The 116,967-nt window shown below is 34.5% G+C and overlaps 2 protein-coding genes and 1 pseudogene across 4 annotated transcripts; 2 read left to right on the forward strand and 1 right to left on the reverse strand.

Moving 5' to 3' along the window:
- Positions 1 to 49,220: 49,220 nt before the first annotated feature.
- On the forward strand, positions 49,221 to 49,339 carry LOC147391235 (5S ribosomal RNA; annotated as a pseudogene).
- A 5,359-nt stretch (positions 49,340 to 54,698) lies between these two features.
- Positions 54,699 to 87,791, forward strand: LOC147391236 (squamosa promoter-binding-like protein 7). Its single transcript, XM_086417219.1, has 3 exons — positions 54,699 to 55,619; positions 57,787 to 57,905; positions 87,140 to 87,791. The coding sequence occupies exons 1-3, from the start codon at positions 55,063 to 55,065 to the stop codon at positions 87,511 to 87,513; spliced, it is 1,050 nt and encodes a 349-aa protein (XP_086273345.1). The 5' UTR covers positions 54,699 to 55,062; the 3' UTR covers positions 87,514 to 87,791.
- An 831-nt stretch (positions 87,792 to 88,622) lies between these two features.
- Positions 88,623 to 94,973, reverse strand: LOC147391237 (malate dehydrogenase, cytoplasmic-like). Of its 3 annotated transcripts, none has more exons than XM_086460267.1 (7): positions 94,826 to 94,973; positions 92,577 to 92,735; positions 92,309 to 92,484; positions 90,489 to 90,766; positions 89,667 to 89,802; positions 89,466 to 89,577; positions 88,623 to 88,862 (listed from the first exon to the last, which is right to left on the reverse strand). In XM_086460267.1, exons 1-7 carry the CDS (start codon positions 94,956 to 94,958, stop codon positions 88,768 to 88,770), a joined length of 1,089 nt encoding a protein of 362 aa, XP_086316393.1. In that variant the 5' UTR covers positions 94,959 to 94,973; the 3' UTR covers positions 88,623 to 88,767. The 3 variants fall into 3 exon arrangements, with proteins under 3 accessions (XP_086316393.1, XP_086316394.1, XP_086316392.1); XM_086460268.1 differs by having other exon boundaries at positions 94,717 to 94,928; XM_086460266.1 differs by lacking the exon at positions 94,826 to 94,973 and adding an exon at positions 94,355 to 94,635.
- Between the last annotated feature and the right edge of the window lie 21,994 nt (positions 94,974 to 116,967).

The following is a 116,967-nucleotide window of genomic DNA, read 5'->3' on the forward strand; positions in this document are numbered from 1 at the left end:
ATTCAACTCAACAACTTCTTGGTCCCTTGGACCTTAACCGAGTCAATTAACATTCAGGTGGACTTAATAGGTGGACTTAGGACATGGTCTAGAAAGAAAAGGTATATGGCTCAACTTTCCAAAATGCCCCTAATTTGTTATTCTCTTTTTTCTATCAATTATTTTGATTCTCTTTTTTTTCTAAATGCCCCTAGTTTGGCATTATTTTCTTTTTATCAATTCTTTTAATTTTTTTTAATGCCCCTAGTTTGGCATTCTTTTCTTTGAACCTTTCAATAGGGGATTTTTCTTGTAGATGATATTTTTCATAAGAGAATACATTTTTTTATGACCGGACCTGAAATAACTTCTCAGGTTGCCTATATACCCCAAATATTTCTTTTTTTGCTTTTGAGATCAAGTCAAACATAGTTCATACGAGACTTTGAAATTACAGGCTTTGACAATATATAGACCTAGAGGGGGGATGAATAGGACTATTTAAAAATTCTTCTAAATGCGAACACTTAAGTGTGACTGAATTTTTAATGAGTTCGTTCTATTGATACATTCATCAAATCATTCATAGAACAAAAGATTTATGCAAGCTATGATCAATCATGATATACATTCAAATTTACATGAAGATAAGGAAATTAAATAAGAACACGAGACACGTAATTTATAGTGGTTCAGCAATTGTGCCTACATCCACTCCCAAGAGAACTCCAATCGATGGTTTTTTGGTGTTTACTAAAACTGAGGTTTTTGGTTCACCTTAAACCACACATAGAATTTTTTGGGGTTAATTCTGCAACCCTAAGATTAAGTGAACCACATCCACTCAAAATGTCTGAGTTTTATACTTCGGGAACTCAGTAACCTTTATCACTCAACTTGAGTCCGCAACTCAATCAAGTGCTTGATTTTGAAGGAGAAATCAAGTAAACTACTACAAGAGTATTTTTGAGATTTAAAACTACTTGCTTCGTCTATGGCTCCTCGCCTAGCTCAATGTTAGAGTGTAAATGCTTGAAAGATGAAGTAAGTGAAGCTTGATCAACCCAGATGAAGTAGCTTGATGTGCATGATTTCGACTTCACTTCACGATTCTTCTTACTTTGTTAAGCCTTTTGAAATGTACTTATTCACTTGGAATTAACTCAGAAGATGTTGATCAATTGAAGAATGAAGCCTAGATCTTCTCTTTTATAGAAACTGCTCTTAACGGCTTCCTGTCGGTGGCACCTGAATCCCGTCGGTGGCACCGACCAAACATAACGGTCGAAAATCTTATAGTTGAATATTATCGGCAGCACTGTCGATGGAACCTCTAAGAGTCATCGGTGGGACCAATGAGTATTATAACGGTGGAACCGGCAGAATTATGCTTCTGCCACCAAAAGATGATTTCTCAATTAGTTCTGGCGGTGGATGGCGGTGGGACCGACAATTTGTTCATCGGTGGAATCAATAACTATTCTATCGGTGGGACCGACAAGTTAGAGCTTCTGCCACCGATAGAAGATTTTCCATTTTGATCTATCGGTGGCTGACGGTGGATCCGATAGGTTGTTCATCGGTGGAACCGATGACTATTTTGTCGGTGGAACCGATGACTATTTTGTCGGTGGAACCGACAAATTTAAGCTTCTGTCGTCAATAGGTGTTTTCTCATTTTGTTCTGTCGGTGGCTAACGGTGGATCCTTCACTCCTGCCGACAGCTTCTGTTTCCCTTGAGATAGAGTTGATTTTGGGATGACTTTAGAGCACTCACAAGATGATTCGATAATAATGTGTTCTTATGCTCCACGGGTGAAGATGTCCCTTGTCCTTAATTGGTTTTGATATATAAATTTGTCGTTGATGTAATGCATACGAACAATGTCTTCCAGTGGTTACAACATCACAACATACGACTAATCTTGGAATTGACAAAACATGGAACTAACAGACTTCCTTCCTGAGGTTGGTTGGTGTGGTTTTAAAAAAAAAAGCTATTGATTTTTTTTAAAGGTTGCGAGGGGCTAAAGAAGGTTATATTTTATTGGTAAAACGGGAAAATGGTTCGATCAAAAGAGACCTCCTTTGGTGAAATGCTAATTGATTTGGTCAAAGTTTTAGGAACTAGAAGTCTTGATTGCTTTGTCGAGTAAGGTCTTCTTTTAAGAAGGAGTAATCTTCAGTCTTCTTCTGAAAAGGAGTAATCTTCAGTCTTTTTCTATGAAATTGAGTGTGATTGAGTTCTTTGTATTTGACATTAACTCGTTCAATTCTTTCCAAACTTCAAAAGAAACCTCATATTCTTTTGCTAATGAGAAAACATGATAAATCCCTTCTTATGGGTCTTAGCACCTTTGTCAATGGTTTCAACTACATCATTCTTGATTGATAATCTTTAATTTTGAAGTTCATCCTCAACTTTAGGACTTGATCTATTTTGGTGAAATCTATCAATATATCATCATGAAACCAAACAGGAATGTTGTTGAATTTCTCAAGTAACTTTATAATTCTCTCATATTCTCCTGGGGATAATGTAGTACCCATTTACACTTTTTGAGTATACTCTTTAATTTCAATATTTTTCAAATTTGATTAGTGAGCTTTGAGACATTCCTCATGTCAAATTTTATGTTCACATCATTATTGCATGCATGTTAATCGAAAGCTTCTTTATTTTATTGGAATAAAAAGACATAGACTGTCAAACTTGACAAAAGTTAAAAATTAATAAATCCTAACATAAATGAATTAATCAACTGAATTTAAAGACTGACTCAATTGACGCTTAAAAGAAAAATCAAAATAAGGACATGATTCTAAATGAGATGTCACAATGCTAGGGTCTATGCCACTTTAGATATCTTCACAATGGATGATTCGAGCTCGTTCGTTTTTGTCACATTTTCATGTTCTGATTCAAACCTATCCGATATTGAAAAACTTGTTTCTTCAATACTTTCTCTGCTTTTCAGTTTTGCCACTGCCTCAGGGTATATGGGTTCATTCTTGCATGGTGAGGATATGTTATTAAGATCAATCGAGTGAATGAAAGAAATCAGATTAATTGATTCGGGTTTGCTTATGGATATTAGGTTCAGAGTAGGAGGAGGTTGATTTTGAAATGTAGGCAAAGGGTTAGTTTTAACATAGAACGCAGTAGGAGTGGATATGGTGACCTTTCTTTGCTCAATAAGGTATTGAATAGCATGGCGAAGACTAAGGCATCTATCAAGAACATAACCATACATCTGATGAAATTCACAGAATTTCCCATTGTCCATGTTTGGAGGAAGATGATTGGGCAAAGGCTTAGGTTGTAATGGTGTCAACAATCCCCTTTTCATCAACTTTTGATAGGTAATACTAAAGGACATTCCAAGATTGGTGAATTGTCTCCTAGGCTTGGCTTGTAAGAGCTGAGTGGATTGAGGAGCTAGTGTGAGAGAGGTGTTAGCTACTTGTAAGGAATTAGCATTAGGTTTGAAATGTTTGGATTTTGACTTAGACGAGTTACTAAAAAATCCCGAAGAGTAGGCATCCTCAACTTGATTTTCAGTCTCAATGAGGGATTGAAAAGTGGGAACGTACTGAGGCATTAAGTACTTGGCATAATTAGTAGTGAGATCTTTTAAGATGATCTTGAGTTGTTCCTTCTCTTGAGGTCGGCCCCACAATTGAGCTGTTTTAGCTCTCCATCGAGCAATGAACTCAATGAAAATTTTCCCGGACTTCTGTTTAGTAGTTTCTAGATCTCTTCTTGTGAGTTCAATATCTGTGTTGAATGAATACCGACCAATAAACTTCATCAATTTATGACATGTTCTTACCTAAGATGAATCCAATGACATTAGCCAACGTAGGTCAGGACCTATAGGGTTCTTTGAAAAAGTTGTGTCATCTATTCTTCATTCAAACCCTGAGATTGCATGATGCCGACATATACTTTTAAGTGAGTCCTAGGGCATCCAATCCCATCAAACTTCTCTATGTTTGGCATTGTGAACTTCTCTAGTAGATGGACCATAGGAAATAACGTCATTACCCCTAATCCAAAAGTAAAATCATCGAGATATTTGATATTCTTCAAAATAGTTTCAACATGAGTTATTCGATGAGTTAAGACAGGGTCAACGTGTAATTGATCATCTTCTTGATTTTCAACGAGGTCAAGAACATCCTGATGTTCTATAGCTTTATCGTTTTTCTTTTTAGTCTTTAGGACTTGAATTTGTGTCTAGACAGAAGTGATAATTTGTGCTTGAAAAGATTCCAAAATCTGACGGACTGCTACTTCATCCATGGTACTTATTTTTTTGTGGCAAAAACTGACTACTTGGCAAAGGTACCCTGGAAAGATGACTTTTTTCATAGACCCAAAGTGGTACAAATGGAGGTTTCGAAGTTTGTGACCAATTATCACCTGAGTAGAAGTACACCAAGATTAACCATTGATTCTGAAGGTTTGATTCTTAACCACATGATTAAAATTTTGAGATTAGCCTAAGTCCGGTGGAAAACATTGAATCCATTTGGACTATAAGTCTATAGTGACCAAGAAGGTGAAAAAGGTTAGTCACAGGTCTACCCCTGATTAGGATAGAACCTTTGATCAAACAAATTAATTTGACCCTAAGATCGAATCTTTTTTTGTATAAAATAGTCTGAATCTTTGAAAGTAAAACCAATTAGTCCAACCGGTTTGATATTGATCAGTTTGATCCATTTGTCGATGGGGCCAATTGATTTACATTTCACATATTGGGTCGGACCGATATTCCGGGTCTAGTTTAAACGGCTTGGATCGGTCCGCCTACTTACCTGCTGGTTGGATTATCAGAGCAACCTGAGAACACCCATAGTCAGTTCGGGTCATGACCTATAGGTTTACTACATGCAATGCAATTTATCCGGCCACCCTTGCCCAAGTGCACCTATATACCTCTCAAGCGTATTCAATCAGACGGTACATGGTGACTTGGTTTGATATACCATATAGGTGATAATCTAAAACTCCAACTCAAATCTATGAAGTTAAAAGCAGTCAGTTTAATCCCTAGTTGACAGGTGGCGCACAATGCTGAGTAAGGACACTCTTAAGTCACCTTTCGTCTAAAATAGACGTAGTCTATCCCAATTGTATCGTAGTACATCGAGGCAAGATCTCGCTTAGGCATTGATTTTAACATAGAAGTACAATTGGTGAACTTAGATAAATTTTGATATACCGTATAGGTACAAGTCTAGGGTTGGCGATCGGGACATATGACTTTGCGGCTTACAATAGGACAAAAGGCTCAAGTCGTCCTAGCATGGGTACATCGATATACCTTTCAGTGTCACCTGATCGAACGATACTAATGTCCCAGTTTTATATACCATAAAGGTATGTGACTGGAGTTGTGATTTTCATACATGACGTCGCATCTCACTTGGAGAGCAGGCCATACACTAGTGCCACGTTGTCTATAAGGGACATGCAAGAGTACAAAGCGATAAACGTGCTAGTGGGGTATGCCCGGGGTCTTTTTCAAATAAATGGACCCATAGGCCAGAACATTTCATCACAACATTGAGACCACATGAATATTAACGACAACTAATATCAATCCAATCACATCATTAAGATCAAAATAAGCATATCAAGCATATATCTCAATCAAGATCATGGCAATGTTAGATAGGCAATCAACACAAGAACTAACAATTGGATTCGATCGTTGAAACAAGCATACAATTCTTAGTCCAAAAAAATATATTTATTTATATATATATATGGTCCAATCAAGGGTTATTTTGGGTGGCCCAACATAATTCAGGTTTTCCAAGGATGTTAAATTGAAGATAGAATGATGTTTGAGAATAAGGAGATTTTTTTTTTTTTTTTTACCGATGAACTGGTTTGGAAACCACAATAGCAGAAATTTTCTACAGCAACAAACATTGGCTGCACTACGATTTCAAGAGGAGCCATGGCAGCCAATTCAAACAAGAAGATCAGTAACAAAGACTTGTCTGATTCAAGAGATCTCTTTTTCAAAAAAAAACTTCAAAACACCGCAAAAAGGAAACTTTAAACTGATTTCTACAATTGTACATTGCACATGCTTTTACTCAAAGTGATTCTTAAAAATAAAGGATTCTTAATCCTCCTATGACATCTCGATGAAAAGGTGAAAAGAAAGAACGAGAACATCCTTTGAATCGACAATATCCGAGCAGGTGAGTTTAACCCGTTGGTTCAAATTGAAAACCCAAATCAGATCCCTTTTTTTTCAAAAAAACTTAGAGATTTCAACTTTTATTTTCGATCCACTTTTCAAAACAGATTTTTTTTTTATTGAGAACTAAACCTTCCATTTTGACTCAATGATTTCTACCGATCAAAGACCATCAAAACTCTGCGATTTTTTTTGGCCAACAACAAAACATCAATTCTCCATTAAATTGTTCAAAATCGATCGAATTTCAGAATCAATGGTTTGCGTCTTTAAATCAGAAGAAAACAAAAATCTTCTTGAACTATTAATGGTTTTATGCCGATTAGAGTGGATGGTTTAAACCGATCGGCTGGAAAGATTAAGTCGATCGGTTTTCTGTTTGAAAACGATGGAATTGGGAAAAAGATGAGTTGAAAATAGAAACAGATAATGGTTTTAAACAACAAATAATGTTTTTACTAAAACCACACCACCCATCACATTAAACACATCAAGGGTTTGACGAATGAAAACAGATTTCTACTAAGGGCACACTACCCCTTAACATTGATTTTAAACAATGAAGAGATGTTGTTTGCTAGCAGCACCCTAAAAACAAACTTTTATTCATCAATTTTTTTTTGTCTGCTATCAACGGACAGAACACATAATAATATATACATAAAAAAAATTTAACAAAAAACATTATCAAACGGCAGATCAAACACACTCCTAAAAAAAATTCTTTTTAAAAAAAAAAATACTGTCGAAAGACAGATCGCACACACATAATGAAAAAAAGTAGGTCCACACACGTAAAAAAACAAATTAAATAAAAAAAACTTCATGGTTCAACAATCATTATCCCATCCTCAATAAAATCATCCTCTCGAAATCTCGAATTATTTAGGGTCACCCTAAGTAATCCTCAATTAAGCCATATAAAGTAATATGCCAAATCAAGGTATTCAAAATCGAACTAAATGATGCTAATAGAGGATAATACAAACCCAAAAATATAAAATAAAAATGGGTCAACCACCATTATTTCATGCCATTACCCTCTTGAAATCCTACATTATTTAGGGTTATTCCGAATGACCCTAGATAATCCATAAAAAAGTGTCAAAACAAAATATTCAACATCCAAACCAGTAATCAATAATTGAGCCAAAAAGAATGATAAAAAAATGAAATAAACAAATGAACAAATAACTATAAAAAAAAAAAATTAGGTCCTACTGGCAATGCTTCCCATACTTAGGACTTTTCAAGTCTGATCCTCAATAATCCCCAGCGGAGTCACCACTGAAAGTGCCCTCGATCCGCTGGATATGCGGATCCGCTTTTGATTTTTGAGGTTTGGGAGTCGCCACCTAGCTATTATAGTCTAAGAATTGAATATCAACTCTAAATGGATGAAAGCAACTAATCTACGAATAAAAAGAAACTATGGTCTGGAGATCACGTTACAGGGTTGGAAGGTGTTAGGCACCAACCCCGCCCGACAAATGCCGGTCTCTACTATTTCCCCAAAAAAATAGATTACATTGCTAAAAGACCTAAAACAAATAAAAATATAAGTAAAATAAAAGTATACCTAGATGATTGCAACGAGTTGTTCCCTTATTACTAGCGGGAAGCGTCCTTGTACGAGTTTCCTTACTTTTCCTCCGTCATTGAATCTGTTTCAGATCTCCAAATTGAGGTGTCTTCTTTTTAGATCTGAGTATTTTTTATATTTTTTTAAGGATTTCTAGATATTTTTGAAGGATTTCTAGGTGTTTTTTAAGTAAAAGTTGGGGTTTGGATGATAGGTAGGGAGTTAGGACTTCAAAATCAGGGTTTGGGCAAGACTAGAGAGACTTTTTGACCTACTTTTCCTAGGATTTTCTTTAACCTGCGAAATTAGGTTGTGGAGGCTCTATATTTATAGATTTTTTTAGAAGAATTAGGATTTGACTAGGTCTCCTTTTAGATAAGGTGAATTAGGATTTTGACTTAAGTCTTATTTAATTGACTAAGTTCCTTTAGATTAGGATTTTAATTAGGGTTTTGACTTAAGTCTTATTTGATTGACTAGATTTCTTTAGATTAGGATTTTAATTCTTACGCATAATGAAATAATATATTTTTAATTTTTGGAGAATCCCTCTTAATTATATCTTAATTCTTTAGGCTCCCAAATGGAAGGGTCTTTTAATAAATATCAAGAGGCTCCACTTAAATAAGTGGGCAACCATCAACAATTTTGCTTGAGGGCTTGATTGATTAATTTTCTTAATTCAGATTTTTAAATTAATTTTATTAAGATTTCACTTTACGTTAATTAATATTTTATTTATTAATTTCAAAATTTTAAATTTTTTTTAATTGAAACATTATCGTTTTACCCCTGAAGAGAATTTTTGTTTCTCAAGTCATTTTTCGATGTTCCGGGATGTTTTGAAATCTCTTTTTCGTACGAAATTCAATGGGATTATGGGTTTGCACCATTCATGAATTTTTTGGCATGAAATGATTGTGAATCCTATGAGGGGCATTTTCGTAATTTTGTCAAATTTGGTGAAAGTTGGCCAAATAATTTATTTGATTTCACTTTGTTATTTTATGTGTTCGAAAGGGTTTTCCTAAGCATAAAGGGGGCTCTAAGGATGTTTTGATGTTAGGGGTATTTTTGTAATTTGATTATTTTTTAATGATTTTCATCATAAAACTTCTTTTTGTTTGTAAAATAATGATTTCTATGTTTTTGGGGTTATATTTTCCTAGAGTAGCGTGATTTCTACAGTTTTGTTAGTTTGAGATATCTCATCCGAATTTTTGAAACATATCTAGTAACAAATAAAGCATTGGAATAATCATCCATCATTGAGAATCTTCATGATCAGGTTGACGAGTTGGTTAATCAGCTGAGTGCAAAAATAAGGTGTCTACAAGACTAGAAAAAAGTTAAGTTTGAGGGTGTGATGAGTATCTCGAAATACTGAATTATACGTACGTATCCCGGATATTTATCTTGATTTTTGTCCATATTTCTCTATATTAAGGTAATAATCATGATAAGCCTCGAAACATCATGTTGCATGTTAATTAAGCTTAATTATATATAAATAAGTTCATTTACTAGATAAATCTAATTACGTATGTTTCTTATACAGAAAATCAACATTTTAGAATCAAAATCTCAAGGCAAAAGCATTTGGGCCCACTTTAGAATGTTCTAATTCTTAACTCATGTTCTCCTCTTTTGTCTTTTTGTACAAAGAAAAGTGAATGCTACTTTTAGACTCTTCTACACATATTTTTCTCCATAAATAAAGCTTCAATCTCTAGAGAAACTCTTCCTCTTGATTCTCTCATCCAAGACTCCTTTAATGTAAGGCTCTTAGCCTTTTCTCTTATATTTTTGTATTTTAATCTTCCAGTATTTTTTTTTTTGGTTAAATAGTCTTGTAAGAAGTAGAAGAAGAAGAATTTGTAAGTTTCTCCATGAAATAAAGAAAAGTTCTTTCATCTCTTATCTTCCTTCTCTTGCAATGATATTAGCCTAAGCTCCCCTCCATTGAAGAGTGTAAAAGTCTAAAGAAAATTCTTGTGTTGTTTCTAATTTCATTCATGTCTTTTATCTAAAATGTTCAGGAGTTCTCTTTAAGATTTCTTACATTTTTTATTCTTAATATAGATACTTTATGCTTAGATTAAATCAAGATAAAGTATGTTAAAAGTAGATAATTGGTAGTAGGAAGTTCAAAGAATTTTACTTTGTTTATGTTCCCTCATTTGATTTCATTTGCTAAACTTTCTTTTCTAAGGAGCTAATACCATGCTCTTACGATTGAGTTATAAAAAGGCTAGGGACTAGGAATTGCTCATCAACATGTTCTAAGTAGATCCACCTCCAATGGTGCTTTCATTTCATAAGTTTACTTGGATTTAACTTCATTTACTTTGGTTCATTTTCTAGTAACTTTAAATATTCTTGATAAGTTCAAAAATACAAGGAAAAATAGTTTTAATTTATTTTGGCTAATTCAAATTTTATCATCTTACCTTAACTCTACTCTCCCTTTCTCTTGGGTTCGATCCCCTTCTTATCCCCACAAGTAAGATAAAAGTAAAATTAATATTAACTTTGGTGGGAAGAACAACGATAGTACCACTAGGGACCCACATTTTGTTTGAGGCAGGACCACTTGGAAACTTATTCTTCTCTTTGAAAAAAATAATTTCATTTATTAAATTGTCGAAAAATCCCTTTTAGGTCAATGAGAAATCGACTCGAAACAACACCTACTAGCAATGGTTTGTTAGTATGTGATTTATAGAACTATTGGTTGCCATTCATTCAATTTTCACTTCTCTCATGTTTTACTTTCATTCTGGATTTCTTGTTTGCATTCCTAGAGAGTACAAAGTTAGCGTTCAGCTCATTAGACGTGTAAATTGAAATATTACCTCTTCATGTGTGATCGTTGTATCCTGGGAGACAATTGTTCATAGATCCCTAAGCACCAAATTGCAAGAATAAAATTGTCTTAAGAACATTGTGTTCAACACAAGCCTCGATTAATCTCTAATTTGTTTAGTTTGGATTTCTAACCAGATCTAATTTTACTTATTTTGATTCATTTCTTTTTTATTATTTTGTAAAAATAGATTCTCGGGTATCTACCCAATGACAATCTTAAGACAATTTTGTTTCTAATTATTTATGATTATGTTTTCACAGACTAAAATGAATCACCAAGAAAAATCAGAGAAATTAAACGGCTCAGATTTCAAGCTTTGGCAACAAAAAAATGTTATTCAACTTGTCAACATTAAATTTATCCAAATTCTTTCAAGAAGATGACCATGTTATTAAAGAGAACAAATCAGATAGTACAACTATTGTTATTGTTCAAGAATGGAAATATTTTGATTTCCTATATAGGAATTATATCCTCAACGGATTGGATAACAACCTATATAATGTATACAGTCCAATCACCACTGTAAAAGAACTGTGAGAATCCTTAGATAAAAATTATAAAACAGAAGATGCTAGACCAAAACAAATTGTAGTTGGTAGGTTCTTAGATTTTAAAATGTTAGATTCCAAAATTGTGATAAATCAAGTCTAAGAACTTCGTATTATCCTGCATGAAATTCAAGTAGAATGCATGTCTATTAGTGTATCATTTCAAGTAACATCAGAAATTGAAAAATTATTACCATCTTGGAAAGATTTCAAAAATTATTTGAAATACAAACATATAGAAATGAAACTCGAAGACTTAATAATGCGGTTGAGGATTGACGAAGACAACATAATTAATGAGAAAAGGGCTAATAATAACTACTTCAAGTCCAAAGCAAATATGATGGAAGATAAAAAGCCCAAAGCAAATTTTAAAAAGAGGATATTCTCCACTCAGGGTCCTAAAGGTAAGAACTTTAAAATATTCAAGGAAAACTATTTTGTTTGCAACAAACCTAGACATCGAGCCAAAGACTATTGCAAATGCAAGGACCAGAATTCATTGAAGAACAAATTTGTTCAAGCCTAGTTGACTGAAATAAAGAATCTTGTTGCAATTGTTTCTAACATCAACCTCTTTACAATTGTCTCTAAATTAAATTTAGTCGGAAATACTAAATAATGGTAGGTAGACATAAGGACTACTTGACATATATGTTCTAACAAGAATTTATTTTCAGAATATATTAAAATGAAAAAAAGAAAAAAATATGAACAACTCTTTATAGGCAACTCTTCAACTTCAAGAATTGAAAGTCAAGGGAAGGTAGTGTTGAAATTTACTTTAGGGAAGAGTCTTACTTTAACTGATGTGCTGCACGTACCTAACATCCGAAAAAATCTTGTATCTGAATCTTTACTTAGTAATAAAGGTTTTAGATTGATATTTTTAGTTACTAGGAATGGGATGTATGTGGGCAAAGGGTATTTGATCAATAGTCTATTTAAGATGAATGTAATGATGATTGTACCCAAAGTTTTTAATATGAATAAAGTGAATTCTTCAGTTTATATGATTGAGTCTTTCAATGTGTGGCATGATAGACTAGGTCATGTGAATTTTAATACCTTACGAAGGTTAATAAATTTAGATTTATTACCTAGATTTTATATCGACCAAAATCATAAATGTGAAACATGTGTGGGGGTCAAATTGACCAAAATACCCTTTCATGCTAATATCATTATTGAGTCAAAAAATGCTTCATCTTTTTAGAATATTTTTCCTTGGAAAATGTACAATAAATAAATTTTCATAAAAGAACTTATGATACTGCGATTACTAGTTCACAAGGCAATATATACCAAAAATATATAGAAAATGAGGATGAACTTAGACGTAGTAAGAGAGCTAAAGTGACTAACTCATTTGGTCTTAATTTCTTAACTTTTTTGTTAGAAAATGAATCTCAAACATTTAAGAAAGCTGTGTCTACACCTGAAGCACCTTATTGGAAAAAGGTTGTGAATAGCGAAATTGATTCAATTTTGCAAAATCACACTTGAAAATTGGTGGACCTTCCAATAAGTTTGAAATGAAATACTTTTGTGTTACTGATGTTATACTAAGAATAAAAATTAGTAGAATATCAAAAAGACTTATATTATCTCAATCACATTATATTGACAAAATGTTTAAGAAATTTAATTAATTTAATTATAATCTTGTTAAAACACCAATAGAAGTTAATTTTCATTTGAAAAAAAATACTGGTAAGAGTCTCAATTAGAGTACTCTTGTATAATTAGCAGTTTAATATATCTCATGAACTGTACAAGGCCCAACATTATTTATTCAGTTAGCAAACTAAGTAGACATACAAGTAATCAAGGATCAAATCATTAGAAGGCATTAGTCAAGATTTTAAAATACTTAAAATTTACCCTAGACTATGGATTGCAGTATACTATGTATCCAAAGGTACTTGAAGGATATTATGATGCCAATTGGATATCATATTTTAAAGAATCAAAATCCATATTCACAATTTGAGGTGTAGCTATTTCTTGGAAATATTCTAAACAGACGTGTATAATCTGATCCACCATGGAATTGGAATTTATATCTTTAGATAAAGTAGGAAAAAAAGTTGAGTGACTTCGACATTTTTAGAGGATATACTATTATGGCCAAAACCCATGCCTACCATTTGTGTACATTATGATAATCAAGTAGTGATAGTAAGAACACAAAATAATATGTATAATGGTAAGTCTCGGCATATTTTTTGTCGACACAATATTGTTAAGTAGTTATTTTCAAATAAAGTTATTTTCATTACTTATATAAAGTCTAAGGACAACCTCGTGGGTCTACTTACCAAAGATTTAACAAGAGAGCAAATATACTGCACATCAAAGGGAACGGGATTAAAGTCTACACAAAAAGGTCATCTTAATGGCAACCCAACCTAATTGATTAAAGATCCCAAGATCTAGGTTCAACAAGATAACTAGTTGTGTGTGACTCACTAGTAGCACTGAGGAGATAAACCCTCTTACCCACTCCTGTGACATAACGATGCTGCTTGTAACAGTTTTTAGGGCAAACTTTATTTTTAATGATGCCTATAACTTGGTTCAATGGGACAACTAGTTATGTGTAATTCACTAGTAGAATTGAGGAGATAAACCCTTCTTCCTATTCTTATGATATAACGGTGCTATGTGTAATAATTTTTAGAATAGGCTTTGCTTTTAATGATGCTTAAAACTTGATTCATAAGTAGAGTACAACAGGGTACTCTTAATAATAATCACCTATGTAAGTGTGAAGTTGGGTCGTTTCTATGAGAATTTATAAAGGTTAAAATTCTTTATAAGACTCATGAATTTAGGATTGTTCAGGGTCAAAATGAAGATAACTGTGAGAATCGACTATGTCAAGAAATGAACTATGTGAATTCTATTATCTTGATTTACACTTAAAGTTGAATAATTCAAGACATCGTATTCACTATTTAACAAGTAAATCTTATAGTTTTTATTAGGGAATGTTCAAAGCCATAAGCTACCTATCCCAATGTAGTATCTATTTTATTTATACTCTTTTTGTTTTATTTTATTTCATCGTCATTTAGTTGTAGTCATTTTCATTCATGTGGGGGATTGTAGGAAAAATTTACAGAAATTTGTAGATTTTTAAAACCAAATAGGACACTTTGAGTTATGATTTAAGTGGGACCCACACTTTGTTTGAGGCGGGATCACTTGAAAAATTATTCTTCTCTTTGAAGAAAATAATTTCATTTATTAACTTGTCAAAAATCCCTTTTAAGTGAATGAGAAATCGACTCCAAACAATCCCTATTAGCCATGGTTTGTTAGTATGTAGTTTGTGGAACTATTGAATTTGTTAGTGAAACTCATTAATCCCACATCAGATAGGAATAAGAAATTTGTTTAGTTCTTATATAGAACTTATTATATCACTTAAGTGAATATGATAAAGATTTGGGTAAGCCCACGCACACATAAGGGACCCATGGGCTCAAGAAATATTTAAACCATTGGTCCAAAAATTCCTTAATGTGTGTGCGTGCACACTATGCACACGCAAGAGGGATGCAAATTTCGACAATTTGACTTCATGTGGGCATGCGCATCAGGTCCTTTTGTTGATTTAAGTGTTGGACTTGGACTTGACCTTAATCTGAATCTTATTTTTGGGTTTTCTCTTGAAGGGGAGCACCCCTTAATTATTATCTCGCCTCTCTTGAGTTATGGGATTATCTCTTAAGAGATTCCTTACCTTTTCCAAGAGACATTATGTCTCTTAGAAACCTTGTCTTTTTCAAAAGACACCATATCTTTTTTTTTTCTATAAATAAGTAATTTCGACCTTGATTGTTATTCATTCGATTTTCTCTTCTCTTATTTTACTTGTATTATAGATTTCTCGTCTACATTTTTAGATTATACAAACTTAGAGTTCGGTTCGCTAAACGTGTAGATTGAAATGTTACTTCTGCACGTGTGATCGTTATATCCTAGGAGACAATTGTTCATAGATCTATGGGCACCAAATTACGAGAACAAAATTATCTTAAGGACATTGTGTTTAACACAAGCCTCGATCAATCTCTAATTAGTTCGATTTGAATTTCTAACTAGTTCTTATTGTATTTATTTTGAATTGTTTCTTGTTGATTATTTTGTGAACAGGTTCTTGGGTTCTACCTAATAACATGGAATACGATTGAGATATATATATATATATATATATATATATATATATATATATATATATAAAAAACAAATCAAGAAACTCTCTATTCTCCACCTCGAATCCTTTTCAAGTCTGCAAGGTTCTTTAGGTCTCTATCGAAGATAACCTAGGGTTTAAGCCGAGAAAGTTTTGTTTTTCTCTAGTAGCGCCGATGTCAATAGGTATTTGGACTAACTCTATTATCTCATTTTTAATCTATTTTATTATTTTTTATTTTTTACCTCTTAACCTCAAAAAATTCTAATAACAATAGTAGGACCCACTTGTGTATATGTGAATAAACCTACCATCAAGCTTTAGTTTTGTAATACCCATTTATTTTCTTTACTCTTCATTATTTCTAACTTTACTATATTTCTTCTTTTACCTGTTTTAACCTAATTTATTGTTTTTAATCTTTTACCTCTTTAACATCCAATCAAACTATAATTTTTGTGGAACCCACTTTATTTCCTTTATACTTCAACCTATATAACTTTCTTATATTTTCACTTTTAACTCATTTCATTAGTTTTTACGCTTTTACCACTTTAATATGAGAAAGTATGTTCATGTCGTAGGCACAAACAAAATCTAGTATATATAATAAGACACAACTGAGTTGCTACAGTTTGTGTTTTCTAAGTTGAGGATGAATGTCACCTCAGCTACATTTTTGTGGTTGGACAAATGTCACATCGAACCTGCACCACATTTTTTTTTCTTTCCTCTTTACTTGCTCTAACTTTATTATATCACCTCTTTTACCCATTTTATTATTATTTTTCCCTCTTAACCTCAAGAAATTTTAATAAAAAGGGTATGGCCCACTTTTGTGGGACCCATTTTATTTTATTTCCTCTTCACTATATTTTTTATTCTACCCATTTTAACCTATTTTATTATTTATCATCTTTTACCATTTTAACCTCAAAATTCTTTAATAATACATTTCCCAACTTTTTTTTTCACTTTTATCTCTTTAACTCTTAATAAAAATTATTTTTGAAGGACCTACTCTATTTTCTTTACACTTTATCCCCTATAACTTTCCTATATTTTCTTTTTTACCCCATTTAACCTACTTTATTATTTTTTATATTTTACCCCTTTAACCTTAAGAATTTTCTATGATACCCCTCTAACTTCTTTTTTTTTTTTTTGCTTTTACCCCCCTTAATTCGAGAGAAGATGTCCCTGCCGTAGGCATGGGTGAACTCTAGTAACTTTCTAAGACAAAACAAAAAAATGCATTTCATGTATAGACAACTCTACAAGATGTTTATAAGGATTAAATAACCTTTGAATTATTTGTGCTAAAAAAATCATAATTTCTCATAATTATGCAGAAAAAAGTGTTGCAAATCATTTGCAAAAGTTATGCTTTCCAATGCTATAGTAACAAGCATATAAATTTACTAAAATACCTTTCATCAAAGTTAAGTTAACTTGCATTTTATCAAAGAAATTATTCAAATTACGAGATTGTCCTCATTACTTACTATATGAACATGAATATGAATTTATAAAAATATCCCTCATAAAAAATACTTGAACTTTCATATTGAACTTAAAAAAATACCCCCAGTTCAAAATTATCCTTGTCAAAGTAATTATTCAAATTACAAAGGAAAAAAGAAAACCTCTTAGTACCTAAGGATTTTGAGTATCATGAATTCAAATTTTCACATGTTTTTACTAAAATTAAGTATTTCGTGAAGTTTTGATTTAGAATTGGGGTTGGGTCTCAACCAAAGGGCATTTTGATCATTTTCAGAAACTATGAGAGTTTTTAGAAAACATTTGGCACAATCCTAAATTGATCATTTTTATACATGGGGATGGTTTATCTTATGTGTAACATGATTTATTAAGGGTTTATTGGGTAAGATGTAATGTTATCATTTATTTAATTTTTTTTAAATAACTTTTCAAGGGATGTGAAATTTGGAGAAAGTGTTTTGAAATATTTAAGAATAAAAAAGTGGGGAAAATGTACCAAAGGTATTTTGGTCATTTTTGAAAAGTGGGTGTTTTCTAGTAAAATTTCATTTGAGTCTAAAGGAGTATTTCTCAATGGTTACTTAGATGTAAAAAATAATCTTAGAACTCTAGAAAACAATTAAACAATGGTTGGGATCCTTTGACTCCTAACAATAAGTCATGAAAAAACACATGATCCCAATCATTTAAACACAAAATCCAATGGTTGAGATCCTTTGACTCCTAACAATAAGTCATGAAAAAACACATGATCCTAATCATTTAAACACAAAATCCAATGGTTGAGATTTATGAGTAACTTGATAATATAAATCTCAAAGATATTTATCCTCAACCATTGGATTTTGCATTTAAAGCATCAGAATCATGTGTTTTTTTCATAAGTCATCAAGCAAGTTCAGAAAGGGAGTGTCTATAGGATTATTTTTATAATTTCAAATGCATGTTATTATATGAAGTATTATTTTTGTAATTTGAATAATTTACTTTATATAGTGTATTTTTGTAATTTTGATATACAAGTTACTAAATTTGTATGAGCATATTCTCATAAATTTGTATACTTTTTATTATTATGATTTAGTAATGAGGGATATTATTATAATTTTGAAAGATTTTGGAAGAGATTTCTTATTTACTACCAAGGACTTGGAAAATATTTGTGTTGCAAAGCATTTGTAGTGTAAATCAATCGAAATATATAATGTTTTGTGAGAATGTTGAGATTGAAGTTAATGTTGTCAAACCATTTATCGAAAGGTAGCACAACTAGAAAGATGATGATATATATATATATATATATATATATAGGGAAATAGATATATGGAGGCGAGTCCCATTCCTGAAAATGGTGATTGTGAGTCCATTAGAAAATGGGCCTTGGGTTCAGTCATTTTTAGACCTGACTGGATGTATAGTTTGGTCCAAGTTATATAGCCCATCTAATTAATTAGAATTGGGTTTGGACTCATTCAAACCTGACCCGACCGGATCCAACCCGACCATTGGCAGCAATAATTGCTGTACTTAGGAGAATAAAGTGGGTTTGTGTTATATTGTTTGATTGCCAGGTGGTTTAAATCCTAACCACATATTTAAGTGGTCCCCTCATTTTTTTTTTTTTTTTTTCTAATTAAAGGTAACAAGGAAAGGATAAGAACGAAGCAAATCTGATGATAATCCACGTGTCATCACCCCCTCTTAAGAAGGTACAAAGAGACAGCTTCTCCTACTTTTCAGGAACTCAGCACTCACTCAAAAGATTTAAAAGCTTCCTCTCTGCCATTTACTTAAATAAATTATGTAAGGTACTGCTAAGCTGGATAGACTTTCCAGATTATTGTACACGTGGCGTACATACAGAAGGTTTATCATCAGATGAGAACAAATAATTATCTTCATTGTCTTCTCTTGGAGAATCAATCCTAAGTGAGTATTAAATCTTGCGACTGTCAGTGAATTTGATCATCTAATTTTGTATCCTTTTGATTGATCTCATAACCTAAGGTTTGGGTTTTGACAAAGGCCCAATAAAATAAGGATTTAATTAACCAATTGGATTGATTTTGGATCAGCTGTTTCCCAATTGAATAGGCATTTGATTTGGTAATATGTGAGAAAATATATAAATTATACTTATACATTTAGATTAAAAATAAGAGCCCAACTTGATAAGGATTTGATCTAAGATTAACCCAAAATCCAATCCAAGTCAAACTTTAAGGTGGGGTAATGGTAACACAGTCTGGATTTGAGAATCATTCAGTGAGGTTTGGATTGGTTAATAAGGATAAAATTGGAGATTTAAATATTATTCTTGAGAATTTTATTCTTGAGATTTAAATATTGAAGAACATAAAATTATAAAGGTGAAGATTATAAATGTTATGACATTTCACTATTTAATGAAAATTTCCTGATTAATTTGTTAATTTGTTAATTTGTTAATTTAATTAATTAATCTCTTATTTGGATAATGGACTAGTTGATGCAATATTACAGTTAAGAAAGATGATTATCTACGTTTCACACAGCATTATAAGAGAGTTTCCTTCATGTTCTCTAATTTTGAGATGCACTAATTAATCGATCACGAACGAACAAGAAGAAGAATTGTATCCCATTTATGAGTGTATAGATAGGACGAGGAGAGTTGGCTCGTTATGATTAATTTGTTGATTGGTCAATTTAATTGGGTAGTTCTTTATTTATACAATTTAAAAAAAAAATACAAAATTAAATAAAAAGAGTTTTATAATATTATCAGCTGAATTATGATCCCACCATCTCCATTAATATCCTGATCCACAATCAATCCAAAACTGTTCCTATTGACAGCTATGTTAGGTCAGATGGTTATGTTACAAGTCCTTTTTGGTAGACCCAACCCACTGAATGATGGGTCCCACCCCTCCTCCTTGAATATATCTCTTTAGAAGAGCAGAAGATTTACTCTTTCCATGTCTTGTGTGTTTTTTTTTTTTAACCATTTTAACCATAAACAAAGGGTAGGTAGTTGCAATGGGCTTGAACAGGTCTGTGGTGTTGCTATTTGCAGCCCTGCCACTGCTACTCTGTATCACTGTGTTGACTTATATATATATATATATATATATATATATATATATATACATATACAGTTCCTGAACTAATAGAATAAGGTTGTGTATGATTGCAAGGAATTCATTTCAAAGGGAATATGAATTCCTTGGAAAAAATGATTAAGGAAAAAAGAAATATATAATTTAATTGCACCACCATTTAGTTTAAATGACAAACAACCCCCCCCTTCTCATATAAAGATAAGATTATATAGTGGGAATGATTGATCTTGTCATTCAAGGATCCTTAGGGATTATACTTTGTAGAGGTAGAGATAGAGGTTGAGGTTGAGGTTGAGGTGACTCCGTACCTATTGAAGTCAGACTCTGAGAGCTGTGATGGCACAGCTCATCATCTTGGTTTTTTTTTTTTTTTTTATAAATGAGCTGTCTACAATAATAAAGATCAAATCGTTAAGTGCTCCCATCGCCCAGTGGCCAAACCCTGACCACCTATTTAAAGGATCCCCTCAACTTTTTTTTTTATATGTCTCACTAAGGGAAACAAACAAGGGATAAGAGTTCTATATCTAATCCTTATCAACTTTATAGTGCAAAAAGGGTAAAGGATGATCTGGAGTTGTCCACGTGTCATCACTCTCTATTAAGATGCTGCTGCTTATGATTCCCAAATCAGTGTACACGTGGCATACATTCAGAGCAAAATAAGATAATCATGATTGAATGAGAATATTTACCATCTCCATCCAATTTCACTTCTTAAATTATCTATTATACCCACTCTTCATGTATTAGATTAAATTCAAAATTCCATCGATTTGTTCAAAAAAGAATTAGGGTCCTCTTTTCAAATATTTTAATGATCAAGTTAACTTGTAGTACTCTATTACATGATCGTATCATATTTTCCTACCATGTCATGTGATCTGGTCTTAAGTCTCAAATATGCGGGGGATCGTTATAAAATTCATAGTTTTATTCATATATTTTGTTCAGGATAAGATTTGAACTCAAGACCTCTTAAGAGTTATTTGTTTAGTGTAGAGATTTCCTTAATTAGTTAAACATAAATTAAAAGAGCTTTTACCTTTTTTTTGTTTAAGTTAAAAGTCAAAAAAAATTTTACTTTTATTATTTGTGAGAGTTGTAGAGATAACTCTTCAAATCTTTAATCTTACATCGAATAAATACAAAAAGAGTGTTCAACTAATAAAGGATCTCTCTCTCTCTCTCTCTCTCTCTCTCTCTCTCTCTCTCTCTCTCTCTTACTTGGTTATGAGTGAGAAAAAGAGTAGACCTCGCACCACAATAGAGCCCAAGGCACTATGAGACTATAGTCTATTGTGTTTGGGGTCAACCTATCGAAAACCTTACTACGCATACGATCTCTCTCTCTCTCTCTCTCTCTCTCTCTCTCTCTCTTACTAAAATGCTTTTTTTCATCTCAACCATTAGAGTTAAAGCATTTTAGACCATTGGGTTCTCCTACGTTCAAAAATAGGTCAAACTATACTAATCTCTCTCTTCTTCTCCTCTAAATGATTCACTTTAACTCTCGCTGCTCATACTAGACTAATCGAATTCATTGTAGGCTTTCTATTTTCGAGTAGATGACTAGTAAAAACGTGACTGTTGAATCTTGAAAACCAATCGTCGGAGCCTTTTGCATTGTGGATATCATCCTAAAGGGACATTAATTTGGTTTAAAGGACATCGACTCTTCCGGGCCTCAGTCACATCAAAATCGATAAGTTATTTTCGATTTTCACTTTCTATAATCTATTCTTTTGAATTTATAATTTTTGTTTCAAGAACACAAATATAACTCCAACAATTATTGTGCACGTTGATTTTGGCAATTGATGATTATGAAAATTGACCATTTTTTATAATGGAGCGGATCCTTTATAGTTCATTTTTCTTGTAGCTCCCTGAAATGCAATTAGACAATTGGGATAGCGTCACATGGCAATGATATCAAAATTCCTTCGTTGAACTTTTGGAATTGAGTGACTGTTCATTTTCAAAGCTCTTGATCAAGCTTAAAGACGTTTTTTAAAATAGAAATAAAAAAATCTAATCTAATCTAAAACTCGATCCTTAGATGGAAAATGTGTTAGATTTTCTTTTTAACATAAAGTATAGGAAAAAAGAATTATAGAGGATCCGCTCCCTTTGATCACATGTCAATCCAATGCCATGTGACTTGGCAGTTTAGTTGGACCATGCAAATCATTACCACTATCTCCTGTAATGAAATTGATCCAAGAACAATATAAAAGAAATAAACCAAGATGCAAATGCACAAAGAAAACAAAAAAAGATTAATTGATTCCCTCAAGATTGATGTATGTTCACAGATTCACATGATTGCACTATAAAGAAGAGAAAACTATTTATTATAGATTACATCATTTTACCAAATAAAGAGAAATATAATCCCTTAATAAACGTGACTAGGATTTTACAAATCACCAGTGAAAGTATGAAAATACACTTAGAAAGAATTGGTTGACAGTAAATCATTGTTGAACAATTCATTATGTGGAGGTAAAATCTTGGATACCGTCAAATCCTAGAGATTTACCCCTAACAATTGATTTTCATTATTATTAATGCACATAAACGATTAAAATCACACAAAAAATCATAAAAAAATGAAGAAAAAACAAGAATAAAGATTTGTTCATAGGGGTCATCCTAAATATAGATTATGTCCCTGGATTTTGTAAAGTCATTCCACTATTCTTGAAGCAAATACAAGATTTATAATACCTCGTTTCCTTTACTTTTTAACCTCCTACCTAGAGCCCCCTTCTTCTACCTAATAACTCTCTTTATATGTATAAAAAGTCAATTCCTAAAAGAAAAATAAAATAATTCAGAATTCTCTATAAATCTACCCTTGTCTAGAAATAGATACTCTCTAGTCAATTAGGAGATTTTCTATTTTTGGATAAGATTACAATATTAATGAAATAAATCTAATTCAAGATATACCAATTAATGCATTGAGATACACATTAAATCTTCTATGTGACTAATGTTTGTCTTATTTATGTCATGTGTCTAATATCAATTTTAGCCTTTACACACTATCTCTTGACTCTTGATTCCGACATCTATAATATTAGGGATCTTCTCATTTGCTATTACCAATTGTTTCTTGGATTTAGACATTTTTGAGTTCTGAATTGAAAAAGAATTGTCTCTAGAGTTTTAATAATGTCCATATTTAATATGTCAAATTGTATCTACTCCTCGCCAAATATAATCTAATTATCATCAAATATGATTTAGATCCAATTACAAAGACCGGCCATATGAGTTTAGGACATGATCCAAGAAGAATTGGTTCCAAGAGTGTCAATGGGTTGGTTTCCGTTCGATTTTCTAAAGGAATCAGAATCGTTAAATTTTTTTTTAATAATTTCTCAAATTGATGGAATCAAAATTGGAACTATTAAAAAAATAAAAACCTTTTAAGTGGTTCTTATTGAAGGTTTCAATCGATTTTACTCTAATCGGTCCCAATGAGAAGAAGGAGCCAAGAATTTTCATATAAATTTTGGTTCCGTTCTGGTTAAATGGGTACCACTATTGACATCCCTACTGGTTCAGCTCCAAATCCAATCTAATTCTGATTATTTGAAGTAGACCCATACATATGGCCTCAAACCTGATCCATTGATAATACTAGTAGATGAGTTGGTTATGAGTAATGATACCAAACCTTTTAGGTGGAATCAAACCGACTAAATGATGGGTCCCACCCTCCTTTGATTTACCTTATATAAGTGTAAATGCATGTACTATTTGAACTCTCCACCGTGGGACTGCACCAACATTCGTCTGTTTTGTGGTTTTTTTAACATTTTACCACTAGTGTAAGGATAGATACAGTGGGTTTAGACAGGTCTGTGTTACACTGTTTGCAGCACTGCTACTCCGTATCTCTGTGCTGTCTTCTCTCTATTTGGGGCTTTTTTTTGAATATATTTTATTCTCACTTTTTGATCGGGTGGAACGGTTGGCACTTTAATAAAATGCTCAACCTTTTATGAAGCAGACTCCAAACCTAAGTACGATTTACATATTCTCCTCCAAAGTTAGAACTCTCTTAAAGCCTCTTCCTTCTTCAACTTTATTTTAAAATCTCACTTGTAGGGTTCTTGCCCACTAAACCTTGTCTGATCCATCCACAAAAGGGATTGAGACCTTGATCTTGAGCCTGCAAAGGTAGGGTTGGCCCCAAAAAATTTCAGTCCATCAGGTCAGGTCCAGACCAAGGAAGGGCCGACCTGGTCAGACCCATTATATATTTTTAATGTGTACATCTTTTATAAATATATTTCAGATTTTACAATAAAAGATAGCTAAAAAAATTATAAATAAAAAATTTACTTTTATATCTAATCAATTTCTCAATTAGGATAGATCACTACGTGAAAATTGAAAATTTCGACAGAAAAATCGACTGACCAAGTCTTATGGATTTTAGAAATCAAATTTTGAGGGTTTAATGCCATTGAAATTTTTTATGTTCCCTAGATTCGGCGTCTTAGAGCCGTTGAATGTCTCCCATCCTCTATTAATTTTACGGTTTTTATCCATTGAAAATAATTTGACTCCTTGATCCGTCGAATTTTATGAAAAACCATCAAATATGGACTTTTTGACATTGTCGATATCCATTTCCTTCTTGAAGAAAAATAATATTATATAATTTCAAACACTTCTAAAAAATATAATATGAATTAAATTTTTCATAGAACCAAAAGGTCGAGAGCCCGTTAGGGTTCAACCAAGTCCTGCCTGAATCCATTGGACAACTCCATTTGTTTTTTATATTGACAGATATACCTCTCTTTTATTAAAGATAAAATATCAAAAAAAGAAAAAAGTGTTTAATGTTTTTTTTTTTTGGATAACCAAAGGATTATCCCCACATTGGTTAAACTAAGTCACCTTGGGGCCGCGAGAGAGCCCATAACTCCCACTAAGTAAGTTATTCAGAGGTTGCACTTGATTTTGAATTCACACCCAAGAGGAGCATACTCTTATCGCTACACCTTATCGCAAAACCATACCCTTGATGGGCAAAGTGTCTAATGGTGTTGAAGAAAAGCATCCAGTGCTTTTAAATATTTTTCAAGCATTAATATATATATGGAGGGAGAGAGAGAGAGAGAGAGGTTAATATATATATATATATATTTTCTTTGTGTAATTTTGTTTATGTTACTGTATAACTTGTTTGTGCAAGGAAGGCAGAATGTAAGGTGGGTTGGGACGTAGGATGATTTTATATTGAATAATGCTGAAGTGACCTCAAGATTGGGTGGTCTTACATGAAAGTGGATAGGAATGATAAATGCTTTTTCACTTTCACTTTCACGTTAAGATGTGCAATACGTGGTCCAATCTTGAGGTCAATCCAAGACTACTCTTTTATATTTCAAAGATATAAATGACACATATTTTATTAACAAAGAAAATTAACATGTTTCGGATCCCCATGAAAGCGAGGGACGTTTTCAACTTTTAAAATAAATTACATATTAATGACGTTGGATATTTTTTTGTTGAACATTGTTGGAAACTAATACTGTCTTCTTTTTTCTTTTTTTTTTTTCTAGTAAATATTCAATTCTTCGAAAATAGAGATAATTTTATCATTTAGAAATAAATGGTTTTGTCAAGGGAGAAGTTATAAATAAGATCCCGCTTGATGTGCCAGCAAATCGTTGTAAAACATGATAATTGCAAAATTAAAATAAAATTAGAGTTTGCTATATATGGGAGCTTGATTGCAACACCATAAAGTAGGCCAATGTGTTAATCCTCATAAATAAATTGGAAAAAGTACAAAGGTAAGTGGATCATCTATAGCACAAGTTTCCTCTAGCACCTTGTAGCAATGTTTGAACGATTGAAAGTATGCCACACGGTACAATAAATCCCACTTTTAGTTGTTTATCTTCAAAGATGTGGATCTAGCAAAAACAAAACTTCTGTTTTTGATTTTACAACAGATCTAAACAATGATCACAAGAGGATGAGATGTTATTTATTTATTTTTTCATATTATAGATCTCTCTCATCCGTGGAGAGATTGCTAAAAGGTGCTACAAGAAACTAGTGCGTTAAAGGATCCACTTCCCATATTTTGTAGGCAAAAAGTCTTATAAAAAGTAGTAAAATGATATTTTATTAATGAGAAGTTGGTGATATAAATATTGGGCAACATATTATGCTATCGATTGCTTTAACAACTATTTACAATTTTTATAGTCAAAATTCAATGCAGTGAAATACATATAAAAATCATATTGGTACACTTATATTAGGCAGGTCTCATATCTTGTAAAGGTGTATTTTTTATTCATAAAATTAGGCCATGAAAATTCTCTCAATTACTACAATGCCCATGCATTAATCTCTCCCTAATTTTTCCACAAAGGTCTTTTAGTAAACTTCTCATTCTTCTATCATTGACCCCAAGTCATTCTTGGTCCCCACTTAAGTTGAATTACTTTTCTAATCTTGATTTGTTGCGACTCATTAGAAGGGATTTACTTTAGTGTCTCCAACTGTACTCACCATTCAAAGAGGTTTCAATGTAATTTAATCAACTTCAAGAGGTTATGACAATTTTGTCCATCCAAGAAAAAACTCTAGAAATTTTGTCCAAAGACACTCTTATCCCTAGGTTGGTAAAAGCCTAGTTAGGTAGAAAGTAAAAAATATCCAAAAATCAAGCACTAATTTACATGTCATTTGTTCCAGTTCTTTTCAAGTTGACTTAATATCTAGGGTTTAGAACCATTTTAATCTCCCTCAAGAATTCTCTAGAACCTTGCTGTCTTTTACAATCGTTTCCTATGATCCTCATGATTGTCAAGACTCATAAGAGTGTAAAAGAAAATCAATAACATTTTGATAAGGGACAATTGTGGTATTTCTTTGTGATTTTATTGAGAATATAGGGAACTCTACGATTTTGTACAAGTTTTTCCCCAAGGGTCATCCAAAAACCTATAAATAGGACCCCTATCCAAGGCCAAGAGGATGAGAAAGTTTTGAGATTCAAAACTCTATCAAATTTCTTTCTCTAAACTCTCCAAATTCCCAAAGTTTTGTTCAAGTACTCTCATCCCTTTTAAAAGAAAAATCAAGAAGAAGAACGAAGGAAGAAGAGCATCAATTGGAGGTGCAACTTCTATTTTTTTACGTTATAGTTAGTTTCCCTCTTCTACGACTCTTCATTCTTTATTTTATGCTTTTGATTTTTTAGTAATGTAATCATTTTAAGTTTCTTAGTTTACAGGCTTAAGTGGTAGACAGTAATCCCTCATTGTGAGGTAATCTCTCCTTATAAGTTCTTAAGAAGTTTCATAGTAAGTATTTTAATTCCACAAGCATAGTTGTTCTTTACTTTGTTTCAATTCCGTGCAATTTATAATTAGTTTCTTTTCTCATTGTGTTTATGGCTTAAGAGCTAGAGAGTAAATCCTTTATGAGTTGATTTTCTCTTTAGAAGTTCATACATGCATACACAACATGTAAACACCCACAACTTCGAAAAAACTATGAGCTGTGGTGTAGAATCATATGGATCTACATCTAACTCTAAAATGAACAAAATAGTCCTAAAGTGGACAACATTTTCATGCTTAAGGTCTTGGTTTCAGTAAGGTTTTGTTCAACCTATGAACATCACCTATGGACCTAACAAACAAATAAAGACTCCTAAGGGAGCACATAAGTAGGAAATAAGGCTTGAGGACTCAAAAATTGTGGAATCATAGTGGATTTCCACCAAAGTCCGAAGCTCATAAAAAAAATCTAACAAGCACCTACTTTTAGTAATTGTAGGCTCATTACCTTTCTGCCTCTAAGTTGCAAACAAAACTATAGCCAAATTTTCTCCTAATCTCTTTATAATCCCTTATATCTCCAAAATACAAAAAAAAGAAAAAATAGTTTTCATGCTTTACATTATTGCCATACCTTTGGTAACCATCAATGGATGGAAGGGACAAGGTGCCTAACACCTTCATTGTCCCTCAACCGAACCTCTTTACCTAGTCTCTAGGTAAACCTCCACTTTGCCCATTAAAAGTAAGTCACTACATGCCTAAAAGATTTTCAAAAAATCATTTTGTGGTGCTCATTCACACCTAAACTCCTTGAATGGCCGCAACTCCAAAACCCAAGTAGATGAGATCAAAATTTCAAAAAGTTTTGAACCTCACATATCTACAACTTAACGACTCCATTGGGGATTGTCGAGGGTTCAAACCAACCTTTTGTGTCCATTAGTGAAACATAAAAAATAATAATAATAACTCCTTTTTTTTCTATCACCTTTTTTCTTTTATTTTGTGAGAATGTTTTTACTCATTTTGGATTGGGAATTATGATTTATTAGTTTTATTTGGCATTTTGTAATTGCCCATGTACAAGCATTCTTAGTCTGTTGTGCAAAACATCCAACCCCAATAAAATTTAACCCTTGGATGCAAGTAACCTTACGCCTTAAGGTCGTTCACTTTGGGAAATGAAACAAAACCATCTACTTCATCACCAACCTATGAAGTGCTTATTTCAACTTGCACAGAGGTTTGAAGGCGAGTTCCCTCTATATCTTACCTATAACCCCATGCATAACCTTGTATTGTAGATCATACAACACAAAAACACCAAAAAATAATGAGTGTGCCTATGTTGTAAGTTGGGTCAGTCCATGGAGGCCATTTTATAATCGGGTGAGAGCGTTAATATTAGATTTAGAAACCCATATTTTGGTAAGGGATTGGGTCTTTTGTTCATTTTAATTCAGTTTATTACTTAATTCATTTCAAAGTCCCAAAGTTGGATTGCAAAAGAGCAAAATTCAAAAAATAAGAATGAAGTTTCAAAACCAATGTAAGGAGTGCAATTTGCTCAAAAACCTTTCTAGACTATCAAGAATCCACGGCCAGGTGAAAATTTGGCCTAAACTTTTGCTTACCTTGGACCATTAGTAACCTACAACCCTAACAAGTTTTTGGCCTATACCTTTAGCTTCCCACGGCCCTAGGTTCCCTAGAAAGGTCCCTTCAGTGATCCACGACTTGGGTAGTATTCTGTGAGGTTCTTCAGTGACCCAAGGTCCAGAAATTTTTTTGTTTTCCTCCTCTTCTTGCTACTTTTGTGGTGGATCAATTCCAAAGTTTAGCACCCCCTCATACCTAAGATATCATTCTCACTAGTTCTAAGTTCATCCTTAACCTAAAACTAGGACATATCCTTAAACTTTTGTGTTTGTCATCTCAAGATGTTATCAAATCCATAAGGCATAGATACTCATTTCAAGTTTAGGAAGGTTTTCCAAGTGTTCCATGATCCGTAGACCTAGGTTTTGGTTTTTCTCAAGTTGTTCAAATCCATGAGCCTAAGTGTGTACCTTCATCCTAGATGCACTACTTACCTAAACATTCCTAGATCTAGGTGTTGGTCTTCCTAAGAACTTTCAAACCCTTAGGTTTAGGTGGGGTCTTCCAATCCATCCACAACTCTTTCGAGTGTTTTCCTCAACAATAAACTTAGGTGCAATCTTTTAAGCTTATCCTAAATCCCTAGGTCTAGGTGTTTATCCTGTCTAAGTGTTCTCCAATCCATAACCTCAATTGGGTTTTTCAAATTGCTACCAAGCACCCTTTTGATCCAAAGAAGGTGAAAAGCTTTTCACCCCCATTATTTCATTTCCATTCTTTAAGGATCATCCAATCCATCTCCTTAGACTTTTTAAGAAATTCTAAGAGAGTTTAAATCAACAAATCCACATCTACTTTAGGTTTGTTAGAACCTTCGAAGGTTCGACTGTACTAAATTAATGAGTCACCTTGACACTCTTCACCAGAAAGGGTCATGCAACTCTTTTAAATCCAAAGTCTTTTTTAAGGCCGACATTCATAGGTTCAAATCTCATACATTTGAGATACCCACTTCCAAGGTTCAAGGGCAAAGCGATCTTATACAATGAACCTTTTCCAAGGGTTTTCAGGTTCAAATCTCCTACATTCGAGATAATCGTTCCAAAGTTCAAAAGCAAAGAAACCTTATAGAATAAATCCCTTCTAAGGTCTTCTAGGTTTTGTCACATACACTCGAGACACCCAATTCTAGAAGTTTGAGCATAGCAACCACACAAGGACCTTTTTCTTTCATGTCAATGTGTTTTCCAAGGCTAACATCATTTGGGTTCAATCTCATACACTCAAGACACCCAATTACAAAATTTTGGACATAGCACCCATACCAAAGACCTTTTTCTATCCCATCAATGCCTTGATCAAGGCTAGCATCATCCGGGTTAGTCTCTTACATTCGAGACATCCAAATTCTAAAAAGATTCTAACAATGACCTTTCTTTATTCAAGTAGATTTAGATCTGTTAAAGATCTTCGACCTCTTAAAGGTCACCTTAGATCATAGTTTCAGATCTCTTAAAGATCTTTTGACTTTTTAAAAGTCAATTTAAATCGCTTTCCATTTTGTAGCTCGGATCTCTTAAAGATCTTAAACCTTTTAAAAGGCACCATAGATAGTAGTTTCAGATATGTTAAAGATCTTTGGACCTCTTAAAGGTCAATTTATATTGCCTTTCATTTCCATAATTTCAGATCTCTTAAAGAGCTTTGGACCTCTTAAAGGTCACTTTAACTCGTCTTTTTTTTTCGTAGTTAGGATCTCTTCAAGATCTTTGTACCTTTTAAAGGTTGACCTAAATCATTATTTCTTTTTTATAAATCGAGTCTCTTAAAGATCAAACTTAGATTTACCTTCTGCTTCATAGTTCAGATCTCTTAAAGATCTTGGGATCTCTTAAAAGACAAAATTAGATTATTTTTATTTTCATAGTTTGGGTCTCTTAAAGCTTTCCCATTATTTTTTTTAATTCAATCTCTTAAAGGTCTTTAGTAGAATGTCTTAGATAAATCTAGGTTAGTTTTTCTACATTCCTTTAAGTATCCAACAATAAAGGATCACAATTAGGGTCCTCTTTCTTTCACCTAGCTTTCTAGGATTTCCTTTGATTCCACTATGATATAATGTTGAAGCCTGCTAAGTTGATAGCAAAGCATAATCAGACAGTAACTCTAGAAGTTCAGAGGAGAAGAAAAAGAAAAAAAAATGTTGAAGCCTGCTAAGTTGAAAACCCGAAAAGGGCGACTTAGGCAAAAATTAAGGCAAGCTCGCAAAGTTTAAAATCTGAAATGACAACTTTGGCAACAATCAGAGCCAAGAAAAAAAAAAGCTTACTAGATCGAAAACCAGAAAAGGCGATCTAGGCAAAAGCTAGAGTAAGCTCGATAAATTGAAAACCTGAAAAGGCGATCTACGCAAAAGTTAGAGCAACAAAGAAAAACAGAAGAAAATCCCAAGCTGATTGCAGTCCGGGCTGAAACATCAGAAGTCCAAATAATCAAGTTCAATATTTAGCTTAAACCAAGCATAGATTCAGAAGCCACAAGTATCTTGTCTATGATCGATCTGAAAATTCTTACTTCCCCAAGTGAACCAATGGAGAGAAGGGTGAATTCTATGATGAGTCTCAAAAGAAAATATTTTGTTCTCTTGAGCCTAACTCAAAATCTTCAATAAAATTAATCAAAATAAAAGTTGGATCTATATTGCGCTTGTGGTAATTAAATATTTTAAACCTTCATATAAGGGGCATTTTTCTTTAATATGTAGTTTCTCCTTATAGTAGGGGCATTTTTTTATTTTACATGATGTATTCAATTATCTCCAGTGCCATATTTGTTATCAAACCAGGGGCATTTTATGTTTGAACAATGTTAATCCTAAAAGAGAACCCCAAACTTAAGGTTACCCTCTTGATAACAGTTTTTCAAAAAACTCGTGAGATTCAAACTTAGGTTTTAAATTCATAAAACTTTTGGATAAAACCTTGAGATTCAAACAAATGCATTTTGGATCTCACATAGAAGATAGGGCATTCATTCTGTCCCAGATTTATTCATTCCTAGATTCAACCCCTTTTTTCCAGATTTCATTGTCAATCGTTCTTTCCTAGATTTATTCCTTCATTCTCAATTTTACTCAGCCAGATGCCGCCGAGGGCTTTCTTGGAATTATGCTCAGTTGCTGCCAAGGGCTTTCTAGGAACTATGTTCAGTTGCCGCCAAGGGCTTTCTCGGAATTATGCTCAGATACCACCGAGGGTTTTCTCGGAATTATACTCAAATGCCGCCAAGGGTTTTCATCGAATTATGCTCAGATGTCGTCGAGGGTCTTCTCGAAACTATGCTCATATGCTACCAAGGCTTTTTTTGGAATTATGCTCAGATGCCGCCGAGGGTTTTATTGGAACTATGCTTAGATGCCGCCAACGGTTTTCTTGGAATTATGCTCAGATGCCACCGAGGGTTTTCTCAGAACTATGCTCAGATGCCGCCAAGGATTTTCTTGGAATTATGCTCAGATGTCGTCGAGAGCTTTCTCGAAACTATGCTCAGATGCCGTCAAGGGTTTTCTTGGAATTATGCTCAGATGCCGCCGAGGGCTTTCTAGGAACTATGCTCAGATGCCGCCAAGGGTTTTTTTGGAATGATGGTTTTCTCGAAATTATGCTCAGTTACCGCCAAGGGTTTTCTCGAAACTATGCTCAGATGCCGTCGAGGGTTTTCTCGAAATTATGCTCAGATGTCGTATGCTTAAGTACTGCCGAGGGTTTTCTCGGAACTATGCTCAGATGCCGCCGAGGGTTTTCTCGAAATTATGCTCAGATGCCGCCAAGGGTTTTTTCTGAATTATGCTCAGATGCCGTCGAGGGCTTTCTCGGAACTATGCTCAAATGCCATCGAGGGTTTTCTCATAATTATGCTCAGATACCGTCGAGGGTTTTCTCGGAATTATGCTCAAATGCCGTCGAGGGTTTTCTCGGAACTATGCTCAGATGTTGCCGAGGGTTTTTTCGGAATTATGCTCAGATGCCGTCGAGGGCTTTCTCAGAACTATGCTCAAATGTCATCGAGGGTTTTCTCAGAATTATGCTCAGATACCGTCGAGGGTTTTCTCGGAATTATGAACAAATGCCGCCGAGGGTTTTCTCGAAACTATGCTCAGATGTTGCCGAGGGTTTTTTCGGAATTATGCTCAGATGCCGCCAAGGGTTTTCTCGGAATTATGCTCAGATGCAGCCAAGGGTTTTCTTGGAATTATGCTCAGATGCCGTCGAGGGCTTTCTCAGAACTATGCTCAAATACCGCCAAGGGCTTTCTTGGAACTATGCTCAGATGTCGCCAAGGGTTTTCTTGGAATTATGCTCAGATGCCGCCGAGGGCTTTCTCGGAACTATGCTCAGATGCCGCCAAGGGTTTTCTTGGAATTATGCTCAGCTACCGCCAAGGGTTTTCTTGGAATTATGCTCAGATGCCGCCGAGGGTTTTCTCGAAATTATGCTCAGTTACCGTCGAGGGTCTTCTCGGAATTATGCTCAGATGCCACCCTCGGAATTATGCTCAGTTATCGTCGAGGGTTTTCTAAGAATTATGCTCAGATGCCGCCGAGGGTTTTCTCGGAACTATGCTCAGATGCCGCCGAGGGTTTTCTCGAAATTATGCTCAGATGTCGCCGAGGGTTTTCTTGGAACTATGCTCAGTTAGCTCAATTTATATTCATTTTGTGCTCAGATTTTAATTCTTTGAAATCCATCTTAGATTTTAAGTCCACACACGTGCACAGTTGTTGCATCAGTCAAGGAGAATTTTCTAAAATTCAAGGATCTGACACTGCCAGAGAGAGCTCGCGCTCAAGGACCTGACATTTTTTTTAGTTCGGGGAGAGTTTTACCCTCAAGGATCCGAACACCCCGACGAATTGCTAAATCAGGCTGCAAAATGAACTGTCACTAGCTTTGGCATTCGGATATCGCATTATCTACCAAAATGGATTTGCTATCTAGTTTGCTTCAACCCTCTGCCAAAGAGGGGCATCTATAGACACCCAATTTTTGCATCCGCCTGATTAATCAACTCGTCAACCCGATCACAACAGTTCCCAATGATGGATGTCTATTCCAATGCTTTATTTTATTACCAGATATGTTTCAGAAATCCAGATGAGGTATCTCGAACTGACAAAACTTAGAAACCACACTACGCTAAGAAAATACGACCCGAGAAACATAGAAATCATCATCTTACAGACTAAAAAGAAGCTTCACGATAAAAATCACTAAAAATGATCAAATTACCAAAATATCCCTAACCTTAAAACATCCTTAGAGCCTACGTTACGCTTAGGAAAACTCATTCAAACACATAAAAATAACAAATTGAAACCAAATAAATCATTTCGCCAATTTTCACAAAATTTGACAAAATTATGAAAATGCCCATCATAAAGTTTACAATCATTTCATACAAAAAACTTCATAAATGACAAAAACCAACATTCCATTGAATTTCTTATGAAAAACTGATTCCAAAACATCTTGGAACATTGAAAAATGACTTAAAAAGTAAAAAATCATCTTCGAGGGCAAAACGGTAATTTTACAATTATAATAATTAAAATTTTCAAAATTAATAAATAAATCATTAAATAATGTAAATTGAAACATTAATAAAATTAATTTAAAAATTTTAACCAAAAAATCGATCAATCAGGTTTTCAGGCAAAATTGTTGATGGTTGCGAGGATATTTATTCAAGGACCCCTCCATCTGGGGGCCCAAAGAATTAAAGATATAATAAAAGGGGGTTCCCCAAAAATTAAAGTCAATCAAGTAAGACTAAAGTCAATCTTAAAGTCAATCAAGTAAGGCTAAAGTCAAGATATTAAAAGCCAACCAAGAAAGACTAAAGTCAAAGTATTAAAGTCAATCTCATAAGACTAAAGTCAAAACCCTAAATCAAAACCCTAATCTAAACTAATCAAGTCAATCTCATAAGACTAAAGTCAAAATCCTAAATTAAAACCCTAAAGACTAAGTCAATCTCATAAGACCAAAGTCAAAACCCTAATTAAAACTCTAAAAGAAACCCTAATCAAATCCTAATGCTTCTAAAAAACTTTATAAATATGAGCCTCCACACCCTCTTTTCGGATCAAAGGAAAAATCCTAGGAAAAGTAGGTCAAGAAGCCTCCACAACCTTCCCAAAACCCTAATTTTGAAGTTCCAACTCCTTACCTAACACCCATACTTCAATTTTAGCTTGAAAAACACCCCAAAAAATCTATAACAAATTCGAAGAATTCAGATCCAAGAAAGAGATACCTTGTCTCGGAGATCAGAAATCAGATTCGGAGACAGAACGAAGCAAGGAGTACGGTATAAGGAGCAATTTTATCAAATCTGAGGGAATAGAACCTTTGCGTATCAAAGGTAAAATTTCTGTTATTTTTTATCTAGGTTTTGTCATTAGCAATATAGTATTATTTGGGATAAGTAGAGACCGGCATTGGCTGGACGGGGTTGGTGCCTAACACCTTCCAACCCCGTAATGTGATCCCCGGATTCAGTTTTCCTGTAGTAAATTAGTTTTTTTATCCGTTTAGAGTCAGTATTCGGTTCCTAGACCGTAATAACTAGGTGGCGACTCCCAAACGTCAAGGGTCAAAAGCGGATCCGCGCACCCCACGGATCGAGGGCACTTTCACATGGCCTACTTGTAATTTTTATATTCTTCCAACAAAGATCCTTAGTCAAATGGGTCCCTACATAAGTGTAATTACTACCTTAAGCTCATCTTGTTAAAACTAAACCAATGTAGATTACCCTTATGTCCTCCAAGTCCATCTTCAATCTAAAATGGGTCAATGTAATTAGACTAAGTTCAATGGATTTTTACAATTTTGCTCAACTCAAAGAATTTTCTAGAACTTGTGAACAAAGATATTATTAACTTTATGTTGTTAGAGGATTAGTTAGGCTAGGTGACCTTAATGTCCAAAATCCAAGTCCATATTTACATGCCATCTAGACTAGTTCTCTAGTATTTGGCCCAAAACCAATGGTTTAGGACTCTTTTACCATCCTCAAAGAATTCTCTAAAAATTAAGACCTTTTACAATCATATCCTCTTGATCATTATATTTGGTGAGTAAAAGACCATCAAATCTAAGAAGATGAGAGGTAATTTTGATTTTCTCTAGAGGTTTTATTGAAAATAATGAGAATCCTATGATTTAGGACAGGTTCACCCCAAGAACTTCTCAAAATCCTATAAATAAGACTCTATCCAAGGAAAAAAAGGGGAGGAGCTCATTTTGGTGATTTAAAATTCTGTTAAAATCTCTCTCAAACCTCTCTAAGCCTTTCCATTCTCTCAAGATGTGGTAAATGAGGACTTCTCTTGGTCTTCTTCTGCCATCTTGATTGCATTGTAACCAGAGAAATTATTCATAAATGAAAACATGTCATGTCCCGTTGTGTTATTGATGACCGTGTCGATATGTGGAAATGGAAAATCAACCTTTCAACTGGCTTTATTCAAGTTTTGGTACTCTATATACATCCTTATTTTGCCATCTTTCTTCCGCACTGACACTATATTTACAAGTCATTCTGAATAAGTCGATACTATTAAAAATCATATTTTAATCTACTTTGTGATCTCATCTTTGACATTGAGGGTCCATTCATGTTTCAACCTTTTGAGTTTCTATTTGATAAGTTTTACGTTGAAAATAATTTGTACATGGTGTAAAACAAAATCTGTGTCAAACCCCAATAGGTTTTGATAAAACCATGCAAAAATATCTTGGTATTGTCAAAGGAATTCAATCATTTCTAACTTCTGGGTTGGACTAATAATGACTATTTTTTGTATAGATACCCTATTTTTACCTAGTCCAAGAGTATAAAAAATCTTTCAAAAATGGGCTTGACCCAAAGAAATTCTCAAGAGGATTCAAAACTCTATTTTTGAGTAACCATAAGGCCTAAAAGCCATTTTCTAAAAAAAATCTAGATTTAAGCTTGGACGTATCTCACCCTTGGCCAAACTTAAATTTAAGTCTAATCGTACGTTACCCACAGCCAAACATAAATTTTGCCTAATATGGGGATGACCCATGGCCAAGCATAAATTTTGCTTAGTTCAAGGATGACTCACGACCAGGCACAATTAGCGTTTAGGTCTTGGGTTACCCACGACCAATTCTATTACAAAGCCATGTATGTTCAAATTTGGTTAAGGATAATTACCCTTTAACCCACTTCTTAATGAATTTCCCCCCCAAAAAATCATTCTATTTTACTATTTTGCCCATCTTTTAATTCTTCAATAAACCATCATCATGGTCTTATTGTAATTTTCATATTTTTCCAACAAAAACCCTTGGTCAAATTGGTCCCTATATAAGTGTAATTACTACCATAACTTTATCTTGTTATAACTAAATCAAGGTAGATTACCCTTATGTCCTCCAAGTCCATCCTCAATTTAAGAAAGGTCAATGTAATTAGACCAAGTTCAATAGATTTTGACAACTTTGCCCAACTCAAAGAATTCTTTAGAATTTGTGACCAAAGACATTCTTAACCTTAGGTTGTTAGAGAATTAGTAAAGGAAGATAACTTTAATGTCCAAATTTCATGTCCATATTTACATGCCATCTAATCTAGTTCTCTAGGATTTGACCCAAAACCAATAGCCTAGGACTATTTTACCCTCCTCAAAGAATTATCTAGAAATAATGACTTTTTATAATCCTATTATCTGATCATCATGATTGGTGAGACTTATTGGTGAATAGAAGACCATCAAGTCTAAGGAGATGAGAGGTAATTTGATTTTTCTCTAGAGATTTTATTAAAAATATTGGGAACCCTATGATTTAGGACAAATTTATCCCCAAGTACCTCCCAAAATCCTATAAATAGGACTTCATCCAAGATAAAAAAATAGAGGGGCTCATTTTAGTGATTTAAAATTTTGTCAAAATCTCTCCTAAACCTCTCTAAGCCTTCCTATCTTCTTAAAATCTCTTTAAAAATTCTTATAAGAACAAACCAAGAAGAATGAGAAAAAAAATAAGGAAGAAAAGAAAAAGATCGAGGTGGGGTTAAACTCTCCAACCTTACTCTTTTAATCCCTTTTTTCTCACTCTTCCTTCATTTTCAAACACTCTTTTTACTTAGATTACTTGCTTATTTTTTAATGTAGTTCTTTAAATTTCTAGTTTAGAGGTTTGGAGAGAAAGAGTAAGCTCTCTTAGAGTTAATCTCCCTCAACAAGTTCCTTGAGAGCATTATATTAGATTTTACTTTCTTTCTTTATTTTCATGCAATTTAAATTCAAAGTGTATATGTTTTACTATATTTATTTTAAGTTTTCTAGTCCTTCTTGTTTTATCTTCTTTGATGGCAATAAAGCTAGGGAGTAAACCCTATTTGGAGGTAATTTTCTCTTAATAAATCCATCACATGCATACATTTTAATTTTCTCTTAATAAATCCATCACATGTATACATTTTACACACACTCACTTCTAAAATGGCTATAATCAAGAGTATAAGTCCCTATGGACCTATATTCAACCTTTAGAACTAATAAAAATAGTCCAAAAATCGGTAAAATCTCATGCATATAGTCTTGATTCTTATATGGTGTGGTTCAAATCATAAACCTTACCAAATTATCAAACCAATAAATAAAGTCTCCCAAAGGAGCACATAAAATCGTTTTGAAGTTTTGGGACTCCAAATGATGAAATCTATCTGGATTTTCATCAAAGTCCTTTTTCATAAAAAAAATTCTAGCAAGTACTTTTTTTTTCTATTTTTAACTTGTTCGTTGTCTTAATTTGTTCATTTTTTAGATTTAGACTATAGTTAATTTTTCTCTATAATTTTCTTTATTCTCAAAACCCAAAAAGAGGTTTTCTTGTCCCTCAACGAAACCTCCTTACCTTAGATTTCTAAGAAAATCATTTCCCCTTATCTTTTAAATATGTGAGTCACTACAAGCCAACAAAAATAGAATTTTAAAAATCTTTTATAGTGTCCATTCACACTTCAATTGAATGGTGGTGACTCTTAAACCTGTGTAAATGAGATTGAAGTTGGGTTTGACATTGTACTCATTCATTCCCATGTTTCTTATCTCAGACATCTTTGCAAGTTTCTAATTTTATGAATTTTTTTGAGATTTTATTTATAAAGGAGGACCTTCTAAACAAATACCCCCTGAGGATGAAGGTCCATTAGGATCTTCGTGGGTAGAGCCAAAAACTAACAACAAAAACCTCTTTTTTTGTTGAGTTTTGGAGGCTAGAACGACAAAAAAACTAGTTGAAAGACCGACTTACAAACATTTGAGTGATTCTTGATACCTTGACAACAAAAGAAATCAAATTAGCATTAACAACAGGATAAGATAAATTTAATTTGATTACTTTCATTTTAATGAAGGTCTAGGGGGTCAAGGCAAGATTCTCTCATGGTGGAATTGGAAGAGACCTTTAAAACTTAGGTGAAAGAATGATGATTCTAACTATAACCATTTATTACTTTTTTAACACCTAAAAGAATATAGAGGAACTATCTTAGAAGAATCTAAGATGTTCTACTAAGGACCCTTAAGTGATAAAAAGAATGAAAAAGATGAAAAGGGAAGCTAAGGACCTTTAAGAGGTCAAAAGGTTTTTAAGAGACCCGATCTACAAAAGGAAAACACACTAAGTTGACCTTTAAAAAGTCCAAAGGTCTTTGAGAGACCCAATTTACAAAAGGAAAGCGTACTAAATTGACGTTTAAGAGGTCCAAAGGTCTTTGAGAGACCTGATCTACGAAAAGAAAACGTACTAAGTTGACCTTTAAGAGTTCTAAAGGTTTTTGAGAGATCCGATCTACGAAAGAAAAGTTCCCTAGATTGACTTTTAAAAGGTCCAAATGTCTTTGAGAGACCTGATCTACGAAATGAAAAGCACACTAAGTTTACCTTTAAAAGGTTCAAATGACTTTGAAAGACCCGATTTACGAAATGAAAAGTGTATTAAGTTGATCTTTAAGAGATCCAAAGGTCTTTGAGAGACCTAGTTTACAAAAGGAAAGTATACTAAGTTAATCTTTAAAAGGTCTAAAGGTCTTTGAGAAACCCGATCTATAAAAGGAAAGCATACTAAGTTGATCTTTAAGAGGTCCAAATGTCTTTGAGAAACCTAATCTATGAAAAGAAAGCATACTAAATTGAATTTTAAGAGGACCAAAGTTCTTTGAGAGACCCGACATCCAAAGTTCTTTGAGAGACTCAATCTACGAAAGGAAAATGCACTAAATTGACTTTTAAGAGGTCCAAAGGTCTTTGAGAAACCCGATCTACGAAAGGAAAATACATTAAGTTGACCTTTAAGAAGTCCAAAGGTCTTTGAAAGACCCAATCTACAAAAGAAATGCATGCTAAGTTAACTTTTAAGAGATCCAAAATTCTTTGAGAGATCCAATCAACGAAAGAAAATCGTATTAAATTGACCTTTAAGAGGTCCAAAGGTCTTTGGGAGACCTGATCTACGGAATGAAAAATATTAACTTGACTTTTAAGAGGTCTAAAGTTTTTTAAGAGACCCGATCTCTGAACTAAATTGACCTTTAAGAGGTCCAAAGGTCTTTGAGAGACCTGATCTATGAAAGAAAAATACTTTAGATCGACCTTTAAGAGGTTAAAATGTTTTTAAGAGATATGATCTATAAAAGTGTCTCAAATGTAGGAGACACAAAGGAAATAGTCCCTTGTGTGGGTGTTATGCTCGGACCTTTGGATTGGGTGCCTTGAGTATATGAGGCAAACTCAAAATACTTTAAAGAAGGTTTGTTGTATAAGGGCATTTTGCCCATGAACCTTAAGAATGGATATCTCAGATGTATGAGATTTGAACCCGACAGATTTTGAAATAGGTTCATTGTATAAGGTCATTTTGCCCTTGCACTTTGTAAATGGGTATCTCGAATATATGAGATTTGCACTCATGAAATTTTAAAAGGATTGCATGACTTCGATCAATGAAGATCGTGGTGACCCATAAGTAGGATTGAACTCAAAGATTCTAACAAACCTACAACAGATGAGGATTGGTTGTGTGCACGATCCTTATCGACAAAAGATGATTGGGGTGACCCACGGGTGGAGTCAAGCTTGAAGGTTCTAACAAATCTAACATAGGTAGGAATTTATCACAATGTTCAACTCTTGCCAATATGGAATAAACGTGACCCACGGGTTGATCCTAAGAGGTTCTAACAAACCTAAAATTGATAAGGATTTGTCGATCTATATCCTATAGGATTTCCTAAGAAATCTAAGGAAGAATTGAATGATCCTTGAGGGATTGAATGTGAAGTGATAGGGTAGAAATCTTTCCACCTTCCTCAGATCAAAATACTAAGAAATTTGGAAAACCCAACTTGGATTTATGAATTTGGATGCACTTGGCGGGATCTAACACCTAAACCAAAGAATTTGAGTAGACTTGGAGCATCACCACTTAGGCCTAAGGTTGGATGAACACACTTAGGTCCAAGGTTGGATGCACATTCTTATGGCCAAGGAGCTTGGGTGAACCACCCTAAGAGTTGCAAGAGGGGAAAAGAGGTTCCTATTCATAAAACAACACCCAAGGGCCAAATTAAAATGACCTGGCCAAATGTGAGAGGGGATATTACCAAAAATCACCTTTGGGCGTAACAGGGGGTATTCCAATCTAAAATTTTGCCTGGCCATATGGTTCTTATGGCCAGAAAAAAATCGTAATGTCTTTCGCAATAACCAAGGTAAAAGTCCCCTCGCCTTCACAAAGTTATTATGGCCAAGAAAAAAAATTGTTGCCCACTGGGTTGGTACAGCCAGGCAAAATACCTCTAAAGACAGTTTTCCTTCCAAGAGGTATTTTGCCCAAATTTTGCTTTTAGGAGCATTTTTTCAACATTGGTTTTCAAACATGTTTTCTTCATTTATGAATTGTGGTTTGGAAACCAAGTTTGAAAAATGGCTCAATAGAGAAAAAAACTTGAAAAAGCTTGAAAGTGAAGACCCACCCCATATCAAGGGTAGGTATCATATTCTAAAACCACATTCCCGCTCATTTACAACTTGATCTTCATGGATTGACTCACTTACAAACTCAAACCACACTCACAGGTTTTTTTCGTCATAATGATCTCTATCGCAACAAATCACATGGGTAATAGGTGGGATATTTAGGGAACTCACCTTCAAACCTTCATATAAACTAAAACAAGCACTTTATCGATTGGTGGTGAGGTGGATGGTTTCTTTTTCGTCCCCCAAAGTGAGCATCCCTGGGGCGGGAGGTTACTTTCATCCGGGGTGTAATATTTTTGTTGGGATAAATGAGGTTTGTGCAATAGGTTTTGTTTTGCGGTGCACGTGCAAATTACATTGGAGATGTGCTATCAAAGTAAATAAAGCGAAAACAAACTCCCAAAGTCCCCACGTAAAAAAAAAATTCCCACAAAAAAAGGAAATAGAGATAGTAAGAAATACAAATGAAGTTGTTATTTTTTTTTGTTTCAAAAATGATCAAATGATTTAGTTTAAATCCACTTAAGTCTCCCTAGTGGAGTTGTCAAGCTGTAAATACGTGGGGCTTCGAAATCTTTCAGAGGTTTGAACTCATCTATTTGGAGTTTTGGAGTCACCACCATTCAATTAAGATGTGAATGGATACTATAAAATAGGTTTTAAAATTCATTTTTCTTGGCTTGTAATGACTCTCATATCCAAATGGATAGGTAAAAGCCTATCTAGAGATTCTAAATAAGGAAATTCGGTTAAGGGACAAGGAAGGTGTTAGGCACCTTGTCCCTCCCATCCAAAGATGGTTACTAATATAACCATAAATTAAACTTTAAAAATTATTTTTTGGATTTTGGAAGATAGAGAAGATTATAAAGAAAATTTGGGAGATTTTGGTTATGGTTTTGTTTTGGAAAATGAACAAATTAAGATGATAAGCAAGTCCCTATTAGAAGTAGGTGTTTGTTGGATTTTTTTGTGAGTCAAAGACTTTGGTTGGAATCCACTTGGATTCCACCATTTTGAGTCTCAAAGCTTTAAAACAAGATTATGTACTCACTTAGGAGTAACTTTTTATTGGTTTAGTCTTTTAGAGGTGTCCATGAGTTGGACACCACCATTGGAAAGACTATGGACCTTCATATATGATTTGTATCCCTTTTGAGACTTTTTTTATTGGTATAAAGAGTTAGGTGAGCATCTAAAGAGATTATCACCTTTGACTCTTAACCCATTTATAAAGTAAAATTTGGTATGTGTGGGGATGTGTATGCATGAGATGAACTTAATAGGAGAAGATTACTTTCTAAAAGGGTTTACTCTCTATCATAAAATAAAACCATTATTCTAGGTAGAATGCAAGAAAAATAAAGAAAATAAAACATCTACACTATGAATTTAAATTGCATAAGTAAAGAAATTAAAGATAACCCAATTTAATGCTCTCAATGAATTTATTGAGGACTTATTGGGGGATATCACCTCTATGAGGGATTACTCTCTACCCCCATACCTCTAGACTAAAGATTAGAGATCTACATTATTAAAGAAACATAAATAAAAGTTCAAAATTAAACAACTAAAGTAAATAATAGGGAGGTGAAGACAGGAGATTAGAGGGGGGGTTGTGGAGAATTTATCCCACTTTATTCTTCTTCTTTTTGGATTTTTCTTTGTGGGATAATTTGGATAAAGTTTTGGGAAGGCTAAGGAGTTTTGAGAAAAAAATTTGATAGAATTTTGAAACTCTAATTCTTCCTCTCTTTTTTGCCTTGAAAGGGTTTCCTATTTATAGGACTTTGGAAAATCCTTAGGGGTAAACCTTCCTTAAAACCTTGATTTCCCAAATATTTTAAGAAAAACCTTCATAAAAAGTATCAATTCTAGCTTCTAACATTGGTCTTGATAGTCTTTAACCTTTTGTAAAGTCATATCAATCTTGATTATTAACGGTTATGATAGTCTTTATACCTAAAGTTCTAGAGAATTCTTAGTGAGGGTAGAATGTTCCTAAACCTTATAATTTGAGTCAATTGTGAGAGATCTATGCCAAATGGCATGTAATTTGATAAAAGTTTTTTTATCTCTTTTGGTAACTTCCTTGGGTTAGCTCTCTAACAAACTAAGGATACAAAGGTTTTTGAGCATAAATTCTTGAGATTTTTTTAGGTTGGATAAGATGGTCATAAGATTTGGAAAGTAATCAATTTACCTTGCATGTCATAAAAAATTTTGATATTTGAAAAATGTTAGAAGAGTGAAAGAGGGTTTTGACCTTAATGTGTCTCAACAAACCAGGTTAATATGAGGTAATTATTTTTGAGTGGGGACCAAACAAGAGCTTTGGTCAAGTTTAGGAGAATAAGGGGATTACTAAAAGATCTTTGATAGGGGAGATTTAAAAATTTAAAGCATAGATAGAAATGGAATTAGTGAGGATTTTCTTGAAGAATAAGTTATTAAGAAAGGGGTTTAAAGAGTCATTTTTTATGGAGAATCTCATGCACACAAGGGCTCTCTAACTGCCTAACTGAATTAGATGTACCCCAAGTACAGTCAGAAGGAATTTTGTCTGGCCATACTTGAGGTAAGGCCAGTACAATTTTAAGTTTGCACATCACAAAGGTAAGGTCAGTATAAAAACTGCTTGGTCATATTGTGGCGCCCCGCCAAACGCTAGCACAAATCCCCATGTCAGATCTCGAGGTACTAGGTGGCACCTCAAAATTTCGGCATGATCTCCTCTGTTTATGTTAGCATTCCAAGGCGTACAACCTGCACCTGATAAACGACATACAATCCTGCATATATACAAAATATAATAACTAGCGGAAGCCTATATACATCTAATATCGTACAATAGATCAGAGTGTGAAAGAATGAATTAATATACAAGATTATACAAAACTCCTTACTCTAACAAAAGTCCTAACGCTCAAAACAAAAATCTATATTACTCTTGGACGAACTGACACCACTAAGGGAGTATAGCCCTAATACTTACCAGATAATGGACTCTGGTCGTCTATCTGACCTACCAAATAGTCCTCACTTGTGTTCTACACCTACTTCGCCAAGCTCCGAATTTGAAACTAAAAAATGGATAAGGAAAGGGTGAGTAACAATGGTTACCCAGTAAGGAAGAGAACAATTTCTGTCAATAACCTCTCCTAACATGAACGAATAAACATACTGAATCATTTTAAAATATGTAAAATTTTAAAGAAGAAACTGCGATTAACTGGTATATATAGCCAGGGATGAGCAACTAAATATTTTAAAACTCACATTACATCGATCATCATTACTCACTATAACATTCCCTTTTTTATACAAATCTAATTGGTCAAATGGAAACATTAAACATGGATTTTATTTTATATATCAAAATAAGCAACAAATACATAATACACAATGGTGGAGTATTAGAATTAGAGAGTTGGGATTCACGACTGGATTGTTCCCAGTCGGGACATGATATTACAATTTTTCTCTGGTTTTTAGTTCCTGATTTTGTGGCTGGTCGCTGTTTACCACGCTTGGTTGACCATTTATCCAGCTCAGACTGGCCGTTTGACGTGGCCGTAAGTAATGGGTCTCTTTTCGATGTGTCAGAACGTTCGACTACTATACATTGTTAGTAATCACTGACTAATCATCTTCGTCTATGCCTATCAGGCGTGCATGTGATTCCCAAATATACAAACCATTCGTATACGACCATCTTTACATTACAAGTTCACTGGTAAAGATAGAGAGGAATATCCCGGATTCCAGTTGTGACTCCACTCTCATACGCGTCCCATACCACGTATGAGCTTGGTGGCCCCTACCGTACATCCCAGGATAGTACACCACTCCGGATGATATGACGCACTATCCCTTCAGGCATTCACAGACTCTTTAACATCTCACAAAATAGCTACATATATATATATTACTTTCATTTGAAAATAAAATAGAAATTAACAATACAAGGTTGAGAATGGATATCCAGTTTCCTACCATGCAAGTGTGGCCACCCGGCCTAAAATAAATAACATAACGGAAACGTAAACAACGCCTCGCGCTAACAGAAAGGAAATAAACATGCAACCAGTAATATTATCCCTAGATATATGTTCACTAACCTACACACAACACAACAACGTAAAATGCAGACATCGCCCCTCGGGTGTGACTCTGACATTTTACCGTTTCATACCCTTTCTTCCTTTTTCCGATTTTTATAGTTTTCAATCTCTTCAATAAAATATCCATTTTCTGATATTCATCAATTCAATATGAGTTCATTGAATATTAAATCACATTTTCCAACTATAGAATTTATTTTTATCAATAATATTGAAAAAGAAAACAAATTTTATATCAAAACGGGGTCTGAGCAGTGCACAAGACCCAATTGATGAAAATAACCCGTTAAAATACCCTACCCACGTATAATTTGTTAAAAATTACAATTAAACATATCAAACATGCAATTTCTAGCGTGAATTTTTAAATAACAAAAGAATTCTATATTTTGGAAATACATTAAAATTTATCCGATAAAATCCTAAATGCAATATTCACAATCTATGATTACTAATAGAAATTGAGAGTTCCTTACTATCTTTAGGCGAAAGGATCGAAGTACGTGCACGAAAATCGAGGCAATCAGTGCAAAAATCGAGATGGACCGAACTTCAAAGTGGCTGATTTTTGAAACCGGCCTTGTGATTTTGAAGATCCCGATGTGCTCGTCCCTTTTCCCTTCTGCGGCGGAGGACGATTTGACCCCGAAACGGATGAAATCCGAGGTCGAAGTTACGAAATCTTCGTACATACGTACGATTGATTTTCGACGATATGGGGTGAAAGAGAAGATGAAATGAATGGATCGTGGGTGGGTTTTATAGAGAACGTAGCTGCAGATCTTTTTTTTTTCTGTGGCGATCGTCGAAAGTGGACCGTTTGCGAGGGATCTAAGGTGGAAGATTGGAAGAAAAATGAAATTTTCGTTTATATATGTCGCGTTGTTTGGGTGGGTTGGAGGAGACGAAGTTTTAAAAAAAAAATTAAAATTTTTTATTTATATAAAATTTGGGACGAATTCGGTATTTTGTCAATTATTTTGATTGACGATAACTTGACCATCCGGACTCCAAAACTGACAAATGAATACTCTATTTCGCCTAATTTTTCGTTCCGGATCTAACGGTATAGTTAATTTCTACAAATTATGTCTCCATAAAAAATTTACATTTTTGGCCTGAGGTGACCCCTAAACTTGATGTTGTTTTCATTTTTGGCGATAATTCGACTATCTGATCTCCAAAAATGACAAATAAATAGTCTATGTTTAATAATTTTTTGTTATGAACCCAATGGTGTAATCAAATCTTACTAATTCTTTCTCTAACAAAAAGTCACTATTTTAGCATGGTCCGATCCGGTAATTGAGAATTTTGCAACTTTTATATTCGGACTCGCATTTGAGCGTGCTTACAGGCTAAAGTATATTTTTTGATCATTTTAAATCCAATGGTGAGGTCAGATTCTATTAAAATGATCAAAAACATTCTAAAATTTTACCCCTAAGTCCCAATTTCAAGATTTTCTTAAAATTCTACTATTTATTTTTTTCCTCAATATACGAATTGAAAATTCGGGGTTTTACACATATGATCTGTACGGCCAGGCAAAGCTATGTTTGGCCATATGGCCAAGCAAAATTAAAATTTTAATGATCAAAATTGATTATTTTTTATTGGTCCAAGTGGGTTTTTTTTTTTTTTTTTAATTATCGAAATTCTCTCAATTTGATCCTCGATGCATGGATTCGAACGAGTTCTCGGGCTTATTCGATCAAATTGGGGTGTCTACAAGTTCAATTATAAAATTATTGACAAGGGTTCTCTTCCTTTGGTTGTATGTCCAAAACTGGGTGAATCTATTGACTAACTCTGTTGCACATTAAGAAACTTTCATAGGAAAGGGAGTGCAACCGTAGGAGCTAGTCCCATCCCAAAGGGTGTAAAATACCTTGTAATATAATAATTGTCTAGGTTTGTTTACTAATTTACCTTGAACTACTCAAACATTTTTAATAATGGCCTTTCTCCCTTTATGCATTCCGTTTGTTGCTCTTGCAATGATGCTGAAGAAGTATTACTTGTAGTTCGTTATAGTTTTTTGAACAAATAATTTTTATAAACCTTAACTTGATATGGAAAGTAAGGGTAGATCCATAGGGAAAAGAGAACATTCCAAATTAAATAAACCCTAGGAAAACTATCTAAACCTTTTTAAAAGCAACTAATTTTATGAAGGAGGTTTAAAAACTAAGATTGAAAATCTTAATTAAAATACGAAAAACTTATGAATTAGAAAAGACCTAAGCAAATTGAATCCACCAAGAATAATTATTTTAAATCCAATTTATTTTCAAGTTATTGATAGATAACTCAAATCAAGAATCCTATAAAGGTTCTTGATTCGAAAGATTTACCAATAAAATTTTTAATTATTTAGAAATCTAAATATTGGCTAAGATTTCCTTTCCTTAAAAAAATCTATCATGCAATGATTCTAATCATAACGAGAATCCGATATAATGGACTTCTCCAATAGTAATAGATCACATGGAGATGATGAATAAGGAGAAATAAAATAGAGAATACTAAATAACCAAGGTTTTCGAAAAGAAATTTACTAAACTTTTGTAAAACATAATTAAGAATTTAATTTTAAACTAAAAATGAAATAATACATCTTGGCTTCATCAATCTCCCTAGATTGGGAGATTAGCCAAGATTCATTCTTTAGAAATAATAAACAAATATAATTGGGAAATACTTAGCTTTTATTGATTTTCTGAAATAAATCTTGAACAAACTTGTCTTCCAATTTGCAAAAAAATAAATTAAAAACCTAAAAAAATAAAAAATAAAAAAGAATAAGAGAAATAAAAGAAAAGATAAGAGAGTAGATCAGAGAATGAGAAATTATAGAAAGTGATCTCTATTTATAGACTCGGATCAGTCTTTGCGCATTTGACTTTGCGTTTTCGTGATTGACTCCATTATTTTGACTTATCTGCTTTTTAAGTCTCATATGTTGACTTGGTCTCCTTAAATATATGCAATATAGATAGTACATGAATCAAATTCTCCAAAATTGATAATAATAATAAAAACACAAAAATGGGTGTGATTATATCAGCACTAATGCATCGGATCCCATCAGAACTATGCAGTTAAGCGTGCTTGGGTGAGAGTAGTACTAAGATGGGTAACCTCTTGGGTAGTCCTCGTGTTTCACCCCTCCCACTTTGAACGTGTGGTTTCCGAAAAAATAGATAAATTGAATGTTGAATATAACATTTTGTACAATGATATAGTTCTACTGGAAAGAGTGGAATCAAAGGCTGTTCGAAGAGATGTATGTACAAAAGGAAGTTGTTTTAAATCAGGTGGGAGAGGCAGTGAGGAACCAATTTGTTGGGATGATTGTTGAAGATAAATCTCCACAGGTAACACTACAAATTTTGAACAACTAGGCATGTGATTTTTCTATAGTGCCAGTTGCCATACAAAGTATATCTTGGATACCCCAACGGACAATGTGCTGAAGATTAATACGGATGGATCTCGATCAATGCAAGGGGCGGGAATTGGGTTCATTGGGAGAGACAAAGATGGGATAATTCATTTTGCCGGCTGGAGTAACATTGAGGAAGAAGATGTCATTCATATTGAAATTCAAGCAATCTTGGAAGTATTGAAGTTTGCAAGTTCGAGGGATTTCAAACGAATTCTGATTTCTTCAAATTCGTTATATTCAATCAATTACATAAAGAGAGAAATAATACCTTCATGGAAGTATGAAGAAATGTTGATGGAAATTGCAGATCTAGTTCGATGTTTTGACGAATGTAGATTTGAATTTTAGTGGAAAGAAGCAAACAGGACAGCGGATTTTTTAGCTAAATTTGGAGCTGTTTCAGATGAGTTTTTTATTATTCAAGATAGGTCCAATATTCCTCAAGATCTTCTAAGAATTGCAGAAAAAGATCTATCTTGTAGCTACACTTGTTAGTAGTGTTTTTTAGGGAGGGGTCCCTTAAACCCCAGCTTACCAATAAATTAAAAAAAAAAAAAAAAAAACACAAAAATTCTAATTAATCTAAAAACCATTAAATTAAATTGAAAACCTACTCTAGGAAATTATTTATTAAAAATAATACTTTAGGTTGAAAATCCTGATAAGTGCCCGATGAATCAATATTAAATTATACATTTTATGGCACTTATCACACACATACCGGTGTGATACTTGCCAAACACTCAAATTGGAATGAAAGTTGCATAGAGTAATAGCTAGTAGCTTTTGATTATCACACCCCAAATATCAAATCTTAAGACCTAACTCAATTTCTTGGTCCAATTCATATGTCCAAAACTTGGGTTTGATTGACATGATGTTTAGTTTAGTTTAATAACATTAACTACATTAAAGTCAAATCAATAAATAAATAAAGGAAAAAAATAAATATATATTAATCTCTAACAGCTAACTAGTTTTGGGATATCTACGACTTTGAAAAATCATAAATTAGCATAGAAAATTCATATCTATATCCCTAATACTATTTTGAAAACTTTAAGAAATCTATTAATATTAAAAATAATATGTTCATGACTCATTAAAATATTAAATACCTTCAAAAATTATAAAATCTATTTTTTTTCTAGTTTGTCGACATTCAATAAACTCATAAAACTCTAATTAGCATGATTTTTAAATAATTCGTTATAGATCTAAATCAAGTAATCTCAGAGTCTATATTCAAAAGTAAAAAAAATTAAGAATTTAAAAAATAAGAAATAAATAATTTAATACATAGTATTTTCAACGAGAATGTATCAGATATAAGTTTTAAATGAAAATTTATATGTATTGTGATTCTTGATATGTGTTCAGTGTAAAAATCATATAAATTTCATTTGATCAAATTTTTGAATAAAACTAAAGCATATGAGTTTCAATAGAAATTCTCTCTTTTTTATTTGCTAGATTTTATATGATCCTAGTCCTAATTGTAAACAACTGTTGAAGTTGTTTGAATGTGTTATAATGCTTTGTAATGTTGAGGTTATACCTTGAATCAAAATTTTGTAACATTTGAATGTTGTGTTCCAATCTTTTATTGGGGTGTGACAAATAATTTAAAAAATTGGGGTACCAATAGCATCTTTCAAATATATATATATATATATATATAATATTGAATGAAAATAATTGAAAGTAAGTAGAAGGCACAAATTATATTTAAAATATGTTTTATAAAACGATGAAAGTTAAAAATGACATTTATGTGAAAAAGAGGGGATACAATGGGTATTTAAAAAATATGAATAGTGATTTAGAGAGGTCCCCAAAATTTTCCAATGTCTCTAAATTTGGAACTAGGAACAATGATTTATATGGACTATCTTTATTTAAAGACCAATTGAAGTTGGGTTCTGACGTCTTTATCTCCAAATTTAGAGATTTAGAGACCCATTGAAGTTTCTCTAATAATAATAATAAAAAATAGATAAATGAAACAAACATGATCAACATAATAGGGCTTAAACCCCGAGGATTGGTTCAATGGCAATTGCAGACTGATAAGTGGTTAATGCCCGTAGGTTATGAGTTCGATACTCAGTATGAGCATTAATTCCTCAGGGGCCACTCACGAGGGCGTACCCTCACTAATCTGTTGCATGTGTTGCGGGCGTTACACTTGCCCTGAGACTAATCTTTGGTCAAGACCATGATCTATGGACTTGACAAAGCCCAAATATAGGCCGGTTGGCTATCCATCGAGAAATTCAATTAAAAAAAAAAAAAAAACAGCACGATGAGACTTAAGGCTCTTGTAAAATAAATTGGAGTAGTATTAAGTTTGTAACAAAACACTCTCCATCCCTATTGTCTTGTTCCACTTAGTCAATGTAGGTCCAGCTTCACTTTTTTCAGATGGCCCTTGTATAAAGTGGGTGGGACCCAAACTTGTAAAGCTTATTTATCAAGTAAGGAAGATTTACAAGTAGTCCCACCAAAGATATCAATCTTGACTGATTCTATGTTTGTGACCATTAGTTGCATAGAATTATTTGTCCACCACTGGAACGCAATCCCATAATCTGGTAACGTATATCTTGTCGAATTGATTCTTCATACAGGAAATCTTACTTTCCACCTTCCTATGTCGCCACGTGTTACAATGGCCAATAATATAAAATTTAACCAGAAACGTTAACAAGCTGGATATATAGCTTTTCAAATTCAAATTGATCCTGTACTCCAAGTAGTACAGTAGCTACAGGTTCTCTTATAGTGAAAAGTTGACATATTCGCTTTAACCAGGTATTGGAGTACAGATTTCTTCTCGAGCATTTTAAAACTTGACCAGGATGTCCAAAGAGTCGACTCAAAATTTTTTTTTTTTTTTAAAACGCAACTTTTCTTAGTTAAAAAATTTAAATTTAAGTTAATCAAGGATTAATCTTTACAAAATTAGTAGAATTTTAATTTAAGAAGATTCTATTTATTTAAAAATCTTTATAAATATATAATTTATAGATATTGTTATTTATTAGTTGTTAGAATTATAATTTTATTTAATACTAAATTAAGATTTTTACAAATTAGTAATTGTTAGAATTCTAGTTTAAGTTAGTTTTTAAATTTATTTGTTACTAAAACAAGGTTATATAGATTTTGTGATCTGGTTGGAAATTTTTTACACTTTTCAATCGTTGGTTTTCCGAGATAGATGGTTTTGATAGTTGGACCATTGATCCAAAACAAACCGACGATTCATGATGAAATAATGGTTCTTAACCAATTGAATCGAATATTATAAAAAATTTGGTCGAACCCGAGCCAACCCAATTTTTAAAACACTAGTATTTTAATACTAAATTTTGTTGATGCCTACGAAATATGCATCCTCTTTGGGATTGGTAAAAAATAAAAGATAGTAAAGTTAAAGAGGAATTATTGAAAAAATGGTAAAAGATGAAAGATAGTAAAATTAGAAGGATACTATTGAAAATTTAGGAGAGGGGGGGAAGACAATAAAATTAAAAAAGGGTTAAAATGAAAGATAATAAATTGGGGTGGTGTTGATTTCACTCTATATTAATTGGAGTTGGATGCTTATAACTCACAAAACTGTAGGTGGAATGAGATCTACTATTGTGTTTTATTATATAGATTTAAAGATATTTTATTATTATTATTTTAAATTAGTATTTATAAGAATAAGAAAAAATCATATCAAATCTAAGACAATAGATGAGATCTTCCAAGGAAAAGTCGAATCCGTTAATCCGATTTGACCTGCTCAAAAAAATAAGGATTAGGACTTTAATATTGAACCCTCAAGGTAGGAGAGCTCAATAATTTTTAACCCATCAAATTCAAGTTGGGCTAAGGCGTAATAGTATCCAGCTCGACCTCGATCCGCTATTATATCTTTTAGAAATATTCACAAAATATTTAATATTTAATTAGATAATTGTTTTCTAATAAAAGTAAAATATATTGTATAATTATAATTTAACTCTCATTTATACCAATTATAGGTTAATAAGACATTAATTTCAAATTTGACAAGATAACCTTGAAATACAATTTTATTTTATTTTTCAAAATCCATAATTTTCATTAAAAAAATTGAACTCTTGTCATTTTATTTTGCTACTTAACAAGAGCCAAGCTTGAGCCTGCTAGGGTCAGGCTAGGTAGATGTATAAGATTGATTTGAGTAGAATCCGTCGCTTTAGAGTTAGATTACAACTTAATTGAGCCTCGCCTGAACTCATCCATTGACAACCTTAACAATAGTAGACAAACAAAATTAAATGATTATACATCGGGGATGGGTGAAGGACACATAGTCCTTATTGTAAAGTTGGTGAACATATTTTTCAAGGAATCGAATTTATTATGTGCATCATGATCGTCGAACATAGCATCTAACATTAATCAAGTTGATTTGACAAAAGTCAATATAATTAAAGTGGTGTAAGTTCATTGAAGATATATGCGATCTAACATTCCATGAACATCAGTTGAAAGAATCTCATATATATATATACACACATCACCATCTTTGTGGTTGATACGATCAAACCAACATGTAGTACAATCAAGAACTCCAAAATTAGAAACAACTATCAAAAGTAAAATTATTGAATCTACAATATTAGAAGTGAAAAATCTATTGAATTTGTGAATTGTGAGAGTACAATCGCAAACACAACTACATCTTTCGAGCAGCACAATATAATAATTCAGTAAAATATAATAAAAATATAATAAGGATCAAGCAGGTTAAAGAGCCCAAAATATTTGTTTGAGAGCTTCTATTGCAACACCAGCTTTTGCTTACACCACCCCAAGCTGCGTGCGGATTTACATATGAATTGGTGTGGGAATAGAATCTATTTATCTTTTAGCTCATAAATTTATAAATTGACTGGGTTCATTTCTGAATTGACTTGGTATGTATATTAAAATGAATTGAGTGACGAGTCAACATGACATTTAACCAAGACGAATCGAATCATCCGAGTGAGTTGATGAACTACGTTGTCGAAGTAAATTAAATGCTCTTCTCCCTCTTTCAGTTTGGTCACTTCTACTCTCTCTCTCTCATTAATTCCACTACTGTCATCCTGACTCCATTCTCTCCTCCTCCTCACAAATCATTTCACTCCACGTGTACTGGTCCCACCTTCTTCACTCAGCACGTGCGCTCATCCCCCACCCACTCCCCCACGCACGAGCCTCTCTCTCTCTCTCTCTCCCGCAACCTCTGCAGCTTTTTCTCTCAAAACCCCCATTCGCTTCTCTCTCTCTCTCTCTCTCTCTCTCTCTCTCCTTTTCTCTTTCTATCTCTATATATAGAGCTCTTTAATGCTGTTTCTGCTTTCAGTCTATATATAGAGCTTTCGTTTGTTGCCTTTATAAGAGAGAGAGAGAGAGAGATGGAAGAAGAATACTACAGCAATGGGAGAGGACAGAATGGTAATAATAGCAATATCTCGTGGGATTTTCGGGAAGTTGGGACATCTAGGTTTGATTGGAGTAACGGTAACCCATTCAACGAAGACACAACAACAACAACAACAACAACAACAACAACAACAACAGCGGCGCACGGTATGATGTTCTCTCATCTGGGTGACACTACGCACCCTCACCACCATCAAAACAACAACTACTACGAACATCAAAGTTTGATGTACTCAGGTGCGTCGCAAGTGCATCCAGACCCTCACCTCACGTGTCTTAAACTCGGGAAGAGACATTACTTTGAAGATGGTAGTAATGGTGGACACGTGTGTGAGAAGAAGGGGAGATCGGGAGGAGTGGAGGTTGGATCAACGGTTGTGATGCCTAGATGTCAAGTAGAAGGATGTCATGTGGTGTTGGTGAATGCGAAGGATTACCATCGAAGGCATAAGGTGTGTGAGATGCACTCAAAGGCGCCTAAGGTGGTGGTCCTTGGCTTGGAGCAGAGGTTTTGCCAACAGTGTAGCAGGTGTGTGTATATATGTTTTTTTATTTTTTATCTTATACTACCACACTAAGTTTTCTTAATAAAACACCAAAATTTAATAATATTCCACTGAATTCACGATACAATTTATGGTTCAAACTTATATTTGCCATGCCAACCTTTGAAAAAAAAAAAAAAAAAAAAAAAAAAAAAAACACTAAAAGCTTAGTATACTGTCAACATAGTAATCAAGTTTGGAGTTGTTGGCAATTATCCAGCTAAGGGTCAGTTTGAATAAATTCATCGTGAAATTTCAAGAGTTGGGCAAATGCTCCAAAAAAAAAAAAAAAAAAAAAAAAGCTTCAAACTTTCTAATAATCTGATCTTGTTCTTGAGATTTGAAGGGGGCAATTTTGCTGATTAATTCGATAATTCACCAATTTAATCAGGTGGTCCCTTGTTTGGCGAATTTTTCACCCTAAATTCAATAAAATTCGCTGAATTTTGTGAGAGCTTATGGTCCCACACAAACTTTTAATTGTAAAATACCAAATTCAATATGCGGATAAATAGTGCCATTTTTAATAATTGCATCCCATTTATTTCTTTTGCTTCCATTTGGTTTGGCTGTTATTGGATTGCCTAATCACTTTTTCTTCACCTTTATTTTTTTATTTATTTTTTCAAATTGTAGCTTTTATGTGCCTATATTATTGTTTAATGAGCGTGTAATAGAAAGTTGGTGTGGCAACAAAAGCTCTCTTTTATACTTAGTAGTTTACTAAGATGGTTTGGCATTTCCAATGAAAGCCAATTACAATCCCATTTAGAAGGAATATACGAGTTGAAGGTTCTAAAAAAAGCAAGAGGAAGGCCTAAAAAAACATGAATTGAGATAATGAAAACGGATAATAACATAATTTTAGTAACAAAAGACAAGGCTTTGGGCAAAATTGAATTGAGGAACCTAATTCATTGACCCAAACTCAAATCCTTTGGATAAGCTTTGATGATGATTGAGACCTTTCAATTTTTTCGTTATTGATTTAGGCCAAAAATGTGAGTGCACATTAATTGATTTTGTGAAGTAATGATTTTGCAATTCCTAATGTAGGAATTCTAGCCAACAAGTGATGGATGTAGTGGCCAAGGCTTCCCTCTGAAAAGGGAGAGGTCTTGAGTTCAAATCCCCCTCGTTGGCCACCCGCAAGGATTTATCCCACTTACTTGGTTTGTGGGGTATTGCATGTACTTGGGGGATTTGGTTGGGATATGGTGCTCTAAAAGGAGGTCCAAACACCCATCATAAATAAATAAAAATGATGGAAATCTAACTTGACATTTGATATATGTTATTGACTAGGTTTCTATAACTATGCATGACTTGTGGGAGGCACGTCCATTAGGCACATGGGTTACAAAAATTAATATTTATATAAGCTTTATCAGAAAATTGGAGGAAAAAACATCAAATTCTACAGCTCAAGAGAAATTAAGGTAGATCATTAGATTAAAAATCGAACTAATTATTGAAGATTTATGGGATATTTTTGAATAATCCACAATATACATGTAGTGTACACATTTAAACATCAAATAGAAGTTTATCATTTGCCTATTTATCATAATTCTTACTATTTAAATGTCATTTGAGCTTTGTAGTGTGACAACGAATTTGTAGTTCAAGGTCCATGGTGGTGTTGTTTTCCTCTGCAACATTAGATGCATCGCATCTATTTTATGGAAAAATGGATTCACACCACTATTTCGTAAATCAAATAGTTCGTTTGTCATAGATCAACTGCTACCCTTATTTTACTATCTTAAAGCGATTAAGTATCTTATTTTATTTGTAAAATTAAGAGGGAATATCGACTGAATGATAGAAGGTTTGAACAATCAATATGGGAATGTGCTGCCCCAAAGGTTGATGTTGGAACAAAAAAGTGATTAGAAGATATCGTTGTATTTAGCCAATAGGCCTTAACTAAATATATGGTTCAAAATAAAGTTGAGCGTTGAAATAGAATTCATTCCGTCTACCAAAAAATTTAGGATGAGGTCTAGACGATGGTCATGACAACTTTATTGCTTCTTAATGATTTCAAGTCTTATTTTTCTATTTAATATTACTCCGAATTCAGTTTTTCTTTTGATTTGAAATATTTAAATCAATTTTTGTATTCTTTGGGTGGGTATGCGATTTTAGGTTTCATGTGATATCAGAGTTTGATGATTCAAAGAGGAGTTGCAGGAGAAGATTAGCAGGTCATAATGAACGGAGGAGAAAGGGCTCCAATGAGTCCATTTCTAGAAACCTTTCTCAAGGTATATTTCTTTTACCTTTTTCATTACTTTGATTGTAATTCAATAATATTTATTCATTATATAGTTGTTGGATAAATAATTTATTCAAAAAAGTGATATTGCAAGATTTTTATATATAGTGGGATGTGTTTTGCTAAATATTTGAGACACTTTGTATTTTCAAACAACCCTTGATTTCCCGCCAAATATCTGCAAATTTCAAGCTTTTTCAACCTTTACGATACATTATTTTTGACTCATTCAACCTCGCCTTAAATCTACCGTCTTCAACCTCTTAGAAAAACGTTGGGTTTTCCACCCCAAAAATCCATTATCATCCACTTCATAAAAATCCTATCTTGTTCTTGACGTTTGAATGTTGAAGGAGAGAGAATCTTAAGGTTGAAGATGAGAGGAAAAAAAAGATTTACCCTAGAAGTTGAAGATGACTGGTTTTGGAGAGAAAAATTAAGGGTTTTGGCTAAAGGTTGAAGAAGAGGCCATTTAGGTCATTTTTATTAGTCTTCCAAAGTAGAACAGGTCAAGAGACATTTGCCATCAGTTTGAAAACATAGGGAGTATCTTAAATACTCATCAAAACATCGAAGGGCATGTCCAAATCATCCTAATATAAATGGCTTGGTGCCTTAAATGTATCATAAGGGCATTCAAGCATTTTATTTATTTTAATACACAAATTCTCATTGCTTTAAGATAGTGTGAGATTTATGCCCGTTGGACTCTTCCATCTTCTATTGTTTAATAAAAGATCATAAGGAAATTTTTTTTTTTTTTTGATTTATAAGAAAAAAAAAAAAATACATCCGCTACAGCATTTCAATGTTACAAATGATCTCCCACCATGTCAAAAAGTCCTTGAAAATGACCCCTCTAAATTCCTTATAAAAGTTTCACCAAAAGAATAGGAGATTGATTGTAGATCTAATTAATTCTTGTGATGACTTTGCCTTCCCTTGGAAAGTTCTAGTATTTCGTTCTAACCAAATGCTCCAAAGGACCGTGAATGGCGTTAAGATCCATATTAGCTTATTGGCAAGGTGAAAATCCAACTGCAGCCATTCCTCATGGACTCTTCTTATAGATCTTGGCGCGCAACAATCCACCCCAAACAAAGAGAAGACATGATCCCACACCCCCCTTGGTAACCTATCAATGCATAAGTAAGTTATTAGCAAGCTCCTCGCTTGAAATACACATGCTACACACATTCGGGCCATAAAACCCCTTTCTCCTAAGATCTTGCGTTTGAATTCTTTCCAAAATGGCCGTCCAAACACAAAAGGCGACCTTGGAAGGCATCCTAGGACACCAGACCGCAACATGAGGGAAAATCACATCTCTGCTCCAACTCAAATCATTATAGAAGTTCTTATCCGAGAATAATCCTTTTTTTTTATTGGGAATCAACAATCTCACATCGTCCACCTGAGTTTTTCCTGTCATACTATCGAGAAAACCCATCATATCAGAAACCTCTGTTATTTCCCAATTGTTTAACAATCTCCTAAGACCCAAGTCCCACCCTATAGTCCCACTTTCCCAAACCCGAAAACTTGCAACAGGAAGGTTCTTTTTTTCAAATAACGTGAATAACATCGAAAATCTCTCCCTGAAAGGGTTCTCCCACACCAAGTATCTTCCCAAAATCTAATTATGTCCCCCATCCCTACCTTAAAAGTGACTTTTTTCTTGAATTACGGAAAAACCTTCAAAATACCCTTCTACACCCCCCAACCATGTGACTAGCAACATCCCCACTCTCCCAACCCGATGGATTATCTCCATATTTTACCACAATCACCTTCCGCCACAAACCTTCCAGTTCCACCCAGAACCTCCATAGCCACTTTCCAAGCAAAGCCACATTCAGACTCCCAACATTTCTGAAGCTAAGATCCCCTAGTTTCATGATAGAGCACACATTCTTCCAATTGACCAAATGAAGCTTACTTTTTCCTTCTTAATCACTCGTTAGCTATAAGAACTCCATCCAAGAAATGTTATTTAAGTTTGAAATTTTTTGAATTTAGAAATCTTAAAAACATATTTTATGTTAAATATTAGTTTTTTATTTTGAAAATGTTATGATAAATGTGAAATTGGAAAGTATTTAATAGTGGATTTCAAATAGGTTTATTTAATTTACAAATCAACAGTTCTGAAAGAGCGAATGTGGTAAGTTGATGGTAGCTAAATTAATCATCGATACTTTTTTAGTGGGAAGAGTCCTTTTGAGAGATATGGCTAGTGCTCCCCCATTTTTAGTCTTGTTGGACTTCTAAGTTTGCTTCTTCTATTGAGAATGTCCTTTTGATTGAGGGGTGGTTTTTCGAGCCCGTTTGGATAGAAGTAGAAAGTTGCTTTGGGAGAAAGTAACTTTTAGAAAGTAGAAAGTATTATCCTTTTACTTTTTAAAAAGTTAAGATTTTTAAATTTTAAAAGTAATTTTTTAAAATGAATCCAAACGAGCTTTTTAACTGTTTAACATTTTAACTTTCAAAAATAAAAAGTTACTTTTCTATGTGTATCCAAATTGGTTCTTCATCTTTTCCCCATCAATTGGGGTGAAATCCATCAACTACTCCACTTGCCTTTGGAGTTAGATTACGAACCCAAGGCTTGAGTCCTTAAGAAAGAAAGAAAGAAAAAAGTCTTTTCCTCGAACATACCACATATGTCAATCATTAGTGCTGATAAATGCATGACATATTTTCACACCATATGTCTGATCGAAGACTTGAAGGTTCACTATACTATCAAATGTTGAATTTTTTTCCTTCAATAAAAATTTCTAAGGAAAAAATCTTTAGAAATATGTTTATTCAACTTTAAGAATATCAAATATCAGGAGCATTACCTATTTGTTTATATATTCTCTTCTTTTCTTTATTGATTGAACTTTGGAAAAGAAGAATTTGAAAATAATTGTGTCAAGTCTTTTTGTGAGAGCTTGACAGAAATTTATATTAATTAAAAAGGTCAAATTATAGAAAAATCTTTGCAAATAAGAATTAAATAGAAGACTATCACTACTAAGAAATTAAGACTAAAATAGAAACTAACTAAATTATTTTCAACACTCCCTCAAGTTGGGGATAATATATTAACTAAACCCAGCTTGATAAGATGAGAATTAGTGATAGATGGACCAACAGATTTCGTGAGCATATCGGCAAGTTGATATGAAGAAGGAACGAAGATTATCTGAAGGTCACCAGATCGAATTTTCTCTTTGAGAAAGTGGATATTAACCTCAATGTGTTTTGTTCTTTCATGAAGAACAGAATCAGAAGCAAACATAATAGTAAGCTTGTTATCACAGAACAGAGTAGAAGAACCAGAAACAGGAAAACCCAACTTTGTCAGCAAAGATCGAAGCCAAATTAGTTCGCATGTACCAAGGGCAATAGCACGATATTCAGCTTCAGTAGACGAACGAGATACAACATTTTGTTTCTTATTTTTCCACGAGATAAGATTATTACCATAAAAGGTACAAAAATCAGAGGTAGACCTATCTGTTAGAGAGCCAGTATAATCAGCATTTGTAAAACAAGACAAATGCAGTTGAGTAGTGGAAGAGTAGAAAAGCCCAAGACCAGGACGTGACTTCAAGTAGCGAAGAATGCGATAAACTGCATCAAGATGAGAAGTACGCGGAGTATGCATGAACTGGCTGGCCATACTGACCGCAAAGGACAAGTCCGGTCTAGTGTTAGTCAGATAGATCAAACGGCCTACAAGTTTTTGATAAGAAGAGGGGTTTGATAAAAGATTGCCAGAATCAGCTTGAAGATGATGATTCTGATCCATAAGAGAGGGAACAGGACGACAATCAAGCATCATAGTATCTCAAAGAAGATCCAATGTGTATTTACACTGAGATAGTGATATGCCACGGCGAGAGCAGGCCAATTCTATCCCCAAGAAGTACTTGAGTGGACCTAAGTTTTTAACCTTAAAAACATGACCCAATAGCGTCTTAACCTTGTCAATCCATTGTGCATCATCTCCAGTCAAAATGATGTCATCCACATAGACCAAAACAATGGTACAACCATTCACTTTTCGACAAACAAAACAATTATGGTCTGAGTGACATCTAGAAAACTCCATAGAAATAATAACTTCAAAAAATCGATGAAATCAGGCTTGCGGGGATTACTTCAAGCCATACAAAGAATTAAAAAGGCGGCATACTTTTCTAGAATACTCCCCTTGAAGATGAAATCCTAGAGGAGGGTCCATATAAATAACCTCAGTCAAATCACCATTCAAAAATGCATTCTTCACATCAAATTGAAGTGGCTAGGAATTACAAGCAGCTAGGAAGATAAGAAGATGAACAGTAGGGAGTTCAGTGACTGTAGCAAACATAGCACCAAAATCTTTCACGGGAGTATGTAAATCCCTTAGCAACTAGGCGTGCTTAATAACGATCAATAGTACCGTCTGCGAGATATTTCACAGTGAAGACCCATTTACAACCAAGGGTCCGTTCCCCAGACGGAAGAGGCACAAGTTCCCATGTATTATTGGTTTGCAAAACATCCATTTCAACAGTCATAGCTTTTGTCCGCTAAGGGTCTCGCAAAGCCTCTGATACAGGCCGAAGGACTCGAATAGAATCAGTGACGGTAAAGTAGGCCTAATAAGAGAAAGAAAAATTCTGATAGGAAACAAACTGGACAATAGGATGATCAGTAATACACCATCGCTTACCTTTGCGAAGGATAACAGGTAAGTGAGTCAGAAATAGAAGGGATAAGAACAAGTATAGGTGTGGAGGTAGAAGAGGGTATGTTGGCAAGGGTGTAGAGGGGTGAGTACGACGAGTGTAGACCTGAAGCGACGGCGAAGACGGAGGAAAAATTGGAGAAGGTAGCATGATGGTAGACGAGTCTTGCAAAGTAGTAGAATCCTACAAAATAGATGTAGTATGAAAGTATGAAACATTTTCAAAGAAGGTAACATTAAGAGTGTGGATGATACGGTGAGAAACTGGATCATAACACCGATAACCCTTGGACATAAAGGAATAACCCAAAAAATGCATCGAATGGCTTTGTCATATAATTTTGTATGATTGGGGGTCTTGTCCTGAATGAAACAACTGCATCTAAAGACATGAGATGTAGTAGGGAAGAAAATGCTATCAGGTGAAGGACATGAAGGGGCCCCTGTCCCTCTAAGGTGCGACTTGGAACGCGATTAAGAAGAAAAGCCGCAGCAAAGACTACCATATTCCAAAAAGCCTTTGGAACATGTATTCCGCGAATAAGACATCGGACAATGTTCATGAGATGACGGTTCTTGCGTTTGCCACCCCGTTCTGTTCAGGAGTATAAGGACAAGTCAACTGGTGAAGCATATCATTCTCATGAAGATGGGAGCAAATACCATCAGATATATATTCCCCCTATTATCAGATCTAAGGAATTTAACAGTGATATTGTATTGAGTTTGAATCATTTTAAGAAAATTAACAAAACTTGGGAGCATCTCAGAACGTGAACACATAAAATAAATCCAAGTGCAACGAGAGTAGTCATTTATAAATATAATATAATAGTGATGACCATTAAAGGCAGTAGCAGGGGAAGGCCACCACACATTAGAATGTACTAAATCAAATATTGCATTAAATTGATGCATACGAGAAATATAAGAAGTATGTGTTTATAAAGTTCATAAACAGAGCATAAAAATTTATGTCCACTATAAGCAGTTTTTGTTGAAAATGGGCATGCCTTAAGCGAGCATGTCATAAATCTAGAGACAAATGAAAAAATGTGGCTGCTAGATGATGGAAGCACGGAAGCTAGAACAGCAGTAGACTGAGATCCAAACATGTACAGCCCATCTCTCTCATACCCCTTGCCAAAAATCCTATTCGAAGTTAGGTCCTGAAAAATGCAGTGAGTAGGAAAAAAAGTAATTGAGTAATTATGAGATTTAGTAATATTGCTAACAGACAAAATGTTAAGAGATAGGTGAGGGACATGAAGCATAGAATTTAGAGAAATCCCACAAGATAAAGGGATGATACACTTGATGTGGATAGGTGTAAGAGATCCGTCAACAAGGTGAACCCCCCTATGAGTGGTGGAAAAAATAGAAAAAGTAAAATGGTTAGACTCACTGGTCATGTGATCAGAGGCACTATAATCAATAACCCATGTCAGAGGAGTAGAGCTAGGCTGAGTGACATTGATTGCAGATGATGTACTTGGAGGAGTAATAACTAAGGTCTCAGTTGAAGAGGTTTTAGTGTGAGCTTGGATCTGATCTCAGACAATATTAGCAATCTGGGCTTTTAGTTGTTGCAAGTCAATTGTCCAAAGTGAAAGAGGATCAGTGAGATGAATAGATGAGGACTCCACTGTAGCAGCACGAGGAGTAGTTTGTACCAAAGATGAAGTAGAGGATGATCGTGGTATCAGATGAGGATAGAGCTGAAAGTAGCGAGCCTTCTCATGATCAGTTTTCCAACAATGACTACAAGTAAGATCACTCCTTTTACCACGATCACGACTACCACGACCACGATTCCTTGATCTAGGGGTATGGGGGTCGGAGAAACTCGAGTTGGTAGCTAAGCCCATCTGATCTGTAATTGTAGTAAAAAGAATGGTAGGGACCTGAGTTTGAGGAGGAATAATATGGAGACGACGCTCATCACTGTCAATGGTCGTTAATATCTCAAATAAAGAAGGTAAAAGAGTGGTATTGAGGATCTGTGTTCAAAGTGCCTCAAATTCTGGACGTAGACCCATAAGAAACTGATAGGTTTGATGTCGAGCAATCTGCTCGACAACATAATCGGCTGCTTCTGAAGACAATTCAGCCATAGACTCATAGTGAGAAAGTTTTTTCCAACGTGACTGAAGGTATTCGAAGTAATCAATGACACTTTGAGTCCCTTGGGTAGCCTGGGCAATGTCTCGATAAAGTTCATAAATCCTCGAGTCATTCCTGGAATGTGCGTATGTCCAAGTAAGCGCCGACCATAAAGATGGAACTGTCTCATGGTACATGAAGATGGTATAAATGTGCTGCTCCATGGAATTAAATAGCCATCAAGGGATAGTGCAGTTGTCGATCTCCCATGATTCAAATTTAAGATCATTTAGAGGTGGTTTAGTAATAGTCTTAGAGAGCCATCCAGATTTCCCTCTACTCCCTAGAAAGAGACGCATAGATCGAGACCATGACTGAAAGTTCCGACCATTGAGAAGTGCAGTGGTAATACGTTGAGCTGAAGAGTTAAACCCAAGGACTATAGTGGAAGTTGGAATTCCTTGTGCTGAAGACATTGATCTGGTTTGAAGGGAGATTTGAAGAAGAAATAGCAGCCCAAATAGCAGAGCAATGTCCAAACTGCTGTTTAACTCTGTTAACAACCCGCTGCTGCAATTGCAAGTCGCAAAAAAAGAGTCCTAGTGTTGTACTCCTCCAAAAGGTCAACCAAACCTATCGTAGGATCAAAACGAAACCAAAACACAAAAAACCACTGTCGCAGGGTCCACCAAACTTGTCATTAGACCAAAAACAAAGCCAAAAACCAGAAAAACACTGTTGCAGGGTCCACCAGGCCTGTCGCAGGACCAAAACGAAACAAAAAAAAAAAAAAAAACTGTCGTAGGGTCCACTAGACTTGTCGTAAGACCAAACCAAAACAAAACACATTGTCGTTTGGTTGCTGTGAAGTCGTAGTACCAAAACAAAGTCAAACCCACTGTCGCCTGACCAAAACGAAGCCAAAAACACTATCGCTTGGTTGCAGTGAAGTCGTAGGACCAAATCGAAACCAAAAAACTACTGTCGCCTGATTGCAGTGAGGGTGCAGGACCAAACTAAAGCCAAAAACTACTATCGCCTGATTGTAGTGAGGTCGCAGGGACCTATCGCAGGGTCAATCGGAGGCTTTAGGTTAGTTGCAAGGTCAATCAGAGACCAAAATTGCTGTCACGGCTGTCGCAGGGTAAATTTGAAGCTCTTAGGGTTGTTGTTTGGTTCCAATAATAGTGATTGTAGCACCAAAAACAGCCACTATTGTGGCTCAGTTGCTATCGCACACACAAAATAAATTGGATGTTATGAAGAGACAAACCCTAGTATATTTTATAAGCACAACGCATTATTGCAACATGTGATAAAACGAGAAAAAAATTAAAATACCCTTGAAGGGGAGAAGATCGAATGAGATTTGACTCTAGGTTAGGGTTTAGTGAGTGAAGAGAAGAAAGAGAGGAAGGAGAAAAATTCCTTGGCTCTAATACCAAGAAGAATTTGAGAATAACTGTGTCAAGTCTCTTTGTGAGAGCTTGGCAAAATTTATATTAATTAAAAAGGTCAAATTACAGAAAAGTCCCTATAAATAAGAATCAAATAGAAGACTATCACTACTAAGAAATTAAGACTAAAATAGCAACTAACTAAATTATTTTCAACAGGAAAGACTATTTTACCCTTGCATTATGTTATTCTACTACAAATCACATAGTTATGTACGTGGCCCTAATAAAAGAAAATCAAAGTTCTAGTAGAAAATCAGAATAAACACTTTTGACTTCAAATAATCATTTGGAATTCTACTTCAATTCACTCATCAATATATTAATAGATCAATACTTTGTCATGTGTCAAATGAATAGAGTTCATGTCCTTTACAAGAAAATGAATGGTTTGGGAAGATAAGATATAAGTAGTGAGGCGAGGTCAAGGACATATAAAGCATATGAGGGGTGATTCCCTTTCATCTAAATCTCTATAGTTCATCCCTTTCATGAGAAATTATATGGTGGGTTACTGGGAAATTTAATGAGTTTCACAAAGTCATCCAAAGTTAAAAGTCATATTTTTGGGTAAATTTGAAAGTTGCGTGAAAGTTTTCCTTTTAGATGGTTGAAATTAGTTTTCATATGTATATTATCATACACTAGCTAGTGATTCACTTCTCTGTCTTTGATCAAAGTTTCTATTACGCAGGAAACAACCGTCTTCCGTTTAGGTATCCCAACTTAAGTCGTGCCATTGGTTCTATATGAATTATGGCTAAATCTATTCGTAATGATGGAGAGATTTGTATGGATGTGACCCATAGAATTGGTGATGAGTGGCTAAAATGGACATGTAGCCTTGTACTATTACATCACCAATATGTATCAACCATACTAAAGGATTTTTATTTTATTTTATAATAAGACTAGCTATGTTTTATGAATTGAATGATGGCAATCAAGAAATAGCATATTGAAAATAGGAGTATCATTGAAAATAGGAGTATCGTAGAGATGAGGGTGTCATGATGTGTGGTAAGATCATACAAGACAAGATAGAAAATGAGTTGAGTTAGGATTATCCAAGCATGGAATAAGACAAAGATATTCAATCGAGAAAAATTGGGTATGTCCAGTGGTTTGTGTACAAGTATTAAGACTTCAAAACAACAAGATGATGTTGAAAATGATGGGAATTGATACAGAAAACATCTCCAGGACATGTATAATGATAAAAAGTTCTCTCTCTAGATAGGGTTAAACAACAACAATTTTTTTTCTTCTAATAAACTAAATTTTGGGTTTTCGATGTTAATTCAGTCCACGTGGACATTGAAATATTTCAATCAAAGTAAAAATAAGAAAATGTTCACATAAACGACAGAATATTTTCATTAAATCTAAAAAATTAATAAAACAAAAATGAAAACTGTCATTAGCCCCCAAATTACAATCTATAGCCATATGGAGTATGAACATGAAGATCAATAGCACTCTGCCTACATGTTGGAGTAGGTATTTGAGAGCCCGATAGCCAATTCTTATTTTATATATATTTTGTAGAAGTTAGAATACTTAGGTCACATTAACTAAACATACCTTAATATGTAAAACACTTGAATGATCAAACTATTAAGTACTATGTCAATGCATACTTATAAAAAAATAGTACTACGTTCGTGCATTGTTATATGTGCTGGGTTCCATTGACTCAAGAAAAAACATATGACCCCAATTGTGTAAGCATGGAATTCAGCGGTTAAGATTTCTCAAGCTATGTATGAATCTTGACCGTTGGATTTCAAGCTTACATGGTCAGGATCGTGTGTTTTCTCTTGAGTTAAGAGAGCCTTGTTGTAAACTTCATCTAAATAAGCATGGATCAAGGATTTGATCTTGAACAAAACTATAATCAAATCTAAACAATAAATATAAAATACTTCGAATCGCTTTTCCAATAACCCACAAACAATGCCTCGATCTCGATCCGTGATGAATAGGAGTATTATCTTGACTCTGCCTACACCTCGGTGATGGGAGCTTCTATCTCAATAATAGAATTGTGTGTTGAGAAGGGGGAAAGACCACCTATTTATAAAGAGGGATATTAGGTTTCTACCCATTGTAGAATTTTAGTATTAGATGGATATCATTTAAATTAGATAGGATGTTCCCTAATCCATCATATTTGATGTTGGGAGTTAATACCTAATCACATATATGATTTCTAATTTTATTATCATGTTTTGAACAATTACAATCCAGTATTTATAAAATCGTATATGTGAAAAGGCCACAAACTTGTTTTTAATTAGAAAATAATAAATATATTTAATAATAATCCAACAATCTCCCACTTGGCCTTCACATGTACTAAAAGTTTTAAAATGACTCTTTGGACTTTTACACTTTGAATAATCGAGTGCACTCCTTTGAAAAATCAATTGTTCAAAATAATTCTGATAATCTTTAACTGTCACCTTCATTCCGAGGTATCATTAATAGTGGATCATGGATGTAATAAAATGCTAATTTTTCAGCCCTAAGACAGGTCCATGGTCTCAAACTAGTATAACCAATGACTAAACGAGTTTACTATGTTTTTTCTTTGTGGTATTAGAATAATGTACATCCCCTCAATGTAGTTTATATGTACATTCCCTAGGTCTCCAACTTCATACTCGTATGTCATTTTGATATTTTACTAGCAACCAATCATGTGATATTCCATCACCTTTTTATCCAGAATGAAAGCTTTATCAACGTGATGTCAAGTCACGTTTAACTCAAGCATTTTTAATACTTTACGAGTACATTTACTCACAGGCAACAATAACATGTGTACATTTTAGACACCCCAATTTGAACGGGCCCATACTCGAAAGGGTCAAAAAATACTGATTTTTCAACAAAGTTTATCAATGGGCCTCAAGGGCCCAAATCAATGAAAAATAACATTTTGATCGAGTCAAGGCCCCTAAGACCTCCTAATGGTCTAATGGGCCCACCTGAAAAGATTCAGTATACTCTTATCTACCCCGCTCCACTCTCAAAATCCAAAAAATATCAATTTCCCGACAAAATTTTTCAATAGGCCTCAAGGGCCCAAGACATTGAAAAACGACATTCTGATCGAACCGAGGCCCCTAAGACCTCTTAATGGTTTAGTGGGCCCAGCAAAGGGATTTGACCTACCCTCTACCCTCCCAACCTCCACGTTCCGCTCTCGTAGTCAGAAATACCTGATTTTCAATAAAATTCTCCAACGGGCCTAAAAAGCCCGATTTGCCAACACGTGACAATTTTTATCAAACCAATGATTTCAAAAATCTCAAAAAAATGAATAAAATTAAAAACAATGAGACTTGGACACCTATCACTTCCTCTACCCTCACCGATCCATCTTTGAAACCAAAAATACTCCAAGCCCATCTACGGCCCACCAACTTTCAACTCTCTAAAATCAATTCCTCACCTTACCCCCTAACTAAAACCTAACTCCACATAACCTAAATCCCAAAATACCTCCAACACACCCAACCTAAACCCTTATAACCATTTCCAAGGTAACCCCTAAATAATTTCTAAAACCCAAAACTATCTCTAAAACTCAAGTCCAACACTACAAAGCCCACAAATCATTATCCATATCTAATTCATTATCCAACCCACAACCCTAACCCATAAACATCAGCCACATCAAACCAATCACCACTTTATCATCAAAAGGTGACACGTCATCATCCCCTCTCACCTCCCTCATCCAATCACCTACCCCCATCAACTTTCTTTAAACAATTCATCTACCATCTCACTTATTTCCAAAAATCACCTCAAACCATACCCTACCCTATCTTAACCTATCACCCTTCTCTAGCACCATCAACTACCCACATCACAACCCATACCCTATCCTAACCTAACCTATCACCTTTCTCTAACACCATCAACTACCCACATCACAACCCATATCTTCTACACCCCAACCCATCATCTTCCCCTAAAACCCTCTACCAACTTACATCACAACCCACACCTCTCATCATCATCACCAAACTAACTCATGGCTTTCTCTCTAATCAAGCAACCACCATTACCAATCAACATACCTCATCACCTCACTCTCTCATCACCTTTGAAATATGTCATCATCCCCTCAATTCTCGCAAAATCCAACCAATCAACTTCTTACACAACCCATTATTTTAATCTAAACACTTCACCTCCTCAATCAACCTAACACTCAATCAAACACTTAACACCTTACACCCTTATTCTATCCATCAACCATCACTCATCTCACCTCACCAAACACTCTATCCAAAGGGATTTGGGTAGGATCCAAACCATTTGGATCTAAACACCACCTATTTCCACTCATTACACAATTACCCTCGTTTTAACTCCAAATTTCATACCCTCCACCCCTAAAACCCATGCCATTATCCATTCTCCTAACTCTTCACCTCATTATACTCCTAAAATACCCTTCAAACACTTATAAATACCCCTCCTCTTCCCAAAAGTGGTTACCAATTTCTCCCTTACCAAGTCTTACTAATTCTCACTCACCAATTCTCCCTACCAAGTCTCACTAAAAAAATTGATTCTCTAATCATCTCTTCTCTATTCTCACATCAATCTTCTAAAAAGAAAATACACTCTCACATGTTACTAAGGACCTAAGAAGACATTGAAGAAGAAGAAGAAAAGAAAGAAAAGCAAGATCGAAGCTTCAAGGTGGGTCAAAGGATAAATACCCCACCTTTTTTCTCTTCTCTACCCTCTCCATCCCCCTTTTCTACTACCCCCCCTTCCTCTATTTATTTTTGTTTTAGAATGCCTCTACTATGTGATGCTCCCCTCCCTTATCTCCGGTAGATTGGACTTCGGTTCGATTGAAAGCATAAGGATTGTAATCCTTTAAAAAAAAAACAAAATCGGTTTTTAATCCTAAAATTGTTTTGAGGCAAATTGAAAGTCGGATTCTTCTCAACCCATGAGAATGGATCCAAAACCTTAGCCAACATTTTTCCAAATATTGATTATGTCTAAGGCTCATGCTCTTTAGGATCATCTCTTTCGATGAGATGATCCTTACAAGCTAGATCTAAAAATAAATTCCTACTTGGGATACAAGTCACCGACGCGTGGCATTTCATTTTGCTTACTTTTTCTTTAAAAATGACCGAGTTCTTTGAGGTTACCGCCACTTGGCGTGGAGAAAAGGGTGCCTAACACCTTCCCTTTTCTCCAATCGAGTTGCTTACCCCGATTTCGAGGTTGATCGGTACCTTATCTATAGCGAGTCACTACGTGTCAAAAGCGACACATTTTTCAAAAATGTGCATCGGGTGGCCATTCACACCCACTTACAATATGAATGGTGGCGACTCCAAACCTTAGTAGATGTGGCCATCGTAATCGAGAACCACGTATCTACATACATAATAATGCATAAATAATGACTAGTCATGAATAATTACTTTAAACAACAATAAATAGTTTATCAAGAGTATAAATAAAACAATAAACAAGAATAAAAAAAAAAACTCAATACTTAAATAACACGATCAAATGATTTGATAACTCCCATATGAGTCACATGTTCCTTGAAAGCCTTTGGGAAAGGCCTTCTGTGAGAGGGTCAGCTATCATGTTGCTTGAATCTATGTTGGCAACCTCAATCAACCCTTCACGAATCTTTTCACATACTAAAAGGTACTTTGTTTCTATGTGCTTGTTACTTCTGATCACCCTTTCAATTTTGCATAAACAACAATAGGACTATGAATGGAATCCACAACCCCTAATTCATCGATAAAATTCTTTAATAAAACTACTTGATGGGTTGCTTCATAGCACTCAATGAACTCTCAATACATGGTCGAATCTGTCACAATGGTCTACTTTGAACTTCTTCATGAGACAGCTCCACGAGCAAGCATGAAAATAGAACCCGAAGTAGACTTTAAGCTATCACGACATCCAACATAATTTGCATCAGAATAACCAACAACTTAGAGTTCACTTGATTTTTTAGTAATTTTAAAACCATTAGATTAATTCTTTCAATTCGTAACAAGGGTTTTGGTCAAATCTTCAAAGTGTTTTATTGAGGGCGAAACTTTCCACTATGCAATTACACATCATCAAGACTCACCTCTGGGCCGAGATCTTAATATGTTGTATGCCCTCTTATATCGCGTTGGAGTACGTGCATAGACTTAGCCACTCATGTTCCAGTTCGATCCAGACACTATCCAAACTTTTAGGTCCAAGAGTTATCATTTTTTCCCGTTATCATTTTTTCCCCTTTACACTTGTGATTATTTTACTTACTCTATCTACACAAACATCCTTAAATCACCTTTAGGTAGTAGTTAGTGATTTCATGCTAAAGAGTGTCAAAAAGTGATCTTAATGATATACTAAGTTCCAAAATTCAAGAATCTGTAACTTCCACAAAACGGTCACCTTTAGGCGGACTACTATCCTACTTCCAACATGTTCCTTGAACGATTACTCAATTGGTCTTGCTAAACTCCTATAGGCAAGATCGATACCCTAATATATCTAAATTTGCTTTCTAATTGTTTTTTCTTGGGATGTGGGTATGGAGATTTACAATAATAGCAACATCTGAAATTAATTATAAAGCACAATAATAACATTTAACATGAAAAAGAAAACAATTTTTGATATATTCTCCAAACAAGGGTACAAACTTGATTTGATTTTTCATGACATATGTTATTGTTAAAAGGTTATTTTAATAATTCCATTAAATAGATTTCGAAAAAAATACCCAAAATGGACTCTTGGTTGCCTAAATAGAAGTTAAAATGAATACGTTGTGGCCTCCAAGAATGGATTTTAATGGGTTGGTTCACGCTTGGACCAGTTTGGGTTGAACCGGGTGGGGTTGACCCAAATGGATTAGGTGAACATGTTAGGTTTTGACCCAAATGGGTTGAGTCGTATTGGGTTGGTGTGGTTGAGTTGAGTCAAAGAGTCGGGGCTGGTTTGAGTCAGCAAGGTTGACTCTATTTTGAACACAACTCATGTTCACGGAACATGTAAAACATAAGACTAGAGTCAATTGACATTGATTATTGATGGATTGGCTTAAATAAGCCCTATGGGCTGAAGATGAAGTGGTTCGGCCCAAACAAACTAAATGGTATTGTTTCTTCTTCAACAAGATTATGTGCAACTCCAAAATCCTAGCCACCACCACCCATGTTACAACCCCTTTTGGCTAACTGGCAAGTCAGATCATCGGCGTCGGACGACACCTTTGGTCATCGGAAAAAGTTCGGCAACCTCTAATCTAAAGGCCAAGGACTATAAATAGTCAAAAAACCAAAAACTAAAACCCAATAGACCCCTTTTAAATATTATTTCTATTTCTTTATTTGTTCTTAAAAAAAATACAGCAAAACAAGGATCTAGAGTTTCATAAAACCCTTTAGATCAAAAAACTTGATGAAAAATGTAATCAAAACTTGAATCTAGTTTAACTTAGATTCAATTAATGTTTTGAACAAGAACAAATCCAATGGCTCCGATACCAATTATTATAAACTTCATCTAAATGAGCATGGATCTAAGATTTGATCTTTGAACAAAACTATAAATCGAATCTAAACAATAAATATAAAATACCTGGAATTGCTTTTCCAATAACCCGCAAACATTGCCTCGATCTTGATCCGTGAAGAATAGGTGTACTACCTCGATTCTACCTACACCTTGGTGATGTCAGTCTATCTCAAGAATAGAATTGGGGGGGGGGGGGGGGGGGGGGGGGGGGGCACCTATTTATAAAGAGGGATACTAGGTTTCTACCAATCATGGAATTTTAGTATTAGGTGGATACTGTTTAAATTGGATAGGATGTTCATTAACCTATCATATTTGATGTTGGGAGTTAATACCAAACCACATATATGATTCCCAATTTTACCATCATGTTTTGAACAATTACAATCTCGTATTTATAAAATTGTATATGTGAAAAGCCACAAAATTGTTTTTAATTAGAAAATAGTAAGTATATTTAATAATAATCCAACAAACCATTTATAAAAGTAATAAAGTAATACTATTCCAACTGATTAGATCATGAATGTTTGTATGTATGAGCTTGTATGTATGAGCTTATATGAATGTTCTGCTCTGCTTAAAAAGCAAAAAATCAGCTCAATCTAAAACTTCTAAATCCATCAAAAGTGATTTACAAATTATTGGTAAAAATTGGCAAAAAATCGATGGTCCACATTCTAAATCACTTTTAATGGGGTTAGAAGTTTCAGATTGGACTGATTTTTTTTGATGATCTTCCCATCATAGAGATCATCCTCACAAAAAATCAGCTCAATCCGAAACTTCTAACCCATATTTTGAAAATTTATTAATGTTACATTGTTTTTAGATATGTTTTTCCATATGTCCCTTGATCCGTTCCCTATATATATTGGACTCTAACTAGTTATGATTACTTTTTCTAGTGAAGGAATATTATGTGTAATTTACAAGTCTTTTCTAGAAGTTACTTGTAACTTTTGTTATTATAATATTATCACTTTAAAAATATCCATTAGTCTAATTTTACCATTTATTTGAAATGTTTCCATTGGAATCTTGAATTTTTGTACCTAAATTTAGGTTTTTAGGCAAAATTTACTATTCACTAAAATATTCTGCACATTAAATAGTGATTTCCACCAAAATATATAAAAAAAGGAGACTGTGGAGTAAATTTGTGTTGAGCTTTGTGGAAATAGATATATTTTGATATATTTTGTGGAAAATGTTGGAAGTTAAGAAGTGCCACTTAGCTAAGTGGTAAGATTTGTGGAGGTTGTTCCTAGGTCCTAGTTTGAAACCCCTTGAACCCATACTTCTTATGCTAACTATTAACAATTAACAATATTCTTGTACTAACCAAGCATTTACCTATATAAAAAAAAATGTTGAAAGTTTAATTATGTGACTTTTTAGAACAACTTGTCCATGGAATAACATATCAAAGATGTTCTTCTTCTTCTTCATTCTGTGGAGTTTGAGATCGGCTTTCATTCTCATTTGCTTAGTATTACTTAATTCATTAGTTTGAAAATATTTCTTGTACAAGATAGGGATGGTACAAAGAATGCAATCTTGTATTATGTTTTTTGCAGTCTTGTACTGTAAATATATTTTTATAATGCTTGTGAAGAATGAAATTCGTTTTAAATCTGCATGAATTTTTTCCCATTATTATTAAAAAAAATAATCATGAGAAAAATGCATAACTTATGAAATTGCTAAAGCCTTGCATATCTAGGAATCGTTTCATGATTTTTGAACAAACATATTTCTTAAATTATTATGTTGTGGTTAATTAATAATGGATAAAAAAAAGAAGATAGAATAGATTTATATAGAAGGATGCATCCTTCCATTCTATCTAGAATTATATCTTTTGTTAAAATGTGTGGTTTCATAATTTTTCTCCCTAATAACCACCTAGAACCATTTCTCTTGCTAATTGTTCCTTTTTTAAGATATACCATTCTGCACCAAAATGATCATCATAATCACCATTGTCTATGCCTTGTCCAATAAAATGGGGTTGACAACATGAATCATATTTTTCTGTGTAACTCTATTCCCACCATATCTTCAATTAACACATGTTTTCATATATTTCCACCTTACGCTTCGATTTGCACCATGACACTTCTCAATTTTGGTGTTGTTTGTGTTCGATGTACATTCTTATGCAAATTCAATCACTTTCATTCACACTTTACATTCTCATAGGTATACTCTCTAGACACGCTTTAAATGTATGGTGCAGACCTCATATATGCTCTCACACTCCCCTTCCCCTTATGCTGAAGCCCAAGTTGGAGTACAAATATTGAACATACCTAGCTTGGATGAGTACATAGAATGAGAGACAATGTATATAGACCATACCATGAATAAAATGACAATGTATATCTCGGCGCACTTGGTCTGCTTGTGAAGATAGGATCAATAACAATATGAATGCAGCATGCTTAAATCAGTCATGAGTTGTTTGAGACATGTTAACTCACATGGAGCTAATGTTTATAAATCCATATTCAACTAATGCATTTGATCTAGCTATAAATGAAAGATTTGTCCTAGGTTCTAGACCACCTATTCAAAATGTATCCAATGCAATCCACACTCTAGAGTAGGTAGAAATATGAAAGTTCCTTATAGGATTGTGGAGTAAAAACCTTTACCTAGAGCAGAATTTTTGAAGAATATGATGAACAACCTCCATGAGACACTCTAGGAGCAAGCATAAATTGACTGCATAAGCGTGGATTGGCTTGGTCATTGTTAAATAAATAAGATGACTCACTATATGTTGGGATCTTAGAGAACACGCCATCACTTAGAGATTGGTGACGATTAGTTTCAAGAAGAGTATCGTTGAGTCTTATAAGAATCATCCCATTGTCATGAAGTATATCAATGGCATACTTCCTTTGTGAGAAAAAGATCCCATTGTCATCAATCAGCACTATATGATCAGCATTAACATATCGTAATAGTTTCTTTAAGGCCTTGATGGACACTGGAGTTATCAGAATAGTATTGATGGAAACCAAAAGTGACAACTACTCGGCGAAACCACTAAAACCACCTTATTTAGCTTGCAAACATAGCTTTTGCTTACCTATTGAGGATAAAATCATGTGGTAAGTTCATACTGACGAATTTTAATGCTTTGAAAATCATGAAAGTCTCATTGAAGAAAAGTTGTTCAATGTGGATATTAAATCTTGTGCAATTTTAATCTTCCTGATTTTCACTTGGTGCAAGAGTCTGATTATCAATCTTTAGTTCCACAGATCCTGTGATTGCACTTTGAGATTAAGTAAATAGAAATTTTGGCAGAGTTATGGAATTTCTATGAGAGAAATTATGTAACTTTACTTTCATTTGATGCCTTTATATAATTTTTTCTAATCATTGGTTATATTGTACGTTGTCCTGCCCGTATCCCATTCAGGAATGTCAACATGAGTTTGTTTTGAAGCTTCATGTGTAGCTGTCCTACAATATGTAATCATGTATGATCAATGTCATGATTAGTCTGTTTGTCTCGTCTCGTCACATCATGTCATGTCACATGCTTAATTGAGTAAGATGATTGTCACTGTTTTGCATGACTTGATGGGGTAATCTTGTCAACACTCACCATGCATTGCAGAAGGAGTCATGAGTGTAATTTATGTCCTATGCAGTTAGAATGTTGTGGCTTTTTCAGGAGTGAGTTGGTTAACATATGTCTCAGACACGAATAAGACCCCCATATTAAAATCTAACTGATAGAGAAGTCACAGGAGAATTAAGCAAGTGAGAGGAGTGCCTATAAAGAGATCTTGAAAAAAAAGGGAAAATGAGTTGGAATCATCAAAAACCATAATTTGGGTAAAACACTTGGCAACTAAATGAGCTTTGTGTTGTTCAATGGGCCCATAGGTTTAAGCTTGAAACTTTATTCCCATTTGCAAGCAATGGGTCTCCTTTATAGAAGAAGAGCAATGGGATCTCAAATTTAATTGATCTCAAGAACATGCATATCTTCTTTCATATCCTAAATCAATTGGATTTAAATAGACTCCTTTAACGAAATGGAACATGGAATGATACTTCTTCCCCACATTAAAATTAATCTAACTGATATAGAGGTCACTTGAAGGTAGTTCTCTAATTTTTATTAACAATATGAATGATTGCGCATGGCAGAATAATGTTAGGCGCGTTTCCCAATTAAGCATGTGACATGGTGAGCAGACTGATCCATTGCGCAAATATGTGATCTCTATTGTAGGACGGGTTGTACATGAAGTTTCAAAAGACATTTGTTGAGATCTTTGAATGTGATACCGGTAGGACAATATACGATACAATCAATGATTAAAAAAATTATATAAAGACATCAAATGAAGACAAAGTTATGAAATTTTCTCATAGAGATCTCATTATTCTGCCATAATTTCTATTGACTTAATCTTTAATTGTAATATCACAGGGTCAATAGAGCATGAGATTAACAACTGAACTCTTTTGCATTAGGTGGAAATATTAGGAAGATTAAAGCTACACAAGATTTAATACCCACATTTAATAATGCTTTTCTTCATGGACACTTACAAGAAAACATTGACCTAATATTCCTCCCCCAATCTCAAGAAAATGATTTCCCCTCCACCTAATGTTACTCTCATGATTACCCCTACCCCCAATGTTAAAAAATGATTTTATTTTTGACATTTTCCTAGGTGCAATCAAACATTGGAATTCATATTCTCATTACCATTTTATTTTAGAATTTATTTTTCCTTGACAATGAATTCCCTGCAATCCCGTGTCGCATGAGCTTAATCATCTATAAAGAAGATAAAGTAATGATTAATAGTAAAGAGTGAATGGGAACAAGTCCCAAACATCAAAATGCATGATGTAAAATGTCTTGTTGCCTTTGACATCAAGACAATAAATAAGAATATGTTAAAGTTGACCACTTTGACAATGTGAAAAAAGAAACAATCAAACTTAAAAAGGAGCGTCAAACTTAAAAAAGGAGCACAAGTTTCAACATAGATAAAGATAATCGGACTAAGTGAGTATGTCACTATAAAACTAAATTAACTGAAGAGGCCTTTTCAAAGAATGAGAAACTTTTGAAGTATCATGAAGAAGATACAATGTGCGTCTTTCAGTTCCATTCAAATCCTCTTATCTGATTGAAGGTCCTGAAAGGCACAATAAGTGGGGATTAATGTTATGCTACAATTTAATCTTTTGCAATAAATCTAATAGACAACAAATTTATAGAAATTTTAGGACTATGTCAAACAAAGCTAAGAAAATGAGATAAAACCAGAATTAGAAATAGGAGGAATTGAATCATCAACAAGAGAAATTGATCAATTGGAAGGAATGGTCTAGAATGAATGTAGAAGGTACGGCATTCCTCTCATGTGGTGTCTGGCTCATTAATATTGATTCCAGGATCCCTCGTATGAAGTGTAGTGTGAATATCTATGCCTAAATGGTCCGTACGTGCATATGTGATGTGGAAGAAGATGCTAAAGATCATTCGATATGAACCACCCTAGCAACGAGCTTTGTCAACTTTTCCCCCAAATGACCCATGGAAAGGATGAGTTGCCCCAACTAAATCAAGTCAGTATAAGTTAAAACTGAAAAATGAGCCACAATACTTCCTCAAGTAGATGATTTGTGTGCTTTTAAGATTGCGCTTTCCCCGAAGCCTCCAATATGTCTCTCTTGTGTGGTTGAGCTTGTTGCAATTTGTACATCATCTTTGATCTACGTGGTGTCTACCACCAAGACCCCACTACCTTTAGTTCTAGAACTATCTCCCCCTCTCGGATTATTATGTCTTCCACAACCAGCCTAAATATAAATAGCCTTATTAACCATAGGAGCATACCTACGTAAAGTATATATTATGGATATCCTCATTTCCTCACACTACAACTGGGCATATGAAACTACAATAGAAGGAAGCAATGGTTGATAAAGTGTATGGCTCAAGAACTCTCATACTCATCTCTTACTCTCCAAGCAAGGTATTAAGTTTTGGTGTCAATATCTATTTCGATCAGCCTTGAAATAGAACCATTTTGTAGAAATAATCGATTAGTGTGAAAATCAATACAATTTTCATGGAATTGTTCATAAAATTTTCTTTGATAGTATCTAATATATGATGAAATGAACATAAAAACACACTCATAAGTTATCAAACTATAATAAACAACTGCATGGAGTGTGGAAGCGAAGATCAATTGGGTTTTGCTACGTATTGATGTAAGTGTCAGAGAATCCAGTAGTCAAAATACCACCATTTTCTACATGGAAATGAGCATAATCCTGTCAAATTGACTACGTACACCTTAATATATAAACACTTGCTTAAATGACCTACTATTAAGTACTAGATTCATTCATTACTGTATTTGTTATTTTAAATGTACAAAAAATTACTAATACATCTGACTAATTAAAACATAGATCATCATAATGTTCGTTTATATGAATGTGTAAATATGCACTCAAGGCGTGAAAATAAGACGATATATAGATACTTAGCACTTCTCATTTTTACCAATGGAATAATACACATGTAATTTGTTATTTTTTGAATTATATCAATATTTTCTTCAATAAAGAATGTTGCTTTCATATTTACTATCGAAATACTTCCACCGAAATAATGTATGTTTATATCTCTAATTTGATTATTTCAATTGAAAATTACTGATCATCAAAATATTTCATGAAATTGATACTGATTTTCATCGAAATATATAAAAAATGAAATTGACTATTAAATTTCGTGTAGAGCCTTATGAAAACGGAAATATTTGAGTATATTTCGTGGAAATATGTCAAAAATTTAATATTATGCATCCAAGTTGCTCAAACACATGCCTTTTGTAAGGCGTTGTCTTTGGTCTTTTTGCAAATTGTGCGCATTGCACCTCAAAAGCGCTAGAGAGTTGATCAACCAGCTTAGTTGTTGCACTTAACTTATCACTCTGGGGAAAGTAATCTTCTTGCCTAAGTAATAGATGTTCTTACAATCTTTTTATATTGAGACTTTGTGTGAGCAATTATATCCTAAGCCCAAAGTCGTATCATTCGTAGCTTCCCATTCTATGAATGATCATTTTCTAAGCCATTAATCACCATCCCATTAACATACCCCAACATCCTAGAAGTGAAAATACGTTGACTGAATTGTCCATAGTATATGATTTGATCCATTCTTTACCATGGTAGAGCTTGATTGACTTGCAAGAATAAAGAGAGTATTGGTAGAAATACTGCCCTGGGAAAGTCATTTATGTAATTGCACTATTATTTCTCATATGAGAATGAGATTTTTCTGATTACGAGATTAATGCCATATATGTGATGTGATCATTTATATCATGCATGATGTTTGGGTACATGAAAATAATCGGTTGATCATTAGATGATCAATGAGGTATGATATGTTTTTAAGGTACTCGGGTTATATTGAAAGTTGGCTAAGTGATTGGCTTCGGGCTGACATGGAAGAATTAACAAACTAGTTCCTTGATTGGCAAATGGTCATGACTATGAATGAAGTTGGACAGTTCACTTAGATGGTTGTAGTAGTAGTGTCATTATAATTTCATTTGATGAGAAGTAGGTTTTTTCAAGCTACCTTAATAGAGACTTGCATTCAACATATGACAGTGTACATTGATTGCTTGTGTGTGGACAAAAGATTTATTAGTTGAACACAAATCAATAGATTCTTAGACATGAGGAGCTTGGAGGTTGCTAAGTAGCTATTTGACTACTTTGATTGCACTTAGTGGATCCAGGAAGGTTGATCAACGAAATGATTTATGATGGGTAGTCAGTGATCTACCCATCATAAATCATTTCATTTGATGAGAAGCAGGTTTTTTTCAAGCTACCTTAATAGAGCATTCAACACATGACAGATTAAGTGTACATTGATTGCTTGTGCGTGAGAAGCCTCTTGACAAAAGACACTATTAGAGGTTGCTAAGTAGCTATTTGACTACTTTGATTGCACTTAGTGGATCCGGGAAGGTTGATCAATGAAATGATATATGATGGGTAGTCAATGATCTACTTGAGTAACGATAAGTTTCCAACAAGGAATCTATACCCACGCAAATGGGAAAATATCAAAAATTGGAGAAAAAACAGTATTAAATATCTAAATCTTACAAGTGGTTTCTATGGGAATATTTTTCAAAAAATTATTCTATCGTGTTTGCTTGTAAAACATTTTATTTATTTATTTGAGAAAAGGGTTCTTGAAGTATTTAATAAAGTTCCTTAGAGCCTTAGTGATATGCGTATAGGCTATGGGTTTTATAATATGTATGGAACTAGAGGGCCCATATATGAGATATTGTAATATGGAAGGAATTAATTGATCACAAGTTTGTGGAAGGGATGAGTTTGATTAAATGTTAAGTACTTGAGGTTTAGTTGTAACATAGATATGTCGCGTCATTTTCAATTCCATAACCACTAGTCCTGATTAGTTAATTGGTTTAGGGAAACCCAAAATAAGATATCTCAAAGCAATTTGTGTGTGTACTACACTAGAAAAAAAGTCCCTCTTATAGCTACAAACCCCTAAAATTAGGAGAGCAATAGTTGCTCATCTAATTGGGATATCCAAGGATGTGTGGAACCATAGGATGACTAATCCTTATTTTGTAGTGGAGTGGCATAATTGTGACATCCAAACCATGTGGGCCCAACAATTGTTTTAGGTAAAAAACTTACCTCACCCCAAACTCTTATCTCGATGAAGAGCTCCCTCTGATTCCTGTATGAATTCTCAAATCTGGAGGGTTTCTCAGATCAAGACCTTCCGATGATCAATTTAGCAAAATAAAAAAGGCCGAGTTTGAGAACGAGTCAAAACTCTTGTACCTGTGATCTGCCTATTTAAATATTCAAACAGTCCTTATTGGTAACTATTTGGTGAAAATCTCACAATATTTCTAGTATCCTCTCTGGATTAGGAATTTCTTATCTTGTTGACTCCATGGTGGACCACAATTCTTCCTTATATTGGTATCTTTCTAATTTGACTTGAGGATTTAGTTCTAATTGAAATCTTCAAGATCTTAAGATATCTTCTATGATGATTTGCATGGATCCTCTCTCTATTCCTGTGGATTTTTATTTAATGAAATAACTACTCAGTTGCATTTAGCTAAGTGTTTTGACACAGCCACGTGTCACTCAAGTTGAGTCCTTTCAAGGACTTAGCTTGGCTGATACGTGGATGTCTCGACTAAGAACCAATCGTTTGCGGAGTCACCCTTCAACTCAAATAGTGCAACATGTGTCTTATTTAACTTAAATTTTCATGTGTTAGTGGCCATGTGGGAGTTTTCAATTAATCCACGTTTGCAGGCATAATTATGCTCACACAATTGTTAAAACAAAAAATACCTGAAAGTTAGGGATTATTAAAGGGGACATCCAACCCATGATGGCGTCCATCTTTTATTGATTCATTTGTCAACAAATTAGGAGTCTAGGATGTCTATACCTTTTTAGTTGCAGTCCAACTTAAAGAGTTATTCTTCTATATATGATGAGTTGTGATAATTTAACTCTCTTTTCTATACGCTCTTTGTACGCTCTCTTCATAGAATCACAGATCCTCTACTTTGAGATACATAAGGACATATATTTAGGATTTTGTATAATTCTGTGAAGGGAGCGTACAAAGAGCATATAGAAAAAGAGAGTCAGATTATCAGGACTCATATATGATATAGAATGACTAGGTGGTTGTTTCATAATTCAGTTTTTTGAGAAAAAAATTGGGAGCTGTACTCTGTGTGGGATGACTAGGATAGTGAGAGGTGCATTGTGAAATCTTGATTAAAGTTGAGAAGAGGAATTGATCCAAAAATCTGTAGATACATTGAGATTTAGAGGATCAAACATCATCGACAAAGAATCAATCAACAAGTATGAATATGAAATCATAGTTTACATTGTAAGATTCGATTTATTTGAATTTATACTGGCGTACAAATGATCTAGTAGGAATCTATGAATAATTGAATTATCTTGTAAACGAATTGAGCAATCCCTTTTTCACAAAATCATAGATATCCTCCTTGAAGTATGTCTGCAATGGGTCCATGGTGGATGAAGAAATCTCTAAGGACATAGTTAAATTTGGAAGAACCCACTTAAAGGATAAACTTCTCTCACACTTGGACACCAAGATGTTAATAACATCCAATCATATGGATTAAATGGTGGTCAAACAAAGGGATCTTGACCCTTGGCTCAGTTGGTTGATATATTGCAGTGCAACATTGAGGTAATCAGTTAAAGTTCAACTTATCCATAGAAGGAAAACGAGCTTGATGAGACCTCACATAAGAAAACTTATGGGAAGCATATGAAGGCTGCACATCATTGGAAACATAAATTTTTGATTTTCATAAACAGTAAATGTTTGATGTTCACTATATATATTTGATTGGTTGAAGGAGAAAACCTTATTTTGACAACCTCCTCTGACAACCATTGTCTTATATGGGTTAGAAGTTTCGGAATGGGCTGATTTTTTGAGAGGATGTTTCACTCACTGGAAAGACCATCCTCACAAAAATCTGCACTTTTCAGAACTTTTAACCCCACCAAAATTAGTCTAACAGATAACGATAAAAATTGATGATCTATGATTCTTCAACTTGTAAATTATTTTTGATGGGGTTAAAAGTTTTAGAATGGACTGATTTTTTATGAGGATGAACTCACCATAGAGATCATTCTCACAAAAAGTCAGCTCATTTGGAAACTTCTAAACCGTATAGGGACAAATAGTTCTCAAGGTGGCTGTCAAAATAAGGTTGTCTCTTGATCTCAGCACATATAGATATACAAACTAGATTTTTCCTGTCCCTACCTGCACAAGCATCCTCTTTGGGGTTAAGGGGGTGGAAGAGAATAGGCAATAAAGTTAGAGGGCATTATTGGAAAAAGGGGTTCTAGAGGAAAGACAATAAAGTTGGAGGGAAATTTTTTGATAGGGAGGTAAAAGAGGAAAGTAACGTCAAAAGTTATCCTCAAGAAGCACGAGTTTTCTAGAGTTCAAGAGTTCAAATAACATTATTTTACATGGAAATATGATTAATGATGTCATATTAACTATGTACACTATATGTAAAGCATTTGCTTCATGAAAAAAATGCTAATATTATATTCACGTATTGTTATATTTTTCTTTTTTGAGTAGGTATGATTGTATGAATAAATTTTTAATATATCCAATTACTATTACTAATATGCTTAGAGTACATGAAAATATGATATACCTAACTAATTTTATTTTATTTATATTAACAATTGAATATGATGTATAATATTTTTATTAATGAGTAATGACCATTATTGTTATTCGTAATTTACAGGTCCTCTCTACAAGTAATTTATAAATTTCATGTACATTTTTATAATATTTATTTTAAAAAAATGTTCTCATCGAAAGTTTACTATTGTTCAAAATGTTTTACCAAAACCTTGCATTTTTATACCTAAAGTTTGATAACTTTATTTGAAATTTAGTACCTATCAAAGTGCTTCGGTGAAATGTATAGTCATTTCCTCCAAAACATATACAGGAAGGCATTGTTGGTTAAATTTGTGTCATGTAATTGGTATATTTCATGAAAATATGTTGAAATTTAATACTATATTGTTAACACAGCAAATTCACACTTATGTCAATCTCTATGTGCTTCACATAACTTCTTAAGGAGCTCGCGTCATACTCGGACTCCCCTTTTGAAAAAAATGGTTGAATAAAAGCTTCAAGACCACAGATTCCTTGTTAATCAATCCAAATTACCTCAAATGTTCGTAGAAAGATCATCCAACACATTTTATCAATTTCAATAATTTTTTCAGCATAATATGCTTTGAATAAGAAAAATTACCCATGTGTTATCCGAAACCCAAAACTAGTGTTGAAATCAACTTACGTTGAATCAAACTTGAACTTTCATGAGCCCGACATTTGTATGCAAGAATGCAATCAGAGAACACCTCAATAATCATCAAGATCTGTCACAATATGAGATAAGTATAGAACTGAAGAGTTTATTGCACTATTTATGGTGTTAAAACTTAAAAGCTAATCTCGACCAAATGAAGAAATAATCAACTGAATGTAGTCCAAACTTAAATTAAATTGCATATTTGTAGTCTAGAGACAAAAGTTCCAGAAGTTGTTTATCCGATCCCAAATCTTTGGGATAAGTATTTGAGGATGTTGATGTTGACCTGCTGATGTTAGCTATGTTTTTTTCAATAATAGAAGATGTGGCTCTCGGAAAAATTGAGCAGAGGAATATGACTTGTTCACCAGACCCCCATCCTTTGGATAAGGCTTTGATGATCTTGATGATGACCTGCTGATACTAGCTATCTATTGGTGTGATGTCATAAGCTGGTTACATGGCTGATACCGGTTTTATTAGGCGAGATCAAGCCCAAAAGTACCATGGAAGAGAAGAAGTAGACAGGTCGAAAACAGAGTCGTCCTAAGTTTGTTACATATACAGTATCCACAGATAAAGAGAGGCACAACCCAGAATATGAAAATTAAGAAATGAATATTTTTTTCCATGTTTTTTAAAAGGGCAGCTATTGCATGTTTTAGGATAAAAAAATAATAGATTTGATAGATTGCTTACTAGGTTTTGAATTATGAAATTGCCAGCTTGGATGAACTGATATTGGGCTTTGCCACTGACAAGTTGCAGATCATCTAGTACCAATTGAACTCCATTTAAAAAATCCTCATTGTACTCCATAAGTTTGATTTCACTCCAAAAAAAGAAAAAAAGGTTGCATTCATCGTCATTTTCTTCTTTTTCTCTTGATCGGCCAACCCGTATGGTTAAGATAGGGATTTGTAAACAAAAAAATGGGTACTTTCTTAGGTTTAGGTGCAACCTGCAACTTGTGATCTGCAAGTAATTTTCCATTTTGATTTGGGTTTATTTTTCTTTTTTCTACGCAATTGTTGCCACTCGATAGATGTAGGGGCATTTAGTGGTGAACCATAAAAATCTGTACGCATTAATGAGATATTTTATTTTTGTATTTCTTTTAGTTTGTGGCATTGCTCCTCACATTGTGAATTCTCTCCCTAGCTCAAATTCAATTTCTTGTGACATTGTTTTGGTCATCTGTATCTTACACTATAGCATCAAGCTTGAACTTTGAACCTCAGTTCTTTTCGTCTTAATTCTTGATCTCTTCCCATTGTTCTCTTGGCAAATTTAGACGACATTATTAATAAAGGCAAAACTGTTATCTTTGCAGAAAATAGATCAATGGAGGGTAGATTACCTTGTTCAACAGGAAGTGCTCTCTCTCTTCTGTCATCCAAGACAAATTCTTGGGTTTCTTCTCCATCTGATCTCTCCTCTAGATCCAGTGCTGCACTACGAGAGCTGATCGCAGAGAATCGTGCAGCCATCCTAGCGAGACAGCTCTTCTACGATCAAGTCTGGCAACACAATGCCATGGATGACTTGGGAACCTCACAATACCAAATGTTCTCTGAACCATCTGATTGGTATCGATTCCACGAGGCCAATGCACAGGTGACACTTGACCTAATGCAGACACCAAGCTCCCTTCAGGTTCCTTTCAGGGAGGACCAAGTACAAGAAAGAGGAAGAAGTGTGTTATGAGCTATCATTTGTTGTATTCTTGTATCTGTTCTAGGATCAATGACTGAATGGAGATGGAAATTTATTTGGATGATTTGGTGGGTACAATCTACAGCTAATCATAAGTCTCACCTAGTCATTTAGGATGATGGCTTGTAACTTTAAACAATTTGGGTTATGTTCATTTAGTTGGATTTAGTTTCGGTAAAGTGACTAATCAAAATGTAGATTTCGGGGTCAGCTGAACAAATCTTGTCCTTATAGTTTGTCTAAAGTCATGTCTTTTATTATTGAAAATTTGTTCATATCTATTCCCATTATTTCAATCTGATCCAAGCCATTTAATGCCTTATTGCACTAGTATCAAAATTTGAAGTGAATGTAGAAGAAACAAATTCACCTTAAATGGTGTGTTCGCTTCTTTTTCTGTTTGGGCCATGAGAGTTGAGTGGTTCGAAATATCTTTCATGAATGTGGTTTTGCTAGGGACATTTGGAATAAAATGTCAATATAGAAGGCCAATTTTTAGTTGGGGTATTGAACTCCAATGGATGTACAGAATAATAACTTCTTTCACTCTTCTTCGGTGTTCTTTACAGTATTCTTCTGATGTGAGGTCTTAAGTTTTCAGAATTGTGTCTTAACGGTGGTTTATTTGGCCCCTAACAAGGTGTGTTTTTTAATAGCTTGGGTATATCGGTTATGCATGAGGTTTACCATGCAGAGTCTTCTTGTTAGATTCTGCTTGTCGAAGCACGTGGCTTCTTAACACTGCTGGTTCATTGAGAAGTAATCTTGGTGGCTACACTGCCATCATTGGAGACTATATTGGGAGGCCATTAGTGACTTTAGCTGGAGGTGCCCACACAAATTTTGTTCCCTTCCACGAGGTATCACCAATCAGCCATACTACGGTGGTGTTAGAAGATTAATTTTTGCTGTTAAGAATTGTGTCTGTTTATTTGATATATATTTCCATCTGTTTAGGGAGACCAATAGTTCTGGATTATATTAATGAAGTTGAGCTCATACCCAAAACCTTTATCATGTGATCTCAGAAAGATAGTTTCTGGAGATGCTAGTGGCACCTCAAAGAAAACTAAAGGTCATCCAAAAAGGAGAGAACATGTTGATTAGAAGAATTATGCAACACAAGGGAAGGACGAGGGAGTTTTATTAACAAGGCATCTGGATTACAAGAAAAAGGCTTGAATCATCCTTCTTACAAATTTATATGATCTCTTTTCTTCTCTTTAAGAAGCTTTATGTGCCTCATTAATTGAGGCATGAATAAGCTAGAGACTTCTCCTCGATGAGCTCGTTTGCTGTGGCATCCATTTTTGCCCTTGAAAATTCATCAATTTTGAGACCTGCCATTTTGGAATAAATAAGTCAGGCCCATGGTCTTCAAACAATTTTTCATGCATGATCAAACTCCTATACTGTTAGTAACATTGCCACTTCTGGGGTCAGACCATACCAAGAGGAATAAGAGATTGTTCAACCTAAATGTGGTATATCATTGTTCCACGTGATACTGTTTTAACTACTTGTTTCTTAATTTTGATAAATTTTAGTCGAAAGAAAGCTTATATTCTTTTAGAAAGCTTACTTTTTATTCTAACACATCAACCATATGCATAAATTTGTCATCATGCCCCATTCCTTCCTCTCAAGTCTCAACCATGATTTGACTAATTGTTTGTCTATATCCTTTTTCCTGGTGTATTATGCATAAATTCATTAATCCATGTGTTATAACAAAAAAAAATAAAAAATTGGTGTGGCAGGATAAGCTCTCATTTATTTACCAGTCTGTCTTGAAGATTTAGTAATAAAATTGCATCCTCCAAAACATGATTGTCAGTTTGATTGTTTTTCTTAGGGATCAAAGATTTCATTATTTTTATTTTTATTTTAAAGAAAAGAGACAAAATAGTCTACAATATTTCATGTAGATTTGAAGAACTTACCCTGCACAATTGACCATTCACCTTTCTCACAAGTAACAGGGAAGGAGTAAATAAGACCGGAAGGGATCCCATAAGACCCATCGGAGTACAATCCCATCGATACCCATGTCCCCTGCATGAAGTAGTAAGTGATTGTAGTAAAGAAATGAACAGAAATACTAGTATACTATCAGTGGAAGTAGAAGGTTCTAGAGAGTCGACCTTGGGAGTGCCGAGAACCCAATCATGAATGTGATCGCATGCTGCACTTGCAGCGGACAATGCACTTGATAGCTTCCGGGCTTTGATTATGGCTGTGCCCCGCTGTTGTACGGTGGTGATGAACTCAGTTTTCAGCCTTGGAAAAACGAAGGACAACAGAAAATCTTCAGTGAAACAGATAAGAGGATGAAATGGATAAATAGGAAAATAACCAACTTGGAAGTTCAAGTTTCTGAAGATTACATTGAGAATTTGCCACTAAGTAGATCTATCAAAAAATATTGCTACTAAGTTACTAGGAAATGTTTTTTTTTTTTTTTTTCTGGGTAAGCTGGAATTGAACCCGTGGGCCGTGACCTCAATGTTGCATTACAGGGGATGTCAAGCAACTGAGCTATGAGTCCAAGCCCACAACTAAACCACCATGAAAATGTATTTTTCTCTTCAGATAGTTATCTATCTTAGAATCTCTACTTAGCAAGAAGAGTGGGAATGAGAGTTTCACTAGTTTATGCAGATATATAAATCATGTTAAGAAATGTAGTTTTATTAAATTAGATGTACAAAAAGACTTAAGCTCTTTTGTATAGTGGAGCAACTAAGTACAAATGTAGCAAATGTGGAACTAAACCCACAACCACCAGAAATACCCTACTCAATATAAACAAATGACTAAACGTGATTTTAGCAATTAACTTCAATAGATCATGACTGTATAAAGGAAGGTTTCAGGACTATAAAATGGTAATAATGGAATTTTTTTGGCACTCTCATTGATGCCAAGATTTTCTATGGAACTTGAGAATGATAGGTGGGAGCTACCATTGGTCGTCGGAGACAAGTTCTTTGACCGACATCTCTCCGCTACTGGTAGTGACAGTTGCATGATTCACATCAGGATATTGAGTTGAAGAATGGTTGCCCCATATGATGACGTTCTTCACATTGTTGACCTGGATCTCTAACCTCTCCGAGATTTGTCCTAGAGCCCTGTTGTGATCAAGTCGTGTAAGGCATGTGATGTTCTTCCCTGGAATTGAAGGAGCAAATTCTTTCAGGATGAGAGCATTGGTGTTTGCTGGGTTGGCAACCACCACTACCTATGAGAGAAAACAGAAAATGTGCATTAACTCCTCATCAGAGGAAGAAGAGAACATCTGAAACCTAGCTCTAATTATGACAATGAAGGATTTCACCAACCCAGCTTGTGATTATGAAACCCTAGGACAAATCACAAAAGCAATACATAATACAAAATAAAATAAACAGCACACAGAACACAAGATTTCGTAGTTAGGCAATGCCTACACCCATGGATGAGATGAGAGCAATTCACTAACTTTGAGAAAGAAATTACAGCCCAGGATTTCCTAATACTCTTTCCAACCTCCAAACTCCGAAATCATAGTTTCCCCTATTTGATTTTATGCCAATGTATCTCGAACAAGTTACAATTACATATATGTATAAATACCCAACTTGGGTATCAGTACATATACTTTCCTTGTGTACATTCCATGGTATTCAATCACAAACAAGATTTGATAAATTTATCACAATAAAAAAATGCAATAACTCAAGTCCAATGTGATCTGCTAGATCGATACTGAGCTTTTGACCATTAATTGGTCCATGTGCTAAACACCAATGATTCTAAACAGTGACATGTAAGGCAATGAAATGGCATTTGATATCACGTTAAGCAACATGTGAGCCATCTTAATATGAAAATGTGAACTTCCCTTTCCAGTGTTAGATATGAAAAGCTAGCAAACTAAGCGAATCTAGATATATTTCCTGTACTTATTCAGCGACAAATCACAATAGATATAATGGACTCTTTGATGCATATTAACAGTTCAATTAAGAAAATGAAGTTGTATTTATTTTGGAAAATTGAGTTGAAGTAACTGAAGAACTGTAATATAACTGAAAAGAATCAAAGAGAAATTGATCTTTCAAACCTCTGTCACATTCACTAACACATCAGTGGATAATGGAGTATACCTATAGAGTATGAGGCATCAATCATGTATATGAAATATAAAGTGCCTTCATACTTTGACATGGATGTACAATCAGACCATGAATCATGGACTCTTCAGGTGTCTTGCTATTGCTTAAAGGTGCACAGACCACCGTGAGACTTGGACCACCTCCAACAACTAGATAGTTTAACATGAGCTAAAGTAACTTAAATATCCTTTTTTTAAAATAAGTGAATAGTTAATGTGTAGAAAGTAATTTAAAAATCTCTCAGCATAAGGAATATACTATATGTATGGATGTGTTGACATATTGGGTTCGTGGGGTTCAATGTGTCTGACGCTTTGTATTAGCGTAGGTTTGTCTCTTTGTCAAAAAGCTGAAAATCATTTTTTCTTCCTTCTCTACAGTAAACAAATTGTTTAGTCCCTTTCTCATGTATTAGGCGTCATAAAGTTAATTTTTTACCCTAACATGACCGTTATTACTATCTCATGGTAATAAGGATTGCAAATAAAAAACGTAATTCAAGGGGATATAATTATGGTACACAATTCAAAAAATGTGTCTACCACACAACACTCTTAGCTGAGAAACGACCTAAAATTGAAAAATATGCAAGCTTTTAATGAAACATTTAGGGACCCATAACTCACCTTGCAGTTAGGGGCTGCATGCTTTTCTAAGGCCGAAGCTTGGGCTTTGTAGATGGACACATTTTTGGACATCACATCTTTCCTTTCCATTCCTTCCTTCCTGGGAAATCCACCAACCATAACGGCTATATTGACACCTGTACAAGCTTCAACAACATCTGTGGTTGCAACAATATCTGTGGTTGAACCATACATTTGTCAAATATAAGAATTTTTAAAGTCATTTGTGAGTTTTCCTGGATTAATTGCTCAAATAGAGGATGCACACCTTTCAGCAAAGGAAATGCAGCATCAATCAACTCCATTTTTACACCATTCAAGGCGTCCCCAGAAGGTTCGATGTCAAGCATGTGAACAATTACAGGCTGATCTGGACCCAACATTATCCCTCTCGCGATCATTGGGACAAGTGCATAGCCTATTTGACCTGTTAAATAAGTGGATGTCAACCTATATGAAAGATATCCTTGGAACTATTGATACAAATATATTAACATAAACCTACCTAATAAGAGAAAACCAAAGAAAAGATGTTAAAGATTGTTGAATCTACATTAATAAACATGGAAAGAAAAACACTTTAAAAGCAACAAAGTGGAACTATATTTCTTCATTAGTTCTACAATTTTATGTGTCCATTTTTTTTTTCTTCTTTAGCCATTACAACAATTCCATAAATTTGGAGTTGAGTACACAACAATCACAATAAGATTTAATGTGGTTCCGCAGTGTCTACGTCCACGGATGAGAGAGAGCAATTCACCATCTTTGAGAAAGAATTACAGCCCAAGATTTATCCCAAAACCTCCCCCCCTCAAACCTCCAAACGCAGAAATTCTAGTTTCCCCTGTTTGAATTCACTCTCCCATAACCCTAAAATGAGTTACAATTGCATAATAAATCTGAAAACCACCACCAAAATTATCCCTTGTTTCTACTTGAAATTTATGGTGTACGATACATGCCTGGTAATCAATCACCAATTAGATTAAAATCATGTATCACCACAATTCGGTGAAATGCCCTCCCAATGAGACAACTGGTCACAAAAAACCTGTTTCGACCCCAAAGAGACATGGGCTTAAATTTCCACACAACCACTAACAGCTAGATAGTTTTGGTGTATTTGTTGGATTCATACTGTTTGGTATCAGAGCTTGCACCATGTCTCGGTTCAAACTCTGAAAGGAGCAACTTGGGGAAAAGACTAACCAGAAGCCCATAAACAAGGTTACTGGAGTGAGAATTACCACAAAGTGGGCACTGGGGGCATTAGTGGAAGGGACAACCTGGGAAAGGGTTACCTAGTTGCAAAAAAGAAGGGTACTAAAGTGAAAGCTACCACAAAGAGGGTCGCCGTGGACATGCCAACCTGGGAAAGGGTTACCTAGTTGCAAAAAAGAAGGGTACTAAAGTGAAAGCTACCACAAAGAGGGTCGCCGTGGACATTGGCATGGTGGCGTGTTATGACACCAAAGATATGGGTTTAATTTTCCACACCACCAAACGCCTAAGTAGTTTTGTTGTATTGGTTGGTTCCTATCAGAACCTATTACTATATCACTGTTATTCTAAAAAAGAAAGGAAAAAAAAAAAAAGAATGCTTAACAGTAATTAAAATCACAACAGTAGCATAAAAAATAAAGGTTATTTTAGAAACACCCCCTGTTAATGTAGTGATATTAGCTTTACCTCCTTGCAAAATGCAAGATTAGGTGTACCCACCACCATAAGTCATGGTTATTTTTATTGATGATTTAACAATGATTTTTTTATTTTTATTTTTTCAAATTTTGATTTAGAAATTTAATTATTTGAAGAGCATTTTGAAAAACTAAATCAAAATTTCACTGTTAAATCATCAAGAAGCCACAATGTTGACTGACGGCCAAAGGGGGTAAAACTAATTTTGCATTTTGCAAGGGTAAACTTAATATCACTAATTTAACAGGGGGGTATTTCTAAAATACACACAAATAAATAACCCCTAAAACCCTAATAAGAAGAAAAAAAAAGGGAGTTTTGAGAAAGATTAAATGAACATGCCTGCAGCACCAGTGACAAGGACCCTCAAAGGTTCCTTTTCAACTTTCAACAAACTCACTAAATGTTTGATGATCTTCCAAAACAAAGTAATAGAAACTGAGACAATAAAAAATTTCTGAAACAGCTTAAGAAGATAATAATAATCCATCCGCAAATAAATCCCAATATAATATGATAGAGAAAAATTGGACGACCGAGGACTGTTCCAAATTTCCAATTTATATATAAGAAGAAGAAAAAGAACCCCTAAAGATTCTAAAGCAAATTCCATAAGAAATGAAAAAGTGGAAGATTACTTGATTCCTACTTTTTCTTAAAAAAAAAAAAAAAAAAAAAGACGATTTCTTCATTGAAGAACATACCAAGTGTGATCATATCAAATTGAAATTGAATAACGTACAGAGAGAGAACAAAAGAAAATGAGGAAAGGAAAGATGCTTTAGCAGCAGCGCCTGTGACGAGAACCCTAACTGTTTCTTTCACCATTTTTATTACAGAGACGTTGAACTTGAGCTTCTTCAATCGAAAATACAGACGAAAGATAGAGAAAAGATGTGCTCAAGTAGAAGAGAGTGTGCGTTGCACAACGGCTATGACCAATCATATAACGGTAGACGAGTTAATATTTGAATAAGGGGAAATTATCACAAAAATTATTTATAGAAACATATCAATTTTCGTGAAATTACGAATAGTAATATATTTCGCCACTTTAATTTTTTAAGTTCTTCCGCCAGTTGAAGTGGCGTAACTAATTTTTTTTTTATTTTCTACTTTTTCTGCCACTTAAAGTGGCGCAAGTTTATTTTTTCACCACTTAAAGAAGGGCACAAAATGGTATTATGTTATTTTCTTTAACATTTCACTTTAGGTTTATCTGAAAAGAGTATGACTAGCCTTACTAAGTTAGCAAGTGTTTCACCCTTACTAAGGGTCCTTGGACTTACCTTGTGACATAAAAAAATAGGATCTGGTGCTTCAAGATCGTAAAGGACAAAATTCTAGGAGCTTGAATTTTTTATTTAAAAAACAAGTTATTTTCACCATTGAAGTTTAATTTTAAAATTTTGACTTAAAGGGAAGTTCGATAACCATCCATTCTCAAAACCTTGATCAAGCAAAACAAAAATGTTTTCTTATTTTGTTGTTGTTTCGGTCTGAGTTTTTCCATGAAATCTAAAGGGAGTGGTGTTGGATTGCTAATGTGGCAATCCATTCTACCAAAACAATCTTAAGTAAAATTTAAAATGTTTATTTAGTTAGTAAGCAAAATGTTTCTCTTTTGAATCCTCAATACGGTGCAAGCAAAATGCAATAAAAAAAAGAAAAACATTTTGCTTACTAAGTAACATTTTAAGCCTTACTTAGGGTTGGTTTGCTCGAATGGAATACCACATTAGCAATCCAACACTACAACTCTTTAGATTTCATCAAAAAATCAGATCCAAAAAACTAAATGTTTTCCATCTTGGTCTAAGATTTTGAAAATGGACGGCTAACAAACTTCCACTTAAGTCAAAATTTTAACATTAAATTTCAACAGTGAAAATAACTTTGTTTTTTAGAATTTTTTTTTTTTTCAAGTTTCTATAATTTTGTCTTCTACAATCTTGAAGCATTGGATCGTGTTTTTGATGCCACAAGGTGAGTCCAAGGACCCTTAGTAAGGGTGAAACACTTGCTAACTAAGTAAGGCTAGTCATACTCTTAAAAAAAAATAAAAAATAAAAACATTTTGTGCACCACTTTAAGTGGCGAAAAAATTTAAAAATAAATGTGTACCATTTAAAATGGTGGAAAAAGTAAAGTTAAAAAAAAAAAAAAAAATAGTTATGCCATTTCAACTGGTGGAGAATCTTAAAAACTAAAACCCCCAATTGAAGTGGCAAAATAGGTTCTTATTTGTAATTTCACAAAAATTGATACCTTTCTATAAATAATTTTTTATTTTATTTTTTTTTTGATAATTTACCCTTAGAATAATGATGAATGCATGTGAGTTGGGTACATGGCTGATGTGGCAAGGGTGTTTGGACTTGTAGTTGTAGATTGCAGATATGAAATTGAACAAATATAAAAAGAAACTTTGGTAAGTAAGGTTCATTCTACAGAGACAATAGTGATTCAACTCTTCTTTCAAATTGAAACTAAAATAGATTTTGAAAATAGATTAGAAGATTTGCAGTTAAGAAGTAGAATAAAATTGAAGTAATAGTAGAGATTGAAGCAAGATAAAAACTAGAGAGATCAATTCAACCTTTGTAAGCCATCTTGGTAATATAAACAATCCTAATTCGATTTCAATCCACGCAACAAACCATTATTCGTGGATTGAAAGATAATTCGATTAATACTCTTGTAGATAAATCCAATAGTAGGGTGATTAGTGAATCAAAATGGTATTATCAGATTTATATATCAAATTGTCATTAAGCATGATCTTATCTAAACATGAATCATCAAAATGAGAACAATCGATATAAATCGGATAATCCAAACTTAATAAACTTCTCACAAGTACAATTAAAACAATTATAAAAGAATTGTTTAAATAAGATCAAGATAAATTTACTCTGGCATCATTGACTTCTCTATGAAGAGTCTAGCCGATCATTGTGAGGAATAAATTACAGCAATAGTAAAATAAAGAAAACATGGTAGAGAAGAGAGTGAGACAATTTATACTGCATTTTGATTCCAAACTATATGATCTTACAATGAAGTTACAAAGAGAAAGTAAAAAAAGAAAGGTGAAAGAAGCAACTCTTGAGCTTTCAATTCTATAAGAATTTTTTTTCTGAAAGAAAAATCAGAAAAATGCAAATAAATTAGGAAGAAGAAGAGGGACCCCTTCTCTTGAGACAACCCCTCAATTTATAGTTTTTCTAATCGAGTTATTGGGTCAGATTTTAGCTTGAGTTGATTCGAGAAGGGTCATCAGTTGCAACGGCCAAAGTGTTTAGAATGTTCAGCTCGAATCTCGAGGCATAATTCCTTGAGATTATCGCAACGCGATGACGTGGCAGTGATTGGCTATGAAATTTGGCTAATTGCTCCCTCTTGACTTGTACATTATAACAAAAATTATTACAAAAATATTTATCTCTGAATTTTGCCCCTTTTACCTACAAATATTAAGAAAATCTATTAGTTTCAATAATTTGACAAATTAATACAATTTATATTTATTTGAGACACATAACAATTAGGTGTTGATAATCCTTGTGTAATTACGATCCCAAAAAATGATTTTATGGGACCTTATCAAAGGGCATAGAACCACACATATTTATCTTGTGTATCCCGATGAAAATAATCTATGATTTTGTTCCCTTGCCACGTCAACCCCATACCAAGATTGCATACAATCATCACGAATCTTAATATTAATTAGAGTCGTGTTAGAGTGACCTGTAGATTGGATTTCATATCGCACATCTTCACTGGAAAGTAGATAGGAACCATATATAGATGTTTTTTTACTTGTATATCGAGGAAAAACATCTATGGTTCCCATACACTTTCACGTGAGGGTATGTGATGTAAGGTCGAATCTTGAGGCCACTTCCACATTATTCTATTAAAAATAAATAAATGAAATTATTAAAGAAAAAATGTTGTCGAACTAACTTCGTTGCACGATGTGCTGTAGACGTGGTAGTGTATAGAGAATCATTGATTTTTTTAAGTCGTATCTGGAGGAAATAAATCAATGTTTATTTGTACATTGTCACATCAAAGCTAGGAGGCGATAGAGCTGGGAGAAACTCATCCAAAGCCTGGTAATGAGAAAAGGTAAGATGAAAGCTCCGGAAACTTCAATGAGAAGAACACTAGAAAACCCTCAAGAGATAAGGGGGAGCATATGAGCCACAAACCAACGAAAAAAGTTACAACAGGGATAGGCCAACCATCCAAGATCTTGGGTGGACATGTTTAGTGGAGAAGAAAAGCTCAGCTTGGTAGAGCCTAGTATCCAAGAAGGGAACGTATTTGAAAGCGCCCTCGATCCGCGAGGTGCGCGGATCCACTTTTGACCCTTGAGGTTTGGGAGTCGCCACCTAGTTATTACGATCTAGGAACCGAATATAGACTCGAAACGAATAAAAACAACTAATCTACTAAAGAAAAACTGAGTCCGGGGATCATATTACGGGGTTGGAAGGTGTTAGGCACCAACCCTGCACGGCCAATGCTGGTCTCTACTTATCCCAAATAAGACTACATTGCTAACAAAAAAACCTAGATAGAAAAAAAATAAAAGAAATTTTACCTTCGAATGCAACGATTATATTCCCTTAGATCTGATAAAATCGCTCCTTGTACCGTACTCCTTGCTTCGTTCTGTCTTCGGATCTGATTTCTGATCTCCGAGGCAAGGTATCTCTTTCTTAGATCTGAATTCTTCAAAAATTTTTATAGATTTTGGGGTGTTTTTGAAGGGCTTCTAGGTGTTTTTCAAGCTAAAATTGAAGTATGGGTGTTAGGTAAGGAGTTGGGACTTCAAAATTAGGGTTTATGGGAGGCTAGGGAAGTTTTTTGACCTACTTCTCTTAGGATTTATTATTTGATACGAAAATAGGGTGTGGAGGCTCCTATTTATAAACTTTTTTTAAGTGCCTTTTGGATAGAGTTAAGGTTTAAGCATAATTCTTTTAGAGAGAGTTATATTTTAATTATAATTGTTTTAGGTAGAGTTGTATTTTAGTTAAAATTGCTTTAGGTAGAGTTATATTTTAGTTAGAATTCTATTAAATAAAGTTATTATTTAATTAGGATTGTTAAATAGAATTATTATTTAATTAGAATTCTATTAGGATTTTGACTTTTGGTCTTATTTGATTGACTTTAAGATCTTGATTTTAGTCTTATTTGGTTGACTTTTAATATCTTAACTTTAGTCTTACTTGAATGACTTTTAAGATTGACTTTAATATTTTGACTTTAGTCTTACTTGATTGACTTTAATTTTTTTGGAGAACCCCCCTCTATTATATATTTAATTCTTTGGACCCCCAAATGGAGGGGTTCTTGAATAAATATCTTGGCAACCCTTAACAATTTTGCCTGAGAGCCTAATTGATCGATTTTTTTGGTTCAAAATTTTAAATTAATTTTATTAATGTTTCACTTTAATTATTTAATATTTTATTTATTAATTTTAAAATTTTTAATTATAAAAATTATAAAATTACCGTTTTGCCCTCGGAGAGGATTTTTTGTGTTTCAAGTTGGTTTTTGATGTTATAGGATGTTTTAGAATTGATTTTTCGTAAGAAATTCAATGAAAATATTGTTTTGTGTCATTTATGAATTTTTTTGTGTGAAATGGTCGTGAACTTTATGAGGGGTATTTCGTAATTTTGTAGAATTCTGTGAAAATTGGCGAAATACTTTAATTGATTTTGATTTATTGTTTTATGTGTTTGAAAGGGTTTTCCTAAGCGTAATGTAGGCTCTAGGGATATTTTAAGGTTAGGGGTATTTTGGTAATTTGATCATTTTTTAGTGATTTTTATTGTAAAACTTCTTTTTGTCTGCAAGATGATGATTTCTATGTTTCTGGGGTCATATTTTTCTAATGTAGCGTGATTTCTACAATTTTGTCATTTCGAGATACCTCATCCGAATTTCTGAAACATATCTGGTAACAAAATAAAGCATTGGAATAAACATCCATCATTGGGAACCGTTGCAATCGGGGTGACGAGTTGATTAATCAGGCGGATGCAAAAATGGGGTGTTTACAGATGCCCCTCTTTGGCAGAGGGTTGAAGCAAACTAGATAGCAAATCTATTTTTGTAGATAGTGCGATATCCGAATGCCAAAGCTAGTGACAGTTCATTTTGCAGCCTGATTTAGCAATTCGTCGGGATGTTCAGATCCTTGAGAGTAAAACTCTCCCCGAACTAAAAGGTTGTCAGGTCATTGAGCGAGAACTCTCACTGACAGTGTCAGATTCTTGAATTTTAAAAAATTCTCCTTGACTAATCAGCAAGTGTGTGCATTGGTGTGATGCTAATTTTGAAAAAATACGCTTCTATTTTGTGCATTCATGAAAAAACTGAGTAAGGTGACTAAGTAACATGAAATCTGGGCAAAACCTGAGAAAAAATTTGAGTTTGAACAAAGAAAAATAAGATCTAAGAAAAATTTGAGTAAAAGTTGAATGTCCTACTCTACCTACCCTGGGTGAAAGAGTAATGAACTTAGTTTTTTTGGGAAGTTCTACTCTACCTACTTGGAGTGAAAGAGTAATGAACTAAGCCTTTTGGGAGTCCTATTCTACCTACTTAGGGTGAAAGAGCAATGAACTAATTTTTTTTGGAAAGTTCTACTCTACCTGTTCAGGGTGAAAGAGTAATGAACTAAGCTTTTTGGGAAGCTCTACTCTACCTACTCGGAGTGAAAGAGTAATGAACTAATTTTTTTTTGGAGTCCTACACTACTTGCCTAGGGTGAAAGAGTAATGAACTAATTTTTTTTTGGGAAGTTCTACTCTACCTACTCGGTGTGAAAGAGTAATGAACTAATTTTTTTGGGAGTCCTACTCTACCTGCCCAGGGTGAAAGAGTAATGAACTAATTTTTTTTTTGGGAAGTTCTACTCTACCTACTCGGAGTGAAAGAGTAATGAACTAATTTTTGAGAAGTTCTATTCTACCTGCTCAGGGTGAAAGAGTAATGACCTAATTTTTTTTTGGAAGTTCTACTTTACCTACTCAGAGTGAGAGAGTAATGAACTAATTATTTTGGGAGTCCTACTCTACGTGCCCAGGGTGAAAGAGTAACGAACTAAGCTTTGAGGGAACAAACAAGGGATTAACCTCGCATTTGATTTTTTTAAAAAATAAAAAATTGGATTTTATGAAGGTGTGGTAAACATTTTAACTCTCTTTGAATCTGAGGAGTTTTCAAAATTGCTATCAAGAGAGTAACCTTTAATTCAAAGTTAACCTTATCCTTTGGGGTTGAAATTGACCAGGCTTCAGAACCAAAATGCCCATAGTTTGACGGGGACATTGCATTGGGGATAATTGAACATAATTTGAAATCGAATGCCCTTAGTATAAGGGGCGAAACTGTACTCTTTAGAAAAAGGAAGTGCCCTTGTTATGAAAGTTTGAAATTCTTGATTACCGCAAGCGCAATAAAGGTTTAACTTTTAATTTTGACTTTTTATATTGAATATTTTGAGTCAGGCTCAAAGAAATTGGAGCAAAATATTTCTTTCTGATATTCATTATAGAATTTGTTCTTTCTCCCCGTCGATTCGCTTAGGGACATGAAACTCTTCAGATCAATCAAAGACGAGATACTTGTATCCACTGAGTCTATATTTTGTTCAAACTAGGTATTGAAACTTGATCATTCGGACTTCTGATGTTTCGACTCGGACCACCTTTTCAGCTTATCAACTCAACAGAGATTTTCTTTTATTTTTTAGTTGCTCTAAGTTTTGCCTAGATTGCCTTTTCAGGTTTTCAATCTAGCGAACATGCTCTAACTTTTGCCTAGATCGCCTTTTTAGGTTTTCGATCTAGCGAGCTTACAATTTTTTCTCTTTTCTTTGCTCTGATTGTTGCTAAGGCTGTTATTTCAGATTTTCAACTTTGCGAGCTTGCCCTAATTTTTGCCTAAGTTGCCCTTTTGGATTTTCAACCTAACAAGTTTCATTTTTCTTTTTATTCCATTTTGAACTTCTGGAGTTACTGTCTGATCATGCTTTGCTATTTTCTTTGACTTTTTCGCACAGTACTTAGGAGGACTTTTATGAGTAGGCTTAGAACTGGGTATAAAAAAAAAGAAATTTTGAGGCTCAAAAACCCAAATGCCCCTTGTGTGGCATTTCATTTTAAATTGTTTTCTTTTTTCCTTAAATTTTCTTCCCCATTTTGGATGATATTTTTTTTTCTTTTGAATCTTTTCTTTTTAGATTTTTTCTTTGTCGGGAAATCTATTTTTTTTATTTTGATGTGATCGGGCCTGAAGTAACTTCTCAGGTTGCCTACGTACCCCATAATTTTGGGATCAGACCAAGACGTAGTTCAAAATTTTCCCTCCCTTAGGTTAGGTGATCGGGCTGGAAAAGAAAAAAGGTATATGTTTTTTTAAAAAAGGTTGCAAAGGGCTTGAGAAAAGATATATTGAATTGGGTAATAAGATAATTGATTCGACCAAAGATGGCCTCCTTAAATGTAGTACCGCTTGATTTGGTCAAGGTTGGTTGATTTTGGTAGTTCAATTCAATCATGATCTTGAAGTCTAACGGCTTTTCCTGGTAATATTTTCTTGATGATGAACGGACCTCCCCAATTTGGTTTGAACTTCCCTTTAGGGTCAAAGATAAGTACTCGATTCTCTTTGAAATTTGATGATTTTTCAAAGTAGTGTTTCCTTACTAATGGATGACTCTCTCCAATTAAGTTCAGACTTCCTCCTATGGTCGAGGAAGGGTGGTCAATTTTCTTCAAAGTCTGATGGTTAAATCCTTGACTTGTAAGTGGTGAACTTTGACTTTCGTACGGGTGACTCTTCTCTGATAAGTTTGCACGTGATACAAAACTCTAAGTTATTTTTCTTCAATCAAGTTTAGTTCTTCATACCCAATGATGAACCTAATCTGTTTCTAGCAATTGATTTTCCATCAAGACCTTGAGATATGGGACTTCCCTTTCAACTGGTAAAACTGTTTTTGTACCCCCATAGTGTGAATGGTAGCTTCTTTGACTGATTGACACATTTTCACAATAGTTATTTTGAGACTATTATTAGTTGCTTGCTTCAACCGTTCTATTAATCTTGGGACAATAGGGAGATGATGCCAAATCTTGAACTTTGAACATAAAGTAATAATCTCGACTTTTAAGTATGACCCGTTTTTAGAGATCAATTTCGATTCAACCATTTCATTAGTCTGAGAATGTAATCTATTCTGGGAGCTCTACCATATTGAGAAGTCTAGCATTGATATATTTTGTAACGTTTTCTTTGATCTCATTGGTATTTCCATTTTATGAAGTGAGTATTTATTCCGTGTCGAATAACACCCAAGCTTACATCCTAACATATCCTCTTAGGACCACGCAAACCAGTCTTTTGAAATTTCTGAGTAAATTCATTATCCCCTCGTGTTCCTCTAGGGATAAGATGATTTCTATTTGAATCTCTTTAGGAATTATTTTCTGTTCCAAGGTCAATGACCTTTGTTTTCTGATTGAAAGTTGTTGAGCCCGACCCTTATCTTCTTGCTCAGGAAAGAAATTTATCATTGAAGCCAGATTAGAAGTTAATTCGTTAACACGCTTGAGGTATTCGAAAATTTCCTTTATTCAAATGGGATGATAGACGTCATTCTAGACTTAGCAAACGAACTCAACTCATAGAAAAGAGTAGACTCAATCTAAAGAAGACATGACCTTGATGGATTAATAAAAAAAAATTGAACTCAAGCTAAACTATATGATTCATGAAAACTTGAGACAAGTACCCACGACGGGCTTGATTACAGTCTATGGACTCGAGATATTGCTTACAACTGGTAGGATTGAGGTACTATGATTTTCAGGGAACAACTATGTAATTTTGAAAAATTTTGAGGCCATTTTTGACTGTTGACTTGATATTGACGTTTGTTCTAACAGACCGAATTTACAACCCTAGTTAGACGATGGACGCTTGAGTTTGGGTGCAATGATAATCCTATCAAAAGTGAATTCCAGTGTTACCCCCCTTGATAACATTTTAAATGAATCCTGAGATTCTATTGAATTCTGTGTACCAATCCATTAAACAATTCATTCATGCTGTAGACACCTCAATTTGAACGGGCCACTTCTCGAAAGGGCCCAAAAATATCGATTTTCCAAATAAATGGGCCAACGGGCCTTAAGGGCCCAACTCATTGAAAATGAACATTTTTACCAAACCGAGGCCCCTAAGACCTCTCAATGGTTTAGGAGGCCACCAAAAGGACTCGGCCTACCTTACGACTTCCCAACATTCACCGCTCCGCTTCCAAAATAAAAAACGTCAAATTTTCGACAAATTTCACCAACGGGCCTAAAAAGCCCGATTCGCCAACACGTGGCATTTTGATCAAATTAATGATTGCAAAAATCTAAAAAAAATTAAAAATTAAAAAGGTGAGACTTGAGATGCCTACCCCTCTTCTACTATCTCCGCTCCGCCTCCGTATTCGTAAAAACCATTTCTAAAACCCAAGCCCAACACTACAAAGCCCACAAATCATTAACCATATCCAATTCATTATCCAACCCACAACCCTAACCCATAAACCACAACCCACATCAACCAATCACTCTTTTATCATCAAAAGATGACACATGTCATCACCCCATCTCACCTCCCTCACCCAACTACCTACCCCATTAATTTGCTTTAAATCCTATCTACCCACACATCAACCCATCACCTTTTCTCTCAAATCAAACACATCTACCCACACCCCTAACCTATACCTCCCCTAATCTACCCTCATCATTCCCTACAAAACCTACATCTACAACCTAAACCTACACCATCCTCTCAAGTCAAACACTCAACCTCTCCCATCAACCTATCCCAACCCTTCATTTTCACCCACTTTAACACATGGCATCATCTCCTTCATCCTCCCAAAATATCATCAACCACCTCTTTAAATCCTCCATTCTCTTAAACCAAACACCATTTAATCTCAACCACCATCTTAAACTTACCTCACCAAACACTCCACCCAAATGGGTTGGGTAGGATCCAAACCATTTGGGTCAAAACTCACCCATTTAACCCCCCTTACCTAAATACCCTCCCATCTCCTCTAAATTACACCCACTTCTCTCTCAAACTCATAACCATTCTACCCATTTTCTTCACTTCACCCCATTATATCCCTAAAATAACTCCTAAACATCTATAAATACCCTCATCCTCTTCCCAAAAAGGGCCCCAACTTCTCATTACAAAACTTCTCCCCAACACTCTTTCTACTAACAACCATCACCAATTCTCACCAAGTTTACCAACTCTCTCTCACAAATCCTCTACAAGTCTCACTAAAACAAAAGAAATCCCTACTCTCTCTAATAACCTCTTCCCCTTCTCATACTCCTATATTATACTAAGGACTCAAGAAGACTCAAGCAATAAGAAGAAAAGAAGAAACAAGATACAAGGTGGGTTTGAAGCACACCCCCCTCTCTTTCTCTAACCTTCTACTCTTTCCCTCTTCTAACACCCCCTTCTTCTATTTTATTTTACCCCTTTTGATGATTGGGCCCCAAGGCTAAGGTTCATATGGGTCATTTCCATTAATGAAATGACCCTATGATCAAGCCGAAAATGAATCCCTACTTAGGGAACAAATGCACCCACGTGGCACATTTTTCACCTTCTTTTAAAAATCAAAATGATCGAATTATTTGAGGTTACCGCCACGTGGCGGGGAGGAAAGGGTGCCTAACACCTTCCCTTTTCTTCAACCGAGCCGCTTACCCAAATCTCAAGGTTTGACTACCCCTTTATCCATCGTGAGTCACTAAAATGCCAAAAATCTCATCTTTTGGAAAATGTACCCCTGGTGACCATTCACACCCACTTCCAACTTGAATGGTGGCGACTCCAAATCATTGTAGATGTAGTCATCATAATGACGAAATCACGCGTCTACACATGCAATGATTATTTTAAAAAGAAAAATGATTTTATTGAATTATTAAAAATCATTGACAAATAATATTTTCATTGAATAACAACTTTCAACAAATTTGATTTTTTTGGCAAATCATTTTATCATTTTTTAGAAAAATACATTTTAGTAATTTTCCAGGTCCATGCGAAAAATAGATTTTTTGTAAATCATTTTTCCTTCATTTTCTTTTCTTTTGAAAAACATTTTCTTCTGGAAAATATTTTTTCTCTGAAAAATATATTTTTTATTTGGAAAGCATTTTCTCTTGGAAAATCTTGTTTTTATGGAAAACATTTTCTGAAAATACTTTTTCTGAAAAATATTTTTTCTAGAAAACACTTATTCTGGAAAACACTTTTCCTGAAAAATACTTTTCTTTTGTAAACCATTTTTCTTCTTTGAAAATTTGATTTTCATTTTGATTTAAATGGCCCACCCCATCATGATTGTTGGGTCAAGACGGACTGGGTCATTGTGCAACAAATGGATTCTTTATTGGGTCGATGCATCCATTTTAATTTGTAAAAACAATATTTTTAATCCTTGAGGACAACCATGCATTCTGATCTCATCATCCACATCATTCACATACATTCACGAAGTCTTATTCAATGAACAACCCGGGAACACCCACGATAAGTTCGAGTCGTGACTTACATGAAAGGTTTCTAGCTCTAAGCTTACTATGTGTAATGCATTTTTATCTGGCCACCCTTACCCAAGTACACCTATATACCTCTCGAGCGTACTCAATCAGACGGTATGTGGTGACTTGGTTTGATATACCGTATAGGTGATAATCTAAAACTCCAACTTACTTCTCTGAAGTCAAAAACATCCAGTTTGATCCCCAGTTGAGAGGTGGCGCACGATGCTGAGCAAGGGCCCACTTAAATACTTCTCGTCTAGAATAAACATAGTCTATCCCCCTTGTACAGTAGGGTACATCGGGGCAGGATCTCGCTTAGGCACCGATTTTGACCAAGAAATGCAATTAATGTACTTAGATTATCTTTGATATACTTATGGGTACGTGTCAAGAGTTGTAGCTTTCATAAATGGTTTGACATCCTACAAAGGGACCGACCACGTACTAGTACTACGTTGGCAATCGGGACATGTGACTGTGTGGCTTACAATAGGTTAAAGGCTCAGGTCGCTCCAGCCTGGGTGCATCGATATACCTTTCAGAGTCACCTGATCAGACGGTACTGATGCCCCAGTTTGATATACCCTAAGGTACGTAACTGGAGTTGTGATTTTCATGAATGACGTCGCATCTCCGAAGAGACCGGGCCATGCATTAGTGCCACATTGGCTATATAGGACGTGCAAACGTGCAAAGTAGTAAACGTGCATGTGGTGTGTGCAAAACAGGGCAGGGTGTGCCCAAGGCCTTTTCAAAAAAATGGGCCCATGGGTCTGATCATATTATCTCAACATGGGTACTACATGAATATCAATCAAAATGATACAAAACCCATCACATCGAAATTAAGATAAAAACAAACACATCAAAAATATATATGTAGAGATCATGGCATAGTAGATAGGCAATCAATTAGGATATCAAAAATAATCAATCACATCCAACATTGAAACAGGCATAATATATATATTTTTTCCATGGTCCAATCAAGGATCGCTTTTGGGTGATCCAAAATAAATTGACACTTTAATGAATATCGAATCAATAATAGGATGATAGTTGTGGAGATGAGGAGCGATGATCCCTTTTTTTTTTTTTAAATTAAAAAAAAAATTAGAAACACATCCCAAAAGAAAATTAAAGAGAAAGATCCTAGTTTCAAATGAGCTCGCTCTCAGGAACATTAACTGTGTTAACACTAGATAAATTCGGATTTTCTGTGAATTAAGAAAATACAATTTGAACTTGCATCGATGATATCTAAGGCTCCCGATAACGAAATCGAGTGAATTCAAATTTTAAATTAATCTACTCGATGGGATATACATTTTATTAAAGGTGCCCAGACCTAATTCTGACTAGAATGTTCTGTAAAAACGTTTTAACATTACTGTCCCAACCTTCATTCAGCAACAATTTCAGATTTATAGATTGAATTTGTATCGATGATATCTAAGACTCCCGATAACGAAATTGAGTGAATTTAGATTCTATATTAATCTACTCGATGGGATCTACGTTTTATTAATAGGTGCCCAGACCTAATTCTGACTAGAATGTTTTGTAAAAACGTTTTAACATTACTGTCCCAATCTTCATTCAGCAATAATTCCAGATTTACAGATTGAACTTGCATCGAGTATATCTAAGGCTCCCGATAATGGAATTGAGTGAATTCAGATTCTAAATTAATCTACTCGATGGGATCTACATTTTATTAATAGGTGCCTAGACCTAATTCTAACTAGAATGTTCTGTAAAAATATTTTAATATTGACGTCCCAACCTTCATTCAGCAACAATTCCAGATTTACATATTGAACTTGCATCGATGATATCCAAGGCTCCCGATAACGAAATCGAGTGAATTCAGGTTAAATTAATCTACTCGATGGGATCTATATTTTATTAAGAGGTGCCCAGACTTAATTCTTACTAGAATATTCTGTAAAAATGTTTTAACATTGTTATCCCAACCTTCATCATTCCATCATTTTCATATGTCAATTTGAATCTTTCATTATTTAGGGGTCATAAAAAAATGACCCTTAATTGGACAAAAATACAATATCCAAAATCATCCACAATCAAGCCACAAAAATAAATAAATAAATAAACAAATAAATAAATAAAATAAATCGAAAAAAAACTAGGTCATCCTGGCAATGCTCCTATACTTGGGGTTTTTCAAGTCTGATCCTCAATAGTCCCCAACGGAGTCGCCACTGAAAGCGCCCTCGATCCGCGGGGTACACGGATCCACTTTTGACCCTTGAGATGTGGGAGTCGCCACCTAGTTATTACGGTCTAGGAACCGAATATAGACTCGAAACGGATAAAAATAACTAATCTACTAAAGAAAAACTGAGTCCGGGGATCACATTACGGGGTTGGAAGGTGTTAGGCACCAACCCTGCCTGGCCAATGCCGATCTTTACTTATCCCAAATAAGACTACATTGCTAACAAAAAAACCTAGATAGAAAAAAAAATAAAAGAAATTTTACCTTCGAACGCAACGATTCTATTCCCTCAGATCTGATAAAACCGCTCCTTGTACCGTACTCCTTGCTTCGTTCTGTCTCCGGATCTGATTCCTGATCTCCGAGGCAAGGTATCTCTTTCTTAGATCTGGATTCTTCAAAAAATTTTATGAATTTTGAGGTGTTTTTGAAGGACTTTTAGGTCTTTTTCAAGCTAAAATCGAAGTATGGTTGTTAGGTAAGGAGTTGAGGCTTCAAAATTAGGGTTTGTGGGAGGCTAGGGAAGCTTTTTGACCTACTTCTCTTAGGGTTTATTATTTGATACGAAAGTAGGGTGTGAAGACTCCTATTTATAAACTTTTTTAAGTGCCTTTTAGATAGAGTTAAGGTTTAATCATAATTCTTTTAGAGAGAGTTATATTTTAATTGTAATTGTTTTAGGTAGAGTTGTATTTTAGTTAGAATTATTTTAGGTAGAGTTATATTTTAGTTAGAATTCTATTAAATTGAGTTATTATTTAATTAGGATTGTTAAATAGAATTATTATTTAATTAGAACTCTATTAGGATTTTGAATTTTGGTCTTATTTGATTGACTTTAAGATATTGATTTTAGTCTTACTTGGTTGACTTTTAATATTTTGACTTTAGTTTTACTTGAGTGACTTTTAAGATTGACTTCAGTCTTACTTGATTGACTTTAATATCTTGACTTTAGTCTTACTTGATTGACTTTAATTTTTTTGGAGAACCCCCCTCTATTATATATTTAATTCTTTGGACCCCCAAATGGAGGGGTCCTTGAATAAATATCTTGGCAACCCTTAACAATTTTGCCTGAGAGCCTAATTGATCGATTTTTTTGGTTCAAAATTTTAAATTAATTTTATTAATATTTCACTTTAATTATTTAATATTTTATTTATTAATTTTAAAATTTTTAATTAAAAAAATTATAAAATTATCGTTTTGCCCTCGGAGAGGACTTTTTGTGTTTCAAGTTGGTTTTTGATGTTCTAGGATATTTTAGAATCAATTTTTCGTAAGGAATTCAATGAAAATATTGGTTTGTGTCATTTATAAAGTTTTTTGTGTGAAATGATCGTGAACTTTATGAGGGATATTTTCATAATTTTGTAGAATTTTCTGAAAATTGGTGAAATACTTTAATTGGTTTTGATTTGTTGTTTTATGTGTTTGAAAGGTTTTCCTAAGCGTAATGTAGGCTCTAGGGATATTTTAAGATTAGGGGTATTTTGGTAATTTGATCATTTTTTAGTGATTTTTATCATAAAACTTCTTTTTGTCTGCAAGATGATGATTTCTATGTTTCTGGAGTCATATTTTCCTAGAGTAGCATGGTTTCTACAGTTTTGTCCTTTCGAGATACCTCATCCGGACTTCTGAAACATATCTGGTAACAAAATAAAGCATTGGAATAAACATCCATCATTGGAAACCGTTGCAATGGGGTTGACGAGTTGATTAATCAGGCGGATGTAAAAATGGGGTGTCTACAGTATTCGTTATATTCCGAGAAGAGGCTGGGATTAAAGGAGAAGAGAACTGGAAAGGTAGTATAACGGACCACTTCTTGAACCAGAAACTCCCCTTCAACCTAGTGAAAGACATAGTGGATTAACTTTGAAAATCAGAAAGGGCCCTAGAGATGTTCTCTGATGATAATAAGGTATTCTTCTTCAAGCTCTCAAAAGTAGAAGATAGGATTGTAGCTTTGGAATGAGGTCCTTGATACGTGGGAGGAAATCTATTAATCCTAAAGCCTTGGGACTAATAATTGTTGCAGAAAAGTATATTTTCTTCATTAATGATTGCAATAGTTAAATACATAAATCTCATCAGTTGAGATCCTAAAATATAGGATAGCTGAAAACTAATTCCTAAAACTAAGGGAGAATAAGTTTGAATAAGATCAGATATTGAACAAGTCAATTCCCTTTACAACAGATTGCTGATAAGCAAGTCAATTCCCTTTACAACAGATTGCTGATAAGCCTCTAATATGCTCCATCAAGATGGAGCTCATGAGAGAACTCCAATCTTGGATTTGAGATCAAGAAAACGAGCACGTGGAAGAGGTTTACTGAGTGCATCAGCAAATTGGTCTATGGAAGACACATGAGCAACTCGAAGGGCTCCATTTTGGACTTGATCAAGAATGAAATGGAAATCAATTGCAACATGTTTCATTCGTGAGTGAAACACAGGATTTGAGCAGAGTTGAGTGGCACCTACGTTGTCACAGTATATAACCAGGCAGCAAGGGAGCGGGATGCCAAGATCAATAAGAAGATTACCGAGCCAATTGAGTTCTACTGCTGTATTAGCCACCGACCTATATTCAACTTCAGTGGATGATCTAGCAACCGTTTTCTATTTCTTAGAGCTCTAGGAGACAGGATTGTGACCAAGGTAGACAACATAGGCACTGGTGAAAGAAAAATCGTCCTTGTCTCCTGCCCAATCAGCATCAGAGAAGGCTTGTAAAGGCAGTGCGAAATCACGATGCATATGATATGAAAAGGCATGTAGTTGTAATGGTGAATGATGGTATATCTGTAGGCCTTCATTGACAGTGCCACAAAGATATCTTAGTAGATGTTTAACAAACATCCAATGCTCAGTTGTTGGAGTGTGCATATGCTGAGAGAGCTTGTTGACAGCAAAGGCAAGATCAGGTTTTCTAATCAGGAGATAGTGGAGGCTGCCAACAATGGTTCAGTACTCTATGGGATTCGTTAAAGGGGTACCTGACTTTAACATCATAGGTGGGCTTGTTGGAATCGGAATGAGCACAGTTTTGGCTTTCGTCATTTTATTTCAGGCCAAGATATCCAAGATGTATCTTCATTGAGAGAGCAAGATGCCATGCTTATTTGGTACTACATCCACACCCAAGAAATAGGACAATTGACCTAAATTTTTGAGGGAAAATCGTTGAGCGAGAACACTAACAAAAGAATCAACTGTCTGAGTATTTTCACCAGTGATGCTTATATCATCCACATATACAAGGATATAAATCATATGACCAGCCATAGTGAGAACAAACAGACAAGTGTCAGCATGTGAATTTTTGAATCCAGATTGAAGGAGGAAAGCGCAAAGTTCTTGATACCATGCCTGAGGTGCTTGTTTGAGACCATAGATTGCTTTTCGAAGTTTGCAGACATAGGATGGATGATCTTGATCAACAAAGCCAGGTGGTTGTTGCATGAATACGATTTCAGAGAGGTGTCCTTGAAGAAATGCATTATTTACATCGAGTTGGCGTAATGTCCAACCTCAAGAGATGGCAAGGCTGAGGACAACCCGCACTGCTGTTGGCTTTACAACTAGATTGAAAGTGTCTAGATAATCAACTCTAGGACGTTGGTGAAAGCCCTTTGCTACCAAACGTGCCTTGAACCTGTCAATAGAGCCATCAGAGTTACGTTTAATATGAAAAATCCATTTACATCCCATTATGTTCTGATTGGAAGCAGGTGGTACAAGGTCCTAAGTGCCATTTCGAACTAAAGCATTACACTCATTAGACATTACCTTACGCCATTAAGGATCATTGAGTGCTTTAGTCACTGATGTTGGTTCAATATCATTGGACTTTGCGAGCTGGGTGTTAAGATTCATTTTCTTGATGGGCTTATGAATGTGGTTCTTGGCTCTTGTAGTCATAGAATGAGTTGGAATTGGAGCAGATTGTGGTTGTTGAGGTTGTGGTGATGGTGGGTTAGTTATGGATTGGGTTGGAGTGGGATACGTGGGCAGGTGTGTGGCATCTGTTTGGGTGTCTGGAGGTGAACTAGAGAAACGAGCAGGCATAGCAGCTGATGTTGAAGCTTCACATGGGAGGTGCTGAGGGAGAACAACTTCAGATGGTAGTGTGAGTGACGACTAAGGATTAGGTGACACAACCCGAATAGGTGAGGGTATCCAGGTGGTTATGAGGCTGGATGAAGAACATGAAGGCTTACTAGACAGTGAGGCATATGGAAATTGAGACTCAACGAATTTGACATGCCTAGAGACATATTTTTGAATTTGATGGATCTAGACAGTAGTAGGCACTTTGGGTGAGAGAGTAGCCAAGAAAAACACAAGGTTTGGACCGGTATTCTAGCTTGTGTGAAGTGTAAGGCCTCAGCCAAGGATAACATAAGCAGCCAAATTTTTTTAATTTGGAGTAATTTGGTGAAGTTTGAAATTTTTTTTGGAATGGGGATAAGAGATTTATGGTGGGTGTGGGCATTTGGTTTATGAGATATACGGATGTGGCAAAGGCATAAGGCCAATAGGAAATGGGTAAGGAAGCATGTGAGAGTAAAGCAAGGCCTGTTTCAACGATATGGAGATGCCTTCTTTAATAGAATCCATTGTGTTCAGGTGTGTGTGGTGGAGTGGTTAGATATGAGATACCAGATGTGGAGAGGAAATTAGCTAGGGCAATGTACTCACCACCATTGTCGGAGTATAAAGTTTTAATGGATGGATGAAAGTGATTTTCTGTAATAGCTTTGAATTTGATAAAAACTGTCTTGACTTCGGATTTGTGTTTGAGTGGATAAAACCAAATGTACTTAGTGAAATGATCAATGAAGATTACATAGTATTTGAAGCCATTGGTTGATAAAATTGGAGAGGTCCAAACATCCGAAAATATGATTTCAAGTGGTTGAGTAGAGACAATAGAAAAGTTGGAAAATGACAATTTGTGGTTTTTATTGCATAGACAAGCATTCCAAGAAAAATCAGAAGACAATGAAGAAGATAATCCTAAATTATTGCTAGAAACAATGTGTTTGAGAACAGGAAAAGCCGGATGTCCTAGTCTGTGATGCCAGTCGAAGGAGGTGGTCTTTGTTGTGGAAAAAACAATCAATGGAGAGGATGTTGGCCACTCATAAACACCATATTTAGTGTGTCCTCTTAGCAGCGTTGTCCCTGTGCGAAGTCCCTTCACAAGAAAAGAGTTTGGTAAGAATTCTATAGAAACTTTGTTAGAGCTGCAAAACTGAGATATATAAATTAGATTCTTTTGCATTGATGGTACACAAAGAACATTATCTAATTTAAATGTGTTATGAGGAGTGTGAAGAGGAGTGGAACTGGTGTGAGTGATGGGAAGATTGGTGCCATCTTCTATCATGATGTCATCATTACCCATGCAAGGTGTATGCAGTGAGAGGTTACTGAAGTCAGAGATGACATGGTGAGATGCATCGTTATCCAGAAGCCATGATGGATTGGTGGAAGGATTGGTGGTAAGATGGGCTTGTGGTTGCCATGGAGGATTGGTTGGAGGTGTAGTGAGTGGATGTGAGAGATGTCTGGATTGGTACTAGGTGAAAGGAAGGACATCGCTTGGCAGTGTGGCCTTAGATTCTATAGATCTGACAATGACCAAGATATGGTCTTGGAGAAGGTCGAGAGCTGTGTGAGGAGGGGGAACCGACATTTGGATGAGCATCTGGACGAGGGGCATAGGGATATGGGTTACTCCAATTGGTGTTGGTGGTGTGTTGAGGACTGAAGGGGCGCCAAGGTTTGTTGGATTTGTATGTGGGATTGGCAGTGGCTGGAAAAGGATGCTACTCGGGTATGGCTAATTGAAGAGAGACTTCAAAGTTTAGAAGTTTTTCATGAAGTTCATCAAAGGTAATGGAGTTGTCTCGTGCTTGGACAGCTCGGACTAATTCTTTATAGTCATCGCTGAGATCATCAAGAATTTTATCTGTGATTTCTTCTTCATCAATTGGAGCTCCAAGAAGAGCAAGATCATCTACTCTGGTTATGATAGTTTGCATAAATTCAGTGATGGTGAGGGAACCTTTTACTGTGTTTTTGAGTTGATGTTTCACTTGTTTGATGTGGCCATGAGATGGTTTGGCATATGTGTTGACTAAGATGGTCCAGACTTGTCTAGAGGTTTTGGCTTGGGCTATGAATGGTATGATGGTGGGTGAAATGGAACCAATGATGGCATTAAGTATCAATTGATCCTGACGGGTCTAGAGAACATATTTGGGATTGGATCTGGTAATATTTGATTCTGTGATGGTGGCTGACGGGCATGGGTTGGTTCCATCAACATAGCCAAGTAGATGATAGCCAATAAAGAGAGTTTGAAACTGGAGTTTCCAGGAGAAGTAATTGATGGAGGTTAATTTGAGAGGAGTTTGTGCAGCAACATTAATGCTGACAAGAGTTTGGTTTGGTTCATTTATATTGATTATGGTTGGATTGGTGGTTTTAGTGACCATGAGTTAAAGAACAGGGAGGAGAAGGTGAGATAAAAGAAAAAAAAATTGTGGATCGGTTTACTGCTCTGATACCATAATAATTGTTGTAGAAAAGTATATTTTCTTCATTAATGATTGCAATAGTTAAATACAGAAATCTCATCAGTTGAGATCCTAAAATATAGGACAGCTGAAAACTAATTCCTAAAACTAAGGGAGAATAAGTTTGAATAAGATCAGATATTGAACATGTCAATTCCCTTTACAACAAATTGCTGATAAGCCTCTAATAGGGACACTACCATAGAGCTTCAAAATAAGGAGATTAATGATGTTCCACTATGGATTAAGTTCTAGTAGAGTGGGAAACCATTATTTATGGATAAAATGGCGGAAGAGCTGAAGAGGTTAACGTTTGGAAGGGTTTGTATTGAAGTTTCAACCAAAAAGGAAATCAATAAATTAGTGTTCATCAAACTTAGAGGAGGTCAAATAGTAGAAATTAAATTCGAGGTGGATTGGATGCTCCCTAGGTATTCGACATGCTCTGTCTTAAAACACATGCTAACCAGATGTCTAACGTAAACCTAATGCCGAAAGGAAGAAGGGGCAACTAAGAAGAGAATGGTAAACCAAACCCCCAACCTATACTGGAAAGAAGGAATGGAAAACAATGAAAGGTAAAGGGAAGAGCACTAACAATGCCGAGGAGTGGGACATGACAACAATACAACTAATCAGCATACTGACAAGGGACAATTCTCTAAAGCCCAGGAAGTGGTTGACAAGGATACTGGGACCAATGGCTTAGAGAAACCTTTTGAGACAATAGAGGAGATTGTTGCTCCCTGGGTTAAGGACGTGGAGGTTGCTGGGGGGCTAATGGGACAACTAACTCTCCAAAAGGCTCCAACAAGGACTAATGAGGATCAGAAACTCACGAGAAATATCAGTGACACTAAGAATAGTCCAAAAGACAACAATGAGTTAAGTAAGTCAGTTAATAAAAGGCTAAGGAGGAGAAATGGAAGCAATGAGTCAAAAGGATGACAAGAACGCCACAAACAGGTTTGAAGTGTTGGATGGGAATGATGACATGGATGTCATCGAGGGAACCCCAGGCTCTACTGTTAACCCATTCACCCAAAACAACTTATGTGTTGATGGGAAAGAGTTACACCAGAAGAGGGGCCGAAGGGACATCCATGACATTCAGAGAGAGAGGGGTTATGGAAATGCAACGAAAACTTTAGGAGGTAGCAAGAGGCAATGATATGGAAGGATCCCCAGGAAGGGGGCAACAAATCACTTCTAGTCATCAATGAATCTAGCAGTCTAGAATATAAGGGGATTGAACAATCCCCTAAAACAAAGAGAGGTTAAAACCACTACAACATTTTCGATTTATAGCGACGGATTTTTTCGCAACTACAGGGGAACCTTTTCCGTCAGTACAAGCTATTATGACAAATAAGTAGCGGAATAGAGATCCGAGGGTGTTGCCTCGGTCGCTAAATGTAGCAGCGAATA

The sequence above is a fragment of the Akebia trifoliata genome, chromosome 11 (assembly GCF_017979445.1).
Source record: "Akebia trifoliata isolate Shusen 1 chromosome 11, ASM1797944v1, whole genome shotgun sequence".
NCBI classification, from domain to species: domain Eukaryota; kingdom Viridiplantae; phylum Streptophyta; class Magnoliopsida; order Ranunculales; family Lardizabalaceae; genus Akebia; species Akebia trifoliata.

What these genes read in the sequence shown, in the direction of transcription:
- LOC147391237 (XM_086460266.1), bottom strand. Translation starts at nt 94,625, where the DNA reads ATGGAATTTGCTTTAGAATCTTTAGGGGTTCTTTTTCTTCTTCTTATA. An exon ending in CCTTGTCACTGGTGCTGCAG is followed by an intron (nt 92,736 to 94,354) that starts GCATGTTCATTT and finishes CTTATTTAACAG; the next exon opens with GTCAAATAGGCTATGCACTT. An exon ending in GGGTTCTCGGCACTCCCAAG is followed by an intron (nt 89,578 to 89,666) that starts GTCGACTCTCTA and finishes TACTTCATGCAG; the next exon opens with GGGACATGGGTATCGATGGG.
- LOC147391236 (XM_086417219.1), top strand. Translation starts at nt 55,063, where the DNA reads ATGGAAGAAGAATACTACAGCAATGGGAGAGGACAGAATGGTAATAAT. An exon ending in TTTTGCCAACAGTGTAGCAG is followed by an intron (nt 55,620 to 57,786) that starts GTGTGTGTATAT and finishes ATGCGATTTTAG; the next exon opens with GTTTCATGTGATATCAGAGT. An exon ending in TTCTAGAAACCTTTCTCAAG is followed by an intron (nt 57,906 to 87,139) that starts GTATATTTCTTT and finishes TTATCTTTGCAG; the next exon opens with AAAATAGATCAATGGAGGGT.